Source organism: Moschus berezovskii, chromosome 16 (assembly GCF_049115385.1).
Source record: "Moschus berezovskii isolate FMDL1 chromosome 16, NW_MosBer_1.0, whole genome shotgun sequence".
NCBI lineage: Eukaryota > Metazoa > Chordata > Mammalia > Artiodactyla > Moschidae > Moschus > Moschus berezovskii.
Window position 1 is genome coordinate 67,576,016 of NC_142475.1, and position 144,179 is coordinate 67,720,194.

Consider the following 144,179-nt stretch of genomic DNA (forward strand, 5'->3'; position numbering starts at 1 on the left):
GTCTATGTCAGAAGCTTTCTCTGTCTCTTTTATACTTTAATAAAACTTTATCACACAAAAGCTCTGCATGATCAAGCCTCATCACTGGCCCCAGATTGAAATCCTCTCCTCTGGAGGCCAAGAATCCTGGCGTCTTTCACGGCTCAGCAACAACCTTTCAACTTTTTATAGTTAAGGACACAAGGCTTAGTCTTGGTAAGTTATGTGTCTGTGGCCCTTGAGTGGTCAATAGTGGAACAGGAAGTCCAGCCCTGACATCTTGAGAGTGCTTGAAAACCTCAGTTCTGCTCTCAATGAAGGCCCCTCACAGACTCTTCAGGCCCTGACTCTCTCAGCACTGACTGTCCCAAATGTGGTTCAGAATTCCCTCTGGTCAGTGGCAAAGAACGATCCCAAATAAAACTGAGGGCAGAGTGGAAGGCAGATCTGTAAGGATAATTGAATCTGGGTCTGGGGCACAGGCCGGGAGAGGCCCCTGAGGTGGATTTCACCAGACCTGCCAGCAGGGGCTTCCCATAGGTTTCTGGCTCTCACCCCAGAATCAACCCTGGATGAACTGGGGAGGTGACAAGACAATGTAGATTTCAGAAACCAAAATCAAGAGAAACACCAGAGAAATTGGAGTGATCTGTAGCTGGCAGGGAGAAAGGAAGGAGGTGAGAGGATTGACTTGAGAGTCCATCTCTTCACATGCTCTGCTCCTACACCCCACACACACATCCTCACGATAAATGCTGCATAATCCTCCTCTGGTGCCACTGTGCTTCAGGGTGGCCATGTCAATAGGTGTGTGGGTCCCACCATCCACCTTCGAGCATTTGCCCGCCATCCCCTTACTTCTACCCCCAAAGACAGAGGCATTGCTGCTAGGGAGACTTGATCCTTCCATAGCGATTTCTTCTAAGACTTTCAGCTGAAGCCCTGACTATAGGACCTGACTAGTAGAGTCAGTACTGAGGAAAGCGTAAGTGTGACCCTTTGGTGCCTGGGGCCCTCTGCTCTGGGGACACCCTCCCTTCTCCTTAAACTCATTAGGACCTCAGTCCTTCTCCGGTGCACTGTTCCAGAGTGACAGAGTAGCTGTTAACCATGGGGAATAGCTCACGTGTTCACACAGCTACACACTGAGGGTGACTGCCACATGAGAAATACAACAGACTGCATGTTATAGGTTGCAGTAAGTCCACTACATACGAACCTTCAAGTCATGAGCTTTCAATGACGTGAATGTGTGCTTACATGTCCAATCACATAAGTTAGTTCATGTGTCTGGTGTGTGCATTCTGTACAAGTGGTTGTGCTTTTGTGTACTTTACCAGAGAAAGGATGGAGAGAGACAAAAAGAAGAGGTAACTGAAGAACTGAAGAGATCCGTGGTCCTGGAAATGGAAAGGGGGTTCTATTTATTTGAGGAGGCACCATTAGTGTGAGAGATGCAGGACCCGAATGTAGAAAGCTGCATGAAGGTTGCAGCAGCTGTTCAGAATGCAACAGAGCTTCTACCTAGATATCACTGGATCATTTTTTTCAAGAGGGTAGACAGAATTGAATCCAGCAAGGAACCAGAACCTGTGCCATCAACGTCAGGCATGAGTGAAATTGCAGCTTGCCCTCTGTTGCTGACAATCCTTCACCTCTACCATCGGCCACCTCTCCCTCCTCAGGTCAGTAACACTGCTTGCCTGTTCACTAGATGCCAACCCGTCTGCCAGCTGTTGCACTGTATATGCCACTGTACTTTTCACAGTACTGTAAGATTAAAAAAATGTTTTAAAAACATTTTGTGATTTTTAATGTACTATTTTTGTGAAAAGTATTATAAACCTGGCTTCCTTGGTGGCTCAGACAGCAAAGAATCTACCTGCAATGCGGGAGACCTTGGTTCTATCCCTGGGCTGGGAAGATCTCTTGGAGGAGGAAATGGCAACCCACTCCAGTGGAGAATTCTTGCCTGGAGAATCCCCATGGACAGAGGAGGCTGGCAGGCTACAGTTCATGGGGTCACAAAGAGTTGGACACAACTGAGCAACTAAGCACATTATAAACCTGCTACAGTTACTATATAGCCAATTGTGTCAGTTGGGTACCTAGGCTTTGTTGTACTTACAAACAAGTTGAACATGCTCTCAGAATGTAACTCATTCATACATAGGGGCATTACTGTATTTGAAATAGACTTGTTGGAAAAGATAGATCAAAAATGTTTAATAGGCATAATGAATATCCTTATGGATATAGGAAAATACTATGAACAATAAGACCCAAGACAAAGGAACCACAGAAAAGAACAAAGTCAGAATAATTTATAGGAATAACTTTTATTGTTGTTCAGTTGCTAAGTCATGTCCGAATCTTTGTGACCCCATGGACTTCTGAACACCAGGCTTCCCTGTCCTTCATTGTCACCCAGAATTTGCTCAAACTCAAGTCCATTGAGTCAGTGATGCCATCCAACCACCTCATTCTCTGTTGCCCCCTTATCCTCCTGCCCTCAATCTTTCCCAGCATCAAGGTCTTTCCAAGTCGACTCTTCCTATCAGGTGACCCAAGTATTGGGGCTTAAGCTTCAGCATCAATCCTTCCAATAAATATTCAGACTTAATTTCCTTAAGGATTTACTGGTTTGATCTCCTCGCTGCCCAAGGGACTCTCACGAGTCTTCTCCAGAACAACTCAAAAGCATCGATTCTTTAACTCTCAACCTTCTTTATGGTCCAACTCTCACATCTGTGCATAACTACTGGAAAAACTATAGCTTTGACTAAAGAGACCTTTCTTGGCAAAATGATGTCTCTGCTTTAATACACTCTTTAGGTTTGTCATTGCTTTTCAATGAGCAAGCAAAAAAACAAGGAATAATATAGTAGTTGAAGTAAAGAGCACACTAGATTGAGGGAATAAAAGGATAAACACAGATGAGAGAAAAATGTGATCATTTCCTTAAATGGACATTGCAAAGTATGGGCTTTGGAGCTGGCACACACTAAGGGAGGGTAAACTGTAGAGTGCTTATTTACAAAAGAACTAATTACCACAGTATGGTTGGGGTACAAGGAAAAGAGAAGGCGCAGTTCAGGAGCTCCCCCTAAGCAGCAGCAATAGAGACTTTGCCACCTCAAGGCCCTATGCGTCTTGATGGGGAGGTCACAGAGAAGCTGCCTTGAGAGAAGGGAAGACCTGCAGCTGAGGGACACAGCAAGCCTAGGAAGCCTCACAAGGGGGGTTTTCATAGAGTAAATGCCCTGACCATTTTATTTCCTTCCTCACATCTTCAGCTAAGGCTCCCAATTAGCTGACCTCAAGTGCAGCCAGAGGAAACAAGAGCCTGTTGACACCTTCCCAGCCCACCCCACAGACAAGAAAGAGGGTATAAGAGTTCAACTGCAGGGACACCCCACCCCAAGATCAGCGGGAGGGGTGAAAGGGCCCCTGGAGAAACAACTGCCACAGATGGTCTGTGGTGTTTGGACTGACTCTTCTGCCAAAAAGCAAAAAGGAAGAAATTAAAAGGTTGAATCAATTTATTTAAAATAAAATCTTCATCAAGAGGTAGAAAGAAAGTTGGGATCATCCAGACCAAATTCTGGAAGAAAGCCTACAATCAGAATATAATCAGAATATGTGAGATCCAAAGTTGTTTTTGCTGCAGGTCAAATCTGGGCCTCAGCAAACATCTGCAACAGGAAGTCAAGGCTCTCCAGAGAACCAGCTGCATGTTTATACATCTATATCTCTATATCTATCTATATACATAGATTAGTTTTAAGGAATTGGTTCATCATAGAGACTGAAAATCCAAAATCTGCAGGATGTGCCAGCAGTCTGGAGACTCAGAAAGAACTGATACAGCAGTTCAGGTCCATATGAATCATATTTAAATGTCCTATATTTCATTATGGTTTGACATGTTGGGAGCCCTTCCTGGCCAGGGTGAAATAATAATCAACTGAGAACATACCTTTTATTTGCAAACAACCAATCCAACCAAAACAGCTAACTTTATCCAACTCTCACACTCCAAGCCAATATATCCCCTACCCTAAACCAGTGCAGAAAACTGGAGACCACCAATATAGCCTAGAGCCCACTAACTTTATTCACATTTGCCACTGCTAAGCTATTTTCCTGCCTGCCTTGCTGTTTCCATGGAAAACACAAAGGCTCTGGCCCATGCTTTCCTTTCCTCTCACCACTGCTTCTGTCTCCTGATCAGACTGGTGCTTCATCATGTGGCCCTCTGTCGGGGTAGAGGGCACCTCCTTTTGGGAAGTGTAAGTAAAGAAAGTCTTCTCTCAGTGGTAATTGGCCTCTGTGCCATCATTTGGTTTTGCTGAAACATGCCATCACCATGCTTTGGTGAAAGTCTTAACTTTTCTTTTAGGTTCGAAGGATCCATTCATAAAAGAAACCACTTGTTATATACAAGTAAACAAGTTCAATATTTAATGAAGAGTTATCTTACTTTCAATATACAAAAAGAAATAGAAACAGTAGAATAAAAGAAAAAGCAAAATTTTTTCTTTTTTTCTTTTTAAATTTTTTTCATTTTCTTTTACAGTTATAGCTACACTTAAATATTTTGACAAAATTTTTTCAAGATCACAGAACAATAATAATTTTCCTCATTCCTTATTAAAATTGCTTTGATTGCGATTTTTATGGTCCTTCCCTAACACCCAGGCAAGACAAGGACTACCTATAGTTGAGAATAGTACCTACTTAAGGAAAAATTAATTTTGATACAACTGAGTAGTTGAATTATTTTGGAAATAATCTACATAAGTAAGTGCTGAAATACATCATTTCTTCTCCGTATTCTTTTTTTAAAAAGTTTTAATACTGTAAAGCACTCATTGCTTAGACTGTGTTTTTGGTGAAAATTTGTTCTTGGTGGCAAAAACTTTATTCTAAGTATAAGGTATGGATATACATAATATGTAAACAAATATACATTATATCTGTACTATTTAATTTAATAGAGTGTTGACTAGGATTAAAAAGACTAAAAACAGCTCCTTGCTGCTGCTGCTGCATCACCTCAGTCGTGTCCGACTCTGTGTGACCCCATAGACAGAAGCCCACCAGGCTCCCCCGTCCCTGGGATTCTCCAGGCAAGAACACTGGAGTGGGTTGCCATTTCCTTCTCCAATGTGTGAAAGGGAAAAGTGAAAGTGAAGTGGCTCAGTCGTGTCCGACCCATAGCGACCCCACGGACTGCAGCCTACCAGGCTCCTCCATCCATGGGATTTTCTAGCAAGAGTACTGAAGTGGCTTGCCATTGCCTTCTCCGATATATGCATAGCGGGCCAATTAACGTGTTTGGTCTACTCTGAATAGGCCCAGCCTCTAGTGTTTACTCCTGCACGTCTAGTCATTGACAGGAAGTCCCCTACACACAAATTTTGTCAGGTTTCAAAGACATGAATATGTGCTCACATGTCCAGTCGTGTTCGTTAGAGGAGCTGGCATACACTGTCAATCACATGCATCCTCTGCAAGTGGCTGTGCTTTTGTATTCTTCATGCATAACATTGTATGGAGTACAGTTGAAAGTCGCTCAGTTGTGTCCGACTCTTTGCGACCCCGTGGACTATACAGTCCATGGAATTCTCCAGGCCAGAATACTGGAGTGAGTAGCCTTTCCCTTCTCCAGGGCATCTTCCCAACCCAGGGATTGAACCCAGGTCTCCCTCATTGCAGGCGGATTCTTTACCAGCTGAGCCACAAGGAAAGCCCAGGAATACTGCAGTGGGTAGCCTATCCCTTCTCCAGCGGATCTTCCTGACCCAAGAATCAAACCGGGGTCTCCTGCATTGATAGAGTACAGTAATAGAGTATTTATATTTTAAACCCAAGATGTCCAGAAGCAAGCATAAAAGCAGTGGTGATGTAGCAGTGACTATATTGTAAGATTAAAAACATTGTCTCTACTTCTTGTGTTTGTTTTTATGCATTATTTGTGTGAATAGTATTGCAAGACTATTGCAGTAGAGTACTACATAACTGATTGTATTTGCTTGGTACCTAAGCTAACTTTGCTGTGCTTACAAGCAAATTGGATTTATGAACATGCTTTTAGAAGGTTCTAAACTTGTCTGTATGTGGGAGACTTACTGTACCTTGAAATAACTAGGAAAGCAAGAAAGGCTCTCTCATGAAAAAGTTTTTTAAGCATTACAAATATTCATTTAATGTTCTGGTTTATAAGAAAGGAAACCAGTCTATTACATATAACATAGACAATGCAAGAGGACATATAATCCCTGGCTGCCCCATGCAGCACCATCTGGTTCAGCCACACTGGGAGGCCAGCAACAGTTCTGGTTCTGCTGGGTAAACTGTGGTCTGATCAGCAGGCTCCCCCTTCACTGAGGATGGATTTCAGGAGGAAGCATGATAGGAGGAGAACACTCCACGTGAGCTGTTTCTCGGTCCATTAGAGTGTGAGGTGAGAAAGTCTTTCAAGTCTGGAAAAAAAAGTCCCGAGAGAGTTATGAGACATGCTGTGACAGGCCTGCTTTAAGAGAATGAACTGGAAATGTCTGCACCTGCTCAAGGAAAGGCCCTTTTCTGCCTGGGCCTCCTTACTGGGCCTTGCCCTGTGGACTAGGCCACCTGGTGGGCAGCACAGAGCATGGATGGACACCAGCTGTAGAGAACTCAGCACAACTCAAGGGAGATGTGCTTCCCTTTACCTTGTGCATTCCTTTCACTGCGGCTGGAAACAGAGGGATTTGTATGTAACTTGGAGAGCTGGAAGAGAATCTGCGGCTTTTAAGGCTCACAAAGAAACAGTCCTCCAGCCCTTATCATTTGCACATGAGCTAACCAAGGTGGTGAATCAGAGTACTATACCATCATTTAACAATTGAGGCAAGTGGATCTGATTTAAAATAAAATAAAACAGCTTGCATCCATCTGTTGTCATCTGTTCCCCAGATAGTCCTAACACTATTTCTTTGGCTAGGGACCACTTATTAAAGAGGAGGAAAGCACCCTTTCCTACAGCAAAGGTGGACATTCTCACAAAGGATGTAACAACAAGGCACAGCTGCAGAGCACTGGGCCCCAGTTGGAGTGCTCACCACCCCACTGAGGCAATGTGGCTTCTCCACTGCAGGTCTCACTCTGAGCCCCAAACTCAGTAGGTCTGGCTTTTTCTGTAGCTAGGACCCCACCCCAGAGGTATTGAGTGGGAATCTCTGGGGCAGTGAGACCAGATAAGGGTGTTTGCTAAACTCCCCAGTGGTGAAGGGTTACCATGTGAAACTGACAAGCCCCACAGGTATGGCTATAGGCAGGGGTACCAGCTCCACGAAGTAGTCTCCCAAGCAAATCTGGGGCTGGATGTGGGATCGGCTGGGCAGGGAAACATACAAAGGCCCAACTTACAGGGACTTTTTCCCCAGGGCTGCTTGGCAGAGGCCAACCTGCTCTTCCGTCTGACAAACCTGCCAAGCCCTGTCCTCTAGGATTCTGCCAGAAAGTGCCTCCTGAACGTCAAACCTGTGGTCAGCTTGAACCATCAAAAGCGAATGAGTAGAGATAAAGACAAGCCACTGCAGCAGAGACCTGCCCTGCCTCTTTCTGCAGGTGACTATGGTGAGCGTGGCTAGGAGGCCACACTCAGCACGAGACTGAGCGCAGGCTCACTGCAGACCTGGGCACCGTTCCCCATATCACCCCACATTTGGAGGATCGTTCCAGGGTACTAGAACCCCACAAAACAGAGAAGCCTTGATAGGAAAAATTAAAATAAGCTTTATTCACATTTACTGTTTATTGGAACCTATAAAATCAATGGTTCTGTGGCCTATCATCATTTTTGCTGAGATAAGTCGTTCAGTCATGTTCAACTCTCTTTTTGCAAACCCATGGACTGTAGCTCACCAGACTCCTTTGTCCATGGGACTCTCCAGGCAAGAGTACTGGGGTGGGGTGCCATGCCCTCCTCCAGGGGATCTTCCCAACCCAGGGATCAAACCCACATCTCCTGCATTTCCTGCATTGGTAGGCAGGTTCTTTACCACTAGCACTACCTGGAAGCCCATCATTATTTTATTTCCTACCGAAAAGGAGACTCTGCTACCAATGATGATATACTATAGCATGGGATTTTAATTATATACTTATCAGAAGTTCTCTTTTTAGACTTACACATCACAGAGATTTTTATCATTACTTTAGTCTTAAGCATGTATGAAAAGGAAGATAGAAGTGAAATCAAATTTGTGAATGCTCAGCATGTGGCACTGTTATCACCACTAAGTGCTGATTTAAAAATAGTTTGGAGACCACCTTGGGTGAGGATAAAATCACACTTCAATATGAGGCCCAGAGCTAGCATTTCCCAAATTGTCCAGTTTACAGATAATCCTGAATGCCCTTGGAAAACCAAATGGCTTTCTCTCCTGCCATGACACCCAGAGAAGCTACCCCACTGAAATGACACCTATCATGGGGGAATGTCCCAGAGGGATTTGACAAAGGGTCTGCTCTCTCCCAGTCAGCATGCCCTCGGCTGACAGCCATCTGGGGCCAGGACCTAGGAAGGCCATCCTTCCGTCAGGTCCACAGTCTGGCTCCAGCCTGCAGACATTTGCTTGCTTGTTGTTTGGTTGGTTGTCTGCTATGCAACAGAACTGCACTTTTTAAATTGGGTTTGAAGAATGAGGTGAGGCCTGACCTGACCCCAATCTGACATTTACATGACCTGTTTCTCTCTGAAGAAGTTCTAAATTTCTTCTTCACTGTGCCATTAGTTAGACTGTAAATTTTAGAACATATTGGTTTCTGATGCTAAAAAAAATGCTTAATTCTTTGGGTTATATGTAGGAAGAATCACCCTCTCAGTAAAATGAGATCATGGGTTGATTTAAGGACTGCTAGCTCCAAGGCCGGAGAAGGCAATGTCAAGCCACTCCAGTACTCTTGCCTGGAAAATCCCATGGACGGAGCAGCCTGATAGGCTGCAGTCCATGGGGTCGCTACGAGTCAGACATGACTGAGTGACTTCACTTTCACTTTTCACTTTCACACATTGGAGAAGGAAATGGCAACCCACTCCAGTGTTCTTGCCTGGAGAATCCCAGGGACGGGGGAGCCCGGTGGGCTGCCGTCTATGGGGTCACACAGAGTTGGACACGACTGAAGTGACTTAGCAGCAGCGGCAGCTCCAAGGCTTCATTCTTCTTGATTTTTTTTTTTTTAACTCTAGCAATGCTCACCAATTAATGTGTATAGCGGGTATTTTTCACAACCTAAAAAAACACATTTTGGTAAATTTGCATATAAGTGCTAGATTATGAAGCAATTTTTTCTAACATCATTGTCCTGATGTGAATACTGTTGATGGTGACAATAATGCAGCAATATATTATTTTACATATAATATAAAACAGGTATAGGGCCTTTTCGTCTTTACAAATCTATGGGGTAAATTATTTCTGCTGTGGAGACTGAAGCACAGTTCATAAAGATGGTAAACATAACAAGTCTTTCGGGGGATTTGAACAAGTATTTTGGGCATTTCCCATGCTTTTTCTATTATGCCAAATTTCCTCTTTAAACACAAAATTAACAAATGGAAATGAAGAAAATGGTAGAATGATACTTACCTGTCTAAAACATACTGTATTTATTAACAGAATACTGTAAATAGATTGTTTTAATGTAATATAATAGTAGGCAATGGCCTTGATGGTGTTTCTTCTTTGGCACTATATTTGGAACTAAAACGTCAACAGTCATCCATTTAATATTTACTTAGAATCACTATACACAAGCATTATTTTAGGTCATGGAAGAGAAAAATTACAAAACAGCTCACATCAACAGTAAGGCTGTTTTGCATAAATTTTATTCTTCAATATCTGTGTGAAAGTTCAGGGCAGATTATCCTCATTTTACATGAGGAAACTAGAGAATAAACAGTGTTCCTCTGAAACAGAATGAAAAATATGTCCTTGAAAAGATATTATATTGGGATTAAGAAAGCCTGTTGTACGTGGACCCATAGAGTGTCAAGCAAAGAGGGCACTTGGAGATTCTCTGGCCTTTGGGTGCCTAGAGGAGCCAAAGGACCCTGATTCTGTAGCATACTTTTATCTTTTGGATTGGCTAAAAAGCGTTTGGATTTTTCCATAAGATATTATTAAAAACCGAAAGGAACTTTTTGGCCAACCCAATAGTTGTGATTCCCCTATCCATATGTGTCCTTTCACATTCGAATTATATTGGAAATACAGTTTTCCATTCTATCTTCTATATACTCTTCAAAGTCATCATAAAATTCCATTAAAGGAATTAAAACATTTACTTACCTATTATTCTGCTATTGGATTTACAATGTGGTCAAATTTTCAATATTCTAAATAATACCGTCCTAAATATTCTTCAAGAGGCCCACAGTAAACCCATTAATAAACGATCAGTTAATCTATGACAAAGGAGACAAGGTTATATAGTGGAGAAAAGACAGTCTCTTCAATGAGCAGCGCTGGGAAAATTGGACAACTAAATGTAAAAGAATGAAATTAGAAAACTGCCTAACATCATACCATACACAAAAATAAACTCAAAATGGATTAAAGACTTTTGAAGAAGAATGGATACAATAAAACTCCCAGAGGAAACATATGCAGAACTCTCTTTTACATAAATCGCAGCAGTGTTTTTTGAATTTGTCTTCTAAAGCAAAGCAAGTAAAAGCACAAATAAACAAATGGGATCCAATCAAATATAAAAACTTTTGCACAGCAAAGAAAACCATCGACAAAACAAAAAGGCAACATACTGAATGGGAGAAAAATATTTGCAAATGATATGATATATAAGGGATTAATATCCAATATATATAAACAGCTCACACGACTTAGTATTAAAAAAAAACTCACAATAAACCAGATTTAAGGAATGGACAGAAAACTGAACAGACTTTTTTCCAAAGAGTAAATGTAGATGGCCAACAGGCACATGAAAAGATGCTCAACATGGCTTATCATCAGGCGAATTGCAAATCCAAACCACAATACGATGTTATCTCTAACCTATCAGAATGGGCATCATCAAAAAGAATACAGATAACAAATGCTGTTGAGAATGTGGATAAAAGGGAACCCTTCTACACAGTTGATGGGAATGTAAATTGGTATGCTGCTGCTGCTGCTGCTAAGTCGCTTCAGTCTTGTCCGACTCTGTGCGACCCCACAGACGGCAGCCCACCAGGCTCCGCCATCCCTGGGATTCTCCAGGCAAGAACACTGGAGTGGGTTGCCATTTCTTTCTCCAATGTGTGAAAGTGAAAAGTGAAAGTGAAGTCGCTCAATCGTGTCTGACTAGTAGCGACCCCATGGACTGCAGCCTACCAGGCTCCTCTGTCCATGGGATTTTCTAGGCAAGAGTACTGGAGTGGCTTGCCATTGCCTTTGGAGTGAATAAAATATTAAATAATTTTAACTATTTCTTTTTCCGACTTTTAAGAAAACTCAAGTGTTTTGTTTTAGTATAACTGTAGGTTCACTTATCTTTTTTTTTTCTCATTGTTTGAAATGACTACTAGAGATAAGTGGAACAGTACAGAGAGCATAGAAATGGAGCTCAGTCAGTTCAGTTCAGTTGCTCAGTCCTGTCCGACTCTTTGCGACCCCATGAATCACAGCACGCCAGGCCTCCCTGTCCATCACCGGAGTTCACTCAAACTCATGTCCATTGAGTCGGTGATACCATCCAGCCATCTCATTCTCTGTCGTCCCCCTCTCCTCCTGCCCCCAATCCCTCCCAGAAATGGAGCTACGTGTGTTCAAAAATGAAAGACAAAAACAATGGCATTGTATAACCAACAAGGACCTACTGTTTAACACAAGTAACTCTGCCACTGTCAAAAACATATAGAGGTTTTTTCAAAAAACTAAAATTAGAATTACCATATGACCCAGCAATTCCACTCCTGGGTATACATAGAGAAAACCCCAAAATACTAATTCAAAAAGATACATGCACTCCAATGTTCATAGGCGCATTATTCAAAATTGTCAAAGTATGGAAGCAACCTAAGTGTCTATCAACAGATGAATAAATAAAGAAGATGTGATAAGCACATACACACGAGAGAGAATACTGCTCAGCCACAAAACAAAATTTTGCCATTTCAGCAACATAAATGGATTTGGAGGGTATTATCCTTAGTCAAATGGCAGATAGAGAAAGATAAATACTGAATGGTATAATTTATATGTGGAATCTTAAAAACACAACAAACTATTGAATAAAACAAAAAAGAAGCAGACTCACTGATACAGAAAACAAACTAGTGCTTGCCAGAAGACAGAAGAAAGAGGGAAGGGGCAATATAAACACTCAAAAAATAAAAGGACTATTATGTGAAATCATGTGTGTGAGACTTCAAAAAATTTTAAAAACACTATAGAATTTAAAGAATCTTTCATTCAATTAAAAAAAAGAGACATATTTAGGGCAAATCTACTCAGTGGCTCAGAGAAAATTCAATAAAAAAGGTAGCTTTACCAATAAGAGTCCTAATTATATCCATAATAAAATTTTAGTATAAAAAATATTACTCCAAAGGATATTTCTTTTATACTGAAAATTATAGGACAAGTCTGGAAGGAAACCTTGCCATTTGCAGCGACACTGATGGACCTTGAAGGCATTATGGGAAGCAAAATAAGGGAGACAAAAACGACAAATACCATCTGATTTCACTTTTTTGTAGAATCTAAAAATTTAAAAAGAAAGAAAAGAAACTGATGTAACGTACAAGATGGTGACTACAGTTAATAATACTGCATTGCATATTTGAAAATTACTAAGAGAGTTCAGTTCAGTTCAGTTCAGTCGCTCAGTCGTGTCCGACTCTCCGCGACCCCATGAATCACAGCACGCCAGGCCTCCCTGTCCATCACCAACTCCCGGAGTTCACTCAAACTCATGTCCTAAGGGAGTAGACTGATGCTAAAGCTGCCACCTGATGTGAAGAGCCGACTCACTGGAAAAGACCCTGATGCTGGGAAAGATTGAAGGCAGGAGGAGAAGGGGACAACAGAGGATGAGATGGTTGGATGGCATCACTGTCTCCATGGACATGAGTTTGCTCAAGCTCCAGGAGCTGGCGATGGACAGGGAAGCCTGGCATGCTGCAGTCCATGGGGTCGAAAAGAGTCAGCATGACTGAGTGACTGAACTGAACTGAACTGAACTATCTCACTTTTTTTAAAAGTGTCTGACATAGTTCAGGGATGTGCTTATGTACACTGAATGGTAGAAATTTTATTCCAATTAATATTAATTGTATATTAATTATCATTATGTCAATGTTTATACCAGTATGCTATTATATGTTGATTTACATTTTAAAATAATATAAATGTTATTATAAAATATGATAGTTTATCTCTTAAGAAAAAAAAAAAAAAGAATACCTGAAGAAGTTAACCACTCTAAGCTTCAATTTCCTCAAATATAAAAAGTATAATACTTATTTCAAAGGCTGTTAAGAATGAACTGGGATTAAGTATATAAAGTCCTTGAAATAAACTGAGAGCTAATAAAGATGCTTATCATGATGACTGTCATCCTCACAACATCATAATCATCTATCAGCACTGCTGCTATCATTATCATCGTCATCCTCAGGTCATAACCACAGTCAGCACAGCCACCACCACTGTCATCTGCCCTGATGCAGTCAATGGGTCACAGAGTGCCCCTGACAGATTACTGAGAGATGACCTCACTATTTGGTTCACTTTTGATGAGCACAAGCCACATTTTCAGAGTCACTGTCATTGTCCTTGGCAGACAGCAGTCCCAGCCTTGAATGTTTTCCAGGATGTGAACAGACATCCTAGAACCTAGCTCCTGCTTTGGTGCTTAGAACCCAAGCTGGCCTTGCTTGAAAGTGAAAGTGAAAGTTGCTCAGTCGTGTCCGACCCTTTGCAGCCCCGTGCAGCCCCGTGGACTATACAGTCCATGGAATTCTCTAGGCCAGAATATTGGAGTGGGTAGCCTTTCCCTTCTCCAGGGGAACTTTCCAACCCAGGGATCAAATCCAGGTCTCCCGCATTGCAGGCAGATTTCTTACCAGCTGCGCCAAAAGGAAAGCCCTTGCTTAGAGGACTGAAAATGATCACAGCTAGGCCTCTCCCCACGTCACTGCAAGGAGTGCCAACCACAGTGGGAAAGACTTCACCTATAGGACTACACAGGTACCGTCCGCAAGTCTGAAGCTTATGCTATCATGTGTCCTCTTTTCTCTGGGTCATTCAAAGACCAGCTACTGAATCAGTGGCACAGGCCTAGCAAATGAGTCACCAGCACCCACCCACCCCTTCCCCACAGCCCCCCCACACACTGCTGGCAGCATGCAGAGCTGGCTGAGGATGGGGAGCAGAAGTGGGGCTGAAGGACTGCACCTTCACTAAGAATATCAGGTTGCAGAGGAGGAAGGAAGGAGGAAGAGGGGTCTGAGGCTGAACACTCATTATGTGTGCTCCTCCACCAGGCACCCCACCCAGGGAACCCCACCAAGAGGGTGGTTTGAAGGGCTCCACCCCCAAGAGTGCTGCTCCTCTACAGCAATCTAACAGTGGGCAAGGGGGTGTGAAGTGGGACATTAAGCACTGTAAGGGCATTAAGCACGCCCTCACACTGTGGGATTGGCCCAGGGTCAACTATAGTGCAGGAAGGAAAAAGAGAGCAGGCCTAGGGCCTTCACATGGAGCCCACCCAGAGCTAACAAAGAGGGCTGAAGAGCTCTGCCTGCATTAACCAAGTCCCTTACTGCTATCCCAGCCAGAGCTTACTGTAAAGGGGAGAACGCCATGGAAATGCTGTGCCTGCTATACCTGTGTCTCTGGTCCCTGCCTGAGATGTTGACTCCGCAGCTGAGTATTTGTCTGTTTTCTGACCTCAGAAGATTCACATTCCTTAGTTTTACAAGTAAAACATTTGCACTGAGTTGGAAACTGCTCAGAGTCATCACAGACAAGTGTTCACCCTGCATGTTGTCCACACCCCACTGACTTTAATTTATGTGGCAGGCCTGAGCTGTGGTTACCAGGCACCTTGCTTCCTGGAACATTGCCAGGTTGGCCTTGAAGGGCAGCACCTGGCCATTCAGGCCTGCTCCTGTCCTGCTCCAGGGCGCTCTCTACATTTCACAGCTGAGAAGGTGAGTATTGGCCCAGTGTAGAGAAGTCCCTAGAGATTTAGTTTGGGTACCCTGTCAAAGCTGTGGTTTTTCCAGTAGTCATGTATGGATGTGAAAGTTGGACTATAAAGAAAGCTGAGCAATGAAGAATTGACACTTTTGAACTGTGGTGTTGCAGAAGACTCTTCAGAGTCCCTTGGACTGCAAGGAGATCAACCAGTCCATCCTAAAGGAAATCAGTCCTGAATGTTCATTGGAAGGACTGATGTTGAAGCTAAAGTTCCAATACTTTGGCCACCTGATGCGAAGAACTGACTTATTTGAAAAGACCCTGATGCTGGGAAAAGTTGAAGGCAGGAGGAAAAGGGGACAACAGAGGTTGAGATGGTTGGATGGCATCACCAACTCAATGGACATGAGTTTGAGTCAACTCCGGGAGTTGGCGATGGACAGGGAGGCCTGGCATGCTGCAGTCCATGGGATTGCAAAGAGTCGGACACGACTGAGCGGCTGAACTGAACTGACCCTGTCTGCCAGGTGCGGCTCTAATTACCAGCTTTTGTGCTTCCAAAGTTCTGCTCTCTGTAAAGAACATTTAAGGACACCTTTTGGAAACCACGTTTAAATTCCGCAAGTAGTACTATTGCCTAGAAAATTCCATGGATGGAGGAGCCTGGTAGGCTGCAGTCCGTGGGGTCGCTAAGGGTCGGACACGACTGAGCCACTTCACTTTCCACTTTCCACTTTCACACATTGGAGAAGGAAATGGCAACCCACTCCAGTGTTCTTGCCTGGAGAATCCCAGGGACGGGGGAGCCTGGTGGGCTTCCGTCTATGGGGTCACACAGAGTCGGACACGACTGAAGTGACTTAGCAGCAGCAGCAGCAGGATATGGGGAACCTAGGAATAAATTTGACTATAATGATAATACGCTATGTGATTCACCACGAATATGACTTTCCCGAGTGATGAAGCCATGCAGATCGCTCATTCCTGTGTCGTCTGGCACAGGTAGATCTCTGTGGGTCGGTACGTAGAAAGGAGCAACTGCCTGGGTGTGGGCTGTGAGCACAGGACGCGGGGCGGGTTCTTCTTACCACAGCGGCCAGGTGTCTGCAGGGGGAGGCAGTGCAGTGCCGCGAAGACGCACCTGCAGAGGTGGCAGCCGCGGAAGGTCCAGGCTCCGTGCACCAGGGCGCCGCACTTGCTGAGGAAGCCGGGCCTGGCGTTAGTGCAGGGCGCGCGCACCCCCGGCCCTCGCCGCCACGTCCCGCCGCCCCCGCCGCCCCCACCCCGGCTCCCAGTCTCCTCTCCCCGCAGGCCCCGTTGTGCCCCCAGCGCGCACCGCCCCGCGCCTACCTGCGCCTCTGGTCGTGCTCACAGTAGTGGCCGGTGAAGTGAGCCGGGCACACACAGAAGCTGCTCAGCACGCAGGTGCCGCAGTTCTTGCAGCAGCTCGGCCGCGGAGGTGCGCCTGTGGGGGCGTCGCCTGGGGTCAGCTCCGCGCGGGACCCTCTATGTCTGATCATCCCGAGACGGGCCCAGAGAGATCCCCTCCGGGAGGCAATAAAATTGGCTTCCTGCTAATAGTGTTTGCTCAGGTAAACTCTGCTTGTTAGTTTAAGGATTAAAAACAAACTACCAGGGGTGCGGGCGTGTCAGGAAGGCTCCTTAAGACATATGGGAAACCCTGCCCTCTGCAAGTAGCGTTTTCTTTCTTCCTTCCTTTTATATGTTAAAATTAGGCTGTGACTTCGCAAGACAGTGATTACAGACTGGCCTCTCCGGAGAGCGGCGAGCGAGCAGGGACCACCCACGGGTGCAAAGACAGCGAAACAGTTAAAAAAAAAAATCTACCACTGGAGCCTGAGAGACTGCGATAAGCCTAGCAAAGGTCCGCTATTATCTGGGATTGGGATAGCTCTGGACCTGCAGAAAAATAACCAGTTAAAAGCCAAAGCCACGTTTTACCAATAAAATATTAAAACTTTTTTCAGAGTAAAAGAACACCTCACTAGGAAATATTTTTTACTTTATCAGTCAGTTCAGTCGCTCGTTCGTGTCCGACTCTTTGCGACCCCATGGACTGCAGCACGCCAGGCCTCCCTGTCCATCACCAACTCCCGAAGCTTGATCAAACTCCTGTCCGTCAAGTAGGTGATGCCATCCAACCATCTCATCCTCTGTCTTTATATTTTTACTTTATAGTATAAAATATATACTTCATAGTGTCTTTATCCTTTTACTTTATAGTATATATTTAAAGATAGTAAAAATGTTGTTCATTGGGTTTCTTGTTTGATTGTTAACTTATCCTAGTTTTTCTTGTTTTTTTTTTTCCGATTCTAAACTCAGGGTTCTGGCTTCCTAGTGGTAAAGAATCTGCCTGCCAAGGAAGGAGACAAAGGAGAAAGTCTGGAAGATCCCCTCTAGGTGCACACACACACACACACAAACTCAGAGTTCACTGACCGAGATGACCTTTGTCTGCAGCATTGCCACTTAGCGCTTGGAAAGTCGACGAGGAGGGGAATGAACCCTGAGGCTTCCAGCCCTCCGTGCTGTCATTCTCCTCCCTTAAATTATTCAAGGTCCAGTTGAGTGTTTTCTGCTGGAACTTCTGAGCTTTACCACTGCTGCTTTCTTCTCTACTACTTTTATATTTCCCTGTTTGATAGCCTTAAAAATTAATTGAAAATATGAGACTGATAATGATTGACAAATATGCAATAAAAATTAAGAGAATATAAACAAAATGCTTCTTACTGTTTCCCATGGGGATGATCTGTAATATCAAACTGACCACAAACAGAAGCCTAGACTATTTAAAGAAATTTAATCAGAAATTTACATATGTATAAAATATATTGCATTCATATACAAATATATGTATAAAATATATATTTAATGTACAATAGATAATTATGCAATCATTTTGTAACTTGTAGATTTTTATTAATGTTGTCATTCCTTAGAAAGATTTCAGACCAAGCATGTACCCGTCCCTTTAAGAGAAGTAATATTAAGCATGCATTGCAATTTATTCCAGGCTCTTAAACACCCCTCTTGGCTCTAAGACTTAGATGATTTTTGTTCTTACCTAACAGATGGCTCCAGGTCATTTTCCCACTGACACGTCTGGTATAAAAAAGTCTTCTCTCATGGAGACGTTGAAGATCAATTCCACGGGACTGAGTCTGAACAGTTTTTGTATTTGAAGGTGTCTTTACTGCAGGTACTGGAAGAATTGCCTCAGGACCCAAGGTGGCTAAGTACAGAAGACACAGGTGTTTCCTTCTCTCTACCTTGGCCACTAAATAACTGTGAGAAACAGCAATGAGGTATCCTCTAGGTTCTGCTGTGCAGTTGCTTTGACAAAGGCTGTGCTGTGACGGCAGGGTCCAGCACAGAGCCTCAGGGACCGTCCCTTCACTGATGCCCTGCTAGGGCCGGGGGCGGGGCCTGTGTAGGCAGGCTGGTCCTCTTCCCTACAGTGTCTACAGTATTGATAGTAGCAGGAGGAGTCAACCCCTAATGTGAAACACTGGTGACTAGAAGGCAATAGCCTTTTCCCTTCCTGAAAAAAGAAAAGAAAAACAAAAAATTATCAATGAAACCACAACATGAACGAAAAAGTTTTCATGTGGAAATAGAGATTTTATATTGCACACTCCTTGCGCTGAGGAGATGGTGAGGGGCCCAGCTAGAGAAGAGAGCTGTTGTGTGGAGAAGAACCAGCTGGCTTGATTCCAAGCCTCGGATGCGGAGCATGAATATGAAAGAGAGACATTTCCACACCTCCTTTCTGAGGACACATCAGTGTTTTTATAAACGAGGCCTTTCCTCTGTGCCTAGCATAATGATCACTATATCATATTCATTACCCACTTAATACAAGACCCCTCGGGGAGGCACTGTTTTTACCCTCCATATTTTGCTAAAGCATCTGAGACTTTGAGTTTAAGTCCCAAACCTTTGGCACTTAGATATTTGAAAAATGTGAAATGCACAGATATTATAAGAAGGCTGCAGTGTGCTGGGTGATACAGCCCACAGTGAGGCAAGCCTTCCACTGGGTATCTGAAGACCACAGAGCACAGGGGTAAGTGCCACCTGCTAGTAGAACTGTTCACCTCACTGAGACTTGAACTCATGTGCAGAAACACAAACCCAGCCAAAACCCACAGTCTTCCAGCTGAGTTCACAGACCTGGTTTCAGAACCTAATGACACTCAGATTTTTTTCTTTTTTGAATTGGTAGATAATTGCTTTACAGAATTTTGTTGTTTTCTGTCAAACATCAACATGAATCAGCCATAGGTGGACATACGTCCCCTCCCTGGAGGTTCAAGAAGCTCATGTTCTTAATATCTCATCATAGAGAGAATTCAGTGAGAGATGAAGTGATAGGTAAGAAGCAGATTTATTTAAAAAGAAACACACACCACTGACAGAGTGTGAGCTATCTCAGAAGGAGAGAGGCTGGGTAATTTCATAGGCTAGTGAGTGGGAGGATTATGCCAACTATTTTGGGGAAGGGGTGGAGAGTTCCAGAAACTGGATCACCACCCACATTTTGATCTTTGATGGTGGGCCTTCAACTGTCATGGCATCTCTGAGTGTGTCATTTACCTTGCTGATGTGTTACACTGAGCCTATACTGAGGATCAAGGCCTAGTCCAGGTTGACTAGACTTGGACCCATTGGACTCTGTTTTATGTTGGGCCCTTATTCTTTCAAAGGTTGTGCCCAGCCCTCTCTCTCATGTTTCACTAGTGTCTGATGAGGAGCCGGCTTGAACCAAGAGGGGAGTGGTTCAGGGGCTGCTTCTGGGACTTGCTAATTTTCAGTTTTTCTAATTGCCAAAATAGGGACTGGGACCCTTGCCTCACAGTACAGAGGATGCCTTGCAACTCTGATACAAACTGTCCTATGATTTTCGTATAAAAACTATTTTCTGAAACTGATATGTATCCTCCAAAGATGAGATATTCTTTGACTCTTATTTAACATTTTAAACCTTTAAATGGGAAGTTAATTAAAGATGCTGTTAAATGAACTAGTAGAAAATTGGTGAGCTTGGCTGCCATGAGTTCTCCCAAAAGCTGGGTCCATGAGCTGCCAGGACCAGAACCCACAGATCTAAGCAGGCAAAACATACAGAGGAGGTTGTCTCATGCCTTCATGAAACATCCGTTAACGAGAGTCAAGACAAATATATTTTTAGATGTAATGGTTACTTCTTATTAATTGCATAATTTAGTTATATACAGAAGTTAGATACATAATTACATTTATGACTTTAAGTCAATAGTAACTTCTTTATGAGCAACATGGATTGAACATTAAAAACCATGGATAAGCTAAAGAATATTTATTTAAATAAGTTTTAAAACTGTTCAGTTTATAGGATGAATTGAATCTAAATCTTTCTGATAATATTAAAGTTTTGTAAGTATTTTCTAACATCTACAGTTTCTTTTATTAAATTTTGTGTTCTCAAGTATACAGAAAAGCTGAGACATTGAGTCAATAAAAGTGGGTTCAGCAGCCAACCATTGCCAATCTTTCCTCCTTGTTTTTCCTCCACATTTTTTTCCCTTGGAGTTTTTTAAGGCAGATCGCAGACATCATGGTATTTCCTATGTCAAATAAGGTTTTGAAAATGTGTGTCTTACAAATGGAAACTTTAGAGAAAGGAAGGGAAATGTCTTACCAGCAATATAGGGCTGAGGCTAGATATAGGACTAATGCCCCTCTCTGGGTGTTTGCTTAAGAGTTGAAATCAGCTTTGAGAAGGGAAAGGGCTGAAAGCTGAGGGGTGATAAAAACTCTGACACTTGCTCCCATTTACTTAAGGTCTTATAAAGACTTTTGCATTTCAGTAGGAGGAGCCCAGGTTTGCTTAGTTAATAAGGCCCTGCTGGAAAGGGTTGTCTGGAAACAGCTGGAGGCCCAGTGGTTGGCAGGCAGATCCCACCACCCCCTACCAACTCCCCTAAATTGGGGAAGGTCCACTTTCTTGTTATCAGTTGTAAACAGATGAGACTGGAGCCAGCACTCCCATCAGACTTCTGATTCCTTTTGAGCTGACATAAAGTGTGTGGGAATTGGAAAACCCTGTCTGAAGACTGGAGACCACCCCACCGCTTTGTCTTCAGTACATCAAACAATCACTGAGGAAAATGTTCTATGCCAATTAGGTGTGAAAGAATTTTTGGGAGTCACTTTCCAGAGAGTCTTTGATGTGTACTACTAGGGGTTTCCTGAAAACTCTTAAAATGTGCTTAGACCACATCTCAGGCCCCTTGCTCAGAACCCCCAGGGCATCAGGATTTTTTAAACCTGCCCAGTTCAGTTCAGTCACTCAGTCGTGTTTGACTCTTTTTGACCCCATGGACTGCAGCATGCCAGGCTTCCCTGTCCATCACCAGCTCCCGGAGCTCACTCAAACTCATGTCCATAGAGTCGGTGATGCCATCCAAACATCTCATGCTCTGTCATCCCCTTCTCCTCCTACCGTCAATCCTTCCCAGCATCAGGGTCTTTTCAAATGAGTCAGCTCTTTGCATCAGGTGGCCAAAGTATTGGAGTTTCAGCTTCAACATCAGTCCTTCCAATGAATATTCAGGACTGATTTTCTTTAGGATGGACTGGTTGGATCTCCTTGCAGTCCAAGGGACTCTCAAGAGTCTTCTCCAACACCACAGCTCAAAAGCATCAGTTCTTCAGTGCTTATCTTTCCTTATAGTCCAGCTCTCATATCCATACATGACAACTGGAAAAACCATAGCCTTGACTAGATGAACCTTTGTTTGCAAAGTAATGTTTCTGCTTTTTAATATGCTATCTAGGTTGGTCATAACTTTTCTACCAAGGAGCAAGTGTTTTTTAATTTCATGGCTGCGGTCACCATCTGCAGTGATTTTGGAGTCCAATAAAGTCTCTCACTGTTTCCATTGTTTCCCCATCTATTTGCCATGAAGTGATGGGACCTGATGCCATGCATGATCTTAGTTTTCTGAATGTTGAGTTTTAAGCCAACTGATTCACTCTCCTCTTTCACTTTCGTCAAGAGCCTCTTTTGTTCCTCTGTACTTTCTGCCATAAGGGTGGTGTCATCTGCATATCTGAGGTTATTGATATTTCTCCTGGCAATCTTGATTCCAGCTTGTGCTTCATCCAGTCCAGCATTTCTCATGATGTACTCTGCATATAAGTTAAATAAGCAGGATGATAAAATATAGCCTTGATGTATTCCTTTGCCAATTTGGAACCAGTTTGTTGTTCCATGACCAGTTCTAACTGCAGCTTATTTGCCTGCATATAGATTTCTCAGGAGGCAGGGCAGGTGGTCTGGGATTCCCATCTCTTTAAGAATTTTCCACAGTTTTTTGTGATTCACACAGTCAAAGGCTTTGGCATAGTCAATAAAGCAGAAATAGATGTTTTCCTAGAACTCTCTTGCTTTTTCGATGATCCAGCAGATGTTGGCAATTTGACCTCTGCTTCCTCTCCCTTTTCTAAATCCAGCTTGGACATCTGGAAATTCATGGTTCACGTACTGTTGAAGCCTTGCTTGGAGAATTTTGAGCATTACTTTGTAGTGTGTGAGATGAGTGCAACTGACCGGTAGTTTGAGCATTCTATGGCATTGCCTTTCTTTGGGATTGGAATGAACCTGCCCAGATGGGTCCCATTTCTTTGCATTGTTCACTGAAAAAGGCTTTCTTATCCCTCCTGTCTATACTCTGGAACTCTGCATTCAGTTTATCTTTTCCTTTCTCCTTTGCCCTTCACTTCTTTTCTCAGCTATTTGTAAGGCCTCCTCAGACAACCATTTTGCCTTCTTGAGTTTCTTTTTCTTTGGGATGGTTTTGGTCACTGCCTGCTCTACAATATTATGAACCTCGGTCCATAGTTCTTCAGGCATTCTATCAGAAATAATCCTTTAAATCTCTTTGTCACATCACAAGCTGGAATCAAGATTGACAGGAGAAATATCAACAGCGTCAGTTATGCAGGTGATACCACCCTAAAGGCAGAAATCTAGGAGAAACGAGCCTCTTGATGAAGGTGAAAGAGGAGAGTAAAAAAGCTGGCTTAAAACTCAACATTCAAAAAACGAAGATCATGGCATCCAGTGCCATCACTTCATGGCAAATACAAGGGGAAAAAATGGAAATGGTGGCAGATTTTATTTTCTTGAGTTCCAAAATTACTGCGGACTGTGACTGCAGCCACAAAATTAAAAGATGCTTGCTCCTTGGAAGAATAGCTATGACAAACCTAGACAGCATATTAAGAAGCAGAGACATCACTCCGTTGACAAAGCTATGGTTTTTCCAGCAGTCATGTGTGGATTGGAGAGCTGGACCATAAAGAAGGCTGAAGGCCAAAGAATTGATGCTTTGATACTGTGGTGCTAGTGAAGACTCTTGAGAGTCCCTTGGACAGCAAGGAGATCCAACCAGTCAATCCTAAAGGGAATCAACCTTGAATATTCATTGGAAGTACTGATGCTAAAGTCTAAGCTCCAATACTTTGGCCACCCGATGCAAAGAGCTGACACATTGGAAAATACCCTGATGCTGGGAAGATTGAGGGCAAGAGGAGAAGGGGTTGACAGAGGACAAGATGGTTGAATGGAATCACCGAACTCAAACTCCAGGAGACAGCAAAGGACAGGGAAGCCTGGCATGCTGCAGTCCATGGTGTCACAAAGAGTCAGACATGACTTAGTGGCTGAACAACAACAAGGTGGGTCCCTCCTGAAGCCAAGACTGGGACGTATCCAAGTTCTACTTGGCTGTGTGCTTCCTGGAATGGGAATGCGCCCCTACCTTTTAGCACAGTGCTTGGCGCATGGCACCACACAACCATCAATGCACTGGCACACATATCCACTTTTCAGGGAGGAAAATAAGGTTTTAAAAGCTACCATCTTGGGGATAAATGACTAACAAACAGCCATGTTTGGCCTTGAACCCAAGTTCATCTGATCTAAAATCTGTGTTTGATTCAAGTTGCTTTAGAATTATTGAGTGTTTAATGTAGGTATTGGTGACTCAGATGGTAAAGAATCTGCCTGTAATGCAGAGACCAGGATTCGATCCCTAGGTCGGGAAGATCCCCTGGATAAATGAAGGGCTTACCCACTCCAGTATTCTTGCCTGGAGATTTCCATAGACAGAGGAGCCTCTTGGGCTACAGTCCATGGGGTCGCAAAGAGTTGGACATGACTGAGCAACTCACACACACACAGGTATAATATACTCACTAGTTACATAGATTGTTTTGTTCTACGGTCATCACATCCTTAATGATATAGGAAGAGGGCAGGACACACTCTTTAGACAAATGACAGTTATTGAGGTCATGACATAAACTAGTTAGAACCAAGTAGGCCCAAGATGGGGGACGATTGACTCCCATATGACCTTGAGCCTCAGCTCATTGTGATACATCAGCTAAATGACATACTCTCACAGGCCATAAAAGTTCCAAAACCAACCATAAAAGGCCAAAAAATGGGTGGTACCCCAATTCCTGGGAATCCCTGTCTCTTCCTCAAAATAGTTGAAATAATTCTCCTGCTCTTTAGCCTATGAAATTACCCTCCCCTATAGAAACTGACAATGCCGTACCCTGCCACCTCTTGCCTTCTGAGATGGTGCACACTCTGTCTATGGAATGTGTTTCTTCTTGAATAAACCTTCTTTCACTTTACTATGGCTGGCTTGTGAATTCTTTTCTGTGCAAAGCCAAGAACTCACACTCAGTGGCTGTCCCAAGGACTTACCTGAGACATGGCACGTGACCATCTTCTTGTGCCCCACTTTCTTTCCTGCAACATTATGACACATAATTTCTCCATTTCGCAGGTGAGAAAAATGAGATTTCAAGTGTTGAGGACTTGTACAGCGCTTCAGAGCAGTGACCAGCAGTCAGAGCCAAACTACTGCTCCTGATCCTTCCTGTGTGCCCAGCTGAACTGGGCTGAGGGCTTCCATGGGACACAGCGGAGAAGAGTGGATGGAGAGACACTGCCCCCTCCTCAGTAAGGGAGGGTTTTAGAGGACAGAAAGCACAGACAGAACTGGCTACAGGAAGAGGGAAGGCCCTGACTGCTGGAGGGAAGAGGACCTCAGAGGACTGACAGCAGACACAAGGGTGGAAGGGCAGGAGGAGAGGAGAGGGTATGGGTGGAGACATTTGATGCAGGTCAGATGACAGGAACCTGGATGCTTTTCCCAGAATTCATGCATACCTAAATAGGGATTAAGAGGCAGCTAAGAGAAAAGAGTAAATTGTAAACATATATTTAACAACCAGTGTCCTTTTCCTCTGATTATGAAAAATGTAATATAGTCTGATGTTAGCCAATTTGGGAAGTACAGAAAAATACAACAGAGAAGATAAAAATCACTCATATTGTCATTGGTCAGAAATGACTATTAAGGGACTTCCCTGATGATCCAGAGATTGAGAATGCACCTTGCAGTGCAGGTGATGCAGGTTCTGTCCCTGGTCAAGAAACTAAGATCCCACAAGCCTCAGGGCAACTAGGCCTGCATGTCATAACTAAGATTTGATGTATCCAAATAAATGTATAAATGTATTTTTTTTTAAATAAGAAAGAAAATGAAATGATGATTAGGTTTTTTTCAACCAAGTCATTATCATCCTGCATATAAAAATTGAGGCAAGCAAGACAGCGTTTAAGACAGATTTTTGGAAAACATGAACTGTACACATTAGGAGAAGCAGCCTGCATAGTGTGTGTGCGGTATCTGAAGACCACTGAACACAGGAGCCCCTGCCACCTGTCAATCTGTCATATTTTTAGATTAATCCGAGGTGATTTTTATATTTTTATTTCACTGTAAATGGTAGGTTTTTGTTATTTAACTTTTTGTTGCTTGTATTCAGGAATACAGGTAAGCTTTTTTTATTAATTATTTTTTTGTTTGGAGGAAAATTGCTTTGCAGTGTTGTGTTGGCTTCTGCTGTTCAACAGTGTGAATCAGTCATAATTATCCATGTATCTCCTCCATCTGTCCCACCCCTCCAGGTCATCACAGAGAGCCAGGTCAGGCTCCCTGTGTTATAGAGCAGCTTCCCACTAGCTATCTATTTAACACACGATGGTGTATATATGTCAGTGCTACTCTCTCAATTCGTCCCATCCTCTCCTTCCCGCACTGTGTCCACAAGTCTGCTCTCTACATCTGTGTCTCCATTCCTTCCTTGCAAATAGGTTCGTTCATCAGTACCATTGTTCTAGATTCCATTTATATGCATTAATATACAATATGTGTTTTTCTGTTTCAGAGTGACTTACTTCACTCTGTGTAACAGTCTCTAGGTTCATCCACCTCACCTTAACTGACTCAAATTTGTTCCTTTTTATGGCTGAGTAAAATTCCATTGGATATACATACCATAACTTCTTTATCCATTTCTCTGTCAATGGACATCTAGTCTGCTTTCATGTCCTGTCTATTGTAAACAGTGCTGCAGTGAACACTGGGGTACATGTGTCTTTTAGAATTCTGGTTTTCTCAAGATATATGATCAGTATTGGGACTGCTAACTGTGGTAAAACATATATAAACACAAAAAGTCTTAGCTCAGGCTGCTGTAACAAAACAACAGACATGTATTTCTTACAGTTCTAGAGGTCGGGAAATCCAAGATCAAGGTGCTGACAGAACTGGTTCCTGGTGATAACTCTCCTCCTGGCTTGCACACAGCTGTCTTCCCACTGTGACCTCATGTGGCACAAGGGAGGGCAGAAAGTAAGCTCTCTGGTCTCTTCATATAAGCGGTCTAATCCCACCTTGAGGGTCCCTCCCTCAGTACACGATCTGAACCTCCCAAAGGCCCCATTTCCAAGTACCATTACATTGGGATTTACCACTACAAAGTATAAATTTAGGTGAGACCATAGAGTAATTTGAACTTCCCTGGTAGCTCAGCTGGTAAAGAATCCGCCTGCAATGCGGGACACCCTGATTTGATTCCTGAGTCAGGAAGATCCCCTGGAGAAGGGATAGGCTACCCACTCCAGTATTCTTGGGCTTCCCTGGTGGCTCAGATGGTAAAGAATCTGCCTGCAATTTGGGAGACCTGGGTTTGACTCCTGGAGGAGGGCATGGCAACCCACTCCAGTATTCTTGCCTGGAGAATCCCTATGGACAGAGAAGCCTGGCGAGCTACAGTCCATGGGGTCACAAAGAGTTGGACAAGTGACTAAGCACACACACGTAGTATAATTCAGTCCATAGAAAAATTTGCCATTTTACCATATATATTGCAATCATAATATTGTGCAGCCATCCCCCATAAGTATAAACATTTTCATTACCCCAAGAGAAATTGTACCTATGTAGCAATAAATCACCATTGCCTGCCTACCTGGCCACAGGTAACCTCTAATCTACTTTCTGTCTCTATGAACAATGCTAATTCTAGATATTTCACGTGAGTAGAATCATTCATTATTTGTCCTTATTCTTCTGGCTCATTTCACTCAGCATAATATAGTCAGATTCATCCATGCTGTAGCATGTATCGGCACTTTATTCCTTTTAATGGCTATTATTTCACTGTATACATATATGTGTATCAGTTCAGTTCAGTTCAGTCGCTCAGTCGTGTCTGACTCTTTGCGACCCCAGGCCTCCCTGTCCATCACCAACTCCCGGAGTTCACTCAGACTCACGTCCATCAAGTCAGTGATGCCATCCAGCCATCTCATTTTCTGTCGTCCCCGTCTCCTCCCACCCTCAATCCCTCCCAGCATCAGAGTCTTTTCCAGTGAGTCAACTTGTCGCATGAGGTGGCCAAATATATATATATATATATATACACATTTATACACACACACATACCACATTTTATTTATCCATTGTTCTGCGTTTTTGTTGTTGTTGTTGTTATTGTTGCTGGTTTTGGCTGCTTCCTGTGGCTTGCAGAATCTTAGTTTCCTAACCAAGAATGGAACCCAAGGCTCTGGCAGTGAAAGCACTGAGTCCTGACCACTGGACTGCCAGGGAATTTCCTATCCAGTCTTCTGTTGTTGAACACTTGGTTTGGTTCCACCTTTTGACTACTGGGAATAATTCTTTAATGAGCCCACATCTCTTATGTCTCCTGCATTGACAGGTGGGTTCTTTACCACTAGCACCACCTGGGAAGTCCACTTAACTGAACATTGGTGTAAAAGACCTGTTTGAGACCTTGTTTTTAATTTTTTTAATATATTCCTAGGAGTAGAATTGTTGAGACATAGGGTAATTCTATATTTAACTTTTTGAGGAACTGCCAAGCTATTTTCCACAGTAGCTGCACTATTTTACATACCGACCAGCAATGTTCTAATTTCTCTACATCTTTGCCAACATTTGTTATTTTCTTTTTTCTGATAATAACCATTCTAATGGATTTGAAGTGATTAATCATTATGGTTTTGATTTGCAGTTCCTTAATAGCTAGTGAAGTTGACCATCTTTTCAAGTACTTATTGGCATTTATATACATTCTTCAGGTAAATGTCTATTAAAGTTTTCCCTATTTTTAAATTTGAGTTGTTTTTCTTTTTGTTGTTGACTTACAGGAGTTCTTTCCATATTCTGGCTATAAGCCTCTTATACAAAATATGATTTGGAAATATTTTCTCCTATCTTATAGATTGTCTTTTCATTTTCTTGTTAATGTACATTGATGAACAAATGTTTTAAATTTTGAAGTCTAATTTATCTAATTTTTTTAAAAATTGTGTTGCCTTTTCTTTGGGGGTCATACTTAAAAAGCCATTGTCAAATCCAAGGCCATGAAGATTTACTATGCTTTCTTCTAAAGATTTCTAGATTTAGCTCTTAACTTTGTATATTTGAATCACTTGGTTAATATTGTATCTGGTATAAGGTAAGGGCCCAAATGTTTTTCTTTTGCATGTGGATATCCAGTTTTCTTAGGGCCATTTGTTGAAGAGACTATTCTCTTGGAATGGTTTTGGCATCCTCATTAAAAATCAATTGACCATAGATTAGAGGGTTTATTTATGGGGTTTCAATTCTTTACCACTGGTCTATCTAGTCTTAGGCCAGTACCATGTGTCTTGAACACTAGCGTAGTATTGAGATGAAATTGAAAAGTGTGAGTCTTCCAATTTTGTCCTTATTTTTTTTTAAGATTGTTTTGGCTATTTGATCCCCTTTAATATTAAAATGGGTTTTACTATGTCTGCAAGAAACACTGTTAGAATTTTGATATGAATTGCTTTGAATCTGAATATCCCTTCGGGTAATATTGTCATCTTAACGATATTTAGTCTTTCAATCCATAAACATTAATGTCTTTCCATTTATTTAAGTTTTTAAAAATTTCTTTCAGCAATGTTTTATAGTTTTCAGTAGACAAGACTTACTTTCTTGGATAAACTTACTTCTTTTTTACACGACTGTCAATGGGAAGGCTTTCTTAATTTTCTTTTCGGATCATTCATTGCTAGAGTATAGAAACAAACTAATTTTTTTATTTTTTATTTTGGAGGATAATTACTCTACAATATTGTGGTGGTTTTTGCCATACATTGACATGAATCAGCCACAGGTGTACATGTGTCCCACATCTTGAAACCCCCTCCCACCTCCCTCCCCATCCCATCCCTCTGGGTTGTCCCAGTGCACCGGCTTTAAGTGCCCCATTTCATGCATTGAACTTGGACTGGTCATCTACTTCACATATGGTAATATACATCTTTCAGCGTTATTCTCTCAAGTCATCCCACCCTCGCCTTCTCCCACAAAGTCCAAAAGTCTGTCCTTTATATCTGTGTCTCTTTTGCTGTCTCACATATGGGGGCTTTGTTACCATCTTTCTGAATTCCATATATATGTGTTAGTATACAGTATTGGTGTTTTTCTTTCTGGCTTACTTCACTCTGTATAATAGGCTCCAGTTTCATCCACCTCATTAGAACTGATTCAAATATGTTCTTTTCAATGGCTGAGTAATATTCCATTGTGTATATGTATCACAGCTTTCTTATCCATTCATCTGCTGATGGGCATCTAGGTTACTTCCATGTCCCAGCTACTATAAACAGTGCTGCGATGAACATTGGGGTACACATGTCTCTTTCAATTCTGGTTTCCTCGGTGTGTATGCCCAGCAGTGGGATTCCTGGGTCATATGGCAGTTCTATTTCCAATTTTTCAAGGAGATTCCACACTGTTCTCCATAGTGGCTGTACTAGTTTGCATACCCACCAACAGTATTAGAGGGTTCCCTTTTCTCCACACCCTCTCCAGCATTTATTTGTTTTAGACTTTTGGATAGAAGCCATTCTGATTGATGTGAGATGGTACCTCACTGTGGTTTTGATTTGCATTTCTCTGAGAATGAGTGATGTTGAGCATCTTTTCATGTGTTTGTTAGCCATCTGTACATCTTCTTTGGAGAAACATCTGTTTAGTTCTTTGGCCCAATTTTTATTGGACTGTTTATTTTTCTGGTATTGAGTTGCACGAGTTGCTTGCATATTTTTGAGATTAATTCTTTGTCAGTTGCTTCATTTGCTATTATTTTCTCCCATTCTGAAGGCTGTCTTTTCACCTTGCTTATAGTTTCCTTTGCTGTGAGGAAGCTTTTCATTGTAATTAGGTCCCATTTGTTTATTTTTGCTTTTATTTCCATTACTCTGGGAGATGGGTCATAGAGGATCTTGCTGTGATTTATGTCAGAGAGTGTTTTGTCTATGTATTCCTCTATCAGTTTTATAGTTTCTGGTCTTACATTTAGATCTTTAATCCATTTTGAGTTTATTTTTGTGTATGGTGTTCTTTTTCAGGTGGTTGACCAGTTTTCCCAACACCACTTGTTAAAGAGATTGTCTTTTCTCCATTGTGTACTCTTGCCTCCTGTGTCAAAGATAAGGTGTCCATAGGTGCGTGGATTTATCTCTGGGCTTTCTGTTTTGTTCCATTGACCTATATTTCTATCTTTGTGCCAGTACCATACTGTCTTGATGACTGTAGCTTTGTAGTATAGTCTAAGTGAGGCAGGTTGCTTCCTCTAGTCCCCTTCTTCTTTCTCAAGATTGCTTTGGCTATTTGAGGTTTTTTGTATTTCCATAAAAATTGTGAAATTATTTGTTCTAGTTCTGTGAAAAATGCCATTGGCAGCTTGATAGGGATTGCATTGAATCTGTAGATTGCATTGGGTAGTACATGCATTTTCACTGTATTGATTCTTTTGATCCATGAACATAGTATATTTCTCCATCTATTTGTGTCATCTTTGATTTCTTTCATCAGTAGAAACAAACTAATTTTTTGAGTGTTGATTTTTGTATCTTGCAACTTTGTTGAATTTATCATTTGCTATAAATGCTTTTTTGTTGTTGAATCTTTTGGGTTTTCTATGTTATAAGGTCATGCAACAAACAAAAATAGTCTTATTTCTTCCTCTTCAATTAATTTCTTTTTCTTATGAGACTGCTCTGATGAGAATTTCTAGCACTATGTTGAATAGAAGTGGTAAAAGTGGGCATCCTTGTTTTGCTCCTGATCTTAAGAGAAAATCTTTTTTCTCACCATTGGTTATGATGTTAACTGTGAGTTTTTCATGTTTAGACCTTATATATTGAGATAGTTTCTTTCTATTCCTATTTTGGTGAGTTGTGTTTGTTTGTTTTAATATGAAAGTGTGTTGAATTTTGTCGAATGCTTTTTGTGCATCAGTTGAGATGATCATGTGGTTTGTTTCCTTTCGTTCTGTTAAGAGGGCATACTACATTGATTGATCTTTTGTTCACTGGAAGGACTGATGCTAAAGCTGAAACTGCAATACTTTGGCTACCTCATGCGACGAGTTGACTCACTGGAAAAGACTCTGATGCTAGGAAAGGTTGGGGGCGGGAGGAGAAGGGGACGACAGAGAATGAGATGGCTGGATGGCATCACCGACTCTGTGGACATGAGTTTGAGTGTACTCCGGGAGTTGGTGATAGACAAGGAGGCCTGGCGTGCTGTGATTCATGGGGTCGTGGAGAGTCTGACACGACTGAGCGACTGAACTGAACTGAACACTAAAGTATCCTTTCATTATAGGAATAACTCCCATGTGGTTATGGTACACTATTCTTTTATTATATTAAACAAGATGCTAGCTGTTGAATTCAGTTTGCAAGTATTTTATTGAAGATTCTGCATTAAAATTCATAAGGGATATTGGTCTATAGTTTATCCCTTTTTTAGTGTTTTTTCTGGCCTTGTATTAGGGTAACAGTTAATCTATAGGATGAATTAAGATATATTCCTTCTCTTAAATCTTTAGGGAGAGTTTGAGAAAGATTAATGATTTCTTCTTTATCAAAGTAAATATTTTCACCTATAAATTTCCCTCTTAGTACTGTTTTTGATACATTCCGTGTTTTGGTACAGTTGTTTCTATTTTTGTCTCAAGATATTTTCAAAATTCCTTTGTGACTTCTTTCATCCATTAGTTGTTTTAAGAGTTTGTTGTTTACTTCCCACATATTTGTGAGTTTCTCAGTTTTCCCTTTATTGGTGATTTTTAGTTTCATTCCATTGTGATTGGAAAGGCAATTTGTACGATTTCAGTCTTTAAAATGCAGTAAGAATATTTGTGGACTAATGTATGGTCTACCTTGCAGAATGGCCCATGGTCACTTGAAAAAAATGTATCTTCTGCTGCTGTTGAATAGAGTGTTCTGTATATATCTTTTAGGTCTAATTAGTTAGTAGTTGTTCAAGTCTTCTATTTCTTTACTTGACATTTGCCTGGTGCTTCTATCCATTATTGAAAATAGGATATCACATTCTCCAACTATTATTGTAGAATTGTCTATTTCGCCCTTCAGTTCTGTCAATTTCACTTCATGGAACTTGTTCATATGTTTATGAATTGTACTATCTTCTTCATGAATTTTAACTTTGATCAATATATAATATCCTTCTTGTCTCTTGCACCTTTGTACTTAAAATATATATTGTCTGATAATACAGTCACTCCTGCTCTCTTTGGTTACTATCTGTGTGGAATATCTTTTTCCATCCTTTAAATTTCAACTTATTTTGTCTTTGTATCTATAGCGAGTGTTTCACAGGTAGACAATGTTTTTTAAATTTTAATAAATTCTTCCAGTATCTTCCTTTTTATATGTCATGTTAGTTTCAAGTACAATGCAAGGTGAATCATACACACACACACACATATTTTTCAGATTCCTTTCCATTATAGGATATTGCAAGATATTGAGTTTCCTGTGTTATACAGTAGGTTTTTGTTATTTATCTATTTTATATATAGTAGTGTGTGTATGTTAATGCCAAACTCTTAATTTATATCTCTCCCTCATCCCCTCTATCACCTTTGGTAACCAGAAAGTTTGCTTTCTGTCTCTATGAGCCTATTTCTGTTTTGAAAAATGTTCATTTTTATCACATTTTTTTACATGCCACATATAAGTAATATATTTGTCTTTCTCTGTCTGACCTAATATGATAATCTCTGCATCCATCCACATGGCTGCAAGTGACATTGTTTCATTCTTTTTCATAGCTAAGTAATATTCCATTGCATGTATTTACAACAATTTCTTTATCCATTCATCTATAATGAACATTTAGGTTACTTTTGTGTCTTGGCTATTGTAAATAGTGTTTCTATGAATATTAGTGTAAATATATCTTTTCAAATTGGAGTTTTCTCCAGATATGTGCCCAGAGGTGGGATTGTTGGATCATATGGTAACTCTATTTTTTTTTCCTGCTTTTTCTTAATTGAGATAGAGTTGGTTTACAATGTTGTGTTAATTACTTCTGTAAAACAAAGTGATTCACTGTAAACATTCTTCTTTTTCTATATTCTTTTCCATTATGGTCTATCATGCATGCATGCATGCTCAGTCACTCAGTGATGTCTGATTCTTTGAAACCCATGGACTGTAGACCACCAGGCTCCTCTCTCCACGGGATTTTCCTGGCAAGAATACTGGAGTGAGTTTCTATTTCTTCCTCCAGGAGATCTTCCTGATCCAGGGACTGAACCTGCATCTCCTGAGTCTCCTACATTGGCAGGTGGATTTGTTACCACTGAGCTTTTTTTTTCTTTTAAGGAACCTCCATACTGTTTTCCATAGTGGCTGCACTAACATTACCACCAACAGTGAACAAAGGTCCCTGTTTCTCCACATCCTCACCAGTATTTGCTACTTGTAGACTTTTTTCATGGTAGCCATTCTGACAAGTGTGAAGTGATTTCTCAGTATTTTGATTTGCATTTCCATGATGATTTTTGATGTTAAGCATATTTTCATGTGCCTATTAACCATCTGTATGTCTTCTTTGGGAAACCATTCAGGTCTTATGCTCATTTCTTAATTAGATTGTTTGGGTTTTTTATTTGAGTTATATGTTTATATCCATATATATAGAGAGAGACTATTAACCCCTTATCAGGCATATCATTGGCAAATATCGTCTCCTATTCTTAAATAATAAGAAATTAAGCAACTGACAAAGAATTAATCTCAAAAATATGCAAGCAACTCCTGCAGCTCAATTCCAGAAAAAGAAACTACTCAATCAAAAAATGGGCCAAAGAACTAAACAGATGTTTCTCCAAAGAGGACATACAGATGGCTAACAAAGACATGAAAAGATGCTCAACATCACTCATTATCAAAGAAATGCAAATCAAAACCACAATGAGGTACCATCTCATGTCAGTCAGAATGGCTGCTATCCAAAAGTCTACATGCAATAAATGCTGGAGAGGGTGTGGAGAAAAGGGAACCCTCTTATACTGTTGGTGGGTATGCAAACTAGTACAGCCACTATGGAGAACAGTGTGGAGACTCCTTAAAAAACTGGAAATAGAACTGCCATATGACCCAGCAATCCTACTGCTGGGCATACACACCAAGGAAACCAGAATTGAAAGAGACACGTGTACCCAAATGTTCATAGCAGCACTGTTTATAATAGCCAGGACATGGAAGCAACCTAGATGTCCATCAGTAGTCGAATGGATAAGAAAATTGTGGTACATAATACACAAGAGAATATTACTCAGCCATTAAAAAAAACATATTTGAATCAGTTCTAATGAGGTGGATGAAACTGGAGCCTATTATACAGAGTGAAATAAGCCAGAAAGAAAAACATCAATACAGTATACTAATGCATATATATATGGAATTTAGAAAGATGGTAATGATAACCCTGTATACGAGACAGCAAAAGAGACACAGATGTATAGAACAGTCTTTTGGACTCTGTTGAAGAGGGCGAGGGTGGGATGATTTGGGAGAATGTCATTGAAACATGTATATTATCATATGTGAAATGAATTGCCAGTCCAGGTTTGATGCACGAGACCGTGTGCTCGGGGCTGGTACACTGGGATGACCCAGAGGGATGCAATGGGAAGGGAGGTGGGAGGTGTGTTCAGTATGGGGAACACATGTACACCTGTGGCGGATTCATGTCAATGTATGGCAAAACCACTACAATATTGTAAAGTAATTAGCCTCAAATTAAATAAATTTATATTTTTTAAAAAATCAAATATCTTCTCCCATTCTGTATGCTGACCTTTGAGATTTTTTTTTTTTTTTCTTGAGGGTTTCCATAGTTGTGCAAAAGCTTTTCAGTTTAATTAGGTCACACTTGCTTATTTTGGCTTTTCTTTCCCTTGCCTGAGGAGATAGATCCAAAAAAGTTTACTAAGACTTATTTCAAAGGACATATGTTTTCTTTAGGAGTTACAGGGTGTCCAGTTATACAATCGGGTCTTTAATTCATTTTGAGTTTATTTGTATACATGGTGTGAGACGCTGTTCAAGTTTCTTTCTTTTACATGGAACTTTCCAGTTTTCACAGTATTTCCGAGAATTTCCCACATATTGAAGAGATTGTCTTTACTCCATTGTATATTCTTGCCTCATTTGTCATCAATTAATTGACCAAATGCACATGGGTTTATTTCTGGGCTTTCTATCCTGTTTCCTTGATCTATATTTCTGCTTTTTCTTTTTTGGGCCAGAACAATGCTGTTTTGATTTCTGGAGATGTGTAGTATAGTCCAAGTCTGGGAGACAGTTCCCTCCAACACTGTTTTTCTTTTCAGATTGCTTTGCCTATTCAAAGTCTTTGTATTTCATACAATTTTTTTTTCCTTTTAGTTCTGTGAAAAATGCCATTGGTAATTTGATAGGGATTGAATTGAATCCGCAGATTTTCTTAGGTAGTATGGTCATCTTAACATACTGTTTCTTCCAATCTAAGAACACAGAACATCTTTCCATCTGTTTGTGTTCTCTTCCATTTCTTTCATCAGTGTCTGACAGTTTTCTGAGTATAGCTCTTTTGCCTCCTTAGCTAGATTTATTCCTAGGCATTTTATTCCTTTGAGTGAGATGGTAAATGGGATTTTTTCCTTTTTTTCTGAATTTTTTTGTTAGTGTATAGAAATGCAAGAGATTTCTGTGTACTAATTTTGCATCTAGCAACTTTACCAAATTCATTGATTAGTTCTAGTAGTTTTCTGGTGGCATCTTTAGAATCTTCTGTGTATAGTACCAAGTAATCTGCAAACAGTGAAATTTTATTTCTTCTTTTCCAATTTCTATTCCTTTTCTTTCTTTTTCTACTCTTACTCCATGGCTGGGATTTCCAAACCATCCTGAATGAAAGTGGAGAGGGTCAACATCCTCTTCTAATTCCTGATCTCAGAGGAAATGTTTTCAGTTTCTCACCTTTGAGAATGAGGTTTACTGTGCATCTGTTGTATACGGCCTTTACTATGTTGAGGTGGATTCCCTCTATGCCTACTTTCTGGAGAGGTTTATTTTTTAATCATAAATTTTTGTTGAATTTTGTCAGAGGCTTTTTCTGCATCTATTGAGATGGTCATATGGTTTTTATTATTTACTTTGTTAGTATGGTGTATCACATTGATTGCTTTGCATCCCTGCTGTAACTCCCACTTGATCGTGGTGTATGATCCTTTTAACGTGCTTTTGGATTCAGTTTGCTAGTATTTTGTTGAGGCTTTTTGCATCTATGTTCATCAGTGATATTGGCTTGTTATTTTCTTTTTGTGTGTGATATCTTCATCTGGTTTTGATATCAGGGTAATAATGATGGCCTCATAGAATGAGTTTGGGAATGTTCCTTCCTCTGCAATTTTGGGGAAGAGTTTGAGAAGGGTAGGTGTTAATTCTCTAAATGTTTGACAGAATTCACCTGTGAAGCCATCTGGTCCTGGGCTTTTATTTGTTGAAAGATTTTAGATCACAGTTTCAATTTCACTACTTGTGATTGGTCTGTTCATATTTTCAACTTCTTCCTGGTTTAGTCTCAGAAGGTTGAACCTTTCTAAGAATGTGTCCTTTTCTTCTCAGTTGTCCATTTTATCGGCATATATGTGCTTGTAGGAGTCTATGATCCTTTGTATTTCCAAGGTGTCAAATGTGACTTCTCCTTTTTCGTTTCTAATTTTTTTGATTTGATTCCTCTCCCACTCTTTTTTTCTTGCTGAATCTGGCTAAAGATTTATCTTCTCAAAGAACTAGCTTTTAGCTTCACTGATCTTTGCTATTGTTTCCTTTGTCTCCATTTTATTTTCTCTGCTCTGAGCTTTAGGATTCATTTCCTTCCACTAACTTTGGATTTTGATTGTTCTTCAGTCTCTAGGCAGATTCTTTACCACTAAGCCACCAGAAGGTGAAGTGTTACAGTCCCCCATTATTACTGTATTACTGTCAGTTTCCCCTTTTAGAGCTGTTCAGCTCAGTTCAATTCAGTCGCTCAGTCGTGTCCGACTCTTTGCGACCCCATGGACTCCAGTATGCCAGGCTTCCCTGTCCATCACCAACTCCGGAGTTTACCCAAACTCGTGTCCATTAAGTCAGTGATGCCATCCAACCATCTCATCCTCTGTCGTCCCCTTCTCCTCCTGCCTTCAATCTTGCCCAGCATCCGGGTCCTTTCAAATGGGTCAGTTCTTCACATGAGCTGTTAGCATTTGCTTTATATATTGAGGGGCTCCTATTTTGGGTGCATATATATTTATAATTGGTATGTCTTGTTGGATTCATTCCTTGATGATTATGTAGTGCCTTTGAATGGTCTTTACTTTGAAGTCTGTTTTTTGTTTATTTTTTAACTTATTTTTTAATTGAAAGATAATTGCTTTACAGAATTTTGTCAGACCTCAACATGAATCAGCTATAGGTATATATATATATATATATATCCTCTCCCTTTTGAACTTCCCTCCGATCTCCCACCCCATCCCACCCCTCCTTTGTCTGATATGAGTATTGCAGTTGGTGCAATGGTGAAGAATCTGCCCACCAATGCAGGAGACACAGGAAATGTGGGTTCAGTCCCTGAGTTGGGAAGATCTCCTGGAGAAAGAAATGACAACCTACTCCAGTATTCTTGCCTGGAGAATCCCATGGACAGATGAGCCTGGCAGGCTAGAGTCCATGGGTTGCAATAAATTGGTCATGACTGAGCACGCATGCAAGCACTCCAACTTTGTTTTGATTTCCATTTCTATGGAATATCTCTCTCCATTCCCTCATTTTCAGTCTGTATATGTACCTAGATATGAAGTGGATCTCTTGTAGACAGCATATATATGGTTGCTGTTTATAGATCCATTCAGCCAGCCTACATCTTTTGGTTGGAGGATTTAATCCATTTGCATATAAGGCAGTTATCAATCAGTGTATTCCTGTTGCCATTTTGTTCATTGCTGTGGGTTTGCTTTGTAGGCCTTGTTTCTTCCCTTCCTCTTTAGTTCCCTTCTCTTGTGTTTCCCACCTGGAGAAGTTCCTTTAGCATTTGTTGCAAACCTGGCTTGGTGGTGCTGAATTCTCTCAGTTTTTGATGGTCTGAAAAACTTTTGATTTCTCTGTTGAATCTGAATGAGAGCCTTGCTGGTAGAGTATTCTTGGTTGTAGGTTTTCCCTTCATCACTTTAAATATATCCTGCAACTCACTTTTGAAGTACAGAATTTCTACTGAAAAATCAGCTGATAACCTTATGAGTCATATTCTTGAGTTGTTTTGCAGATACTAAAACCTCCATCAGATAGAAAGAGTTAGCTGTATGCTGAATACAAGCACATAGACCCCAGATGGCTTGGAATCAGAAAGCTGATTATGTTAACTCCCAAAATACCTCCTTGTTACACCACCAACCCATCAGAAGAAGTCCACAATCCACATATCCCTTGACTTCTCCCTTACCTTACCTTTAGAAACCTTTCCCTGAAAGATTTTGAGGATCTTGGGTCTTTTGTGGGTGAGCTGCCCATTCTCCTTACTTGGCCCCATTTTGGGTGCCTTGCAATAATTGCTATTCTTTCCTTTACCACAGGCCGTATTTGTAGATTAGCTTTATTATACACATGCAAGCAGACCCAAGTTTCATCTGCTAACAAGCTCAAGCCAATGATGAAGCCTCCTGTAACTGCCTGTTCCCAAGTTCCTTGTAATGAGAAATATCACGTGCCCTTACTGTTTAAGCTACTTCAAGTGGAGTGTTCTACTGTTTAGTACTTTTTCCCATTTAAATTTATCTCAGTGGGATAGACATTGAGCTAGAGTTCTTTTTCTCTGATTTGATGAAAATTAGAGAAAACTGTGTAGTTCAAACTTAGTTCTCTCGATTAGGAATAAAGGCTAATGCATCAAATGAGTACAGAAAGTAACAAGGTCCACAGTATCATATACAAAGTAAAAATAACAAAACGGTCACTACTGCTCACTTGTTGACTTACTTGTGGCATGCTTCTTTTCTGTTAAGCATTTTGTATTAATCAGAGAGTGAGTGAGAGTTAGAGACAGACATATACAAAGTGATGTGTGTGTGTGCGCATGTGTGTCTTCAGTGCTGGGCCCTGCTCTTGTGAACTATGCACCAACCAGCTCTTATCATCAACCAGCACTTTGGAAACACCCAAACCTTGGATTCCTCCCAGATTCTTCTCTTTCTTGTTACCCTCACATCCAGGCTGGTGGCGCATACTATGGAATCTACCCCCTTTTCAGTGCCTCCTCCACTGCTCCCTTGGCCAGATGGTTCACTTCAGGATATAAGAGGCATTATATTTCTCTTCAACTCAAAGCTTTCCTCTGGCTCCCAACTCTGTAGGAATAGAGGCCAAGGCCTTCAAGTGGCTTTCATGCCCACCACCATGTGCCTGGGCTTCCTCTTAGAATTCTCCTTCACCAGGCCTGTCCTTTTGCGTCCCTTAAATGCAGAGAACTTTCCCACCAGAGCTTCTGCACTTGTGTTTTCCACCTGAGACACTTCTCCCCAGATGTCTGTGGAATTGTTGCCCCAACCCTCTCGGTCTTTGCTCAAACATCACTGCAAGAGAGGCCCTCCCTGAAGAAGCTCCCCATGTGCTGCCACTGCCCAGACCATCTCACCCTGTCTCATTCACCCAGGTTTATTTCTGCCCCGAGTGCTTTCACCAGCTGAAATATATGCGTGTAGCTGTTTGTTTGCTTATGTGTCTCTCTGCTAGAAGGTACTGTACACAATGTTCTCTGTGTATCTCTGTCACATAGCACACAGCCTGTAATTAATTCATTCTAATTGGATGAAAGAGCACTATGTTCCCCAAGGTCTTTCTGACACTATCCAGAGGGAGTGGAGGGGTCACTGTGCATGCTAAATAGCTTCAGTTGTATCCGACTCTTTGCAACCCTATGGACTGTAGCATGCCAGGTGCCTCTGTCCATGGGGGTCCTCGAGGCAAGAATACTGGAGTGGGTTACCATGCCTTCCTCTAGGGGATCTTCCCCCAGGGAAGATTCTCCCTGCATTGGCAGGCAGATTCTTTTAGCACTAACACTATGTGGGAAGCCTGGAGGGGTCATTAGATCTCCCCAATTTATCTTTTACATGTTGAGTGGTCAACTTAAATTTTTCTTTGATAAAAATGGCTATCCTGCTAAAAGATTTTAAGATGTTTATTTTAGACTAAAGTGAGTGACAGTCACTCAGTCATGTCTGACTCTTTAAAACCCCCTGGACTATACAGCACACGGAATTCTCCAGGCCCGAATACTGGAGTGGGTATCCTTTCCCTTCTCCAGGGATCTTCCCAACCCAGGGATCAAACCCAGGTCTCCCGCGTTGCCAGCAGATTCTTTACCAGGTGAGCCACAGGGGAAGCCTTATTTTAGACTATTCCATGGGTAAAGGGGGGACAATGGATTGTGTGCTTGAGAAGCAAAATTTCACTACTTTACACACTTTCCTTTAGCTGGAGGATAATTGATACACAATGTTACATTGGTTTCTGCCATACAACAATGCAGATCAGTCGTGATATATATCCCCTCCCTCTCCTCTCCCATCCCACCCTCTAGGTCATCTTAGAGTCCCAGGCTGGGCTCCCCAACTTTACTCAGTTCTATTGTGTAAATGTAAGAAATGAACATATAGCATTTTAACTTAAAAATAAAAGACTTATAAATAGTGCAGTGATGTGGAGGAGTGTAATGCACTGTCTGCTACCCAGGCCTGTCTGTTACCAATGGGACCAGCATACCTCAGATCAGGCCTCATCATCTCCTCTCTCTTACTTTCTGTGAGACCTGAGCATTTCTTTACACAAACTACACACTGTGTGTGGATTTTAAATGCACAGATTATTGTATCTTTCTCATTTTAAAAATATCCATGCACCTTACAACACAGTTGGAGGAGAATAGTCAAAGGACAGATATGCCTTCCTACAAAGACTTGCACTGGTAACACTGTTAAGTACTTTTTATGTTTTGGTTTACAATGCAAGTTTTGTGTTTGTTTTATGCAGTTGGATATACTTGCATCTAGGTCCAAGTTTATGTCCTTTCACAAATTTCTACCATGTTGAAGTCCTAACTTTCATGTCTCTTGAAAGAATTAAAATTAAAATCAGTTCTTCTTTCTCTCTCCTGTTGCTTTGGAACAGGTCCTTTGCTTCAGAAAGATGACTGTGACTCATCCCAAGGCCAGTGTGCCCCGCCTGTCTACAGTGGGTCCAGTGTGGTTCCTGGCAGCACAATTAGTTCTCTGAAATTTCCACAAAGCTTGGAAAGACTTCTGATAAATCCACTGTGAAAGCCTGGAATAACTCCGGTACAACTAGCCTATTACTCTTGAAAACTGTATTATTTCCTTTGATCAATTTTCAGAAATTAAAGAAATAACGGTGAACGTGAATTTCATTTGGGTCTTGACATTGGCAGGTCAGTGGGAACACAGACTTCACACTTCCTGCCTCATCACCTGGCACTAAGGAGGTGGCACTACTGGCGTGGTGTCAGGAGGCCAATTAAAATGCAAAGATGCCAAAAGACAGTCTCAGCCTTCCCTGGTGGTCCAGTGGTTAAGAGTCGTCCTTGCTTGCAGGGGATGCTGGTTCGACCCAGGAAGATCTCACATCCTGCACAGCAACTAAGCCCAAGCACCAGAACTACTGAGCCCACACTCTAGAGCCTGAGAACTGAAACTGCTGAGCCCATGTGCTCTAGAACCTGTGTTCCACACCTAGAAAGTAACCCTGCTCACTGCAACTAGAGAAAACTTCTGAGCAGCAATGAGAACCCAGAGTAGCCAAAAATTACTAAATAAATAAAAATTCTTTAAAAGACTCAGTCTCATAACATAATACCCAGAATGTCCCGATTTCAGTTGAAAATCACTCCTCTTTCCAAAAAATGGGAAAATCTCAACCTGAATTAGAAAAGACAAACAGATGCCAACACCAAGATGACAAGGATATTCTCTGACAAGGAGATTAAAGGAGTCATCCTAAAAATATTTCAAGGACCAGTCATCAACATGATCAACATACATTTTTAAACAAAGGAAAATCTCCAGCAAAGAAATAGAAGATAAAGAAGCACTAAAGGAAAATTTTAAAAGTGAAAAATATGCAGAGTTGGATAACTGAGACGGAGACAGAATGTCTCATTTACCCACTTTGGAAAGCTGCCTCGTGCACTCAAAATGTAACCAACTCAGTTGCAACTAGACATTTGTCCCAGTGCCATGTACTGTGACATTATATTTGCTTTTATTATTGGTACATACCCATCACATTAAAAGAAAGAAGAGTGGACTTCATATTTTATTTTTAAAGCACATTAAAGTGTCAATTATTTTGTTATCCAATTAGATGGCAAAGCATTGTGTTTATTATACAACAGCAACTGGGCTAAAAAGAATCAAGTGTTGATTTTATGAGACTAAGCACTCACCACAGCATTCCCAACTTACAGGAAGACAAGTCAGAAAAAAAATAGAAATTTTAAAATGGAATAGCTCATCAGAGCACAATTTCTTCACAAAAATAAAAATGAGGCTGCAACTAAAGTAAGTCTCCAAGCGTTGGACAAACATGAAGAGTCATTTACTAACGGTGAGTTAATTAGATTGACTCACTGCAGTACCTGAAAATAAACTAGTTTAAGACTATTGGTCATATAACTATAACTTTCTTGAAGAGCTGAGGACATTGTGAGCAACATGAACAGCTAAGTAAAATAGGGCCAATGTTTTCAAGTGATATTCTTTGGCCTTTGATAAGCCTAATGGGGTTGCTTTATAGGTGTTGCTTATTTGAGAAACCAATCCTGAGTTTGAAGCACCTGAGTTACACTGTACCTAGTGTGTGTGTGGAGCAGGGACATTTTCAAAGAGGTTCAGAAAACAAATTCAGTACAATCTGAACGCAAATTGTTAAGCTGCTTTACAGTAGATGATGGTAAAAACACTTGTGGAGCAAAACAAGGCTTAGTTGGACAAATTTGCAAAACTTCTGAAAATACAAACCCTTTAATGTGAATTATTTGTCATTTTGTTATTCAACAGCAGGGACTTTGCAAAAAATATTGGAATCTATCATGTGTTATTGAACCGGTAAGTCAGCAGTGACCCTCATTTGGACTTATCCCTTATTACTTTCATGAGTTTTTGTCAGAATAAAAACTGAATATCCTAACTTTCTCAACTGCATAGCAATTCAATAGGTTAGCAATAGTAAAGTGTTAATGTTCTTTTATTATTTTTTTTAGCTCAGGGCTGAATTGAATTTTTTTCTATGATAATCACTATTATTAACCATGGGTTGAATTTGAAAATTAGTTTTGGTTACAGATTTAATAATGCTTCTTAGTGAAATCGACCTAAAACTCTAAGGAAATACAGAGCTTGTGTGTAAAATTTACACTGTAGTAAAGCAAATTAGACAACAGCTAATGTTTAAATCACAAGTAAAGAAAAGTTGCCTTATGTACCTCCTGTGCTGTCAAAAATTATGGACACAGTCGAGGTTGGGGGGGGAGAAGGAGAGGGTGAGATGTATAGAGAGACAGCAGCAGCAGCAACATAGAAACTTGCATTACCATAAGTAAAATAACAACCAATGCAAATTTGCTGTATGTCTCAGGAAACTCAAACAGGGGCTCTGTAACAACCTGGAGGGGAAGGGTGGGAAGGGGAGGGATGCAGGAGGGAGGTTCCAGAGGGAGGGGACATATATATACCTATGGCTGATTCATGCTGATGTTTAGCAGAAACCAACACAATTCTGTCAAGCAATTATCCTTCAATTAAAGATAAATAAATTTTAAAAACAAAAAAAGAAAAAGAGGTGCAAACTCTATTCCCATACAAATTTGTGTGAGTATACATTCTGAGCTGAAACTACAGTTGTAACAATATTTTTTTGGACTGCAATGAAAGTGCAAAGGAAATGTCCTTATTGCAAAATCCATTTACCTGAGAAATCGATGGGCTTCCACCTAACTTTTGATTGGAAGTGATAATCTGCATTGTAATGACATGCTCCAAAATCACTGCAGATGCTGATTGCAGCCATGAAATTAAAAGACGCTTGCTCCTTGGAAGGAAAGTTATGACCAACCTTGATAGTATATTAAAAAGCAGAGACATTACTTTGACAACCAAGGTCCGTCTAGTCAAGACTATGGTTTTTCCCGTGGTCATGTATGGATGTGAGAGGTGGACTGTGAAGAAGGCTGATCGCCGAAGAATTGATGCTTTTGAACTGTGGTGTTGGAGAAGACTCTTGAGAGTCCCTTATACTGCAAGGAGATCCAACCAGTCCATTCTAAAGGAGATCAATCCTGGATGTTCATTGGAGGGACTGATGCTAAAGCTGAAACTGCAATACTTTGGCCACCTCATGCAACGAGTTGACTCACTGGAAAAGACTCTGATGCTGGGAAGGGTTGGGGGCGGGAGGAGAAGGGGACGGCAGAGAATGAGATGGCGGGATGGCATCACCGTCTCTGTGGACATGAGTTTGAGTGTACTCCGGGAGTTGGTGATGGACAGGGAGGCCTGGCGTGCTGTGATTCATGTGGTCGTGGAGAGTCGGACACGACTGAGCGACTGAACTGAACTGAACTGAAAAGGCAGATATCAAGAGGAGAATCTAGCAGAATTCGATAAAAGTCTCCCAAGTGGTAAACACTCTCAATTAATACCACAACTTCAGGGGTCAGTATTTGTTAGTATTCACCTGCGTGACAAAAAAATTTTCAGAGGTAAAATATGTAAAATCTTATTACAGGTCGGCAGTAATAGATGAACACTTGCAATCAATTTTGATGACAGGAAATAGTAACTTTGAACCCCAACTAAGCAAATGTAATCCCCCAAATACTACCATTCTTTCCATTAGTGTTCCTGTATTGCAAAATATCATGCTTAGTTTTTGTTTATGAAATCTTATGGAAATTTGTTTCTCTCTTGTCATCTGGATATATACTTAATACATTCAATTTTGCAACTTGGCCTGTAAAACCTAAAGGAGATTTACCATCTAGCTCTTTATAAAAAGTGTTTGCAGACTCCTAGAGAGGAGATTTGGTCTGTGTCTATTTATTTATTTATTTTGAGACAGCAAGACAAACGCCCATGAAATCACAAACAAACCTAGTCTCTTCCTTTTCTTTTTCCTAAATTTAAAATATTCTTCTGAAGTACAGAAAAGCTAAGGAATCTTGACCACCCACCTTTCTGCACACACAGTCCCTTTCCAGAGGTCACCCAGGGGTCATCCTGCTTCCTCCCTTTCTCCCCTACTGTTTAGTCTCACTGGACAGCCAGAGTGATCCTGTTAACAAGCAGGGCAGTTCTGACCCGTTTGCCTTCAGCCCTGCAGCAGCTGCCCATTTGATCCCTTTTAAAGCCATGACCTCACAGTGGCACTGTCAGCTCATGTACCCACCCCATCCCCACCCACATGGAACTGGCCACACAGGCCTTGGATTTTCCTTGGCATACTCCTTTCTTAGAGCCTTTGCATGGAATATTCTCCTTGCCTGGAATCATGATGCCTGACTTAGCAAATAAAAATACAAGATGCCCAGTTAAATTTTCATTTCAGATAAACATATAATTTATTTGACTATGTCCCAAATATTGCATGGGACATACTGACATGAAAAAATTACTCTGTACTTATTTGAAACTCAACTGTGACTGGGTATCCTATATTTTGCCTGCCAGCACTTGGTGGAGAGCTCCTAACTTCTATCAAGTCTTTTCTCAGAAAAATCTCCTCAGTGAGGTCCACCCTTCAGTTCAGTTCAGTTCAGTTCAGTCGCTCAGTCATGTCCAACTCTTTGTGACCCCATGAATCACAGCACACCAGGCCTCCCTGTTCCTCACCATCTCCCGGAGTTCGTTCAAACCCATGTCCATCGAGTCAGTGATGCCATCCAGCCATCTCATTCTCTACCGTCCCCTTCTCCTCCTGCCCCCAATCTCTCCCAGCATCAGAGTCTTTTCCAGTGAGTTAACTCTTCACATGAGGTGGCCAAAGTATTGGAGTTTCAATTCTAACATCAGTCCTTCCAATGAACACCCAGGACTGATCTCCTTTAGAATGGACTGGTTGGATCTCCGTGCAGTCCAAGGGACTCTCAAGAGTCTTCTCCAGCACCACAGTTCAAAAGCATCATTTTTTGGCGATCAGCTTTCTTCACAGTCCAACTCTCACATCCATACATGACCACGGGAAAAACCATAGCCTTGACTAGACAGACCTTTGTTGACAAAGTAATGTCTCTGCTTTTTAATATGCTCTCTAGGTTGGTCATAACTTTCCTTCCAAGGAGTAAGTGTCTTTTAATTTCATGGATGCAATCACCATCCGCAGTGACTTTGGAGCCCCAAAAAATAAATTCTGACACTGATTCCACTGTTTCCCCATCTATTTCCCATGAAGTGATGGGACCAGATGCCACGATCTTCGTTTTCTGAATGTTGAGCTTCAAGCCAACCTTTTCACTCTCCTCTTTCACTTTCATCAAGAGGCTTTTGAGGTCCTCTTCACTTTCTGCCATAAGGGTGGTGTCATCTGCATATCTGAGGTTATTGATATTTCTCCCAGCAATCTTGATTCCAGCCTGTGCTTCTTCCAGCCCAGCGTTCCTCATGATGTACTCTGCATATAAGTTAAATAAGCAGGGTGACAATATACAGTCTTGACGTACTCCTTTTCCTATTTGGAACCAGTCCGTTGTTCCATGTCCAGTTCTAACTGTTGCTTCCTGACCTGCATACAGGTTTCTCAAGAGGCAGGTCAGGCGGTCTGGTATTCCCATCTCTTGAAGAATTTTCCACAGTTTGTTGTGATCCACACAGTCAAAGGCTTTGGCATAGTCAATGAAGCAGAAATAGATGTTTTTCTGGAACTCTCTTGCTTTTTCCATGATGCAGCAGATGTTGGCCATTTGATCTCTGGTTCCTCTGCCTTTTCTAAAACCAGCTTGAACATCTGGAAGTTCACGGTTCACATATTGCTGAAGCCTGGCTTGGAGGATTTTGAGCATGACTTTACTAGCGTGTGAGATGAGTGCAATTAGTACCCATTTAAAATTACCACCCAGGTCTTTCCCTACCACACCAAAATTCCTTTACCTTTCTTACTCTCTTCCTTACAACATTCGTCACCTTCTAACATGCCAGATAATTCACTGGTTGTGTTCACTGTTCATTTTTATCTCCTCTTGTTCAAGTATAAGCTTCACATGGACAGAGATCTGGGTGTTTTGCAGGAGACAAAGCACTAATCTATCCCAGTAACTAGAAGTTAACCAGGCACATGAGAGTTCTCAAGAAATGACTGTTGGAAAATGAGTGAGTGTCCTCCGAGCAGCACCTAGATGTCCACAGGCAACAATTCCACCTTGAACTTATTTATATTTTTCCAAGTTTTTTTTCCCTCCCCATCCATCGAAGCTGGCAGGCTGGTATCACTCCCAAATTATCCCTCTCTCTTATCCTGCCCTCTTCCTCTCCCCCAGATTATTTGGTTTCCACAACTTGCTACAGTTCCTCTGTATTACTCCTCACCCATCACCTGCTCACTGCTCCATGGTTCCACCTTGTCCTTTAGGTGTTGTGTGTTACTCTATAATCTCAAAGTCTCCTTGCCTCTTATCTATCCCCGTATGATCCCTTCCTCATACTTCTTGATGATCTTTTTAAAATGCAAAATAATGAGAAATGAAACAGAAAACACAATTTATAAAACCGACAGTGTGAATCTCAAAACTGATAAACTGTCTTAAACTATGACATGACATGAAAAACTACCTCAAGTTCAAATTGCCTTAACAGAAGCTATTTCAGGTCTGCATATTCCAAGATAAACCCTTAGTTCAGGGTTTCCACAAAGACTCAAGGATTCCAAAAATGAGACTGTGCCAGCAACTCCCTTGGTTTACAAATTCTGGCAGGTCCTCGCTGTCCAAACCCACCCCAGAACCATCTGAAGTCTTTCAACACCCTGCCCTCACTCTCCCTTTGAGATGTTATCAAGACTTCCTGGGGGTGATGCTCACTTTTGCTCAGAAAGTTGAATAAACTCAGCTTCATGTGATCAGTCTCTGATGGTCTTGGTAGGACCTTTGTAGCCCTCTTTCAGTTTTCTGCTTCAGTTCCTTTTATTACTCTCTATGGCCTGCAGAGAAGTCTGCTAGTCCCATCATGGTGCACAAGCTGTCCCCAAGAAGCCACCTGCCCTCTGCTCCCAACATGGTTGTAGCTTTATTCTTTCATCTTTTGCTGACTTTGCAGATGTCCCACCTACCTGTCTTTTTCTGCTCCCTAGTCCTTTCTTTCAGGTACAGTTCAAGTTCCATCTCCCAAGCTACACATCTTTCTTACCCATTCTCAGTAGCCTTTTAGACATACATTGGCCCAAGTATTGAATAGTTGGCTTACTCAGCTCGTTGGAGAGACATGATTTGCCCCATCTCAGGCTCAGCATCAGATCCAGTGCCTGGTATATGGCCATCATTTGTAAACTTTTCTCCAGCTGAGGAAAATTAAATTAAATTAAAGGTAACAGCTGAGGAAAGTGCTACTATTTTTCTTGTTCCTCTTTCTTTAAGATGTGTCTCATGGGCTTTGAAATTCTTTCATTCTGTCACTAAGGCAGGTCCAACTCTTTGTGACCCCATGGGCTGCATCATGCCAGGTTTTCCTGTCCTTCATTGTTTCCTGGAATTTGCTCAAAGTCATGTCCACTGAGTCAAAGACGCCATCAACCATCTCATCCTCTGTCACCCTCTTCTCCACCTGCCCTCAATCTTTCCCAGCATCGGGGTCTAAAAGACTCATTAAAATGAGTTGGTTCTTCACATAAGGTATTCAAAGTATTGAAGCTTCAGCAACAGTCCTTCCAATTAATATTCAGGGTAGATTTCCTGTATTATTAACCGATTTGATCTCCTTGCGTCCAAGCAACTCTCAAGAGTCTTTTCCAGCACGACAGTTTTAAAGCATCAGACTTCTTTACAGTTCAGTTCTCACATCTACACATGACTACTGGAAAAACCATAAGACCTTTGTCAGCAAAGCGATGTCTCTGCTTTTTAGTACACTGTCTAGGTTAGTCAAAGCTTTTCTTCCAAGGAGCAAGCATCTTTTAATTTCATGGCTGCAGACACTGTCCACAGGGATTTTGGAGCCCAAGAAATCACTTTTTCCACTTTTCCCCATCTATTTCCCACAAAGTGACGTCACAAGAGGCCACAATCTCGGTTTGTTGAATGTTGAATTTTGAGCCAGCTTTTTCACTCTCCTCTTTCCCCCTCATCAAGAGGCTTTTTAGTTTCTCTTTGCTTTCTGCCACTAGGGTAGTGTCATCTGTGTATCTGAGGTTGTTGATATTTCTCCTGGCAATCTTGATTTCAGCTTGTGATTCCTCCAGCCTGGCGTTTTGAGTGATGTACTCTGCAAAGAAGTTAAATAAGCAGGGTGACAAGATACAGCCTTGTCATACTCCTTTCCCAGTTTTGAACCAGTCCATTGTTCCATGTCTGGTTCTAACTGTTGCTTCTTGACCTGCATACAGGTTTCTCAGGAGGCAGGGCAGGTGATCTACTATTCCCATCTCTTGAAGAATTTTCCGCAGTTTGCGTGATCCACACAGTCGAAGGCTTTGGCGTAGTCAGTGAAGCAGAAGTAGATGTTTTTCTGGAATTCTCTTTTTTGTGATCCGACAGGTGTTGGCAATTTGATCTCTGCTTCCTCTCCCTTTTCTAAATCCATCTTGAACATCTGGAAGTTCATGGTTCATGTACTGCTGAAGCCTCGCTTGGGGAATTTTGAGCATTACTTTGCTAGTGTGTGAAATGAGTGCAGTTGTGAGGTACTTTGAACATTCTTTGGCATTGCCTTTCTTTGGGATTGGAATGAAAACTGACCTTTTCCAGGCCTATGGACTCTGCTGAGTCTTCCAAATTTGCTGGCATATTGAATGCAGCACTGTCACAGTGTCATCTTTTAGCACTTGAAATAGCTCAACTGAATTCCATCACCTCCACTAGCTTTGTTCATAATGATGCTTCCTAAGGCCCACCCAACTTTGGACTCCAGGCTGTCTGGCTCTAAGTGAGTGATCACGCCATCATGGTTATCTGGGTCATGAAGATCTTTTTTGTATAGTTCCTCTGTGTATTCTTCCCACCTGTTCTTCATATCTTCTGCTTCTGCTAGATCCATACCTTTTCTGTCCTTTATTGTGCCCCATCTCTGTGTGAAACGTTCTTACACAGGACTGGGGAAACAGAGGGCACAGACAAAACCTTGTGTGCCCCAGGACCCAGGAGAAAAGAGCAGTGACCCCACAAGAGACTGCCACAGACTTGCCTGTGCTGTGAGTGTCCAGGAGTCCCCAGCAGAGGCGTAGGTTGGCCGTGGCCTGCTGCAGGGTTGGGAGCACTTAGCATGACAGTGCGTGCACTAGACCTTTTGAAGGAGGTTGCCATTATCTTCGTTCAGTTCAGTCGCTCAGTTGTGTCCGACTCTTTGCGACCCCATGAATCACAGCACACCAGGCCTCCCTGTCCCTCACCAACTCCCGGAGTTCACTCAAACTCATGTGCATCGAGTCGGTGATACCATCCAGCCATCTCATTGTCTGCCGTCCCCTTCTCCTCCCACCCCCAATCCTTCCCAGCATCAGAGTCTTTTCCAATGGGTCAGCTCTTTGCATGAGGTGGCCAAAGTACTGGAGTTTCAGCTTTCGCATCAGTCCTTCCAATGAACACCCAGGACTGATCTCCTTTAGAATGGACTGGTTGGATCTCCTTGCAGTCCAAGGGACTCTCAAGAGTCTTCTCCAACACCACAGTTCAAAAGCATCAATTCTTTGGCGATCAGCTTTCTTCACACTCCAACTCTCACATCCTTACATGACCACTGGAATTATCTTCATTACTTCCATCCTAGTTTGTTCTCAGGGCAAACAACAGGGAGGGAACATAGATCCACCCAAAAACAGAAAATTGGATTAAAGATTTACTGAGCATGGCTCCACTCATCAGAACAAGACCCAATTTCCCCCACAGTCAGTCTCTCCTATCAGGAAACTTCCATAGACCTCTTATCTTTATCCATCAGAGGGCAGACAGAATGAAACCACAGTCACAGAAAATTAATCAAACTGATCACATGGACCACAGCCTTGTGTAACTCAATGAAACTGAGCCACGCTGTGTAGGGCCGCCCAAGACAGACGGGTCATGGTGGAGAATTCTGACAAAATGTGGTCCACTGGAGAAGGGAATGGCAGTCCACTTCAATATTCTTGCCTTGAGAACCCAATGAACAGTATGAACAGCAACAAGGGATTTTGAAGAACATTATACCTGAATTCAGAAAACACACAAGCATAAATGGAGAAGTGGCTCAGGTAAGCAGCAGTTACAGAATGTTGCCTTGGTGGTGGTGCTTTAGTCACTAAGTCGTGTCCGACTCTTGTAGCCTGCCAGCCTCCTCTGTCCATGGGATTCTCCAGGCAAGAATCCTGGATTGGGTTGCCATTTCTTTCTCCATTAACACAAGGTAAACCAGCTTTGATTAGCCAAGTTTCCATTACAATCATTTTCTTAATTGCCCATTTTGAGATTAATCATGTAGGGCCCACTTGCTACTAGTTCATCTATGGCAGAAAAGAAGTGAAAAGAGTATAGAAAAGAAACTCAGATCATGTTAGTTTTCTATTACTGTAAACAAATGACCACAAACTTAGAGACTTAAGACAACATCCACTGACTGTCTCACAGTATGTGTAGGTCAGAAGTCCAGGCCCAATGCAGATGGGATCTCTGCTGGGGTCTAACACGGATGTAACCAAGATTTTGGCCTAGGCTGTGTTCCCATCTGGGGCTCAGAGTCCTCTTCCAAGCTCATTCAAGTTGTTGGCAGAAGTTTGTCTCTTGCAGCTGTAGGACTGGGGTTCCCAGGGACTGATCTCAGATTCTAGAGACAACCCTCAGATCCTAGCCACCTTGGCCCTGTCACAATATGGCAGCTTCTTTAAAGTCAGCAGGAAAATGTACCTCCACACAGAGCAATCTAATCAAGGGAATAATAACCCTCATATTCATAGGTCTTCTCCATTCTCCAGATTGTGCAGGTCTTGTGCATTAACAGGAGGGAATTAGGGGGCCATCTCAGAATCTGCCTACCACGCGATGATCATAGGGAGATTTTTAATACAGTGTCAAAAGCAAGACCTATTGTGTATCAGAGGAATGCACAGAAGTTTCTGATCTGAAGACTAGGAATTGAGTACTTAATGAAAATAGACATGAAACAACTCAGGAATGATAAACAAAGGCATCAGGCAGTTTCAAGTAGAATTTAGCTAAAATGTAATAGGATAGATTTTCTTTTTCTTAAAATGGGAGTTAGCGTTTAAACAGTTTTATTATTTTTGAAGCAAAATTGCATTGTTATTGATTACAAATATACTGCTCAATGATACAATAAACGTCAATGTGGAATGCTTTGTGATACACCAGATGGGTGATTCAATTCAGACCATTTCCCATCTTCGGTTTCCTGTTCTCCACAAAGACCTAAAACTGGTTGAAATGACCTGAAAGACCATAGTTTTGACCTATGCTGCAAAGTGCAATGTTAACACTTAACCAGTAAGAAATCAACTCAGTAATCAGTAAATATCTTGAGTGAAACAACTCAGTGTATCCAGTTAAATAATTTTAAATGATTGTTTTATAAGTCTAATTTATTCCCTCTATCTGCATTTTTTTATTTTAAAGTGAATCGAGAGATTGGGATTGACATTTATTAATATATACTACTATATATAAAATGGGCTTTCCTGGTGGCTCAGTGGTAGAGAATTCACCTGCGAACTCAAGAGATATGGGTTTGATCCCTGAGGTTGAGAAGATGCCCTGGAGAAGGAAATAGCAACTGACTCCAATATTCTTGCTGGAAATCCCATGGACGGAGGAGCCTGGCGGGCTACAGGCCATGGGGTTACAACAGAGTCAGACATGACTTAAGGAATAAACAACAATAACAATACATAAAACAGGTAACTAATAAGAACTTGCTGTATAGCACAGGGAACTGCACTTAATGCTCTGTGGTGACCTAAATGGGAAGGAAATCTAAAAAAGAGTGGATGTATCTATAGGTATAATTGATTCACTTTGCTGTTCAGCAGAAACTAACACAACATATTAAAGCATCTATACTCCAATAAAATATCAAAGAAATCAATACCTGATTCCTATACTACCATAAAGTATTTTAGATACAATACTTTTACTTATGAAGGGTAAAGATCATTTTATCTCTTAAACAACAGCACAATCCATTTTTGAATAGCATAATCTTCTTAATAATCCAAATATTTTCTAGATAATTATTTATTTCAATATTTACAGTTTTCTAATTTCTAGATATGAGAAAGTGTATTCTAAAGCATAATTTGCTTTAGCTGTCTTTTCCCATATACTCTATTTTCTAAAATCATACAGCAAAAATAATTTAGTTTTAAAGGCTGAAAGAAATTCCCTATATATGACAGTGTAGTATCAGCATATCAAATAACTTCTACGTTTATTGAAATGAAAATTAAAACACTGAAACACAGAGTAATATAAAACTGAACATATGCAGAAAATTTCCACCAGAAAGGATATGAAACAAAATGTTAAATCTGCATGTATAATATGGTATGTTATGCTTCAGTTTCCATAGCAACTTCTTTGACAGCTGTTAACAGGGATATTGCTGTGAAATATAAAATAGCATAAAACAAAGGTAAACATAGTTTCAATCAGTGACTGGCTTACTACACACAGAAGACAGAAACTAAACCACATGATATTACTGAACTAAACAAAGATGGTAACAAGTCTGAGAGGTTTACAGTAGAGCATTAACAAACTCCATATTGGAGATACGGGCTTCTCTGGTGGCTCAGATGGTAAAGCGTCTGCCTGCAGTATGGGAGACCCAGGTTCAATTCCTGGATCAGGAAGATCCCCTGGAGAAGGAAATGGAAACCTACTGCAGTATTCTTGCCTGGAAAATCCCATGGATGGAGGAGCCTGGCAGGCTACAGTCCACGGGGTCCCCAAAAGTTGGACACTTTGCCTCATACAACCTGACTTTTTGCATCACTGTGGCCTGACACTTTGCCACACTGTGGCCTGACTCTTTGCCACAAGGGGGCCTGACTGTTTGGCTCACTGGTCTCAGACTCTGGTCCTCACTAAGGCCTGACTCTCGTACACACTAGGGCCTCACTCTGGTCCTCACTGCATGTCCTCTCCAGTACCTGACATTGTCTCTCACTGGGCCCTGACTCTTGTCCTCACTGGGCCCTGAGTCTACTCCTCACTGGGCCCAGACGCTGGTCCTCTCTATGGCATGACTCTCTCTCAACAGCCTGACTCCTCTTCTATGGCTGACTCTGGTCTTCACTATGACTTGATTCTTGTCCTAGCTACGGCCGGGCTCTGGTTCGCACAGAAGCCTCAGTCTGGAATTCCCTGTGGCTTGACTCTCTGCCTCACTCCAGACTGATTCTCTGCCTTACTTGGCCTGAATCTGCATCACATTGCTTCTCACTATGCCCCGACCCTGTTGATCACTAGGCCCCAATTCTGGCCTTCACTGGGCCCTCAGTCTGGTCCTCTTCACAGCCTGAATCTGGTCCTCTTTATGGCCCACTCTGCTCCTCGTTATGGCCTGACTTTGATCCTCACTGTGTCCTGACTCTGGTCCTCTCTACGGCCTGACTCTTTGCCTCACTGGGGCCTGACTTTGGTCATCATATGCCCTGACTGTTGTCTTCACTGGGCCCTGACTCTGGTACCACCTACAGCCTAACTCTGGTCCTACTTGTCCCTGAGTCTGGTCCTGAATGGGGCCTGAATCTGGTGCTCACTAGGCTCTGACTCCAGGCATCTCTACCGCCTGACTCTTGCTTCCCAACTGCCTGACTCTCTGCCTCACTTAGGCCTGACTCTTGTCCTCACTGGGGCCTGACTCTTGTCCTCACTAGGGCCTGAGTCCCGTGCTGTCAAGGCCTGACCCTCGTCCTCACCGTGGCCTCACTCATTGTCACTACAGCATGACTCTGGTCCTCACTGTGGCCTGACTCTGGTGCTCCCTAGGCCCTTTATCTGGCCCTCACTGGGCCTTGATGCTGGTCTCCACTACAGCCTGCCTCTGTCCTCACTAAGGCCTGACTCTCGTTTTGCAAAGGCCTGAGTTTGGACTCACTGAGCACTAAATCTGGTCCTCCCTGCAAACTGACTGTATTTGGTGAGAACCAGCCTGATTCTGGTTCTCACTAAAGCCTGACTCTCCTCCTTACCCTGCCATGACTCTCCTCCTCACCATGGCCTGACTCTCGTCCTCACTATGACCTGACTCTTTCCTCTATCCTGACTCTTTGCCTCACTGGGACCGGTTTCTTGTCCTCATTGGAGCCTCACACTGTTTCTCCTTGGGCCGTGAGTCTGGTCCTCCCTGTGGCCTGACTCTAGTTCTAAGTGTGGCATGACTCAAATCCTCACTAGGGCCTGTCTCCGGTCCTCACCGGGCCCTGATTTTGTTCTTCCCTGGGCCCTGTCACTGGTCCACTCTCCAGCCTGCCTCTTGCCCTCCCTCCTGCCTGACTCTGGTCCTCTCTATGGCCTGACTCTGCCTCACTACGGCCTGATGCTTTGTCTCACTGGGCCCGACTCTGGTCCTCATCAGGCCCTGACTCAGGTCCTCACTGGGCCCTGACTCTAGTACTTTCTACAGCCTGTTTGGTCCTCACTGCGGCCAGACTTTGGTCCTCTATGGCTTCACACTGTCCTCTAAACTGCCTGACTCTTTGTCTCACTTGAGTCTGACTTTTTGACTCACTGGGGCCTGACTCTTGTCCTCACTGGAGCCTAAGATGATTCTTCACCTGGCCCTGATTTTGGTCCTCACTATCCCTGACTCTGCCCCACTACGGCATGAATCTCATCCTCTCAAGGCACTGACCCTTATGCTGCTGCTGCTAAGTTGCTTCAGTCTTGTCTGACTCTGTGCGACCCCATAGATGGAAGCCCACCAGGTTCCCCTGTCCCTGGGATTCTCCAGGCAAGAACACTGGAGTGGGTTGCCATTTCCTGCTCCAATGCATGAAAGTGAAAAGTGAAAGTGAAGTCGCTCAGTCCTGTCCAGCTCTTAGCGACCCCATGGACTACAGCCTACCAGGCTCCTCCATCCATGGGATTTTCCAGGCAATTGTACTGGAGTGGCTTGCCATTGTCTTCTCCGACTCTTATGCTACTAGGGCCTGATTCCTGGCCTCACTAGGGCCTGACATCCTCAGAGTACATCCCAGAGTCAGCATCAGTGAAATGCTGGGCTGGATGAAACACAAGTTAGAATCAAGATTACTGGGAGAAATATCAATAACCTCAGATATGCAGATGACACCACCCTTATGGCAGAAAGTACAGAGGAACTAAAGATCCTCTTGATGAAGGTGAATGAGGAGAGTGAAAATGAAAATACTGTCTTAAACTCAAAACTCAAAAAATTAAGATCATGATGACTGGTTCCATCACTTCTTGGCAAATAGATGGGGAACAATGGAAACAGTGAAAGATTCTATTTTCTTGGGCTCCAAAATCACCTCAGATGGTGACTGCAGCCACAAAATTAAAAGATATTTGTTCCATGGAAAAAAAGCTATGGCAAACGTAGACAGCTATTGGAAAGCAAAGACATTACTCTGCCAAGAAAGCTCTGTCTACTCAAAACTATGGTTTTTCCAGTAGTCATGTATGGATGTGAGACTTGGACCAGAAAGCAGGATGACCCGCGGAAGAATTGATACTTTTGAACTGTGGTGTGTTGGAGAAGACTCTTGAGAGTCACTTGGAGGGTAAGGTGGTCAAACCAGTCAATCTTAAAGGAAATAAATCCTACATATTCATTAGAAAGACTGATGCTAAAGCTGAAGCTCCAATATTTAACCACTGATATGAAGAGACAACTCACTGGAAAAGACCCTGATGCTGGGAAAGATTCATGGCAGGAGGAGAAGGGGATGACAGAGGACAAGATGGTTGGATGGAATCTCTGATTCAAGGGACATGAGTTTGAGCAAGCTCCGGGAAATGGTGAAGGACTGTGAAGCCTGGCATGCTGCAGTCCATAGGATCGCAAAGAGTTGGACATAACTGAGTGACCGAACAACAAGTACAGAAGCAAGCCCTGAGCAGAGAAGCAACAGCATGTGGTTTCTTGTAGAGGGCAGAGTGCTGGCAGGGCAATGGCATGGCGACACGGAAGGAGGAAGGCAACGAGGCCTTTGGTACCTATTCAGAAACCACAGAGAACACCCAGAATATCATTCCTCCAGAAACACATAGGAAGTTCTGTACAAAGTCTGCCCCAGAAATATTCCAGCCAAGCCCTGAGGAGGTTGGGCTACTTACACCCAACACCCAGCACTTATTGGTTAGACCCTCCACTGCCAATTGTTTAGTCATGTCTGCCTCTATGTACCCCCATGGACTGTGGCCGGCCAGGCTATCAGAATACTGGGGTGGGTTACCATTTCCTTCTCCAGGGCATTTTCCTGAGTCAGGAATCAAACCCGGGTCTCCTGCATTGCAGGCAGATTCTTTACTCTCTGAGACACATGGGAAACCCAGACACTCCAGGACCAGATATCATATCCTGGTCAGGGGCTGCAATAGCCTAAGGACAGATTCAAATGAACAATTCTTTCAACTAATAATAGTGTTTTAATGTTACTCACATAATGCCATCTCGAGAACACAGATGCACAGAGGCACACATATACCTCTATAAAATAAATACATGTTAAGTATCCATTTTATATTGATATATTTTATAACTACATATATACTAACTTAGTATAGTATTGAACTACCTTAGTAACATATGGGTACGCATAACATATGTATATATCCATATACATATTATATCCATTTTATTGATATAAGGAAATTGAAAAGTACTGAGGGAGGATGTGAGGTACAAGAGCACAGTCTTTAGCACTAGACAGACTGAGATTTAAAACCCTATCTTGGACTGAAATTAGCAGAGTGACCCTGGAGAAGTTATTTACCCTGTCTGTACCTATAATTTGAGGATTATAATGCCCCTTTCCTCAGGTATGTAGGAAGACTAAATAAAATAATATTGTGATAATAACAGCTAAAATTTTGGGGAATCAGCATGTTAAAAAGCAGAGACATTACTTTGCCAACAAAGGTCAGTTTATTCAAGGCTATGGTTTTTCCAGTGGTCAAGTATGGATGTGATAGACTGTGAAGAAAGCTGATCGCTGAAGAATTGATGCTTTTGAACTGTGATGTTGGAGAAGACTCTTTAGAGTCCCTTGGACTGCAAGGAGATCCAACCAGTCCCTTCTAAGGGAGATCAGTCCTGGTGTTGTCTCTGATGCCATGAACTGACAAGATCAAAATTGTACAGAAGGGTTAAGACATGTAATTTGAGGTAACAGATAACAGAAGAAATGAAGGTAGAACCAAGGATTTGAAACTCTATGATTTAGGTGTTCATCTTAACTGATTTTTAATTTAGATACATTTGTTCCTAGGAGGTTAAGGTGAAGGCTGGTGGAGAAAGGACAAGGGAAAAACAAGATAAGACTTGGGCACAATAAGAGGATTTGGTTACGGGCTAGTGTTTCCAAACTGGGGCTAACCTGAAGGCATCTCAAAGTGTAATGGATATTGCTTTAAGAAATACTGTAGCCAGCAATCTGTTACTGACCATAATGGAAAAGAATAAGTGAGGCTCAGGTCTTTTCATGGGTTAAGGAGTATGTGAAGAGCTGACCCTGACCCAAGTGGATTGGCTTTGGGGAGGGGGGGCTAATTATGTCTCATTAAGAAAGGTTAAAGCTTGCTGGACCAAGTAGACACTAGAATCCTAAGGACAAAGTCCCTGACTGTGTGAGAGTTGAGGAAAGCAGCAACATCTTGAGCCAAACTGAAAGGGTCATCACAACATCCAAATTTAAAAGAAAAAGCCATTCCAATGTCCTACAAAATAGCCTATTCTGATACCTCAAAGGTAAGAGCATCTTCTTCCTTCTTTTTGACTAGCTACTGGGATGTCTTAATGGTGAGGTGAAACTTGGGAAGGGGCTAAGGCGGCCTCAAATTTTCTTTCATATTTTTATTCAGGATACCCAGAAAGGACTTTAACGTTTCTCTATGTCTACATAAATCCAAAGATTTTTTGCCACATAAGTCTGAATTTCTTATTTCCAAAGGGAAATAAGCTATGAAAATTAATACTGTTTTGCTCAAAGAGGCTGGTGGTCATTCTGTATATGAAAAATACAGACCCCACCACACTGGTAACTAATGTGACTAGATGGTTCTGGAAGTCTAGCCTGAAGAGCAACGAGAAAGGGGATCTTAAGGCATTGTGAACATGAAGGGAGGCATTAAGGATCTGTGAATATGAAGGGAAATCTTAAGGAATTGTGAGTAGGACAAAATATAAAAGAAATATGTGTACCCTTCTGGACAGAACAGAAAAAGATGTGTTGTACTGTAGACAGCCTGATATGCTTTTGACATGGAGGGCTACTGGGTTTTCCAGCCTGCCCCGCCTCTGCTGGGTTGCTATGGTTTCAGGCATTATGATTCCACAAACCCTGATGTCACACGCCAGGGTCAGAAGCAGCAGGGAAGAGCCTGGCTCCCTCAGTCTCATCCAACAGCTGACGGGGGTGGCAGCCAGCTGCACGTGCAAGAACTTGGCACTGCCCAGTTCCGTCCCAAGGGGCACATCTCCCTTCTAGGTGGCACATTTTCAGCCTAAGTCTACAATAACTTCATTAGCAAGGTAATGAGTTCATAAATTTATTTTTTACAGGTTTTTGTTTGTTTGTTTGTTTTTCTTAGGATTTAGACTTAGGTTATATCCAAATCATGAGGGACCTCTGTGCCTCCCCCTTCTTCTTGAAGGGAGAGTCCAAGATCTTAAGGGAATGAGATGGAGGGGATTAGGGAGAATGGCAAAGGGTTGAAAGGTAGTAGTATCCTGTGAAAGGCTAGCCATCAGAAGATAGTTATTAAAATGTTGAGACTGAGAGAGGCAGAGGGAAGGAGAGAGAGGGAGGGAGGGAGGATGGGAAAGGAGAAAGTAGGGAGGAGGGAGGAAGGAGAAGAGATGGAGGAAAGGAGAGACGGTGGAAGGGAGGAAGAGAAAGAGGAGGAAAGGAGGGAGACAGAAGTGTGGGAGGTGTCAAGGGGCTTGAAGGAAGTTGGCAGAGTTGATTCTCTCTTTCAACAGTAAAATTAAACTTTGTCCTGTGGGATCAGGGTCTGATCTTCCCTCAGACATTTGTCTCTTAGTTATACTTGTAGCTATTAGATTGAGTGGTCTCAATGTTCAGAAACTTGTTCCATATGTTGAAATCTTTATTCACTTTACTAGCATTGACCTTAGCCTTCTCCAGTGGCCCTGTGTGGTAAGTATTATAGCTGTTAACCTAAGACGTGCGTTAGACTGCTGCTGCTACTGCTAAGTAGCTTCAGTCGTGTCCGACTCTGTGCGACCTCATAGATGGCAGCCGACCAGGCTCCCCCATCCCTGGGATTCTCCAGGCAAGAACACTGGAGTGGGGTGCCATTTCCTTCTCCGGTGGGTTAGACTAGGTTTAGCTAAAATTCAGTTAAAGGGAATGAGGTGAACTTGACTCCCCTACAGTGTGTAGACCCCCTTTTCAATTTGTTTCCCAGGCTGTCATTTTTCCTGACTGGCATTTTCCCAGGTCAATATGATACTCCCTTGGTTTCTAATAGTTGGTGTGGGGAATCTAAATTAAAGTAGACCGTGGACTGAGCTAAAGGATAATGATCTTGATCTTCAGGTCCAAACATTTCAGAGTGTCCTTCCCCCATGGCTTACCCTATCACTTCCCAACCTAAACCTTATATGATACACAGATGGGTTTTAGAAAGCCCTCCAGGATTCTTAACCAATTCAGTTCCTTAAAATCATATATTAGACTTTCAGATTTACTTTATTTCTCTTTCCAGATGTCTGATGGTATTGACTGGTTACACAGCCCCAGGGGCATGAGCAAGGTTGCTCTTTACAGCCCAACAAGACAAGATCAGAACTGCAAAGTGGTAAGACACAAAAATGACTCCTACCAAGGAGTGGAAAGCATTGGTGCTTGGGGATAGATATTCTGGAGCCCAGGATAGGCTAATGGATAGTGACCTATCCAAGGATTCAAGCTCAGTAAGGTCTGTGGGGGATCAGTGTGGTCATGGATCACATAGTGACAATTTAAGGGTGGGGCCAGATGAGTGATGTAAAGGATCTGGGAGGGGGGCAGGCCGGGGAGGGAGGCTGAGGGGAGTGAGGGGTGGTGGTTACCTAGTTCCCAGCCTTTATTACCTCACACCTCTGAAGTCATAATGATGTCTCCTAGCTCCCAGTAAGTTGCCGCAAAGCTGGACTCCCTCAGGGGGTCAAAATACTTCACGCTATGTTTCCCAAATTAAGTGTGCTTTACATAGTACTTCATATTTTTTATCACGTTCAAGCGCCACTCATACTGTTATATAATATGTATTTCTACAATGTATTTTTAAATTTATTTTAATTGGAGGCGAATTAAATTACAATATTTAATCAGCCATGGGTATACATGTGTCCCCCATCCTGAACCCCCCTCTCACCTCCCTCCCCATTCCATCCCTCTGGGTCATCCCAGTGCAGTCACCCTGAGCACTTGTCTCATGCATCGAACCTGGACTGGCGATCTGTTTCATATATGATAATATGCATGTTTCATTGGTATTCTCTCAGATCATTCCACCCTCGCCCTCTCCCACAGAGTCCAATAGACTGTTCTATACATCAGTGTCTCTTTCACTGTACTACATATAGGGTTATCGTTACCATCTTTCTAAATCTTTTAAATATGTGTTAGTATACTGTATTGGTGTTTTTCTTTCTGGCTTACTTCACTCTGTATAATAGGCTCCAGTTTCACCCACTTCATTAGAACTGATTCAAATGTATTCTTTTTAATGGCTGAGTAATATTCCATTGTGTATATGGACCACAGCTTTCTTATCCATTCGTCTGCTGATGGACATCTAGGTTGCCTCCATGTCCTGGCTATTGTAAACAGTGCTGCGGTGAACACTGGGGTACACCTGTCTCTTTCAGTTCTGGTTTCCTCTGTGTGTATGCCCAGCAGTGGGATTACTGGGTCATATGGCAGTTCTGTTTCTAGTTTTTTGAGTAATCTCCACACCGTTCTCCATAGTGGCTGTACTCGTTTGCTTTCCCACCCTTTAACCGTGTTAAAGGGTTCCCTTTTCTCCACACTCTCTCCAGCATCTATTGTTTGTAGATCTTTGGATAGCAGCCATTCTGACTGGCATGAGATGGTACCTCATTGTGTTTTGATTTGCATTTCTCTGATAATGACTGATGTGGAGCATCTTTTCTTGTGTTTGTTAGCCATCTGTATGTCTTCCTTTGAGAAATGTCTATTTAGTTCTTTGGCCCATTTTTTGATTGGGTCATTTATTCTTCTGGAATTGAGCTGCAGGAGCTGCTTGTATATTTTTGAGATTAATTGTCAACTGCTTCGTTTGCTATTTTTTTCTCCCATTCTGAAGGCTGTCTTTCCACCTTGCTTAGAGTTTCTTTCATTGTGCAAAAGATTTTAAGTGTAATTAAGTCCCATTTGTTTATTTTTGCTTTTATTTCCATTACTCTGGGAGGTGGTTCATAGAGGATCCTGCTGTGATTTATGTCAGAGAGTGTTTTGCCTATGTTTTCCTCTATGAGTTTTCTAGTTTCTGGTCTTACATTTAGATCTTTAATCCATTTGAGTTCATTTTTGTGTATGGTGTTAGAAAGTGTTCTAGTTTCATTCTTTTTAACATTTTTTCAGTTTTATTTATTTATTTTTTACTTTACAATATTGTATTGGTTTTGCCATACATCAACATGAATCCACCATGGGTGTACATGTGTTCCCATCCTGTTGACCAGTTTTCCCAGCACCATTTGTTAAAGAGATTGTCTTTTCTCCATTGTATATTCTTGCCTCCTTTCTCAAAGATACGGTGTCCTTAGGTGTGTGGATTGATCTCTGCGCTTTCTATTTTGTTCCATTGATCTGTATTTCTGTCTTTGTGCCAGTACCATACTGTCTTGATGACTGTAGCTTTGTAGTATAGCCTGAAGTCAGGCAGGTTGATTCCTCCAGTTCCATTCTTCTTTCTCTAGACTGCTTTGGCTATTCGAGTTTTTTTTTTATTTCCATACACATTGTGAAATTATTTGTTCTAGTTCTGTGAAAAATACCGTTGGTAGCTTGATAGGGATTGCATTGAATCTATAGACTGCTTTGGAGCATATACTCATTTTCACTATATTGATTCTTCCAAACCATGAACATGGTATATTTCTCCATCTATTTCTGTCTTCTTTGATTTCTTTCATCAGTGTTTTATAGTTTTCTATATATATAGGTGTTTTGTTTCTTTAGGTAGATATATTCCTAAGTATTTTATTCTTTTCATTGCAATGGTGAATGGAATTGTTTCCTTAGTTTCTCTTTCTGTTTTCTCATTGTTAGTGTATAGGAATGCAAGGGATTTCTGTGTGTTAATTTTGTATCCTGCAACTTTACTATATTCATTGATTAGCTCTAGTAATTTTCTGGTAGAGTCTTTAGGGTTTTCTATATAGAGGATCATGTCACCTGCAAACAGTGAGAGTTTTACTTCTTTTCCAATCTGGATTCTTTTTATTTCTTTTTCTGCTCTGACTGCTATGGCCAAAACTTCCAAAACTATGTTGAATAGTAGTGATGAGAGTGGGCACCCTTGTCTTGTTCCTGACTTTAGGAGAAATGCTTTCAATTTTTCACCATTGAGGATAATGTTTGCTGTGGGTTTGTCATATATAGCTTTTATTATGTTGAGGTATGTTCCTTCTAGTCCTGCTTTTTGGAGAGATTTTATCATAAATGGATGTTGAATTTTGTCAAAGGCTTTCTCTGCATCTAATGAGACAATCATACGGTTTTTATCTTTCATTTTGTTAATGTGGTGTATTACATTGATTGATTTGTGGATATTGAAGAATCCTTGCATTCTTGGGATAAAGCTCACTTGGTCATGATGTATGATCTTTTTAATATGTTGTTGGATTCTGTTTGTTAGAATTTTGTTAAGGATTTTTGCATCTATGTTCATCAGTGATATTGGCCTGTAGTTTTCTTTTTTTGTGGCATCTTTGTCTGGTTTTGGTATTAGGGTGATGGTGGCCTTATAGAAAGAGTTTGGACGTTTACCTTCCTCTGCAATTTTCTGAAAGAGTTAGAGTAGGATAGGTGTTAGCTCTTCTCTAAATTTTTGGTAGAATTCAGCTGTGAAGCTGCCTGGTCCTGGGCTTTTGTTTGCTGGAAGATTTCTGTTTACAGTTTCAATTTCCGTGCTTGTGATGGGTCTGTTAAGATTTTCTCTTTCTTCCTTGTTCAGTTTCAGAAAGTTATACTTTTCTAAGAATTTGACCATTTCTTCCAAGTTGTCCATTTTATTGGCATACGGTTGCTGATAGTAGTCTCTTACGATCCTTTGTATTTCTATGTTGTCTGTTGTGATTTCTCCCTTTTCATTTCTAATTTTGTTGATTTGATTCTTCTCCCTTTGTTTTTTGATGAGTCTGGCTAATGGTTTGTCTATTTTATTGATCTTCTTGAAGAACCAGCTTTTAGATTTGTTGATTTTTGCTATGGTCTCCTCTGTTTCTTTTGCATTTATTTCTGCCCTAATTTTTAAGATTTCTATCCTTCTACTAACCCTAGGGTTCTTCATTTCTTCATTTTCTAGTTGCATTAGGTGTAGAGTCAGGTTGTTTATTCGACTTTTTTCTTGTTTCTTGAGGTAAGCCTGTGTCGCTATGAACCTTCCCCCTAGCACTGCTTTTACAGTGTCCCATAGGTTTGGGGTTGTTGTGTTTTCATTTTCATTCGTTTCTATGCATAGTTTGATTTTTTCTGTGATTTGTTGGTTATTCCAAAGCGTGTTCTTTAACCTCCATATGTTGGAATTTTTAATAGTTTTTCTCCTGTAATTGACATCTAATCTTACTGCATTGTGGTCAGAGAAGATGCTTGGAATGATTTCAATTCTTTTTAATTTACCAAGGCTAGATTTATGGCCCAGGATGTGATCTATCCTGGAAAAGGTTCTGTGTGCACTTGAGAAAATGGTGAAACTCATTGTTTTGGGGTGAAATGTCCTATAGATATCAGTTAGGTCTAACTGGTCCATTGTATCATTTAAAGCTTGTGTTCCTTATTAATTTTCTGTTTAGTTGATCTATCCATAGGTGTGAGTGGTGTATTAATGTCTCCCACTATTATTGTGTTGTTAATTTCCCCTTTCATACTTGTTAGCATTTGCTTTACATATTGTGGTGCTCCTATGTTGGGTGCATATATATTTATAATTGTTATAGCTTCTTCTTGGATTGATCCTTTGATTATTATGTAGTGTTCTTCTTTGTCCCTTTTCACAGCCTTTGTTTTAAAGTCTATGATATGAGTATCGCTACTCCTGCTTTTTTTTATTGTCCGTTTGCATGAAATATCTTTTTCCAGCCCTTCACTTTTAGTCTGTATGTGTCCCTTGCTTTGAGGTGCGTCTCTTGTAGACAACATATATAGGGGTCTTGTTTTTGTATCCATTCAGCCAGTATTTGTCTTTTGATTGGGGCATTCAACCCATTTACATTTAAGGTAATTATTGATAAGTATGATCCCATTGCCATTGACTTTGTTGTTTTGGGTTCAAATTTATACATCCTTTCTGTGTTTCCTGTCTAAAGAATATCCTTTAGCATTTGTTGAAGAGCTGGTTTGGTGATGCTGAATTCTCTCAGCTTTTGCTTGTCTGTAAAGCTTTTGATTTCTTCTTCATATTTGAATGAGATCCTTGCTAGGTACAGTAATCTGGGGTGTAAGTTTTTCTCTTTCATCACTTTAAGTATGTCCTGCCATTCCCTTCTGGCCTGAAGTGTTTCTATTGAAAGATCAGCTGTTATCCTTATGGGACTCCCTTTGTGTGTTATTTGTTGTTTTTCCCTTGCTGCTTTTAATATTTGTTCTTTGTGATTGATCTTTGTTAATTTGATTAATATGTGTCTTGGGGTGTTTCTCCTTGGGTTTATCCTATTTGGGACTCTCTGGGTTTCTTGGACTTGGGTGACTATTTCCTTCCCCATTTTAGGGAAGTTTTCAACTATTATCTCCTCAAGTATTTCCTCTTGGCCTTTCTTTTTGTCTTCTTCTGGGAATCCTATGATTCAAATGTTGGGGCGTTTAACGTTGTCCCAGAGGTCCCGGAGGTTGCCCTCATTTCTTTTCATTCTTTTTTCTTTTTTCCTCTCTGCTTCATTTATTTCTACCATTCTATCTTCTACCTCACTTATCCTGTCTTCTGCCTTTGTTATTCTACTGTTGGTTCCCTCCAGAATGTTTTTTATCTCATTTATTGCATTCTTCATTATTGATTGACTCTTTTTTATTTCTTCTAGGTCCTTGTTAAACCTTTCTTGCATCTTCTCCATCCTTGTCTCCAGGCTATTTATTTGTAACTCCATTTTGTTTTCAAGATTTTGGATCATTTTTAGTATCATTATTCTGCATTCTTTTTCTGTTAGACTCCATATCTTCTCCTCTTTTGTTTGGTTTGGTGGGCATTTACCATGTTCCTTTACCTGCTGAGTATTTCTCTGCCTTTTCATCTTGTTTAGATTTCTGCATTTGGGGGTGGCCTTTCTGTATCCTGGCAGTTTGTGGTTTCTCTTTATTGTTGAGGTTCCTCCCTGTGGGTGGGGTTGGACCAGTGGCTTGTCAAGGTTTCCTCGTTAGGGAAGCTTGCCTAGGTGTTCTGGTGGGTGGAGCTGGATTTCTTCTCTCTGGAGTGCAACAAGGTGTCCAGTAGTGAGTTTTGAGATGTCAATGGGTTTGGTGTGACTTTGGGCAGCCTGTATACCGAAGCTCAGGGCTACGTTCCTGCATTGCCGGAGAATTTGCGTGGCATGTCTTGCTCTGGAACTTGTTGGCTCTTGGGTGATTCTTGGTTTCAGTGTAGGTATGGAGGCTTTTGGATGATCTCTTATCCATTAATGTTCCCTGGAGTCAGGAGTTCTCTGGTGTTCTCAGGTTTTGGATTTAAGCCTCCTGCCTCTGGTTTTCAGTCTTGTTCTTACAGTAGCCTCAAGACTTCTCCATCCATACAGCACCAATGATAACACATCTAGGTTAATGGTGAAAAGATTCTCCACAGTGAGGGACACCCATAGAGGTTCACAGAGTTACGTGGAGAAGAGAAGAGGGAGGAGGCAGATAGAGGTGACCAGGAGGAGAAGAGGGAATCAAAGGGGGAGAGAGCAATCTAGCCAGTAATTAATTCCCTACGTGCTCTTCACAATCCAGAACCCTCTGAGAGGTTCATGGAGTTACACAGAGAAGAGAAGAGGGAGGAAGGAGATAGAGGTGACCAGGAGGAGAAAAGGGGGAATCAAAAGGAGAGAGACAGATCTAGGCCGTAATCAGTGCCCTAAGTGTTCTCCACAGCCTGGAACACCCACAGAGAGTCACAGGTTTGGGTAGAGAAGAGGAGGAGAGAGCAGATAGAAGTGACCTGGGGGAGAAAAAGAAGAGTCAAAAGGGGGAGAGGGCAATCAAGTCAGTAATCACACTCCTAAGTAAAACTGGATACTCAAGATTGGATTCTTAAGGGTTCAAATTTGATAACAAATACCACAAAGCAAAGATTAAAAATCTAAAGTAGAGGTTACACTCTCAAAAATACAATATTAAAAAAAAAAGAGAATATCACAAAAATTATAAAGAATATATATGAAGTTTGCCTTAAAAATAGGGTCTTTTTTTCCTTTGGCAAGGTAATAGTAGGTTATAAAAATGAAAATTAAAGGAGTAATAGAGGACTCCTAAATTGTTTTTAATTACAAAAATGATAATAGTAAAAATATATCTAGAAATTTCTCTGGAGCTGTTGTGGGCAGTGTGGGGTCAGTTCAGTTTCAGATAGTTCCTTTTTCCAGCTTAAACTTCTCAAGATCTGTAGGCCCCTTCCAATGTAGTCGGTGTTAACTACAGGGTTTTAGTCGGTTGCACCTTCCAAGGCGATTCCCTCTGTTTATTTTGGCTTCTTCTGTTTGTAGGTCTCTTCAGTGTCTAATTTCCGCCCTGACACAAGGGGGCGAAGGTGGTCACTTATTTAGTCTCACTTGTTCAGTTGTGCTGTGGGGAGGGAGGAACACTGCAAACAAATCTCACTGGCATGTGTGGGGAGTGCTCACAGTGTCTCGGTCACACTGGGCTTGCGCCCGCTCACAGCGTGTGTGCTTTTCCAGTCTACACTGCTCAGGCTTCAGGTTGCTCTGCTGTGAACTGTCTGAGGCAGGCCCTGGGTTGCATGCACTTCCCAGGTCTAAGTCGCTCAGGTTCAGGTTCTCGGGTCCTCCGCAAAGGCACAGTCTTGGTTGGGCCTGCGTTTTGTTCCCTTCCCAAGTCCGAGTAGCTCAGGTGACTAGGTGCTTGGCGAGCACACTCTCCCCAGGTGCGGTGTGTCTTATCGCCTCCCTGGTCCCAGCCACTGGATTTCCTGGGTGGCAGCTGGTGCACCCTCTCAGGTGTGCTGTTGTCTCTTCTGGGGAGCTGATCTATGGCTGCAACACTCCCAGCAGATGGTAACTGTCCAGAATCCCAGGAAGTCTTGGGTGGCTGTTGGAAGCCTGCTTGCAGTTTGGTAGAGGATGCCTCGGCCCCTTTCCGGCTCTGGCTGCAGCCCACCTGTCTCCCTGCCTCTGGTGGGGGATGGGCCGGTTCACAGCCCTCCTCTGGTATTCACTCAGTCCTTTGTTCTCTTTTCCAAGACAATGGGCTGCCTTTCTGGGTGCCTGTTTTCTGGAATTTGCTCAGCGTTCAAATGGTCTTTCGATGAATCTGTTGGGGAGAAAGTGGTCTCCCCGTCCTACTCCTCCACCATCTTAGGACCAACTCCTCTACAATGTTTTAAAAATTGACTTACATTTAAAACTTACCTTCACTCTAAACACTGTTTTCCAGAATATGATAGATTTGATATTCTAATATGTATTTTCCTAATGAATAGCAATTAAAAAGTACCTATTAAACACAAAAATGTTTATCCATGGGCCACCTAAAATCTATGTTATCAATAGTAAAAACACCACATTTTGGCAACAGTAGAAAGTGCTCCGAACTGGGAGCCAGTTATAATACAAGTTCTACCTTTGAGTTTATGTCAGTTGGGCAAATCATCTCTCTTTTTGGTTTTCTCAGTCAATGTGGGTACTGTATTTTGAACTCTCTCTCTTTCACAAGTAAGTATTCTCACTTAGGAAATGTAGTAACATTAAGATTCTGTCTGCCTAATAAAAATCAATTGTCTGTTGTTTATTGCATATCTTACTATATCCAGGCACTCTCCTAAAAGCTTTCCACACACTATCTCAATCAATTCTCACAAGAACTGATAAGGGAGGTGCTGCTATCATCTTCCAGGGAAATTAAGGCCTTTTCTCTGGAACTTTTCTAAATTAACCCTCCTAATTTGATGCAGATATGCTTTGTCGATGTGTCTACCCTGAGCATGGAAGATAAAGATTCTGAGGTGGGTACCCTCTGCTCCCCTCAGAGTTGGAATGGGCAGGAAGCTGCCGAGAAGGGTTATCAGTGACAGCATGAGAAAGGGAAAGGTTGTGGCAGAGGGTGGAAAGGTGGGGGTGACTGAGGTGGGAAGCCATCATTCTTGCTTTGAAGTAGCAGCCTAGGGGGCAGATTGAAAAAAATCTCAAAAAAGCAACTTTTCACAAGAATCTTATCTCAATTCCATAGGATGCTGCTGGCTCTAGTTCCCAATGTGACTTAAACCTGGAGAATCTAGAAGAAAAAGCAATTACTGTGATCAAGGATACTGAGAAGCAAGACCAGTCTAAGGTATAGACAGCCTCTGAGTGTAGCCTTTCTCATTCCCAGAGCTCAGTGCTGAATCTGAGGGCTCTGGTTCAGAGATAGTAAGAGAACTATTGTCAAATAGCCCCAAAATTTTAATACTATGGCATTCTAGAGGACACATGCCTAAGTTCAGAGTCACGGTAAGTTCATGCCCACAGTAAGTTCACAGTATCTCACAATGACACTAATCACAGAGGCTCAGAATGCCCTTTCTTGATTTCAAGTAGCTCCTGCAAACAGAATCTTGCTGTGCTTTTCTTAACAAAGATACAGGCTCATAAGCAAGATCATTTGCAATGTTCTTTACTGGTCTGTAATGGACTTGTGTGTCCCACATTGCCCAGTGTCCAAAACAATAGAGAAGATAGGGAAAAGAGAGAACCCACAACAATCGAACACTGTGGTTGCCTGGTCTCCACCCTGTTGTCTGAGAGATTCCCTAGGCTAGTGGGTACCATAAAAGTTTGAATCAATTACATCTGCACACCACTATCACATGTGGAATTCTTTTGTTTTTGTATAAATATTCCAAATTATACCTGGTAGCTGGTTTGGGGTAGGCATTAGCGCACATGATAATTCTCACAATCCTAGAAGCCTGGAGTAGCTGATAATTGGAGCAAGATATTTGGTTTCAGTACAAAAGAGTTGTATATTCCTTGTTCTGTGTTCCTAGGCTCTTATTATGATCAGAAACATCATTTCTGACCCCAGATGCCTTTGAAGCATTTTTTTTTTTTACATGTATTATGATGAAAGGGGACTCTAAGGAAGGGAAAACCAGTTATAAAATATCCTCCAAAGGGTTTTGGGTTCAGTTAGGGGTGGCCAACTTCACTTTGGGGTCTTCATAGAAGGATCCACCTGGTGTTTGTTTTTAAAAGAGGAGCCCATATTTACAAAACACAATGTAGGTCTCCTTGATTGTAACTTAAGCTACATGTGGCAGTGACAAGCATATTAAGAGACACACTGATATACACGCATATTTTTACATTCACATATATGTACTGAATATTCATACCACCATGCCCATGCTAGCCTATACAGATGACATAATACAAGGGGTATGATGTCAGCACATTATGACACATGCTTACACACAGTGACATCACACATGTGTACTGACACACATATGCACACACATACACACAGGCACATTTTCACACACAATATCGACTGACACATTCACACTCATGACTTGATATATTAATGCGCATACACACATACAACAGAGACACTGACACATTTTTGACATATATTGTGATGAGTTCACATACGCAAATGAAATTGACAAATATAGTGATAACACTTATATGTAGTTAAATGTACAAATGTATATACCCTAAGCTTTTGTCACTGCCACTTGTGCTTGAATGTGTACTAATGGATATAATTGTGTGTTATGTGTCCATGAAAATTTAAAGGCCAAATCCTTAATCTGTGCAACTTCAGAGATATATTTTCTAAATAGGGGAAAGAAGTACCTATCCAAACTCTTATGGATGGGTGTCGTTCTTTTTTTAGACGAAGGGGTCAGTGTGCCTTTTCAAACAAGCTCCTACTGATCCTTTAAGTGGAGTCAACAGTCTTCTTAATGAGCTTCAAAAGTACGCCCTGGGTTTCCAACACGCACTGAGCCCCTCAGCCTCCAGTTGTGAACATAAATTACGAGAGACAGAGGGAAGCTGTCAAAAATTGCCTTCTGGGAACTACTACAGCGTCTATGTCGATCACCTGAACATGGATTATGTGAACAACGAACCTCAGAGACGACATCTGGTAACGACAGCAGCCACAAACACCACCAATAACCAGAATCGTCCTTCTCCTCCAGGCAAATCTGCTAGTAATCAGAGGGCAGTTATCTCCCCTGATGGAGAATGTTCTATGGATGATCTCTCCTTCTATGTCAATCAATTATCTTCTCTGGTAATCCAGATGGCCTGTAAGAAAATCAAGGATAAATCAGAAGGTGGGAGCAAATGTCTTCATCATTTGATCTATCCACCCAATGGGGACAAAGGGAAAAACAGCCCTCACAATGCTGTGAGCAAGATTGCCTCTGAAATGGCCCATGATGCTGTAGAAGTGACCTCTGCAGAAATGCGGGGCACTGGGGAGGAGTGTAGGGATGGTGGTCGAAAAACCTTTCTGTATAATGAATTATCAAACAAGAACAAAGGTGGAGACAAACAGATGTGCCAAAAAGACAGCAATGAATTTGTGGATTCCATCAGCAAAAGACTCGTGGTTTATGCCAATCAAATGGCATCTGATATGATGGTTTCTGTTATTAGGAAAACCTTGAAAGTTCATAGCTCTGGGAAACCAATTCCAGCTTGTGTGGTCCTGAAGAGGGTGCTACTGAATCATACTAAAGAAATTGTGTCAGATTTGATCGACTCCTGTATGAAGAACCTACATAACATCACTGGGGTCCTGATGACCGACTCAGACTTTGTCTCAGCTGTCAAGAGGAATCTGTTCCAACATGGGAAACAAAACGCTGCTGATATCATGCAGGCTATGCTGAAACATTTGGTCAGTGCTCTTCGTGGTGAGAAAAAGGAAACTAAGTCTGAGTACTTGTTATTTATATCCTTGAAAGCCAGGTCCCATGATGCCAAATGCAAGAACCAAAGTCTTGAATTTTCAGCTATGAAGGCTGAGGTGAAGCGAAAGGACAAGTGTAAGGGCAAACAAGAGGAATGCGAGTCTTTGACCAGTGCTGATAAAGTCAGTGAACATATCCTCAAGGAGAGCCTGATTACGTGGACCCAAAACCAGTGTGATCAAGGCAAGATGCCTAGCAAAACCTGTCCCCATAAGGAGGAAAAGAGAGAGATCAGCCCTTCCACAGATTCACTGGCAAAGGACTTGATTGTCTCTGCCCTTATGCTGATCCAGTACCATCTGACCCAGCAGGCCAAGGGCAAAGAGCAATGTGAAGATGACTGTCCACCTGGTACCATGAGCTATATGACCCAGAGTGCCCAATATGAAAAGTGCGGAGGTAGCCAAAGTGCCAAGGCGCTTTCAACAAAACATCCTGAAACTCGTGGAGCACCTGGACCGCCCGCCTCTCGGAAGGACAATCAACATCTGGATTCCCAGAAGCTGGATATATCACACATGGTTTTATCATTTATTCAAAAACTGCTTAATGAGAGCTCCTTCAGGTGTGAAGATCTATGTGAAGGTGAGAACAAACATTCCGAGATCAGGACAAACAAATCAACCTCCGTGTTCAAGAAGATGGACAGAGAGGAAGAACAAGGCCAGGACAATCGAGAAGTTGACTTTATCAGTGGAATGAAGCAAGTGAGCCAACAAATTACAAATAAAATTTTAGAATCTGTGATGAAGCTGTGCCTTCTCATGGCGAAGCATGGCAACAACGAGGCAGCCCTCACTGATTTGGAAGAGCAAGCATCCTCATCCAACAACTCTAATTTTTCCCAGGCCATTGGCCCCAGATATAGTCACGAAGCTGGGATGTGTCAGAGCTGCCAAGACTGTCACAGATATAAAGTCTTAGTGAATAATCTGTGCTCAACAAGCAGCTTTCAAAAGCAGCTCCAGGCTGTCCTGCAGTGGATTGTAGCCTCACAACTTAACCTACCCATGCTCTCCTTCATGGGAGACAACGATGGACAACTGGAGAAGGTAAGCGATAGCGACAGAACAAGGAACAAGAAGAAAGGGGGCTGGAATGGGTAGGGACAGGGAGGTAGTATTGTACTCAGAGCAGTCCATTCTCTCTTCAGTCTCTCTTTTCAGCCTTTAATCCAAGAATCATAGGCAGAAAGGTAGGTGGGGTGTAGGTGACCTTCTCCCTCTGGGTCCTGGCTCTGAAAACATCACATGATTCAAGCTATCTCTGCTCTCTCGCAGCTTCCTGAAGTTTCAGCTAAGGCAGCAGAGAAGGGGTACAGTGTAGGAGATCTTCTTCAAGAGGTCATGAAGTTTGCCAAGGAACGGCAACTGGATGAAGCCATGGGAAACATGGCAAGAAACCAACTTCTAGACTGGCTGCTCGCTAACCTGTGAGCCAACAGCTCCTTTGCCTCCTCTCCCTCTCCGTTTACTCCCTGTCCCTAGCAGCATTCCATCCCAGCTGAAACACCCCCTACCATCAAGCCAGTGAACTACACTCTACTTGATTGTCTTTCCCAGCAGTTGGACTGCGCAAATGTAGGGTGTCCCAACAAGCTGGGCAAGAAAGTGAATAAAAAAAAAAAAAAAAGTAAGTGGTGCCAGTGTTTTCTTGGTCAGATATATCTAAGGCTATTAAGTCCAGTTTCAAGGAATGGTGATACAGTGTTGGACTTGTGTCCATATCTCACCCTGGTTTATTTTCTAAGCAACCAAGACACAGGGGTATAACCCATGTCCAAGTTCCTAAGTCATTTGGCTTATCCAAATCTCAGTCCACAAGTTATTTAGAGGTTTGCCACCGTGGCCTCCCTGTTTTTCCAGAATTATGCACATAACTTGATAATCCCCCTTATAATCCCAAGAATGCAGATTTCTTGGTCACTTTTAAGAGTTTGAAGATGGGAACCTAGATGAAAAACAAACTTCAGAAAGTATATTACTCATGCACACACATACACTCCCAGGGTCCACTACACATGGCTAAACACCACCCAGAACTACATCAGGATCCAATCCTTCCCCACACACAAAGCTTCCTTATAAGTCATTTCCTTCAACGGATGAGATTTCCCAGCAGTTTGAGAAAAATTTGCAGAGAACAAAGCTATAGAATGATAAATTCTTCACAACCACCCTATGTGAATCCCAATATCTCCTTTGAGACTAGCACTAAATTCCTAGATTTCTTATATATTTCTCAGAAGTCCATCACAATGCTATGCCGCTGCTGCTGCTGCTAAGTCGCTTCAGTCGTGTCCAACTCTGTGCCACCCCATAGACGGCCTCCTACCGGGCTCCCCATCCCTGGGATTCTCCAGGCAAGAACACTGGAGTGGGTTGCCGTTTCCTTCTCCAATGCATGAAAGTGAAAAGTGAAAGTAAAGTCGCTCAGTCATGTCCAACTCTTAGCGACCTCATGGACTGCAGTCCCGTCCATGGGATTTTCCAGGCAAGAGTCGCAACGCTGTAATTCATTACAAATCAGATCAAGACAGTGTTTCCAGCCCTGTGGTCCTCTGTTGGATAGTTTGCATCATTCTGGACTCAAAAGTTAAAGCTTTGGACTCTTACTAGTTTCATGGCTTTAATCATCTAGGTAGACTCTGAGCCTTTTTATTTACCTGTGAAATGTAGACAGGGCTTCCCAGATGGCTCAGACAGTAAAGAATCTGCCTGCAGTGCAGAAGACTGGGGTTCAATCCCTGGGCCGGGAAGATCCCATGGAGAAGGAAATGGAAACCCACTCCAGTATTCTTGCCTGGAGAATCCCATGGACAGAGAAGCCTGGCAGGCTAGTCCATAGGGTTGCAAAGAGTTGGACACGACTGAGAGACTAACACACACATGCACACACACACACAAAACGTAGACAAAGTTACCTTCCCTGTTTAGAGATTAAACTAGAGGAATAGATGTGATGATGCTCTGTAAGAATCTTTTTTTTTTTTTTCTGACGAAGCAAGAGACTATGGAGAAGGGGTGCCTGGGCAGAGAGCAGGAGGGTAAGGGAACCTAGGAAAACCGCTCTGCCACATGGCTCACAGGCTCCAGTTTTACAGTGATGGGATTAGTTTCTGGGTTGTCTCTGACACATCATTCTGACTCAGGGTCTTTCCTGATAGCACATGCATTGCTCAGCCAAGATGGATGCCAGCAAGAATTCTGGGAGGTCAGTAGGACATGTGGCATCTCCTTTTGACCTTTCCCAAATTCTTCCAGTTGATGGTGGCTGCTTAGTTCAGTGTTCCTTACCAAGACTTCCTGTTGAAAATAACTCATGCAAATGGTTACTATGGTACCTGGCCAGGGCAGATGATTTGAGTCAGTTTCCCCTCACAGTCCCCCTGAGAGACTTTATACTCAAGATAAGTGAAAGTCACTCAGTCATGTCCAACTCTTTGTGACCCCATGGATTATACAGTCCATGGAATTCTCCAGACCAGAATACTGGAGTTGTTGTAGGAAGGGGGACCCCTCCCAAGGCCTGAAACTGGGCTCTTGTCTAACACTCGGAAATGAATTGTCTGAGGAGACACATATGCTGACAAAGCAAGAGATTTTATTGGGAAAGGGTGCCTGGGTGGAGAGCAGTAGGGTAAGGGAACCCAGGAGAACTGCTCTGCCACATGGCTCACAGTCTCAAGTTTTATGGCGATAGAATTAGTTTCTGGGTTGTCTTTAACCAATCATTCTGACTCAGAGTCCTTCCTGGTGATGCAGGACTTGCTCAGCCAAGATGGATGCCAGCGAGAAGGCCGGGAGGTGGTCAGACATGTGGTACCTCCTTTTGAACTTTCCAGAACTCTTCCGGTTGATGGTGGCTTATTTCCCTGTTCCTTACCAGGACCTCCTGTCATGTAAAACAACTCATGCAAATGGTTCCTCTGGTGTCTGGCCAGGGTGGACGGTTTGAGTCAGTGTGCTTCTCCTAACAGAGTGGGTAGCCTTTCCCTTCTCCAGGGAATCTTCCCAGCCCAGGGATCAAATCCAGGTCTCCCACATTGTGGGCGATTCTTTACCAGCTGAGCCATAAGGGAAGCCCTATCTATACTCAGGATACTTCTTTGGAACTGGGGCAGAGGACTGGTTCTCCTGTAATTACATTCAGCTGCTAGTGGGCATCCGTAGTCCTGCCTAGTAGAGCAGAAGTCTCTCTCCACCTGACTTAAACAGAGGAAATGGTAACCCACTCCAGTACTCTTGCCTGGAGAATCCCATGGACGGAGGAGCCTGGTAGGCTACAGTCCACGGGGTCGCAAAGAGTCGGACACGACTGAGCGACTTCACTTCACTTATGTGCCTGAAACCAACATTCACCTCATAGTAAGAACAATTTAGCCTGAAACTGTTGGACCCTGTCAGAGATGAAACAGATAGGGGCTAAACAGGAGGCCTAACAGAATGGTCATCACCGGGCCCCAGAAAAGGAAGGCAAAATTTGGCATGAGGGCTGCAGGGTGTGACTTTCTTCTGAATGGTTGGTGGTGAAGTAATAGGGGGGTGGTGGTTTAGTCGCTAAGTTGTGTCTGACTCTTGCCATCCCATGGACTATAGCCCACCAGGCTCCTCTATCCATGGGATTTTCCAGGAACGAATACTGGAGTGGTTTGCCATTTCCTTCTCCAGTGGATCTTATAGTGTGTTCCGGGAATCTAGCATTCAGCTTGAAGTTTCCATCCTCCACCTGGGAAGGGTCCCAGTTCATAACTCAAAGATATTGTTATGCATATTCCTTGATTAAGAACTAGGATCCTGCCCCAAGGCTGTAACGCCACCGCTTGACTGTTCCTCCCCTGTTTCTGTATCCCCTCCCTTCTCTGATTAGCAACTGTTTGAATCTGCCCTTTGGAACTCAGGGAAGGTCAAGAGGGTGAATGAAGCCTATATCCTACAAAAAAAAAAAAAAAAAAACTGGGGACACAGAAAGTATTTGTAGTCCAGAGCCCCAGAGTCTTGCTCAGTTTTAATTCAGGGAACTGGGCAGCTATGGCTCTGGCAACTTCCTGTCAAGATGGAGCATAGTGCTGGCTCAATTTGGAGAACAGACATTGAATTGAAAGTATTTCTGATTTCCAAGTGCTGGATCTGAGTCTTGTATGATTAAAATCTCAATCCCATGACTGCGATTGTGGTGGAACAGACCAAATTACAAATAGTTGGAAGAATGACAAGTGGAATTTTAATAGACAAATTTCATTTTGTTTCAGGAGAATAAGCCTGAAACCCAGTCTGGACCTGGCGCTTTGGGGAGACTTGTAGCCAGGTAGCCAGTTTTCTAGTCTTATGAGTAGGTTTTAACTTTTAGTGGAGTATTAACATATAGACTATAGGTGCTATGGGGTCACAAAGAGTCAGACAAGGCTTAGGATGAAACCACCACCAAAAACAGGGTCTATTGGTCATCATACACCTCTCTTCCCTCTGTTAATATATGATCTAAGGCAATTTCCTTGTCTAGAAATGTAATAGTTAGAAGAGGAAGCCTTTAAAAAGTAAGGTTGCAATGACTAGCTTCCAGCAGACATTGTTTTGAGAATGTTGGTGGCATCCAGTGGCATTCAAATAGAACACAGCTCAGAAAATTCAAGTTGTTAGCAATACAAGGACTTGCCTGAAATTACTCGCATAGTGTTACCTCGTTATTTCCTTGGATGTCTGAACCATAACTACACAATTTTGACTTTTAGTTGTGATATTCTCAATAGCCAAAGCAGATGTCACTGTTAACCGTGTGAGTATTTCTCTAGGTATGAGAAGTTGTAAGAATCGGGACTCATGAAATCTTCTCCTGAAAATGTCTAACTCTCCGAAGAGTGCCTCATTCTTGATCTCCACCCTGCACTCTTTTCAGGGGGTCCTGAAGATCAGCAGCTACAGTGGCCAGGATTTAATCTTTGCAGAGGCAGATGGCGAGGGCCTCTTCATGGCAATACATTTGACCATGGTTTGTGGGGAGATGGGAGGGGGCACATTTCATGGCCATTTCATCCCACAGTGCTGGGAATGTTCTTTCCCAGGTGTAGCAAGGGTAACTTAATGTACTATTAGTGGACTAGGCCATAAAACAACATCCAAAATTCTCTGGACCACCTGCCCATATAAGCCTCCTCTGGCCTAGGAGAATATTTCCTCTTATTGTTCCCAAATCTAGAGTTACACTGTTAAAATCACTGATCTCCTATGGAACTATATATTATTGTATCAGAGGCTCAGTAACCCATTTGGTAATGTAGGAAAGATCAATTTTATAAAACAGGTGAAATATAAATAATATAGCTAGCAGTATTAGTAAAATTATAAGCAATAATTAAGTCAAGAGCTTCCATTAGGTCCATCCCAGTAATATCCCACATCATCTGACTTGGTCTATTCTGTTCCAATCTTGATCTTCCAGAGAAATTATATATTGGCATTGTTCACAATGCACATAGCCCAGTTTCTTAGTGTTACTAGACTGATTGGGCTTCTCTGGTGGCTCAGATGGTAAAGAATCTGCCTGCAATGTGGGAGACCTGGGTTCGATCCCTGGGTTGGGAAGATGCCCTGGAGAAGGGCATGGCAACACATTCCAATATTCTTGGCTGTAGAATCCCCATGGACAGAGGGTCCTGGCAGGCTACAGTCCATGGGGTCGCAAAGAGTTGGACATGACTGAAACTAAGCACCAGACTGGTTACGCTCAGTATTATTTAGTTGCTCCAAATACAGAGATTTTAAACTTAAATTACCATGGCTTGGTGTTATCTACATAAATCCATCCCGTAATTGTGGGAGATTTTATTCCTTGGCTGAAACTTTGCTTGTTGCTTTGATTGAGTCAGAGCAGGCATTAATTGGCCAGGTGAGGGAATTCCATCTGGTGATATTGGAAGCAACAGTTAGAACTGGACATGGAACAATGGACTGGTTCCAAATAGGAAAAGGAGTACGTCAAGGTTGTATATTGTCACCCTGCTTATTTAACTTCTATGCAGAGTACATCATAAGGAACGCTGGGCTGTAAGAGGCACAAGCTGGAATCAAGATTGCCGGGAGAAATATCAATAACCTCAGATATGCAGATGACACCACCCTTATGGCAGAAAGTGAAAAGGAACTCAAAACCCTCTTGATGAAAGTGAAAGAGGAGAGTGAAAAAGTTGGCTTGAAGTTCAACATTCAGAAAACAAAGATCATGGCATCTGGTCCCATCACTTCATGGGAAATAGATGGGGAAACAGTGGAAACAGTGTCAGACTTTATTTTGGGGGGCTCCAAAATCACTGTGGATGCTGATTGCAGCCATGAAATTAAAAGACGCTTACTCCTTGGAAGGAACGTTATGACCAACCTAGACAGCATATTAAAAAGCAGAGACATTACTTTGCCAACCAAGGTCCCTCTAGTCAAGGCTATGGTTTTTCCAGTGGTCATGTATGGATGCGAGAGTTGGACTGTGAAGAAAGCTGATCGCCGAAGAATTGATGTTTTTGAACTGTGGTGTTGGAGAAGACACTTGAGAGTCCCTTGGACTGCAAGGAGATCCAACCAGTCCATCCTACTGAGATCAATCCTGGATGTTCATTGGAAGGAGTGATGCTAAAGCTGAAAGTCCAATATTTTGGCCACCTCATGCGAAGAGTTGACTCACTGGAAAAGACTCTGATGCTGGGAGGGATTGGGGGCAGGAGGAGAAGGGGACGACAGAGAATGAGGTGGCTGGATGGCATCAGCGACTCGATGGACGTGAGTTTGAGTGAACTCTGGGAGTTGGTGATGGACAGGGAGGCCTGGCGTGCTGTGATTCATGGAGTTGCAAAGAGTCGGACACGACTGAGCGCCTGAACTGAACTGACTGAACTGAATATCAACAGTGATCTGAACATAACTATAGTTTTCTTTTAAGATAAATTTTCTCAGGGCCAACCAATTAGAGCCTTGGAGTACAGGAATTAACCAAGATAACCCAGAAGGACTAGACACAGGTTAATTGGCCACAAACCCAACAGTTGGATTGATTTCTAAACATTGTTTAGGATCACGCCTATGATAGAAAACCATTTGATTCATAGGCAAATGTCCAAGAAGTCAAGTAAACATAAATGATCATACAAGTCACAAGTTGAGGATCTTGGGCAAGCTGTCTATTTCTGATATTGTCTTCTTCTTTTCCTGGTGTGAGGATAGTTTCTCCTTTGTTTGAGAGTCATTTCCTCTCCATAGTTTCAGTCCAGTGCGGGGGCCCTTTGGCGATCAGCTTTCTTCACAGTCCAACTCTCACATCCATACATGACCACAGGAAAAACCATAGCCTTGGTTTGCTATTTTAACATTGTGTTGCAAACATTTCTTGACGGTTTCGTGGTCTTCATGACTATTTTCCTTAAACTATATAGTCTACTACAATTTGTAAGCTACTTAGAACCTTCAGTTTGTGGTATTGTATATAATGCTACAACAGACTACTTAATATTCTTTTTGTTTCTTGCTGTAGTATAATGAATCAATTGGGATACAATAGTTGGTTCATTACTTTAATGTATCTTTTAAACTCATATCACTTACTGTTCTTGACTTTAATACACAGATATTAAAATAAAGATGCCCAGGAGAAGGAAATGGCAACCCACCCCAGTATTCTGATAGCCTGGCCGGCTACAGTCCATGCGGGCACATAGAGGCAGACATGACTAAACAATTGACAGTGGAGGGTCTAACCAATAAGTACTGGGTGTTGGGTGTAAGTAGCCCAACCTCCTCAGGGCTTGGCTGGAATATTTCTGGGGCAGACTTTGTACAGAACTTCCTATGTGTTTCTGGAGGAATGATATTCTGGTTGTTCTCTGTGGTTTCTGAATATGTACCAAAGGCCTCGTTGCCTTCCTCCTCCCGTGTCGCCATGCCATTGCCCTGCCAGCACTCTGCCCTCTACAAGAAACCACATGCTGTTGCTTCTCTGCTCAGGGCTTGCTTCTGTACTTGTTGTTCAGTCACTCAGTCATGTCCAACTCTTTGCGATCCTATGGACTGCAGCATGCCAGGCTTCACAGTCCTTCACCATTTCCCGGAGCTTGCTCAAACTCATGTCCCTTGAATCAGAGATTCCATCCAACCATCTTGTCCTCTGTCATCCCCTTCTCCTCCTGCCATGAATCTTTCCCAGCATCAGGGTCTTTTCCAGTGAGTTGTCTCTTCATATCAGTGGTTAAATATTGGAGCTTCAGCTTTAGCATCAGTCTTTCTAATGAATATGTAGGATTTATTTCCTTTAGGATTGACTGGTTTGACCACCTTACCCTCCAAGTGACTCTCAAGAGTCTTCTCCAACACACCACAGTTCAAAAGTATCAATTCTTCCGCGGGCCATCCTTCTTTATGGTCCAAGTCTCACATCCATACATGACTATGGAAAAACCATAGTTTTGAGTAGACAGAGCTTTCTTGGCAGAGTAATGTCTTTGCTTTCCAATAGCTGTCTACGTTTGCCATAGCTTTTTTTCCATGGAACAAATATCTTTTAATTTTGTGGCTGCAGTCACCATCTGAGGTGATTTTGGAGCCCAAGAAAATAGAATCTTTCACTGTTTCCATTGTTCCCCATCTATTTGCCAAGAAGTGATGGAACCAGTCATCATGATCTTAATTTTTTGAGTTTTGAGTTTAAGACAGTATTTTCATTTTCACTCTCCTCATTCACCTTCATCAAGAGGATCTTTAGTTCCTCTGTACTTTCTGCCATAAGGGTGGTGTCATCTGCATATCTGAGGTTATTGATATTTCTCCCAGTAATCTTGATTCTAACTTGTGTTTCATCCAGCCCAGCATTTCACTGATGCTGACTCTGGGATGTACTCTGAGGATGTCAGGCCCTAGTGAGGCCAGGAATCAGGCCCTAGTAGCATAAGAGTCGGAGAAGACAATGGCAAGCCACTCCAGTACAATTGCCTGGAAAATCCCATGGATGGAGGAGCCTGGTAGGCTGTAGTCCATGGGGTCGCTAAGAGCTGGACAGGACTGAGCGACTTCACTTTCACTTTTCACTTTCATGCATTGGAGCAGGAAATGGCAACCCACTCCAGTGTTCTTGCCTGGAGAATCCCAGGGACAGGGGAACCTGGTGGGCTTCCATCTATGGGGTCGCACAGAGTCAGACAAGACTGAAGCAACTTAGCAGCAGCAGCATAAGGGTCAGTGCCTTGAGAGGATGAGATTCATGCCGTAGTGGGGCAGAGTCAGGGATAGTGAGGACCAAAATCAGGGCCAGGTGAAGAATCATCTTAGGCTCCAGTGAGGACAAGAGTCAGGCCCCAGTGAGTCAAAAAGTCAGACTCAAGTGAGACAAAGAGTCAGGCAGTTTAGAGGACAGTGTGAAGCCATAGAGGACCAAAGTCTGGCCGCAGTGAGGACCAAACAGGCTGTAGAAAGTACTAGAGTCAGGGCCCAGTGAGGACCTGAGTCAGGGCCTGATGAGGACCAGAGTCGGGCCCAGTGAGACAAAGCATCAGGCCGTAGTGAGGCAGAGTCAGGCCATAGAGAGGACCAGAGTCAGGCAGGAGGGAGGGCAAGAGGCAGGCTGGAGAGTGGACCAGTGACAGGGCCCAGGGAAGAACAAAATCAGGGCCCGGTGAGGACCGGAGACAGGCCCTAGTGAGGATTTGAGTCATGCCACACTTAGAACTAGAGTCAGGCCACAGGGAGGACCAGACTCACGGCCCAAGGAGAAACAGTGTGAGGCTCCAATGAGGACAAGAAACCGGTCCCAGTGAGGCAAAGAGTCAGGATAGAGGAAAGAGTCAGGTCATAGTGAGGACGAGAGTCAGGCCATGGTGAGGAGGAGAGTCATGGCAGGGTAAGGAGGAGAGTCAGGCTTTAGTGAGAACCAGAATCAGGCTGGTTCTCACCAAATACAGTCAGTTTGCAGGGAGGACCAGATTTAGTGCTCAGTGAGTCCAAACTCAGGCCTTTGCAAAACGAGAGTCAGGCCTTAGTGAGGACAGAGGCAGGCTGTAGTGGAGACCAGCATCAAGGCCCAGTGAGGGCCAGATAAAGGGCCTAGGGAGCACCAGAGTCAGGCCACAGTGAGGACCAGAGTCATGCTGTAGTGACAATGAGTGAGGCCACGGTGAGGACGAGGGTCAGGCCTTGACAGCACGGGACTCAGGCCCTAGTGAGGACAAGAGTCAGGCCTAAGTGAGGCAGAGAGTCAGGCAGTTGGGAAGCAAGAGTCAGGCGGTAGAGATGCCTGGAGTCAGAGCCTAGTGAGCACCAGATTCAGGCCCCATTCAGGACCAGACTCAGGGACAAGTAGGACCAGAGTTAGGCTGTAGGTGGTACCAGAGTCAGGGCCCAGTGAAGACAACAGTCAGGGCATATGATGACCAAAGTCAGGCCCCAGTGAGGCAAAGAGTCAGGCCGTAGAGAGGACCAGAGTCAGGACACAGTGAGGATCAAAGTCAGGCCATAACGAGGAGCAGAGTGGGCCATAAAGAGGACCAGATTCAGGCTGTGAAGAGGACCAGACTGAGGGCCCAGTGAAGGCCAGAATTGGGGCCTAGTGATCAACAGGGTCGGGGCATAGTGAGAAGCAATGTGATGCAGATTCAGGCCAAGTAAGGCAGAGAATCAGTCTGGAGTGAGGCAGAGAGTCAAGCCACAGGGAATTCCAGACTGAGGCTTCTGTGCGAACCAGAGCCCGGCCGTAGCTAGGACAAGAATCAAGTCATAGTGAAGACCAGAGTCAGCCATAGAAGAGGAGTCAGGCTGTTGAGAGAGAGTCATGCCATAGAGAGGACCAGCGTCTGGGCCCAGTGAGGAGTAGACTCAGGGCCCAGTGAGGACAAGAGTCAGGGCCCAGTGAGAGACAGTGTCAGGTACTGGAGAGGACATGCAGTGAGGACCAGAGTGAGGCCCTAGTGTGTACGAGAGTCAGGCCTTAGTGAGGACCAGAGTCTGAGACCAGTGAGCCAAACAGTCAGGCCCCCTTGTGGCAAAGAGTCAGGCCACAGTGTGGCAAAGTGTCAGGCCACAGTGATGCAAAAAGTCAGGTTGTATGAGGCAAAGTGTCCAACTTTTGGGGACCCCGTGGACTGTAGCCTGCCAGGCTCCTCCATCCATGGGATTTTCCAGGCAAGAATACTGCAGTAGGTTTCCATTTCCTTCTCCAGGGGATCTTCCTGATCCAGGAATTGAACCTGGGTCTCCCATACTGCAGGCAGACGCTTTACCATCTGAGCCACCAGAGAAGCCCGTATCTCCAATATGGAGTTTGTTAATGCTCTACTGTAAACCTCTCAGACTTGTTACCATCTTTGTTTAGTTCAGTAATATCATGTGGTTTAGTTTCTGTCTTCTGTGTGTAGTAAGCCAGTCACTGATTGAAACTATGTTTACCTTTGTTTTATGCTATTTTATATTTCACAGCAATATCCCTGTTAACAGCTGTCAAAGAAGTTGCTATGGAAACTGAAGCATAACATACCATATTATACATGCAGATTTAACATTTTGTTTCATATCCTTTCTGGTGGAAATTTTCTGCATATGTTCAGTTTTATATTACTCTGTGTTTCAGTGTTTTAATTTTCATTTCAATAAACGTAGAAGTTATTTGATATGCTGATACTACACTGTCATACATAGGGAATTTCTTTCAGCCTTTAAAACTAAATTATTTTTGCTGTATGATTTTAGAAAATAGAGTATATGGGAAAAGACAGCTAAAGCAAATTATGCTTTAGAATACACTTTCTCATATCTAGAAATTAGAAAACTGTAAATATTGAAATAAATAATTATCTAGAAAATATTTGGATTATTAAGAAGATTATGCTATTCAAAAATGGATTGTGCTGTTGTTTAAGAGATAAAATGATCTTTACCCTTCATAAGTAAAAGTATTGTATCTAAAATACTTTATGGTAGTATAGGAATCAGGTATTGATTTCTTTGATATTTTATTGGAGTATAGATGCTTTAATATGTTGTGTTAGTTTCTGCTGAACAGCAAAGTGAATCAATTATACCTATAGATACATCCACTCTTTTTTAGATTTCCTTCCCATTTAGGTCACCACAGAGCATTAAGTGCAGTTCCCTGTGCTATACAGCAAGTTCTTATTAGTTACCTGTTTTATGTATTGTTATTGTTGTTTATTCCTTAAGTCATGTCTGACTCTGTTGTAACCCCATGGCCTGTAGCCCGCCAGGCTCCTCCGTCCATGGGATTTCCAGCAAGAATATTGGAGTCAGTTGCTATTTCCTTCTCCAGGGCATCTTCTCAACCTCAGGGATCAAACCCATATCTCTTGAGTTCGCAGGTGAATTCTCTACCACTGAGCCACCAGGAAAGCCCATTTTATATATAGTAGTATATATTAATAAATGTCAATCCCAATCTCTCGATTCACTTTAAAATAAAAAAATGCAGATAGAGGGAATAAATTAGACTTATAAAACAATCATTTAAAATTATTTAACTGGATACACTGAGTTGTTTCACTCAAGATATTTACTGATTACTGAGTTGATTTCTTACTGGTTAAGTGTTAACATTGCACTTTGCAGCATAGGTCAAAACTATGGTCTTTCAGGTCATTTCAACCAGTTTTAGGTCTTTGTGGAGAACAGGAAACCGAAGATGGGAAATGGTCTGAATTGAATCACCCATCTGGTGTATCACAAAGCATTCCACATTGACGTTTATTGTATCATTGAGCAGTATATTTGTAATCAATAACAATGCAATTTTGCTTCAAAAATAATAAAACTGTTTAAACGCTAACTCCCATTTTAAGAAAAAGAAAATCTATCCTATTACATTTTAGCTAAATTCTACTTGAAACTGCCTGATGCCTTTGTTTATCATTCCTGAGTTGTTTCATGTCTATTTTCATTAAGTACTCAATTCCTAGTCTTCAGATCAGAAACTTCTGTGCATTCCTCTGATACACAATAGGTCTTGCTTTTGACACTGTATTAAAAATCTCCCTATGATCATCGCGTGGTAGGCAGATTCTGAGATGGCCCCCTAATTCCCTCCTGTTAATGCACAAGACCTGCACAATCTGGAGAATGGAGAAGACCTATGAATATGAGGGTTATTATTCCCTTGATTAGATTGCTCTGTGTGGAGGTACATTTTCCTGCTGACTTTAAAGAAGCTGCCATATTGTGACAGGGCCAAGGTGGCTAGGATCTGAGGGTTGTCTCTAGAATCTGAGATCAGTCCCTGGGAACCCCAGTCCTACAGCTGCAAGAGACAAACTTCTGCCAACAACTTGAATGAGCTTGGAAGAGGACTCTGAGCCCCAGATGGGAACACAGCCTAGGCCAAAATCTTGGTTACATCCGTGTTAGACCCCAGCAGAGATCCCATCTGCATTGGGCCTGGACTTCTGACCTACACATACTGTGAGACAGTCAGTGGATGTTGTCTTAAGTCTCTAAGTTTGTGGTCATTTGTTTACAGTAATAGAAAACTAACATGATCTGAGTTTCTTTTCTATACTCTTTTCACTTCTTTTCTGCCATAGATGAACTAGTAGCAAGTGGGCCCTACATGATTAATCTCAAAATGGGCAATTAAGAAAATGATTGTAATGGAAACTTGGCTAATCAAAGCTGGTTTACCTTGTGTTAATGGAGAAAGAAATGGCAACCCAATCCAGGATTCTTGCCTGGAGAATCCCATGGACAGAGGAGGCTGGCAGGCTACAAGAGTCGGACACGACTTAGTGACTAAAGCACCACCACCAAGGCAACATTCTGTAACTGCTGCTTACCTGAGCCACTTCTCCATTTATGCTTGTGTGTTTTCTGAATTCAGGTATAATGTTCTTCAAAATCCCTTGTTGCTGTTCATGCTGTTCATTGGGTTCTCAAGGCAAGAATATTGAAGTTGATTGCCATTCCCTTCTCCAGTGGACCACATTTTGTCAGAATTCTCCACCATGACCCGTCTGTCTTGGGCGGCCCTACACAGCGTGGCTCAGTTTCATTGAGTTACACAAGGCTGTGGTCCATGTGATCAGTTTGATTAATTTTCTGTGACTGTGGTTTCATTCTGTCTGCCCTCTGATGGATAAAGATAAGAGGTCTATGGAAGTTTCCTGATAGGAGAGACTGACTGTGGGGGAAATTGGGTCTTGTTCTGATGAGTGGAGCCATGCTCAGTAAATCTTTAATCCAATTTTCTGTTTTTGGATGGATCTATGTTCCCTCCCTGTTGTTTGCCCTGAGAACAAAGTAGGATGGAATTAATGAAGATAATTCCAGTGGTCATGTAAGGATGTGAGAGTTGGAGTGTGAAGAAAGCTGATCGCCAAAGAATTGATGCTTTTGAACTGTGGTGTTGGAGAAGACTCTTGAGAGTCCCTTGGACTGCAAGGAGATCCAACCAGTCCATTCTAAAGGAGATCAGTCCTGGGTGTTCATTGGAAGGACTGATGCGAAAGCTGAAACTCCAGTACTTTGGCCACCTCATGCAAAGAGCTGACTCATTGGAAAAGACTCCGATGCTGGGAAGGATTGGGGGTGGGAGGAGAAGGGGACGGCAGACAATGAGATGGCTGGATGGTATCACCGACTCGATGCACATGAGTTTGAGTGAACTCCGGGAGTTGGTGAGGGACAGGGAGGCCTGGTGTGCTGTGATTCATGGGGTCGCAAAGAGTCGGACACGACTGAGCGACTGAACTGAACGAAGATAATGGCAACCTCCTTCAAAAGGTCTAGTGCACGCACTGTCATGCTAAGTGCTCCCAACCCTGCAGCAGGCCACGGCCAACCTACGCCTCTGCTGGGGACTCCTGGACACTCACAGCACAGGCAAGTCTGTGGCAGTCTCTTGTGGGGTCACTGCTCTTTTCTCCTGGGTCCTGGGGCACACAAGGTTTTGTCTGTGCCCTCTGTTTCCCCAGTCCTGTGTAAGAACGTTTCACACAGAGATGGGGCACAATAAAGGACAGAAAAGGTATGGATCTAGCAGAAGCAGAAGATATGAAGAACAGGTGGGAAGAATACACAGAGGAACTATACAAAAAAGATCTTCATGACCCAGATAACCATGATGGCGTGATCACTCACTTAGAGCCAGACAGCCTGGAGTCCAAAGTTGGGTGGGCCTTAGGAAGCATCATTATGAACAAAGCTAGTGGAGGTGATGGAATTCAGTTGAGCTATTTCAAGTGCTAAAAGATGACACTGTGACAGTGCTGCATTCAATATGCCAGCAAATTTAGAAGACTCAGCAGAGTCCATAGGCCTGGAAAAGGTCAGTTTTCATTCCAATCCCAAAGAAAGGCAATGCCAAAGAATGTTCAAAGTACCTCACAACTGCACTCATTTCACACACTAGCAAAGTAATGCTCAAAATTCCCCAAGCGAGGCTTCAGCAGTACATGAACCATGAACTTCCAGATGTTCAAGATGGATTTAGAAAAGGGAGAGGAAGCAGAGATCAAATTGCCAACACCTGTCGGATCACAAAAAAGAGAATTCCAGAAAAACATCTACTTCTGCTTCACTGACTACGCCAAAGCCTTCGACTGTGTGGATCACGCAAACTGCGGAAAATTCTTCAAGAGATGGGAATAGTAGATCACCTGCCCTGCCTCCTGAGAAACCTGTATGCAGGTCAAGAAGCAACAGTTAGAACCAGACATGGAACAATGGACTGGTTCAAAACTGGGAAAGGAGTATGACAAGGCTGTATCTTGTCACCCTGCTTATTTAACTTCTTTGCAGAGTACATCACTCAAAACGCCAGGCTGGAGGAATCACAAGCTGAAATCAAGATTGCCAGGAGAAATATCAACAACCTCAGATACACAGATGACACTACCCTAGTGGCAGAAAGCAAAGAGAAACTAAAAAGCCTCTTGATGAGGGGGAAAGAGGAGAGTGAAAAAGCTGGCTCAAAATTCAACATTCAACAAACCGAGATTGTGGCCTCTTGTGACGTCACTTTGTGGGAAATAGATGGGGAAAAGTGGAAAAAGTGATTTCTTGGGCTCCAAAATCCCTGTGGACAGTGTCTGCAGCCATGAAATTAAAAGATGCTTGCTCCTTGGAAGAAAAGCTTTGACTAACCTAGACAGTGTACTAAAAAGCAGAGACATCGCTTTGCTGACAAAGGTCTTATGGTTTTTCCAGTAGTCATGTGTAGATGTGAGAACTGAACTGTAAAGAAGTCTGATGCTTTAAAACTGTCGTGCTGGAAAAGACTCTTGAGAGTTGCTTGGACGCAAGGAGATCAAATCGGTTAATAATACAGGAAATCTACCCTGAATATTAATTGGAAGGACTGTTGCTGAAGCTTCAATACTTTGAATACCTTATGTGAAGAACCAACTCATTTTAATGAGTCTTTTAGACCCCGATGCTGGGAAAGATTGAGGGCAGGTGGAGAAGAGGGTGACAGAGGATGAGATGGTTGATGGCGTCTTTGACTCAGTGGACATGACTTTGAGCAAATTCCAGGAAACAATGAAGGACAGGAAAACCTGGCATGATGCAGCCCATGGGGTCACAAAGAGTTGGACCTGCCTTAGTGACAGAATGAAAGAATTTCAAAGCCCATGAGACACATCTTAAAGAAAGAGGAACAAGAAAAATAGTAGCACTTTCCTCAGCTGTTATCTTTAATTTAATTTAATTTTCCTCAGCTGGAGAAAAGTTTACAAATGATGGCCATATACCAGGCACTGGATCTGATGCTGAGCCTGAGATGGGGCAAATCATGTCTCTCCAACGAGCTGAGTAAGCCAACTATTCAATACTTGGGCCAATGTATGTCTAAAAGGCTACTGAGAATGGGTAAGAAAGATGTGTAGCTTGGGAGATGGAACTTGAACTGTACCTGAAAGAAAGGACTAGGGAGCAGAAAAAGACAGGTAGGTGGGACATCTGCAAAGTCAGCAAAAGATGAAAGAATAAAGCTACAACCATGTTGGGAGCAGAGGGCAGGTGGCTTCTTGGGGACAGCTTGTGCACCATGATGGGACTAGCAGACTTCTCTGCAGGCCATAGAGAGTAATAAAAGGAACTGAAGCAGAAAACTGAAAGAGGGCTACAAAGGTCCTACCAAGACCATCAGAGACTGATCACATGAAGCTGAGTTTATTCAACTTTCTGAGCAAAAGTGAGCATCACCCCCAGGAAGTCTTGATAACATCTCAAAGGGAGAGTGAGGGCAGGGTGTTGAAAGACTTCAGATGGTTCTGGGGTGGGTTTGGACAGCGAGGACCTGCCAGAATTTGTAAACCAAGGGAGTTGCTGGCACAGTCTCATTTTTGGAATCCTTGAGTCTTTGTGGAAACCCTGAACTAAGGGTTTATCTTGGAATATGCAGACCTGAAATAGCTTCTGTTAAGGCAATTTGAACTTGAGGTAGTTTTTCATGTCATGTCATAGTTTAAGACAGTTTATCAGTTTTGAGATTCACACTGTCGGTTTTATAAATTGTGTTTTCTGTTTCATTTCTCATTATTTTGCATTTTAAAAAGATCATCAAGAAGTATGAGGAAGGGATCATACGGGGATAGATAAGAGGCAAGGAGACTTTGAGATTATAGAGTAACACACAACACCTAAAGGACAAGGTGGAACCATGGAGCAGTGAGCAGGTGATGGGTGAGGAGTAATACAGAGGAACTGTAGCAAGTTGTGGAAACCAAATAATCTGGGGGAGAGGAAGAGGGCAGGATAAGAGAGAGGGATAATTTGGGAGTGATACCAGCCTGCCAGCTTCGATGGATGGGGAGGGAAAAAAAACTTGGAAAAATATAAATAAGTTCAAGGTGGAATTGTTGCCTGTGGACATCTAGGTGCTGCTCGGAGGACACTCACTCATTTTCCAACAGTCATTTCTTGAGAACTCTCATGTGCCTGGTTAACTTCTAGTTACTGGGATAGATTAGTGCTTTGTCTGCTGCAAAACACCCAGATCTCTGTCCATGTGTAGCTTATACTTGAACAAGAGGAGATAAAAATGAACAGTGAACACAACCAGTGAATTATCTGGCATGTTAGAAGGTGACGAATGTTGTAAGGAAGAGAGTAAGAAAGGTAAAGGAATTTTGGTGTGGTAGGGAAAGACCTGGGTGGTAATTTTAAATGGGTACTAATTGCACTCATCTCACACGCTAGTAAAGTCATGCTCAAAATCCTCCAAGCCAGGCTTCAGCAATATGTGAACCGTGAACTTCCAGATGTTCAAGCTGGTTTTAGAAAAGGCAGAGGAACCAGAGATCAAATGGCCAACATCTGCTGCATCATGGAAAAAGCAAGAGAGTTCCAGAAAAACATCTATTTCTGCTTCATTGACTATGCCAAAGCCTTTGACTGTGTGGATCACAACAAACTGTGGAAAATTCTTCAAGAGATGGGAATACCAGACCGCCTGACCTGCCTCTTGAGAAACCTGTATGCAGGTCAGGAAGCAACAGTTAGAACTGGACATGGAACAACGGACTGGTTCCAAATAGGAAAAGGAGTACGTCAAGACTGTATATTGTCACCCTGCTTATTTAACTTATATGCAGAGTACATCATGAGGAACGCTGGGCTGGAAGAAGCACAGGCTGGAATCAAGATTGCTGGGAGAAATATCAATAACCTCAGATATGCAGATGACACCACCCTTATGGCAGAAAGTGAAGAGGACCTCAAAAGCCTCTTGATGAAAGTGAAAGAGGAGAGTGAAAAGGTTGGCTTGAAGCTCAACATTCAGAAAACGAAGATCGTGGCATCTGGTCCCATCACTTCATGGGAAATAGATGGGGAAACAGTGGAATCAGTGTCAGACTTTATTTTTTGGGGCTCCAAAGTCACTGCGGATGGTGATTGCATCCATGAAATTAAAAGACACTTACTCCTTGGAAGGAAAGTTATGACCAACCTAGAGAGCATATTAAAAAGCAGAGACATTACTTTGTCAACAAAGGTCTGTCTAGTCAAGGCTATGGTTTTTCCCGTGGTCATGTATGGATGTGAGAGTTGGACTGTGAAGAAAGCTGATCGCCAAAAAATGATGCTTTTGAACTGTGGTGCTGGAGAAGACTCTTGAGAGTCCCTTGGACTGCACGGAGATCCAACCAGTCCATTCTAAAGGAGATCAGTCCTGGGTGTTCATTGGAAGGACTGATGTTAGAATTGAAACTCCAATACTTTGGCCACCTCATGTGAAGAGTTAACTCACTGGAAAAGACTCTGATGCTGGGAGAGATTGGGGGCAGGAGGAGAAGGGGACGGTAGAGAATGAGATGGCTGGATGGCATCACTGACTCGATGGACATGGGTTTGAACGAACTCCGGGAGATGGTGAGGAACAGGGAGGCCTGGTGTGCTGTGATTCATGGGGTCACAAAGAGTTGGACATGACTGAGCGACTGAACTGAACTGAACTGAACTGAAGGGTGGACCTCACTGAGGAGATTTTTCTGAGAAAAGACTTGATAGAAGTTAGGAGCTCTCCACCAAGTGCTGGCAGGCAAAATATAGGATACCCAGTCACAGTTGAGTTTCAAATAAGTACAGAGTAATTTTTTCATGTCAGTATGTCCCATGCAATATTTGGGACATAGTCAAATAAATTATATGTTTATCTGAAATGAAAATTTAACTGGGCATCTTGTATTTTTATTTGCTAAGTCAGGCATCATGATTCCAGGCAAGGAGAATATTCCATGCAAAGGCTCTAAGAAAGGAGTATGCCAAGGAAAATCCAAGGCCTGTGTGGCCAGTTCCATGTGGGTGGGGATGGGGTGGGTACATGAGCTGACAGTGCCACTGTGAGGTCATGGCTTTAAAAGGGATCAAATGGGCAGCTGCTGCAGGGCTGAAGGCAAACGGGTCAGAACTGCCCTGCTTGTTAACAGGATCACTCTGGCTGTCCAGTGAGACTAAACAGTAGGGGAGAAAGGGAGGAAGCAGGATGACCCCTGGGTGACCTCTGGAAAGGGACTGTGTGTGCAGAAAGGTGGGTGGTCAAGATTCCTTAGCTTTTCTGTACTTCAGAAGAATATTTTAAATTTAGGAAAAAGAAAAGGAAGAGACTAGGTTTGTTTGTGATTTCATGGGAGTTTGTCTTGCTGTCTCAAAATAAATAAATAAATAGACACAGACCAAATCTCCTCTCTAGGAGTCTGCAAACACTTTTTATAAAGAGCTAGATGGTAAATCTCCTTTAGGTTTTACAGGCCAAGTTGCAAAATTGAATGTATTAAGTATATATCCAGATGACAAGAGAGAAACAAATTTCCATAAGATTTCATAAACAAAAACTAAGCATGATATTTTGCAATACAGGAACACTAATGGAAAGAATGGTAGTATTTGGGGGATTACATTTGCTTAGTTGGGGTTCAAAGTTACTATTTCCTGTCATCAAAATTGATTGCAAGTGTTCATCTATTACTGCCGACCTGTAATAAGATTTTACATATTTTACCTCTGAAAATTTTTTTGTCACGCAGGTGAATACTAGCAAATACTGACCCCTGAAGTTGTGGTATTAATTGAGAGTGTTTACCACTTGGGAGACTTTTATCGAATTCTGCTAGATTCTCCTCTTGATATCTGCCTTTTCAGTTCAGTTCAGTCGCTCAGTCGTGTCCGACTCTCCACGACCACATGAATCACAGCACGCCAGGCCTCCCTGTCCATCACCAACTCCCGGAGTACACTCAAACTCATGTCCACAGAGACGGTGATGCCATCCAGCCATCTCATTCTCTGCCGTCCCCTTCTCCTCCCGCCCCCAACCCTTCCCAGCATCAGAGTCTTTTCCAGTGAGTCAACTCGTCGCATGAGGTGGCCAAAGTATTGCAGTTTCAGCTTTAGCATCAGTCCCTCCAATGAACATCCAGGATTGATCTCCTTTAGAATGGACTGGTTGGATCTCCTTGCAGTATAAGGGACTCTCAAGAGTCTTCTCCAACACCACAGTTCAAAAGCATCAATTCTTCGGCGATCAGCCTTCTTCACAGTCCACCTCTCACATCCATACATGACCACGGGAAAAACCATAGTCTTGACTAGACGGACCTTGGTTGTCAAAGTAATGTCTCTGCTTTTTAATATACTATCAAGGTTGGTCATAACTTTCCTTCCAAGGAGCAAGCGTCTTTTAATTTCATGGCTGCAATCAGCATCTGCAGTGATTTTGGAGCATGTCATTACAATGCAGATTATCACTTCCAATCAAAAGTTAGGTGGAAGCCCATCGATTTCTCAGGTAAATGGATTTTGCAATAAGGACATTTCCTTTGCACTTTCATTGCAGTCCAAAAAAATATTGTTACAACTGTAGTTTCAGCTCAGAATGTATACTCACACAAATTTGTCTGGGAATAGAGTTTGCACCTCTTTTTCTTTTTTTGTTTTTAAAATTTATTTATCTTTAATTGAAGGATAATTGCTTGACAGAATTGTGTTGGTTTCTGCTAAACATCAGCATGAATCAGCCATAGGTATATATATGTCCCCTCCCTCTGGAACCTCCCTCCTGCATCCCTCCCCTTCCCACCCTTCCCCTCCAGGTTGTTACAGAGCCCCTGTTTGAGTTTCCTGAGACATACAGCAAATTTGCATTGGTTGTTATTTTACTTATGGTAATGCAAGTTTCTATGTTGCTGCTGCTGCTGTCTCTCTATACATCTCACCCTCTCCTTCTCCCCCCCCAACCTCGACTGTGTCCATAATTTTTGACAGCACAGGAGGTACATAAGGCAACTTTTCTTTACTTGTGATTTAAACATTAGCTGTTGTCTAATTTGCTTTACTACAGTGTAAATTTTACACACAAGCTCTGTATTTCCTTAGAGTTTTAGGTCGATTTCACTAAGAAGCATTATTAAATCTGTAACCAAAACTAATTTTCAAATTCAACCCATGGTTAATAATAGTGATTATCATAGAAAAAAATTCAATTCAGCCCTGAGCTAAAAAAAATAATAAAAGAACATTAACACTTTACTATTGCTAACCTATTGAATTGCTATGCAGTTGAGAAAGTTAGGATATTCAGTTTTTATTCTGACAAAAACTCATGAAAGTAATAAGGGATAAGTCCAAATGAGGGTCACTGCTGACTTACCGGTTCAATAACACATGATAGATTCCAATATTTTTTGCAAAGTCCCTGCTGTTGAATAACAAAATGACAAATAATTCACATTAAAGGGTTTGTATTTTCAGAAGTTTTGCAAATTTGTCCAACTAAGCCTTGTTTTGCTCCACAAGTGTTTTTACCATCATCTACTGTAAAGCAGCTTAACAATTTGCGTTCAGATTGTACTGAATTTGTTTTCTGAACCTCTTTGAAAATGTCCCTGCTCCACACACACACTAGGTACAGTGTAACTCAGGTGCTTCAAACTCAGGATTGGTTTCTCAAATAAGCAACACCTATAAAGCAACCCCATTAGGCTTATCAAAGGCCAAAGAATATCACTTGAAAACATTGGCCCTATTTTACTTAGCTGTTCATGTTGCTCACAATGTCCTCAGCTCTTCAAGAAAGTTATAGTTATATGACCAATAGTCTTAAACTAGTTTATTTTCAGGTAGTGCAGTGAGTCAATCTAATTAACTCACTGTTAGTAAATGACTCTTCATGTTTGTCCAACGCTTGGAGACTTACTTTAGTTGCAGCCTCATTTTTATTTTTGTGAAGAAATTGTGCTCTGATGAGCTATTCCATTTTAAAATTTCTATTTTTTTTCTGACTTGTCTTCCTGTAAGTTGGGAATGCTGTGGTGAGTGCTTAGTCTCATAAAATCAACACTTGATTCTTTTTAGCCCAGTTGCTGTTGTATAATAAACACAATGCTTTGCCATCTAATTGGATAACAAAATAATTGACACTTTAATGTGCTTTAAAAATAAAATATGAAGTCCACTCTTCTTTCTTTTAATGTGATGGGTATGTACCAATAATAAAAGCAAATATAATGTCACAGTACATGGCACTGGGACAAATGTCTAGTTGCAACTGAGTTGGTTACATTTTGAGTGCACGAGGCAGCTTTCCAAAGTGGGTAAATGAGACATTCTGTCTCCATCTCAGTTATCCAACTCTGCATATTTTTCACTTTTAAAATTTTCCTTTAGTGCTTCTTTATCTTCTATTTCTTTGCTGGAGATTTTCCTTTTTTTAAAAATGTATGTTGATCATGTTGATGACTGGTCCTTGAAATATTTTTAGGATGACTCCTTTAATCTCCTTGTCAGAGAATATCCTTGTCATCTTGGTGTTGGCATCTGTTTGTCTTTTCTAATTCAGGTTGAGATTTTCCCATTTTTTGGAAAGAGGAGTGATTTTCAACTGAAATCGGGACATTCTGGGTATTATGTTATGAGACTGAGTCTTTTAAAGAATTTTTATTTATTTAGTAATTTTTGGCTACTCTGGGTTCTCATTGCTGCTCAGAAGTTTTCTCTAGTTGCAGTGAGCAGGGTTACTTTCTAGGTGTGGAACACAGGTTCTAGAGCACATGGGCTCAGCAGTTTCAGTTCTCAGGCTCTAGAGTGTGGGCTCAGTAGTTCTGGTGCTTGGGCTTAGTTGCTGTGCAGGATGTGAGATCTTCCTGGGTCGAACCAGCATCCCCTGCAAGCAAGGACGACTCTTAACCAGTGGACCACCAGGGAAGGCTGAGACTGTCTTTTGGCATCTTTGCATTTTAATTGGCCTCCTGACACCACGCCAGTAGTGCCACCTCCTTAGTGCCAGGTGATGAGGCAGGATGTGTGAAGTCTGTGTTCCCACTGACCTGCCAATGTCAAGACCCAAATGAAATTCACGTTCACCGTTATTTCTTTAATTTCTGAAAATTGATCAAAGGAAATAATACAGTTTTCAAGAGTAATAGGCTAGTTGTACCGGAGTTATTCCAGGCTTTCACAGTGGATTTATCAGAAGTCTTTCCAAGCTTTGTGGAAATTTCAGAGAACTAATTGTGCTGCCAGGAACCACACTGGACCCACTGTAGACAGGCGGGGCACACTGGCCTTGGGATGAGTCACAGTCATCTTTCTGAAGCAAAGGACCTGTTCCAAAGCAACAGGAGAGAGAAAGAAGAACTGATTTTAATTTTAATTCTTTCAAGAGACATGAAAGTTAGGACTTCAACATGGTAGAAATTTGTGAAAGGACATAAACTTGGACCTAGATGCAAGTATATCCAACTGCATAAAACAAACACAAAACTTGCATTGTAAACCAAAACATAAAAAGTACTTAACAGTGTTACCAGTGCAAGTCTTTGTAGGAAGGCATATCTGTCCTTTGACTATTCTCCTCCAACTGTGTTGTAAGGTGCATGGATATTTTTAAAATGAGAAAGATACAATAATCTGTGCATTTAAAATCCACACACAGTGTGTAGTTTGTGTAAAGAAATGCTCAGGTCTCACAGAAAGTAAGAGAGAGGAGATGATGAGGCCTGATCTGAGGTATGCTGGTCCCATTGGTAACAGACAGGCCTGGGTAGCAGACAGTGCATTACACTCCTCCACATCACTGCACTATTTATAAGTCTTTTATTTTTAAGTTAAAATGCTATATGTTCATTTCTTACATTTACACAATAGAACTGAGTAAAGTTGGGGAGCCCAGCCTGGGACTCTAAGATGACCTAGAGGGTGGGATGGGAGAGGAGAGGGAGGGGATATATATCACGACTGATCTGCATTGTTGTATGGCAGAAACCAATGTAACATTGTGTATCAATTATCCTCCAGCTAAAGGAAAGTGTGTAAAGTAGTGAAATTTTGCTTCTCAAGCACACAATCCATTGTCCCCCCTTTACCCATGGAATAGTCTAAAATAAGGCTTCCCCTGTGGCTCACCTGGTAAAGAATCTGCTGGCAACGCGGGAGACCTGGGTTTGATCCCTGGGTTGGGAAGATCCCTGGAGAAGGGAAAGGATACCCACTCCAGTATTCGGGCCTGGAGAATTCCGTGTGCTGTATAGTCCAGGGGGTTTTAAAGAGTCAGACATGACTGAGTGACTGTCACTCACTTTAGTCTAAAATAAACATCTTAAAATCTTTTAGCAGGATAGCCATTTTTATCAAAGAAAAATTTAAGTTGACCACTCAACATGTAAAAGATAAATTGGGGAGATCTAATGACCCCTCCAGGCTTCCCACATAGTGTTAGTGCTAAAAGAATCTGCCTGCCAATGCAGGGAGAATCTTCCCTGGGGGAAGATCCCCTAGAGGAAGGCATGGTAACCCACTCCAGTATTCTTGCCTCGAGGACCCCCATGGACAGAGGCACCTGGCATGCTACAGTCCATAGGGTTGCAAAGAGTCGGATACAACTGAAGCTATTTAGCATGCACAGTGACCCCTCCACTCCCTCTGGATAGTGTCAGAAAGACCTTGGGGAACATAGTGCTCTTTCATCCAATTAGAATGAATTAATTACAGGCTGTGTGCTATGTGACAGAGATACACAGAGAACATTGTGTACAGTACCTTCTAGCAGAGAGACACATAAGCAAACAAACAGCTACACGCATATATTTCAGCTGGTGAAAGCACTCGGGGCAGAAATAAACCTGGGTGAATGAGACAGGGTGAGATGGTCTGGGCAGTGGCAGCACATGGGGAGCTTCTTCAGGGAGGGCCTCTCTTGCAGTGATGTTTGAGCAAAGACCGAGAGGGTTGGGGCAACAATTCCACAGACATCTGGGGAGAAGTGTCTCAGGTGGAAAACACAAGTGCAGAAGCTCTGGTGGGAAAGTTCTCTGCATTTAAGGGACGCAAAAGGACAGGCCTGGTGAAGGAGAATTCTAAGAGGAAGCCCAGGCACATGGTGGTGGGCATGAAAGCCACTTGAAGGCCTTGGCCTCTATTCCTACAGAGTTGGGAGCCAGAGGAAAGCTTTGAGTTGAAGAGAAATATAATGCCTCTTATATCCTGAAGTGAACCATCTGGCCAAGGGAGCAGTGGAGGAGGCACTGAAAAGGGGGTAGATTCCATAGTATGCGCCACCAGCCTGGATGTGAGGGTAACAAGAAAGAGAAGAATCTGGGAGGAATCCAAGGTTTGGGTGTTTCCAAAGTGCTGGTTGATGATAAGAGCTGGTTGGTGCATAGTTCACAAGAGCAGGGCCCAGCACTGAAGACACACATGCGCACACACACACATCACTTTGTATATGTCTGTCTCTAACTCTCACTCACTCTCTGATTAATACAAAATGCTTAACAGAAAAGAAGCATGCCACAAGTAAGTCAACAAGTGAGCAGTAGTGACCGTTTTGTTATTTTTACTTTGTATATGATACTGTGGACCTTGTTACTTTCTGTACTCATTTGATGCATTAGCCTTTATTCCTAATCGAGAGAACTAAGTTTGAACTACACAGTTTTCTCTAATTTTCATCAAATCAGAGAAAAAGAACTCTAGCTCAATGTCTATCCCACTGAGATAAATTTAAATGGGAAAAAGTACTAAACAGTAGAACACTCCACTTGAAGTAGCTTAAACAGTAAGGGCACGTGATATTTCTCATTACAAGGAACTTGGGAACAGGCAGTTACAGGAGGCTTCATCATTGGCTTGAGCTTGTTAGCAGATGAAACTTGGGTCTGCTTGCATGTGTATAATAAAGCTAATCTACAAATACGGCCTGTGGTAAAGGAAAGAATAGCAATTATTGCAAGGCACCCAAAATGGGGCCAAGTAAGGAGAATGGGCAGCTCACCCACAAAAGACCCAAGATCCTCAAAATCTTTCAGGGAAAGGTTTCTAAAGGTAAGGTAAGGGAGAAGTCAAGGGATATGTGGATTGTGGACTTCTTCTGATGGGTTGGTGGTGTAACAAGGAGGTATTTTGGGAGTTAACATAATCAGCTTTCTGATTCCAAGCCATCTGGGGTCTATGTGCTTGTATTCAGCATACAGCTAACTCTTTCTATCTGATGGAGGTTTTAGTATCTGCAAAACAACTCAAGAATATGACTCATAAGGTTATCAGCTGATTTTTCAGTAGAAATTCTGTACTTCAAAAGTGAGTTGCAGGATATATTTAAAGTGATGAAGGGAAAACCTACAACCAAGAATACTCTACCAGCAAGGCTCTCATTCAGATTCAACAGAGAAATCAAAAGTTTTTCAGACCATCAAAAACTGAGAGAATTCAGCACCACCAAGCCAGGTTTGCAACAAATGCTAAAGGAACTTCTCCAGGTGGGAAACACAAGAGAAGGGAACTAAAGAGGAAGGGAAGAAACAAGGCCTACAAAGCAAACCCACAGCAATGAACAAAATGGCAACAGGAATACACTGATTGATAACTGCCTTATATGCAAATGGATTAAATCCTCCAACCAAAAGATGTAGGCTGGCTGAATGGATCTATAAACAGCAACCATATATATGCTGTCTACAAGAGATCCACTTCATATCTAGGTACATATACAGACTGAAAATGAGGGAATGGAGAGAGATATTCCATAGAAATGGAAATCAAAACAAAGTTGGAGTGCTTGCATGCGTGCTCAGTCATGACCAATTTATTGCAACCCATGGACTCTAGCCTGCCAGGCTCATCTGTCCATGGGATTCTCCAGGCAAGAATACTGGAGTAGGTTGTCATTTCTTTCTCCAGGAGATCTTCCCAACTCAGGGACTGAACCCACATTTCCTGTGTCTCCTGCATTGGTGGGCAGATTCTTCACCATTGCACCAACTGCAATACTCATATCAGACAAAGGAGGGGTGGGATGGGGTGGGAGATCGGAGGGAAGTTCAAAAGGGAGAGGATATATATATATATATATATACCTATAGCTGATTCATGTTGAGGTCTGACAAAATTCTGTAAAGCAATTATCTTTCAATTAAAAAATAAGTTAAAAAATAAACAAAAAACAGACTTCAAAGTAAAGACCATTCAAAGGCACTACATAATCATCAAGGAATGAATCCAACAAGACATACCAATTATAAATATATATGCACCCAAAATAGGAGCCCCTCAATATATAAAGCAAATGCTAACAGCTCATGTGAAGAACTGACCCATTTGAAAGGACCCGGATGCTGGGCAAGATTGAAGGCAGGAGGAGAAGGGGACGACAGAGGATGAGATGGTTGGATGGCATCACTGACTTAATGGACACGAGTTTGGGTAAACTCCGGAGTTGGTGATGGACAGGGAAGCCTGGCATACTGGAGTCCATGGGGTCGCAAAGAGTCGGACACGACTGAGCGACTGAATTGAACTGAGCTGAACAGCTCTAAAAGGGGAAACTGACAGTAATACAGTAATAATGGGGGACTGTAACACTTCACCTTCTGGTGGCTTAGTGGTAAAGAATCTGCCTAGAGACTGAAGAACAATCAAAATCCAAAGTTAGTGGAAGGAAATGAATCCTAAAGCTCAGAGCAGAGAAAATAAAATGGAGACAAAGGAAACAATAGCAAAGATCAGTGAAGCTAAAAGCTAGTTCTTTGAGAAGATAAATCTTTAGCCAGATTCAGCAAGAAAAAAAGAGTGGGAGAGGAATCAAATCAAAAAAATTAGAAACGAAAAAGGAGAAGTCACATTTGACACCTTGGAAATACAAAGGATCATAGACTCCTACAAGCACATATATGCCGATAAAATGGACAACTGAGAAGAAAAGGACACATTCTTAGAAAGGTTCAACCTTCTGAGACTAAACCAGGAAGAAGTTGAAAATATGAACAGACCAATCACAAGTAGTGAAATTGAAACTGTGATCTAAAATCTTTCAACAAATAAAAGCCCAGGACCAGATGGCTTCACAGGTGAATTCTGTCAAACATTTAGAGAATTAACACCTACCCTTCTCAAACTCTTCCCCAAAATTGCAGAGGAAGGAACATTCCCAAACTCATTCTATGAGGCCATCATTATTACCCTGATATCAAAACCAGATGAAGATATCACACACAAAAAGAAAATAACAAGCCAATATCACTGATGAACATAGATGCAAAAAGCCTCAACAAAATACTAGCAAACTGAATCCAAAAGCACGTTAAAAGGATCATACACCACGATCAAGTGGGAGTTACAGCAGGGATGCAAAGCAATCAATGTGATACACCATACTAACAAAGTAAATAATAAAAACCATATGACCATCTCAATAGATGCAGAAAAAGCCTCTGACAAAATTCAACAAAAATTTATGATTAAAAAATAAACCTCTCCAGAAAGTAGGCATAGAGGGAATCCACCTCAACATAGTAAAGGCCGTATACAACAGATGCACAGTAAACCTCATTCTCAAAGGTGAGAAACTGAAAACATTTCCTCTGAGATCAGGAATTAGAAGAGGATGTTGACCCTCTCCACTTTCATTCAGGATGGTTTGGAAATCCCAGCCATGGAGTAAGAGTAGAAAAAGAAAGAAAAGGAATAGAAATTGGAAAAGAAGAAATAAAATTTCACTGTTTGCAGATTACTTGGTACTATACACAGAAGATTCTAAAGATGCCACCAGAAAACTACTAGAACTAATCAATGAATTTGGTAAAGTTGCTAGATGCAAAATTAGTACACAGAAATCTCTTGCATTTCTATACACTAACAAAAAAATTCAGAAAAAAAGGAAAAAATCCCATTTACCATCTCACTCAAAGGAATAAAATGCCTAGGAATAAATCTAGCTAAGGAGGCAAAAGAGCTATACTCAGAAAACTGTCAGACACTGATGAAAGAAATGGAAGAGAACACAAACAGATGGAAAGATGTTCTGTGTTCTTAGATTGGAAGAAACAGTATGTTAAGATGACCATACTACCTAAGAAAATCTGCGGATTCAATTCAATCCCTATCAAATTACCAATGGCATTTTTCACAGAACTAAAAGGAAAAAAAAATTGTATGAAATACAAAGACTTTGAATAGGCAAAGCAATCTGAAAAGAAAAACAGTGTTGGAGGGAACTGTCTCCCAGACTTGGACTATACTACACATCTCCAGAAATCAAAACAGCATTGTTCTGGCCCAAAAAAGAAAAAGCAGAAATATAGATCAAGGAAACAGGATAGAAAGCCCAGAAATAAACCCATGTGCATTTGGTCAATTAATTGATGACAAATGAGGCAAGAATATACAATGGAGTAAAGACAATCTCTTCAATATGTGGGAAATTCTCGGAAATACTGTGAAAACTGGAAAGTTCCATGTAAAAGAAAGAAACTTGAACAGCGTCTCACACCATGTATACAAATAAACTCAAAATGAATTAAAGACCCGATTGTATAACTGGACACCCTGTAACTCCTAAAGAAAACATATGTCCTTTGAAATAAGTCTTAGTAAACTTTTTTGGATCTATCTCCTCAGGCAAGGGAAAGAAAAGCCAAAATAAGCAAGTGTGACCTAATTAAACTGAAAAGCTTTTGCACAACTATGGAAACCCTCAAGAAAAAAAAAAAAAAATCTCAAAGGTCAGCATACAGAATGGGAGAAGATATTTGATTTTTTAAAAAATATAAATTTATTTAATTTGAGGCTAATTACTTTACAATATTGTAGTGGTTTTGCCATACATTGACATGAATCCGCCACAGGTGTACATGTGTTCCCCATACTGAACACACCTCCCACCTCCCTTCCCATTGCATCCCTCTGGGTCATCCCAGTGTACCAGCCCCGAGCACACGGTCTCGTGCATCAAACCTGGACTGGCAATTCATTTCACATATGATAATATACATGTTTCAATGACATTCTCCCAAATCATCCCACCCTCGCCCTCTTCAACAGAGTCCAAAAGACTGTTCTATACATCTGTGTCTCTTTTGCTGTCTCGTATACAGGGTTATCATTACCATCTTTCTAAATTCCATATATATATGCATTAGTATACTGTATTGATGTTTTTCTTTCTGGCTTATTTCACTCTGTATAATAGGCTCCAGTTTCATCCACCTCATTAGAACTGATTCAAATATGTTTTTTTTAATGGCTGAGTAATATTCTCTTGTGTATTATGTACCACAATTTTCTTATCCATTCGACTACTGATGGACATCTAGGTTGCTTCCATGTCCTGGCTATTATAAACAGTGCTGCTATGAACATTTGGGTACACGTGTCTCTTTCAATTCTGGTTTCCTTGGTGTGTATGCCCAGCAGTAGGATTGCTGGGTCATATGGCAGTTCTATTTCCAGTTTTTTAAGGAGTCTCCACACTGTTCTCCATAGTGGCTGTACTAGTTTGCATACCCACCAACAGTATAAGAGGGTTCCCTTTTCTCCACACCCTCTCCAGCATTTATTGCATGTAGACTTTTGGATAGCAGCCATTCTGACTGACATGAGATGGTACCTCATTGTGGTTTTGATTTGCATTTCTTTGATAATGAGTGATGTTGAGCATCTTTTCATGTCTTTGTTAGCCATCTGTATGTCCTCTTTGGAGAAACATCTGTTTAGTTCTTTGGCCCATTTTTTGATTGAGTAGTTTCTTTTTCTGGAATTGAGCTGCAGGAGTTGCTTGCATATTTTTGAGATTAATTCTTTGTCAGTTGCTTAATTTCTTATTATTTAAGAATAGGAGACGATATTTGCCAATGATATGCCTGATAAGGGGTTAATAGTCTCTCTCTATATATATGGATATAAACATATAACTCAAATAAAAAACCCAAACAATCTAATTAAGAAATGAGCATAAGACCTGAATGGTTTCCCAAAGAAGACATACAGATGGTTAATAGGCACATGAAAATATGCTTAACATCAAAAATCATCATGGAAATGCAAATCAAAATACTGAGAAATCACTTCACACTTGTCAGAATGGCTACCATGAAAAAAGTCTACAAGTAGCAAATACTGGTGAGGATGTGGAGAAACAGGGACCTTTGTTCACTGTTGGTGGTAATGTTAGTGCAGCCACTATGGAAAACAGTATGGAGGTTCCTTAAAAGAAAAAAAAAGCTCAGTGGTAACAAATCCACCTGCCAATGTAGGAGACTCAGGAGATGCAGGTTCAGTCCCTGGATCAGGAAGATCTCCTGGAGGAAGAAATAGAAACTCACTCCAGTATTCTTGCCAGGAAAATCCCGTGGAGAGAGGAGCCTGGTGGTCTACAGTCCATGGGTTTCAAAGAATCAGACATCACTGAGTGACTGAGCATGCATGCATGCATGATAGACCATAATGGAAAAGAATATAGAAAAAGAAGAATGTTTACAGTGAATCACTTTGTTTTACAGAAGTAATTAACACAACATTGTAAACCAACTCTATCTCAATTAAGAAAAAGCAGGAAAAAAAAATAGAGTTACCATATGATCCAACAATCCCACCTCTGGGCACATATCTGGAGAAAACTCCAATTTGAAAAGATATATTTACACTAATATTCATAGAAACACTATTTACAATAGCCAAGACACAAAAGTAACCTAAATGTTCATTATAGATGAATGGATAAAGAAATTGTTGTAAATACATGCAATGGAATATTACTTAGCTATGAAAAAGAATGAAACAATGTCACTTGCAGCCATGTGGATGGATGCAGAGATTATCATATTAGGTCAGACAGAGAAAGACAAATATATTACTTATATGTGGCATGTAAAAAAATGTGATAAAAATGAACATTTTTCAAAACAGAAATAGGCTCATAGAGACAGAAAGCAAACTTTCTGGTTACCAAAGGTGATAGAGGGGATGAGGGAGAGATATAAATTAAGAGTTTGGCATTAACATACACACACTACTATATATAAAATAGATAAATAACAAAAACCTACTGTATAACACAGGAAACTCAATATCTTGCAATATCCTATAATGGAAAGGAATCTGAAAAATATGTGTGTGTGTGTGTATGATTCACCTTGCATTGTACTTGAAACTAACATGACATATAAAAAGGAAGATACTGGAAGAATTTATTAAAATTTAAAAAACATTGTCTACCTGTGAAACACTCGCTATAGATACAAAGACAAAATAAGTTGAAATTTAAAGGATGGAAAAAGATATTCCACACAGATAGTAACCAAAGAGAGCAGGAGTGACTGTATTATCAGACAATATATATTTTAAGTACAAAGGTGCAAGAGACAAGAAGGATATTATATATTGATCAAAGTTAAAATTCATGAAGAAGATAGTACAATTCATAAACATATGAACAAGTTCCATGAAGTGAAATTGACAGAACTGAAGGGCGAAATAGACAATTCTACAATAATAGTTGGAGAATGTGATATCCTATTTTCAATAATGGATAGAAGCACCAGGCAAATGTCAAGTAAAGAAATAGAAGACTTGAACAACTACTAACTAATTAGACCTAAAAGATATATACAGAACACTCTATTCAACAGCAGCAGAAGATACATTTTTTTCAAGTGACCATGGGCCATTCTGCAAGGTAGACCATACATTAGTCCACAAATATTCTTACTGCATTTTAAAGACTGAAATCGTACAAATTGCCTTTCCAATCACAATGGAATGAAACTAAAAATCACCAATAAAGGGAAAACTGAGAAACTCACAAATATGTGGGAAGTAAACAACAAACTCTTAAAACAACTAATGGATGAAAGAAGTCACAAAGGAATTTTGAAAATATCTTGAGACAAAAATAGAAACAACTGTACCAAAACACGGAATGTATCAAAAACAGTACTAAGAGGGAAATTTATAGGTGAAAATATTTACTTTGATAAAGAAGAAATCATTAATCTTTCTCAAACTCTCCCTAAAGATTTAAGAGAAGGAATATATCTTAATTCATCCTATAGATTAACTGTTACCCTAATACAAGGCCAGAAAAAACACTAAAAAAGGGATAAACTATAGACCAATATCCCTTATGAATTTTAATGCAGAATCTTCAATAAAATACTTGCAAACTGAATTCAACAGCTAGCATCTTGTTTAATATAATAAAAGAATAGTGTACCATAACCACATGGGAGTTATTCCTATAATGAAAGGATACTTTAGTGTTCAGTTCAGTTCAGTCGCTCAGTCGTGTCAGACTCTCCACGACCCCATGAATCACAGCACGCCAGGCCTCCTTGTCTATCACCAACTCCCGGAGTACACTCAAACTCATGTCCACAGAGTCGGTGATGCCATCCAGCCATCTCATTCTCTGTCGTCCCCTTCTCCTCCCGCCCCCAACCTTTCCTAGCATCAGAGTCTTTTCCAGTGAGTCAACTCGTCGCATGAGGTAGCCAAAGTATTGCAGTTTCAGCTTTAGCATCAGTCCTTCCAGTGAACAAAAGATCAATCAATGTAGTATGCCCTCTTAACAGAACGAAAGGAAACAAACCACATGATCATCTCAACTGATGCACAAAAAGCATTCGACAAAATTCAACACACTTTCATATTAAAACAAACAAACACAACTCACCAAAATAGGAATAGAAAGAAACTATCTCAATATATAAGGTCTAAACATGAAAAACTCACAGTTAACATCATAACCAATGGTGAGAAAAAAGATTTTCTCTTAAGATCAGGAGCAAAACAAGGATGCCCACTTTTACCACTTCTATTCAACATAGTGCTAGAAATTCTCATCAGAGCAGTCTCATAAGAAAAAGAAATTAATTGAAGAGGAAGAAATAAGACTATTTTTGTTTGTTGCATGACCTTATAACATAGAAAACCCAAAAGATTCAACAACAAAAAAGCATTTATAGCAAATGATAAATTCAACAAAGTTGCAAGATACAAAAATCAACACTCAAAAAATTAGTTTGTTTCTACTGATGAAAGAAATCAAAGATGACACAAATAGATGGAGAAATATACTATGTTCATGGATCAAAAGAATCAATACAGTGAAAATGCATGTACTACCCAATGCAATCTACAGATTCAATGCAATCCCTATCAAGCTGCCAATGGCATTTTTCACAGAACTAGAACAAATAATTTCACAATTTTTATGGAAATACAAAAAACCTCAAATAGCCAAAGCAATCTTGAGAAAGAAGAAGGGGACTAGAGGAAGCAACCTGCCTCACTTAGACTATACTACAAAGCTACAGTCATCAAGACAGTATGGTACTGGCACAAAGATAGAAATATAGGTCAATGGAACAAAACAGAAAGCCCAGAGATAAATCCACGCACCTATGGACACCTTATCTTTGACACAGGAGGCAAGAGTATACAATGGAGAAAAGACAATCTCTTTAACAAGTGGTGTTGGGAAAACTGGTCAACCACCTGAAAAAGAACACCATACACAAAAATAAACTCAAAATGGATTAAAGATCTAAATGTAAGACCAGAAACTATAAAACTGATAGAGGAATACATAGACAAAACACTCTCTGACATAAATCACAGCAAGATCCTCTATGACCCATCTCCCAGAGTAATGGAAATAAAAGCAAAAATAAACAAATGGGACCTAATTACAATGAAAAGCTTCCTCACAGCAAAGGAAACTATAAGCAAGGTGAAAAGACAGCCTTCAGAATGGGAGAAAATAATAGCAAATGAAGCAACTGACAAAGAATTAATCTCAAAAATATGCAAGCAACTCGTGCAACTCAATACCAGAAAAATAAACAGTCCAATAAAAATTGGGCCAAAGAACTAAACAGATGTTTCTCCAAAGAAGATGTACAGATGGCTAACAAACACATGAAAAGATGCTCAACATCACTCATTCTCAGAGAAATGCAAATCAAAACCACAGTGAGGTACCATCTCACATCAATCAGAATGGCTTCTATCCAAAAGTCTAAAACAAATAAATGCTGGAGAGGGTGTGGAGAAAAGGGAACCCTCTAATACTGTTGGTGGGTATGCAAACTAGTACAGCCACTATGGAGAACAGTGTGGAATCTCCTTGAAAAATTGGAAATAGAACTGCCATATGACCCAGGAATCCCACTGCTGGGCATACACACCGAGGAAACCAGAATTGAAAGAGACATGTGTACCCCAATGTTCATCGCAGCACTGTTTATAATAGCTGGGACATGGAAGTAACCTAGATGCCCATCAGCAGATGAATGGATAAGAAAGCTGTGATACATATACACAATGGAATATTACTCAGCCATTGAAAAGAACATATTTGAATCAGTTCTAATGAGGTGGATGAAACTGGAGCCTATTATACAGAGTGAAGTAAGCCAGAAAGAAAAACACCAATACTGTATACTAACACATATATATGGAATTCAGAAAGATGGTAACAAAGCCCCCATATGTGAGACAGCAAAAGAGACACAGATATAAAGGACAGACTTTTGGACTTTGTGGGAGAAGGCGAGGGTGGGATGACTTGAGAGAATAACGCTGAAAGATGTATATTACCATATGTGAAGTAGATGACCAGTCCAAGTTCAATGCATGAAATGGGGCACTTAAAGCCGGTGCACTGGGACAACCCAGAGGGATGGGATGGGGAGGGAGGTGGGAGGGGGTTTCAAGATGTGGGACACATGTACACCTGTGGCTGATTCATGTCAATGTATGGCAAAAACCACCACAATATTGTAGAGTAATTATCCTCCAAAATAAAAAATAAAAAAATTAGTTTGTTTCTATACTCTAGCAATGAATGATCCGAAAAGAAAATTAAGAAAGCCTTCCCATTGACAGTCGTGTAAAAAAGAAGTAAGTTTATCCAAGAAAGTAAGTCTTGTCTACTGAAAACTATAAAACATTGCTGAAAGAAATTTTTAAAAACTTAAATAAATGGAAAGACATTAATGTTTATGGATTGAAAGACTAAATATCGTTAAGATGACAATATTACCCGAAGGGATATTCAGATTCAAAGCAATTCATATCAAAATTCTAACAGTGTTTCTTGCAGACATAGTAAAACCCATTTTAATATTAAAGGGGATCAAATAGCCAAAACAATCTTAAAAAAAAATAAGGACAAAATTGGAAGACTCACACTTTTCAATTTCATCTCAATACTACGCTAGTGTTCAAGACACATGGTACTGGCCTAAGACTAGATAGACCAGTGGTAAAGAATTGAAACCCCATAAATAAACCCTCTAATCTATGGTCAATTGATTTTTAATGAGGATGCCAAAACCATTCCAAGAGAATAGTCTCTTCAACAAATGGCCCTAAGAAAACTGGATATCCACATGCAAAAGAAAAACATTTGGGCCCTTACCTTATACCAGATACAATATTAACCAAGTGATTCAAATATACAAAGTTAAGAGCTAAATCTAGAAATCTTTAGAAGAAAGCATAGTAAATCTTCATGGCCTTGGATTTGACAATGGCTTTTTAAGTATGACCCCCAAAGAAAAGGCAACACAATTTTTAAAAAAATTAGATAAATTAGACTTCAAAATTTAAAACATTTGTTCATCAATGTACATTAACAAGAAAATGAAAAGACAATCTATAAGATAGGAGAAAATATTCCCAAATCATATTTTGTATAAGAGGCTTATAGCCAGAATATGGAAAGAACTCCTGTAAGTCAACAACAAAAAGAAAAACAACTCAAATTTAAAAATAGGGAAAACTTTAATAGACATTTACCTGAAGAATGTATATAAATGCCAATAAGTACTTGAAAAGATGGTCAACTTCACTAGCTATTAAGGAACTGCAAATCAAAACCATAATGATTAATCACTTCAAATCCATTAGAATGGTTATTATCAGAAAAAAGAAAATAACAAATGTTGGCAAAGATGTAGAGAAATTAGAACATTGCTGGTCGGTATGTAAAATAGTGCAGCTACTGTGGAAAATAGCTTGGCAGTTCCTCAAAAAGTTAAATATAGAATTACCCTATGTCTCAACAATTCTACTCCTAGGAATATATTAAAAAAATTAAAAACAAGGTCTCAAACAGGTCTTTTACACCAATGTTCAGTTAAGTGGACTTCCCAGGTGGTGCTAGTGGTAAAGAACCCACCTGTCAATGCAGGAGACATAAGAGATGTGGGCTCATTAAAGAATTATTCCCAGTAGTCAAAAGGTGGAACCAAACCAAGTGTTCAACAACAGAAGACTGGATAGGAAATTCCCTGGCAGTCCAGTGGTCAGGACTCAGTGCTTTCACTGCCAGAGCCTTGGGTTCCATTCTTGGTTAGGAAACTAAGATTCTGCAAGCCACAGGAAGCAGCCAAAACCAGCAACAATAACAACAACAACAACAAAAATGCAGAACAATGGATAAATAAAATGTGGTATGTGTGTGTGTATAAATGTGTATATATATATATATATATATATATTTGGCCACCTCATGCGACAAGTTGACTCACTGGAAAAGACTCTGATGCTGGGAGGGATTGAGGGTGGGAGGAGACGGGGACGACAGAAAATGAGATGGCTGGATGGCATCACTGACTTGATGGACGTGAGTCTGAGTGAACTCCGGGAGTTGGTGATGGCCAGGGAGGCCTGGGGTCGCAAAGAGTCAGACACGACTGAGCGACTGAACTGAACTGAACTGATACACATATATGTATACAGTGAAATAATAGCCATTAAAAGGAATAAAGTGCCGATACATGCTACAGCATGGATGAATCTGACTATATTATGCTGAGTGAAATGAGCCAGAAGAATAAGGACAAATAATGAATGATTCTACTCACGTGAAATATCTAGAATTAGCATTGTTCATAGAGACAGAAAGTAGATTAGAGGTTACCTGTGGCCAGGTAGGCAGGCAATGGTGATTTATTGCTACATAGGTACAATTTCTCTTGGGGTAATGAAAATGTTTATACTTATGGGGGATGGCTGCACAATATTATGATTGCAATATATATGGTAAAATGGCAAATTTTTCTATGGACTGAATTATACTACGTGTGTGTGCTTAGTCACTTGTCCAACTCTTTGTGACCCCATGGACTGTAGCTCGCCAGGCTTCTCTGTCCATAGGGATTCTCCAGGCAAGAATACTGGAGTGGGTTGCCATGCCCTCCTCCAGGAGTCAAACCCAGGTCTCCCAAATTGCAGGCAGATTCTTTACCATCTGAGCCACCAGGGAAGCCCAAGAATACTGGAGTGGGTAGCCTATCCCTTCTCCAGGGGATCTTCCTGACTCAGGAATCAAATCAGGGTGTCCCGCATTGCAGGCGGATTCTTTACCAGCTGAGCTACCAGGGAAGTTCAAATTACTCTATGGTCTCACCTAAATTTATACTTTGTAGTGGTAAATCCCAATGTAATGGTACTTGGAAATGGGGCCTTTGGGAGGTTCAGATCGTGTACTGAGGGAGGGACCCTCAAGGTGGGATTAGACCGCTTATATGAAGAGACCAGAGAGCTTACTTTCTGCCCTCCCTTGTGCCACATGAGGTCACAGTGGGAAGACAGCTGTGTGCAAGCCAGGAGGAGAGTTATCACCAGGAACCAGTTCTGTCAGCACCTTGATCTTGGATTTCCCGACCTCTAGAACTGTAAGAAATACATGTCTGTTGTTTTGTTACAGCAGCCTGAGCTAAGACTTTTTGTGTTTATATATGTTTTACCACAGTTAGCAGTCCCAATACTGATCATATATCTTGAGAAAACCAGAATTCTAAAAGACACATGTACCCCAGTGTTCACTGCAGCACTGTTTACAATAGACAGGACATGAAAGCAGACTAGATGTCCATTGACAGAGAAATGGATAAAGAAGTTATGGTATGTATATCCAATGGAATTTTACTCAGCCATAAAAAGGAACAAATTTGAGTCAGTTAAGGTGAGGTGGATGAACCTAGAGACTGTTACACAGAGTGAAGTAAGTCACTCTGAAACAGAAAAACACATATTGTATATTAATGCATATAAATGGAATCTAGAACAATGGTACTGATGAACGAACCTATTTGCAAGGAAGGAATGGAGACACAGATGTAGAGAGCAGACTTGTGGACACAGTGCGGGAAGGAGAGGATGGGACGAATTGAGAGAGTAGCACTGACATATATACACCATCGTGTGTTAAATAGATAGCTAGTGGGAAGCTGCTCTATAACACAGGGAGCCTGACCTGGCTCTCTGTGATGACCTGGAGGGGTGGGACAGATGGAGGAGATACATGGATAATTATGACTGATTCACACTGTTGAACAGCAGAAGCCAACACAACACTGCAAAGCAATTTTCCTCCAAACAAAAAAATAATTAATAAAAAAAGCTTACCTGTATTCCTGAATACAAGCAACAAAAAGTTAAATAACAAAAACCTACCATTTACAGTGAAATAAAAATATAAAAATCACCTCGGATTAATCTAAAAATATGACAGATTGACAGGTGGCAGGGGCTCCTGTGTTCAGTGGTCTTCAGATACCGCACACACACTATGCAGGCTGCTTCTCCTAATGTGTACAGTTCATGTTTTCCAAAAATCTGTCTTAAACGCTGTCTTGCTTGCCTCAATTTTTATATGCAGGATGATAATGACTTGGTTGAAAAAAACCTAATCATCATTTCATTTTCTTTCTTATTTAAAAAAAAATACATTTATACATTTATTTGGATACATCAAATCTTAGTTATGACATGCAGGCCTAGTTGCCCTGAGGCTTGTGGGATCTTAGTTTCTTGACCAGGGACAGAACCTGCATCACCTGCACTGCAAGGTGCATTCTCAATCTCTGGATCATCAGGGAAGTCCCTTAATAGTCATTTCTGACCAATGACAATATGAGTGATTTTTATCTTCTCTGTTGTATTTTTCTGTACTTCCCAAATTGGCTAACATCAGACTATATTACATTTTTCATAATCAGAGGAAAAGGACACTGGTTGTTAAATATATGTTTACACTTTACTCTTTTCTCTTAGCTGCCTCTTAATCCCTATTTAGGTATGCAGTAATTCTGGGAAAAGCATCCAGGCTCCTGTCATCTGACCTGCATCAAATGTCTCCACCCATACCCTCTCCTCTCCTCCTGCCCTTCCACCCTTGTGTCTGCTGTCAGTCCTCTGAGGTCCTCTTCCCTCCAGCAGTCAGGGCCTTCCCTCTTCCTGTAGCCAGTTCTGTCTGTGCTTTCTGTCCTCTAAAACCCTCCCTTACTGAGGAGGGGGCAGTGTCTCTCCATCCACTCTTCTCCGCTGTGTCCCATGGAAGCCCTCAGCCCAGTTCAGCTGGGCACACAGGAAGGATCAGGAGCAGTAGTTTGGCTCTGACTGCTGGTCACTGCTCTGAAGCGCTGTACAAGTCCTCAACACTTGAAATCTCATTTTTCTCACCTGCGAAATGGAGAAATTATGTGTCATAATGTTGCAGGAAAGAAAGTGGGGCACAAGAAGATGGTCACGTGCCATGTCTCAGGTAAGTCCTTGGGACAGCCACTGAGTGTGAGTTCTTGGCTTTGCACAGAAAAGAATTCACAAGCCAGCCATAGTAAAGTGAAAGAAGGTTTATTCAAGAAGAAACACATTCCATAGACAGAGTGTGCACCATCTCAGAAGGCAAGAGGTGGCAGGGTACGGCATTGTCAGTTTCTATAGGGGAGGGTAATTTCATAGGCTAAAGAGCAGGAGAATTATTTCAACTATTTTGAGGAAGAGACAGGGATTCCCAGGAATTGGGGTACCACCCATTTTTTGGCCTTTTATGGTTGGTTTTGGAACTTTTATGGCCTGTGAGAGTATGTCATTTAGCTGATGTATCACAATGAGCTGAGGCTCAAGGTCATATGGGAGTCAATCGTCCCCCATCTTGGGCCTACTTGGTTCTAACTAGTTTATGTCATGACCTCAATAACTGTCATTTGTCTAAAGAGTGTGTCCTGCCCTCTTCCTATATCATTAAGGATGTGATGACCGTAGAACAAAACAATCTATGTAACTAGTGAGTATATTATACCTGTGTGTGTGTGAGTTGCTCAGTCATGTCCAACTCTTTGCGACCCCATGGACTGTAGCCCAAGAGGCTCCTCTGTCTATGGAAATCTCCAGGCAAGAATACTGGAGTGGGTAAGCCCTTCATTTATCCAGGGGATCTTCCCGACCTAGGGATCGAATCCTGGTCTCTGCATTACAGGCAGATTCTTTACCATCTGAGTCACCAATACCTACATTAAACACTCAATAATTCTAAAGCAACTTGAATCAAACACAGATTTTAGATCAGATGAACTTGGGTTCAAGGCCAAACATGGCTGTTTGTTAGTCATTTATCCCCAAGATGGTAGCTTTTAAAACCTTATTTTCCTCCCTGAAAAGTGGATATGTGTGCCAGTGCATTGATGGTTGTGTGGTGCCATGCGCCAAGCACTGTGCTAAAAGGTAGGGGCGCATTCCCATTCCAGGAAGCACACAGCCAAGTAGAACTTGGATACGTCCCAGTCTTGGCTTCAGGAGGGACCCACCTTGTTGTTGTTCAGCCACTAAGTCATGTCTGACTCTTTGTGACACCATGGACTGCAGCATGCCAGGCTTCCCTGTCCTTTGCTGTCTCCTGGAGTTTGAGTTCGGTGATTCCATTCAACCATCTTGTCCTCTGTCAACCCCTTCTCCTCTTGCCCTCAATCTTCCCAGCATCAGGGTATTTTCCAATGTGTCAGCTCTTTGCATCGGGTGGCCAAAGTATTGGAGCTTAGACTTTAGCATCAGTACTTCCAATGAATATTCAAGGTTGATTCCCTTTAGGATTGACTGGTTGGATCTCCTTGCTGTCCAAGGGACTCTCAAGAGTCTTCACTAGCACCACAGTATCAAAGCATCAATTCTTTGGCCTTCAGCCTTCTTTATGGTCCAGCTCTCCAATCCACACATGACTGCTGGAAAAACCATAGCTTTGTCAACGGAGTGATGTCTCTGCTTCTTAATATGCTGTCTAGGTTTGTCATAGCTATTCTTCCAAGGAGCAAGCATCTTTTAATTTTGTGGCTGCAGTCACAGTCCGCAGTAATTTTGGAACTCAAGAAAATAAAATCTGCCACCATTTCCATTTTTTCCCCTTGTATTTGCCATGAAGTGATGGCACTGGATGCCATGATCTTCGTTTTTTGAATGTTGAGTTTTAAGCCAGCTTTTTTACTCTCCTCTTTCACCTTCATCAAGAGGCTCGTTTCTCCTAGATTTCTGCCTTTAGGGTGGTATCACCTGCATAACTGACGCTGTTGATATTTCTCCTGTCAATCTTGATTCCAGCTTGTGATGTGACAAAGAGATTTAAAGGATTATTTCTGATAGAATGCCTGAAGAACTATGGACCGAGGTTCATAATATTGTAGAGCAGGCAGTGACCAAAACCATCCCAAAGAAAAAGAAACTCAAGAAGGCAAAATGGTTGTCTGAGGAGGCCTTACAAATAGCTGAGAAAAGAAGTGAAGGGCAAAGGAGAAAGGAAAAGATAAACTGAATGCAGAGTTCCAGAGTATAGACAGGAGGGATAAGAAAGCCTTTTTCAGTGAACAATGCAAAGAAATGGGACCCATCTGGGCAGGTTCATTCCAATCCCAAAGAAAGGCAATGCCATAGAATGCTCAAACTACCGGTCAGTTGCACTCATCTCACACACTACAAAGTAATGCTCAAAATTCTCCAAGCAAGGCTTCAACAGTACGTGAACCATGAATTTCCAGATGTCCAAGCTGGATTTAGAAAAGGGAGAGGAAGCAGAGGTCAAATTGCCAACATCTGCTGGATCATCGAAAAAGCAAGAGAGTTCTAGGAAAACATCTATTTCTGCTTTATTGACTATGCCAAAGCCTTTGACTGTGTGAATCACAAAAAACTGTGGAAAATTCTTAAAGAGATGGGAATCCCAGACCACCTGCCCTGCCTCCTGAGAAATCTATATGCAGGCAAATAAGCTGCAGTTAGAACTGGTCATGGAACAACAAACTGGTTCCAAATTGGCAAAGGAATACATCAAGGCTATATTTTATCATCCTGCTTATTTAACTTATATGCAGAGTACATCATGAGAAATGCTGGACTGGATGAAGCACAAGCTGGAATCAAGATTGCCAGGAGAAATATCAATAACCTCAGATATGCAGATGACACCACCCTTATGGCAGAAAGTACAGAGGAACAAAAGAGGCTCTTGACGAAAGTGAAAGAGGAGAGTGAATCAGTTGGCTTAAAACTCAACATTCAGAAAACTAAGATCATGCATGGCATCAGGTCCCATCACTTCATGGCAAATAGATGGGGAAACAATGGAAACAGTGAGAGACTTTATTGGACTCCAAAATCACTGCAGATGGTGACCGCAGCCATGAAATTAAAAAACACTTGCTCCTTGGTAGAAAAGTTATGACCAACCTAGATAGCATATTAAAAAGCAGAAACATTACTTTGCAAACAAAGGTTCATCTAGTCAAGGCTATGGTTTTTCCAGTTGTCATGTATGGATATGAGAGCTGGACTATAAGGAAAGATAAGCACTGAAGAACTGATGCTTTTGAGCTGTGGTGTTGGAGAAGACTCTTGAGAGTCCCTTGGACTGCAAGGAGATCCAACCAGTCCATCCTAAAGAAAATCAGTCCTGAATATTCATTGGAAGGACTGATGTTGAAGCTGAAACTCCAATACTTTGGCCACCTGATGCAAAGAGCTGACTCATTTGAAAAGACCCTGATGCTGGGAAGGATTGACGGTAGGAGGAGAAGGGGATGACAGAGCATGAGATGTTTGGATGGCATCACCGACTCTATGGACATGAGTTTGAGTGAGCTCCGGGAGCTGGTGATGGACAGGGAAGCCTGGCATGCTGCAGTCCATGGGGTCAAAAAGAGTCAAACACGACTGAGTGACTGAACTGAACTGGGCAGGTTTAAAAAATCCTGATGCCCTGGGGGTTCTGAGCAAGGGGCCTGAGATGTGGTCTAAGCACATTTTAAGAGTTTTCAGGAAACCCCTAGTAGTACACATCAAAGACTCTCTGGAAAGTGACTCCCAAAAATTCTTTCACACCTAATTGGCATAGAACATTTTCCTCAGTGATTGTTTGATGTACTGAAGACAAAGCGGTGGGGTGGTCTCCAGTCTTCAGACAGGGTTTTCCAATTCCCACACACTTTATGTCAGCTCAAAAGGAATCAGAAGTCTGATGGGAGTGCTGGCTCCAGTCTCATCTGTTTACAACTGATAACAAGAAAGTGGACCTTCCCCAATTTAGGGGAGTTGGTAGGGGGTGGTGGGATCTGCCTGCCAACCACTGGGCCTCCAGCTGTTTCCAGACAACCCTTTCCAGCAGGGCCTTATTAACTAAGCAAACCTGGGCTCCTCCTACTGAAATGCAAAAGTCTTTATAAGACCTTAAGTAAATGGGAGCAAGTGTCAGAGTTTTTATCACCCCTCAGCTTTCAGCCCTTTCCCTTCTCAAAGCTGATTTCAACTCTTAAGCAAACACCCAGAGAGGGGCATTAGTCCTATATCTAGCCTCAGCCCTATATTGCTGGTAAGACATTTCCCTTCCTTTCTCTAAAGTTTCCATTTGTAAGACACACATTTTCAAAACCTTATTTGACATAGGAAATACCATGATGTCTGCGATCTGCCTTAAAAAACTCCAAGGGAAAAAAATGTGGAGGAAAAACAAGGAGGAAAGATTGGCAATGGTTGGCTGCTGAACCCACTTTTATTGACTCAATGTCTCAGCTTTTCTGTATACTTGAGAACACAAAATTTAATAAAAGAAACTGTAGATGTTAGAAAATACTTACAAAACTTTAATATTATCAGAAAGATTTAGATTCAATTCATCCTATAAACTGAACAGTTTTAAAACTTATTTAAATAAATATTCTTTAGCTTATCCATGGTTTTTAATGTTCAATCCATGTTGCTCATAAAGAAGTTACTATTGACTTAAAGTCATAAATGTAATTATGTATCTAACTTCTGTATATAACTAAATTATGCAATTAATAAGAAGTAACCATTACATCTAAAAATATATTTGTCTTGACTCTCGTTAACGGATGTTTCATGAAGGCATGAGACAACCTCCTCTGTATGTTTTGCCTGCTTAGATCTGTGGGTTCTGGTCCTGGCAGCTCATGGACCCAGCTTTTGGGAGAACTCATGGCAGCCAAGCTCACCAATTTTCTACTAGTTCATTTAACAGCATCTTTAATTAACTTCCCATTTAAAGGTTTAAAATGTTAAATAAGAGTCAAAGAATATCTCATCTTTGGAGGATACATATCAGTTTCAGAAAATAGTTTTTATACGAAAATCATAGGACAGTTTGTATCAGAGTTGCAAGGCATCCTCTGTACTGTGAGGCAAGGGTCCCAGTCCCTATTTTGGCAATTAGAAAAACTGAAAATTAGCAAGTCCCAGAAGCAGCCCCTGAACCACTCCCCTCTTGGTTCAAGCCGGCTCCTCATCAGACACTAGTGAAACATGAGAGAGAGGGCTGGGCACAACCTTTGAAAGAATAAGGGCCCAACATAAAACAGAGTCCAATGGGTCCAAGTCTAGTCAACCTGGACTAGGCCTTGATCCTCAGTATAGGCTCAGTGTAACACATCAGCAAGGTAAATGACACACTCAGAGATGCCATGACAGTTGAAGGCCCACCATCAAAGATCAAAATGTGGGTGGTGATCCAGTTTCTGGAACTCTCCACCCCTTCCCCAAAATAGTTGGCATAATCCTCCCACTCACTAGCCTATGAAATTACCCAGCCTCTCTCCTTCTGAGATAGCTCACACTCTGTCAGTGGTGTGTGTTTCTTTTTAAATAAATCTGCTTCTTACCTATCACTTCATCTCTCACTGAATTCTCTCTATGATGAGATATTAAGAACATGAGCTTCTTGAACCTCCAGGGAGGGGACGTATGTCCACCTATGGCTGATTCATGTTGATGTTTGACAGAAAACAACAAAATTCTGTAAAGCAATTATCTACCAATTCAAAAAAGAAAAAAATCTGAGTGTCATTAGGTTCTGAAACCAGGTCTGTGAACTCAGCTGGAAGACTGTGGGTTTTGGCTGGGTTTGTGTTTCTGCACATGAGTTCAAGTCTCAGTGAGGTGAACAGTTCTACTAGCAGGTGGCACTTACCCCTGTGCTCTGTGGTCTTCAGATACCCAGTGGAAGGCTTGCCTCACTGTGGGCTGTATCACCCAGCACACTGCAGCCTTCTTATAATATCTGTGCATTTCACATTTTTCAAATATCTAAGTGCCAAAGGTTTGGGACTTAAACTCAAAGTCTCAGATGCTTTAGCAAAATATGGAGGGTAAAAACAGTGCCTCCCCGAGGGGTCTTGTATTAAGTGGGTAATGAATATGATATAGTGATCATTATGCTAGGCACAGAGGAAAGGCCTCGTTTATAAAAACACTGATGTGTCCTCAGAAAGGAGGTGTGGAAATGTCTCTCTTTCATATTCATGCTCCGCATCCGAGGCTTGGAATCAAGCCAGCTGGTTCTTCTCCACACAACAGCTCTCTTCTCTAGCTGGGCCCCTCACCATCTCCTCAGCGCAAGGAGTGTGCAATATAAAATCTCTATTTCCACATGAAAACTTTTTCGTTCATGTTGTGGTTTCATTGATAATTTTTTGTTTTTCTTTTCTTTTTTCAGGAAGGGAAAAGGCTATTGCCTTCTAGTCACCAGTGTTTCACATTAGGGGTTGACTCCTCCTGCTACTATCAATACTGTAGACACTGTAGGGAAGAGGACCAGCCTGCCTACACAGGCCCCGCCCCCGGCCCTAGCAGGGCATCAGTGAAGGGACGGTCCCTGAGGCTCTGTGCTGGACCCTGCCGTCACAGCACAGCCTTTGTCAAAGCAACTGCACAGCAGAACCTAGAGGATACCTCATTGCTGTTTCTCACAGTTATTTAGTGGCCAAGGTAGAGAGAAGGAAACACCTGTGTCTTCTGTACTTAGCCACCTTGGGTCCTGAGGCAATTCTTCCAGTACCTGCAGTAAAGACACCTTCAAATACAAAAACTGTTCAGACTCAGTCCCGTGGAATTGATCTTCAACGTCTCCATGAGAGAAGACTTTTTTATACCAGACGTGTCAGTGGGAAAATGACCTGGAGCCATCTGTTAGGTAAGAACAAAAATCATCTAAGTCTTAGAGCCAAGAGGGGTGTTTAAGAGCCTGGAATAAATTGCAATGCATGCTTAATATTACTTCTCTTAAAGGGACGGGTACATGCTTGGTCTGAAATCTTTCTAAGGAATGACAACATTAATAAAAATCTACAAGTTACAAAATGATTGCATAATTATCTATTGTACATTAAATATATATTTTATACATATATTTGTATATGAATGCAATATATTTTATACATATGTAAATTTCTGATTAAATTTCTTTAAATAGTCTAGGCTTCTGTTTGTGGTCAGTTTGATATTACAGATCATCCCCATGGGAAACAGTAAGAAGCATTTTGTTTATATTCTCTTAATTTTTATTGCATATTTGTCAATCATTATCAGTCTCATATTTTCAATTAATTTTTAAGGCTATCAAACAGGGAAATATAAAAGTAGTAGAGAAGAAAGCAGCAGTGGTAAAGCTCAGAAGTTCCAGCAGAAAACACTCAACTGGACCTTGAATAATTTAAGGGAGGAGAATGACAGCACGGAGGGCTGGAAGCCTCAGGGTTCATTCCCCTCCTCGTCGACTTTCCAAGCGCTAAGTGGCAATGCTGCAGACAAAGGTCATCTCGGTCAGTGAACTCTGAGTTTGTGTGTGTGTGTGTGTGTGCGCCTAGAGGGGATCTTCCAGACTTTCTCCTTTGTCTCCTTCCTTGGCAGGCAGATTCTTTACCACTAGGAAGCCAGAACCCTGAGTTTAGAATAGGAAAAAAAAAAACAAGAAAAACTAGGATAAGTTAACAATCAAACAAGAAACCCAATGAACAACATTTTTACTATCTTTAAATATATACTATAAAGTAAAAGGATAAAGACACTATGAAGTATATATTTTATACTATAAAGTAAAAATATAAAGACAGAGGATGAGATGGTTGGATGGCATCACCTACTTGACGGACAGGAGTTTGATCAAGCTTCGGGAGTTGGTGATGGACAGGGAGGCCTGGCGTGCTGCAGTCCATGGGGTCGCAAAGAGTCGGACACGAACGAGCGACTGAACTGACTGATAAAGTAAAAAATATTTCCTAGTGAGGTGTTCTTTTACTCTGAAAAAAGTTTTAATATTTTATTGGTAAAACGTGGCTTTGGCTTTTAACTGGTTATTTTTCTGCAGGTCCAGAGCTATCCCAATCCCAGATAATAGCGGACCTTTGCTAGGCTTATCGCAGTCTCTCAGGCTCCAGTGGTAGATTTTTTTTTTTAACTGTTTCGCTGTCTTTGCACCCGTGGGTGGTCCCTGCTCGCTCGCCGCTCTCCGGAGAGGCCAGTCTGTAATCACTGTCTTGCGAAGTCACAGCCTAATTTTAACATATAAAAGGAAGGAAGAAAGAAAACGCTACTTGCAGAGGGCAGGGTTTCCCATATGTCTTAAGGAGCCTTCCTGACACGCCCGCACCCCTGGTAGTTTGTTTTTAATCCTTAAACTAACAAGCAGGGTTTACCTGAGCAAACACTATTAGCAGGAAGCCAATTTTATTGCCTCCCGGAGGGGATCTCTCTGGGCCCGTCTCGGGATGATCAGACATAGAGGGTCCCGCGCGGAGCTGACCCCAGGCGACGCCCCCACAGGCGCACCTCCGCGGCCCAGCTGCTGCAAGAACGGCGGCACCTGCGTGCTGAGCAGCTTCTGCGTGTGCCCGGCTCACTTCACCGGCCGCTACTGTGAGCACGACCAGAGGCGCAGGTAGGCGCGGGGCGGTGCGCGCTGGGGGCACAACGGGGCCTGCGGGGAGAGGAGACTGGGAGCCGGGCGGGGGCGGCGGGGGCGGCGGGACGTGGCGGCGCGGGCCGGGGGTGCGCGCGCGCCCTGCACTAACGCCAGGCCTGGCTTCCTCAGCAAGTGCGCCCTGGTGCACGGAGCCTGGACCTTCCGCGGCTGCCACCTCTGCAGGTGCGTCTTCGCTGCACTGCACTGCCTCCCCCTGCAGACACCTGGCCGCTGTGGTAAGAAGAACCCGCCCCGCGTCCTGTGCTCACAGCCCACACTCAGGCAGTTGCTCCTTTCTACCTACCGACCCACAGAGATCTACCTGTGCCAGACGACACAGGAATGAGCGATCTGCATGGCTTCATCACTCGGGAAAGTCATATTCGTGGTGAATCACATAGCGTATTATCATTATAGTCAAATTTATTCCTAGGTTCCCCATATCCTGCTGCTGCTGCTGCTGCTGCTAAGTCACTTCAGTCGTGTCCGACTCTGTGTGACCCCATAGACGGAAGCCCACCAGGCTCCCCCGTCCCTGGGATTCTCCAGGCAAGAACACTGGAGTGGGTTGCCATTTCCTTCTCCAATGTGTGAAAGTGGAAAGTGAAGTGGCTCAGTCGTGTCCGACCCTTAGCGACCCCACGGACTGCAGCCTACCAGGCTCCTCCATCCATGGAATTTTCTAGGCAATAGTACTACTTGTGGAATTTAAACGTGGTTTCCAAAAGGTGTCCTTAAATGTTCTTTACAGAGAGCAGAACTTTGGAAGCACAAAAGCTGGTAATTAGAGCCACACCTGGCAGACAGGGTCAGTTCAGTTCAGCCGCTCAGTCGTGTCCGACTCTTTGCAATCCCATGGACTGCAGCATGCCAGGCCTCCCTGTCCATCGCCAATTGACTCAAACTCATGTCCATTGAGTTGGTGATGCCATCCAACCATCTCAACCTCTGTTGTCCCCTTTTCCTCCTGCCTTCAACTTTTCCCAGCATCAGGGTCTTTTCAAATAAGTCAGTTCTTCGCATCAGGTGGCCAAAGTATTGGAACTTCAGCTTCAACATCAGTCCTTCCAATGAACATTCAGGACTGATTTCCTTTAGGATGGACTGGTTGATCTCCTTGCAGTCCAAGGGACTCTGAAGAGTCTTCTGCAACACCACAGTTCAAAAGTGTCAATTCTTCATTGCTCAGCTTTCTTTATAGTCCAACTTTCACATCCATACATGACTACTGGAAAAACCACAGCTTTGACAGGGTACCCAAACTAAATCTCTAGGGACTTCTCTACACTGGGCCAATACTCACCTTCTCAGCTGTGAAATGTAGAGAGCGCCCTGGAGCAGGACAGGAGCAGGCCTGAATGGCCAGGTGCTGCCCTTCAAGGCCAACCTGGCAATGTTCCAGGAAGCAAGGTGCCTGGTAACCACAGCTCAGGCCTGCCACATAAATAAAAGTCAGTGGGGTGTGGACAACACGCAGGGTGAACACTTGTCTGTGATGACTCTGAGCAGTTTCCAACTCAGTGCAAATGTTTTACTTGTAAAACTAAGGAATGTGAATCTTCTGAGGTCAGAAAACAGACAAATACTCAGCTGCGGAGTCAACATCTCAGGCAGGGACCAGAGACACAGGTATAGCAGGCACAGCATTTCCATGGCGTTCTCCCCTTTACAGTAAGCTCTGGCTGGGATAGCAGTAAGGGACTTGGTTAATGCAGGCAGAGCTCTTCAGTCCTCTTTGTTAGCTCTGGGTGGGCTCCACGTGAAGGCCCTAGGCCTGCTCTCTTTTTCCTTCCTGCACTATAGTTGACCCTGGGCCAATCCCACAGTGTGAGGGCGTGCTTAATGCCCTTACAGTGCTTAATGTCCCACTTCACACCCCCTTGCCCACTGTTAGATTGCTGTAGAGGAGCAGCACTCTTGGGGGTGGAGCCCTTCAAACCACCCTCTTGGTGGGGTTCCCTGGGTGGGGTGCCTGGTGGAGGAGCACACATAATGAGTGTTCAGCCTCAGACCCCTCTTCCTCCTTCCTTCCTCCTCTGCAACCTGATATTCTTAGTGAAGGTGCAGTCCTTCAGCCCCACTTCTGCTCCCCATCCTCAGCCAGCTCTGCATGCTGCCAGCAGTGTGTGGGGGGTCTGTGGGGAAGGGGTGGGTGGGTGCTGGTGACTCATTTGCTAGGCCTGTGCCACTGATTCAGTAGCTGGTCTTTGAATGACCCAGAGAAAAGAGGACACATGATAGCATAAGCTTCAGACTTGCGGACGGTACCTGTGTAGTCCTATAGGTGAAGTCTTTCCCACTGTGGTTGGCACTCCTTGCAGTGACGTGGGGAGAGGCCTAGCTGTGATCATTTTCAGTCCTCTAAGCAAGGGCTTTCCTTTTGGCGCAGCTGGTAAGAAATCTGCCTGCAATGCGGGAGACCTGGATTTGATCCCTGGGTTGGAAAGTTCCCCTGGAGAAGGGAAAGGCTACCCACTCCAATATTCTGGCCTAGAGAATTCCATGGACTGTATAGTCCACGGGGCTGCACGGGGCTGCAAAGGGTCGGACACGACTGAGCAACTTTCACTTTCACTTTCAAGCAAGGCCAGCTTGGGTTCTAAGCACCAAAGCAGGAGCTAGATTCTAGGATGTCTGTTCACATCCTGGAAAACATTCAAGGCTGGGACTGCTGTCTGCCAAGGACAATGACAGTGACTCTGAAAATGTGGCTTGTGCTCATCAAAAGTGAACCAAATAGTGAGGTCATCTCTCAGTAATCTGTCAGGGGCACTCTGTGACCCATTGACTGCATCAGGGCAGATGACAGTGGTGGTGGCTGTGCTGACTGTGGTTATGACCTGAGGATGACGATGATAATGATAGCAGCAGTGCTGATAGATGATTATGATGTTGTGAGGATGACAGTCATCATGATAAGCATCTTTATTAGCTCTCAGTTTATTTCAAGGACTTTATATACTTAATCCCAGTTCATTCTTAACAGCCTTTGAAATAAGTATTATACTTTTTATATTTGAGGAAATTGAAGCTTAGAGTGGTTAACTTCTTCAGGTGTTCTTTTTTTTTTTTCTTAAGAGATAAACTATCATATTTTATAATAACATTTATATTATTTTAAAATGTAAATCAACATATAATAGCATACTGGTATAAACATTGACATAATGATAATTAATATACAATTAATATTAATTGGAATAAAATTTCTACCATTCAGTGTACATAAGCACATCCCTGAACTATGTGAGACACTTTTATTTTATTTTATTTTTTTCAGACACTTTTAAAAAAAGTGAGATAGTTCAGTTCAGTTCAGTTCAGTCACTCAGTCATGCTGACTCTTTTCGACCCCATGGACTGCAGCATGCCAGGCTTCCCTGTCCATCGCCAGCTCCTGGAGCTTGAGCAAACTCATGTCCATGGAGACAGTGATGCCATCCAACCATCTCATCCTCTGTTGTCCCCTTCTCCTCCTGCCTTCAATCTTTCCCAGCATCAGGGTCTTTTCCAGTGAGTCGGCTCTTCACATCAGGTGGCAGCTTTAGCATCAGTCTACTCCCTTAGGACATGAGTTTGAGTGAACTCCGGGAGTTGGTGATGGACAGGGAGGCCTGGCGTGCTGTGATTCATGGGGTCGCGGAGAGTCGGACACGACTGAGCGACTGAACTGAACTGAACTGAACTCTCTTAGTAATTTTCAAATATGCAATGCAGTATTATTAACTGTAGTCACCATCTTGTACGTTACATCAGTTTCTTTTCTTTCTTTTTAAATTTTTAGATTCTACAAAAAAGTGAAATCAGATGGTATTTGTCATTTTTGTCTCCCTTATTTTGCTTCCCATAATGCCTTCAAGGTCCATCAGTGTTGCTGCAAATGGCAAGGTTTCCTTCCAGACTTGTCCTATAATTTTCAGTATAAAAGAAATATTCTTTGGAGTAATATTTTTTATACTAAAATTTTATTATGGATATAATTAGGACTCTTATTGGTAAAGCTACCTTTTTTATTGAATTTTCTCTGAGCCACTGAGTAGATTTGCCCTAAATATGTCTCTTTTTTTTTTAATTGAATGAAAGATTCTTTAAATTCTATAGTGTTTTTTAAATTTTTTGAAGTCTCACACACATGATTTCACATAATAGTCCTTTTATTTTTTGAATGTTTATATTGCCCCTTCCCTCTTTCTTCTGTCTTCTGGCAAGCACTAGTTTGTTTTCTGTATCAGTGAGTCTACTTCTTTTTTGTTTTATTCAATAGTTTGTTGTGTTTTTAAGATTCCACATATAAATTATACCATTCAGTATTTATCTTTCTCTATCTGCCATTTGACTAAGGATAATACCCTCCAAATCCATTTATGTTGCTGAAATGGCAAAATTTTGTTTTGTGGCTGAGCAGTATTCTCTCTCGTGTGTATGTGCTTATCACATCTTCTTTATTTATTCATCTGTTGATAGACACTTAGGTTGCTTCCATACTTTGACAATTTTGAATAATGCGCCTATGAACATTGGAGTGCATGTATCTTTTTGAATTAGTATTTTGGGGTTTTCTCTATGTATACCCAGGAGTGGAATTGCTGGGTCATATGGTAATTCTAATTTTAGTTTTTTTAAAAAACCTCTATATGTTTTTGACAGTGGCAGAGTTACTTGTGTTAAACAGTAGGTCCTTGTTGGTTATACAATGCCATTGTTTTTGTCTTTCATTTTTGAACACACGTAGCTCCATTTCTGGGAGGGATTGGGGGCAGGAGGAGAGGGGGACGACAGAGAATGAGATGGCTGGATGGTATCACCGACTCGATGGACATGAGTTTGAGTGAACTCCGGGAGTTGGTGATGGACAGGGAGGCCTGGCGTGCTGTGATTCATGGGGTCGCAAAGAGTCGGACAGGACTGAGCGACTGAACTGAACTGACTGAGCTCCATTTCTAGGCTCTCTGTACTGTTCCACTTATCTCTAGTAGTCATTTCAAACAATGAGAAAAAAAAAAAGATAAGTGAACCTACAGTTATACTAAAACAAAACACTTGAGTTTTCTTAAAAGTCGGAAAAAGAAATAGTTAGAATTATTTAATATTTTATTCACTCCAAAGGCAATGGCAAGCCACTCCAGTACTCTTGCCTGGAAAATCCCATGGACAGAGGAGCCTGGTAGGCTGCAGTCCATGGGGTCGCTACTAGTCAGACATGATTGAGCGACTTCACTTTCACTTTTCACTTTCACACACTGGAGAAAGAAATGGCAACCCACTCCAGTGTTCTTGCCTGGAGAATCCCAGGGATGGCGGAGCCTGGTGGGCTGCCGTCTGTGGGGTCGCACAGAGTCGGACAAGACTGAAGCGACTTAGCAGCAGCAGCAGCAGCAGCATACCAATTTACATTCCCATCAACTGTGTAGAAGGGTTCCCTTTTATCCACATTCTCAACAGCATTTGTTATCTGTATTCTTTGTGATGATGCCCATTCTGATAGGTAAGAGATAACATCGTATTGTGGTTTGGATTTGCAATTTGCCTGATGATAAGCCATGTTGAACATCTTTTCATGTGCCTGTTGGCCATCTACATTTACTCTTTGGAAAAAAGTCTGTTCAGTTTTCTGTCCATTCCTTAAATCTGGTTTATTGTGAGTTTTTTTTTAATACTAAGTCATGTGAGCTGTTTATATATATTGGATATTAATCCCTTATATGTCATATCATTTGCAAATATTTTTCTCCCATTCAGTATGTTGCCTTTTTGTTTTGTCGATGGTTTTCTTTGCTGTGCAAAAGCTTTTATATTTGATTGGATCCCATTTGTTTATTTGTGCTTTTACTTGCTTTGCTTTAGAAGACAAATTCAAAAAACACTGCTGCGATTTATGTAAAAGAGAGTTCTGCATATGTTTCCTCTGGGAGTTTTACTGTATCCATTCTTCTTCAAAAGTCTTTAATCCATTTTGAGTTTATTTTTGTGTATTAGGTATGATGTTAGGGAGTTTTCTAATTTCATTCTTTTACATTTAGTTGTCCAATTTTCCCAGCACTGCTCATTGAAGAGACTGTCTTTTCTCCACTATATAACCTTGTCTCCTTTGTCATAGATTAACTGATCGTTTATTAATGGGTTTACTGTGGGCCTCTTGAAGAATATTTAGGATGGTATTATTTAGAATATTGAAAATTTGACCACATTGTAAATCCAATAGCAGAATAATAGGTAAGTAAATGTTTTAATTCCTTTAATGGAATTTTATGATGACTTTGAAGAGTATATAGAAGATAGAATGGAAAACTGTATTTCCAATATAATTCGAATGTGAAAGGACACATATGGATAGGGGAATCACAACTATTGGGTTGGCCAAAAAGTTCCTTTCGGTTTTTAATAATATCTTATGGAAAAATCCAAACGCTTTTTAGCCAATCCGAAAGATAAAAGTATGCTACAGAATCAGGGTCCTTTGGCTCCTCTAGGCACCCAAAGGCCAGAGAATCTCCAAGTGCCCTCTTTGCTTGACACTCTATGGGTCCATGTACAACAGGCTTTCTTAATCCCAATATAATATCTTTTCAAGGACATATTTTTCATTCTGTTTCAGAGGAACACTGTTTATTCTCTAGTTTCCTCATGTAAAATGAGGATAATCTGCCCTGAACTTTCACACAGATATTGAAGAATAAAATTTATGCAAAACAGCCTTACTGTTGATGTGAGCTGTTTTGTAATTTTTCTCTTCCATGACCTAAAATAATGCTTGTGTATAGTGATTCTAAATAAATATTAAATGGATGACTGTTGACGTTTTAGTTCCAAATATAGTGCCAAAGAAGAAACACCATGAAGGCCATTGCCTACTATTATATTACATTAAAACAATCTATTTACAGTATTCTGTTAATAAATACAGTATGTTTTAGACAGGTAAGTATCATTCTACCATTTTCTTCATTTCCATTTGTTAATTTTGTGTTTAAAGAGGAAATTTGGCATAATAGAAAAAGCATGGGAAATGCCCAAAATACTTGTTCAAATCCCCCGAAAGACTTGTTATGTTTACCATCTTTATGAACTGTGCTTCAGTCTCCACAGCAGAAATAATTTACCCCATAGATTTGTAAAGACGAAAAGGCCCTATACCTGTTTTATATTATATGTAAAATAATATATTGCTGCATTATTGTCACCATCAACAGTATTCACATCAGGACAATGATGTTAGAAAAAATTGCTTCATAATCTAGCACTTATATGCAAATTTACCAAAATGTGTTTTTTTAGGTTGTGAAAAATACCCGCTATACACATTAATTGGTGAGCATTGCTAGAGTTAAAAAAAAAAAAATCAAGAAGAATGAAGCCTTGGAGCTGCTGCTGCTGCTAAGTCACTTCAGTCGTGTCCGACTCTGTGTGACCCCATAGACGGCAGCCCACCAGGCTCCCCCGTCCCTGGGATTCTCCAGGCAAGAACACTGGAGTGGGTTGCCATTTCCTTCTCCAATGTGTGAAAGTGAAAAGTGAAAGTGAAGTCACTCAGTCATGTCTGATTCGTAGCGACCCCATGGACTGCAGCCTATCAGGCTGCTCCGTCCATGGGATTTTCCAGGCAAGAGTACTGGAGTGGCTTGACATTGCCTTCTCCGGCCTTGGAGCTAGCAGTCCTTAAATCAACCCATGATCTCATTTTACTGAGAGGGTGATTCTTCCTACATATAACCCAAAGAATTAAGCATTTTTTTTAGCATCAGAAACCAATATGTTCTAAAATTTGCAGTCTAAGTAATGGCACAGTGAAGAAGAAATTTAGAACTTCTTCAGAGAGAAACAGGTCATGTAAATGTCAGATTGGGGTCAGGTCAGGCCTCACCTCATTCTTCAAACCCAATTTAAAAAGTGCAGTTCTGTTGCATAGCAGACAACCAACCAAACAACAAGCAAGCAAATGTCTGCAGGCTGGAGCCAGACTGTGGACCTGTCGGAAGGATGGCCTTCCTAGGTCCTGGCCCCAGATGGCTGTCAGCCGAGGGCGTGCTGACTGGGAGAGAGCAGACCCTTTGTCAAATCCCTCTGGGACATTCCCCCATGATAGGTGTCATTTCAGTGGGGTAGCTTCTCTGGGTGTCTTGGCAGGAGAGAAAGCCATTTGGTTTTCCAAGGGCATTCAGGATTATCTGTAAACTGGACAATTTGGGAAATGCTAGCTCTGGGCCTCATATTGAAGTGTGATTTTATCCTCACCCAAGGTGGTCTCCAAACTATTTTTAAATCAGCACTTAGTGGTGATAACAGTGCCACATGCTGAGCATTCACAAATTTGATTTCACTTCTATCTTCCTTTTCATACATGCTTAAGACTAAAGTAATGATAAAAATCTCTGTGATGTGTAAGTCTAAAAAGAGAACTTCTGATAAGTATATAATTAAAATCCCGTGCTATAGTATATCATCATTGGTAGCAGAGTCTCCTTTTCGGTAGGAAATAAAATAATGATGGGCTTCCAGGTCGTGCTAGTGGTAAAGAACCTGCCTACCAATGCAGGAAATGCAGGAGATGTGGGTTTGATCCCTGGGTTGGGAAGATCCCCTGGAGGAGGGCATGGCACCCCACCCGAGTACTCTTGCCTGGAGAGTCCCATGGACAAAGGAGTCTGGTGAGCTACAGTCCATGGGTTTGCAAAAAGAGAGTTGAACATGACTGAGCGACTTATCTCAGCAAAAATGATGATAGGCCACAGAACCATTGATTTTATAGGTTCCAATAAACAGTAAATGTGAATAAAGCTTATTTTAATTTTTCCTATCAAGGCTTCTCTGTTTTGTGGGGTTCTAGTACCCTGGAACGACCCTCCAAATGTGGGGTGATATGGGGAACGGTGCCCAGGTCTGCAGTGAGCCTGCGCTCAGTCTTGTGCTGAGTGTGGCCTCCTAGCCACGCTCACCATAGTCACCTGCAGAAAGAGGCAGGGCAGGTCTCTGCTGCAGTGGCTTGTCTTTATCTCTACTCATTCGCTTTTGATGGTTCAAGCTGACCACAGGTTTTGACGTTCAGGAGGCACTTTCTGGCAGAATCCTAGAGGACAGGGTTTGGCAGGTTTGTCAGAGGGAAGAGCAGGTTGGCCTCTGCCAAGCAGCCCTGGGGAAAAAGTCCCTGTAAGTTGGGCCTTTGTATGTTTCCCTGCCCAGCCGATCCCACATCCAACCCCAGATTTGCTTGGGAGACTACTTCGTGGAGCTGGTACCCCTGCCTATAGCCATACCTGTGGGGCTTGTCAGTTTCACATGGTAACCCTTCACCACTGGGGAGTTTAGCAAACACCCTTATCTGGTCTCACTGCCCCAGAGATTCCCACTCAATACCTCTGGGGTGGGGTCCTAGCTACAGAGAAAGCCAGACCTACTGAGTTTGGGGCTCAGAGTGAGACCTGCAGTGGAGAAGCCACATTGCCTCAGTGGGGTGGTGAGCACTCCAACTGGGGCCCAGTGCTCTGCAGCTGTGCCTTGTTGTTACATCCTTTGTGAGAATGTCCACCTTTGCTGTAGGAAAGGGTGCTTTCCTCCTCTTTAATAAGTGGTCCCTAGCCAAAGAAATAGTGTTAGGACTATCTGGGGAACAGATGACAACAGATGGATGCAAGCTGTTTTATTTTATTTTAAATCAGATCCACTTGCCTGAATTCTTAAATGATGGTATAGTACTCTGATTCACCACCTTGGTTAGCTCATGTGCAAATGATAAGGGCTGGAGGACTGTTTCTTTGTGAGCCTTAAAAGCCGCAGATTCTCTTCCAGCTCTCCAAGTTACATACAAATCCCTCTGTTTCCAGCTGCAGTGAAAGGAATGCACAAGCTAAAGGGAAGCACATCTCCCTTGAGTTGTGCTGAGTTCTCTACAGCTGGTGTCCATCCATGCTCTGTGCTGCCCACCAGGTGGCCTAGTCCACAGGGCAAGGCCCAGTAAGGAGGCCCAGGCAGAAAAGGGCCTTTCCTTGAGCAGGTGCAGACATTTCCAGTTCATTCTCTTAAAGCAGGCTTGTCACAGCATGTCTCATAACTCTCTCGGGACTTTTTTTTCCAGACTTGAAAGACTTTCTCACCTCACACTCTAATGGACCGAGAACCCAGCTCACGTGGAGTGTTCTCCTCCTCCTATCATGCTTCCTCCTGAAATCCATCCTCAGTGAAGGGGGAGCCTGCTGATCAGACCACAGTTTACCCAGCAGAACCAGAACTGTTGCTGGCCTCCCAGTGTGGCTGAACCAGATGGTGCTGCATGGGGCAGCCAGGGATTATATGTCCTCTTGCATTGTCTATGTTATATGTAATAGCCTAGTTTCCTTTCTTATAAACCAGAACATTAAATGAATATTTGTAATGCTTAAAAAACTTTTTCATGAGAGAGCCTTTCTTCCTTTCCTAGTTATTTCAAGGTACAGTAAGTCTCCCACATACAGACGAGTTTGGGAGAAGGGGACGACAGAGAATGAGATGGCTGGATGGCATCACCAACTCTGTGGACATGAGTTTGAGTGTACTCCGGGAGTTGGTGATGGACAGGGAGGCCTGGCGTGCTGTGATTCATGGGGTCGCGGAGAGTCGGACACGACTGAGCGACTGAACTGAACTGAACTGAAAAGCATGTTCATAAATCCAATTTGCTTGTAAGCACAGCAAAGTTAGCTTAGGTACCAAGCAAATACAATCAGTTATGTAGTACTCTACTGCAATAGTCTTGCAATACTATTCACACAAATAATGCATAAAAACAAACACAAGAAGTAGAGACAATGTTTTTAATCTTACAATATAGTCACTGCTACATCACCACTGCTTTTATGCTTGCTTCTGGACATCTTGGGTTTAAAATATAAATACTCTATTACTGTACTCTATCAATGCAGGAGACCCCGGTTTGATTCTTGGGTCAGGAAGATCCGCTGGAGAAGGGATAGGCTACCCACTGCAGTATTCCTGGGCTTTCCTTGTGGCTCAGCTGGTAAAGAATCCGCCTGCAATGAGGGAGACCTGGGTTCAATCCCTGGGTTGGGAAGATGCCCTGGAGAAGGGAAAGGCTACTCACTCCAGTATTCTGGCCTGGAGAATTCCATGGACTGTATAGTCCACGGGGTCGCAAAGAGTCGGACACAACTGAGCGACTTTCAACTGTACTCCATACAATGTTATGCATGAAGAATACGAAAGCACAGCCACTTGCAGAGGATGCATGTGATTGACAGTGTATGCCAGCTCCTCTAACTAACACGACTGGACATGTGAGCACATATTCATGTCTTTGAAACCTGACAAAAGTTTGTGTGTAGGGGACTTCCTGTCAATGACTAGACGTGCAGGAGTAAACACTAGAGGCTGGGCCTATTCAGAGTAGACCAAACACGTTAATTGGCCTGCTATGCATATATCGGAGAAGGCAATGGCAAGCCACTTCAGTACTCTTGCTAGAAAATCCCATGGATGGAGGAACCTGGTAGGCTGCAGTCCGTGGGGTCGCTATGGGTCGGACACGACTGAGCCACTTCACTTTCACTTTTCACTTTCACACATTGGAGAAGGAAATGGCAACCCACTCCAGTGTTCTTGCCTGGAGAATCCCAGGGACGGGGGAGCCTGGTGGGCTTCTGTCTATGGGGTCACACAGAGTCGGACACGACTGAAGTGATGCAGCAGCAGCAGCAAGGAGCTGTTTTTAGTCTTTTTAATCCTAGTCAACACTCTATTAAATTAAATAGTACAGATATAATGTATATTTGTTTACATATTATGTATATCCATACCTTATACTTAGAAAGAATAAGGTTTTTGCCACCAAGAACAAATTTTCACCAAAAACACAGTCTAAGCAATGAGTGGTTTACAGTATTAAAACTTTTTAAAAAAAGAATATGGAGAAGAAATGATGTATTTCAGCACTTACTTATGTAGATTATTTCCAAAATAATTCATCTACTCAGTTGTATCAAAATTAATTTTTCCTTAAGTAGGTACTATTCTCAACTATTGGTAGTCCTTGTCTTGCCTGGGTGTTAGGGAAGGACCATAAAAATCGCAATCAAAGCAATTTTAATAAGGAATGAGGAAAATTATTATTGTTCTGTGATCTTGAAAAAATTTTGTCAAAATATTTAAGTGTAGCTATAAATGTAAAAGAAAATGAAAAAATTTAAAAAGAAAAAAAGAAAAAATTTTTGCTTTTTCTTTTATTCTACTGTTTCTATTTCTTTTTGTATATTGAAAGTAAGATAATTCTTCATTAAATATTGAACTTGTTTACTTGTATATAACAAGTGGTTTCTTTTATGAATGGATCCTTCGAACCTAAAACAAAAGTTAAGACTTTCACCAAAGCATGGTGATGGCATGTTTCAGCAAAACCAAATGATGGCACAGAGGCCAATTACCACTGAGAGAAGACTTTCTTTACTTACACTTCCCAAAAGGAGGTGCCCTCTACCCCGACAGAGGGCCACATGAGGAAGCGCCAGTCTGATCAGGAGACAGAAGCAGTGGTGAGAGGAAAGGAAAGCATGGGCCAGAGCCTTTGTGTTTTCCATGGAAAAAGCAAGGCAGGCAGGAAAATAGCTTAGCAGTGGCAAATGTGAATAAAGTTAGTGGGCTCTAGGCTATATTGGTGGTCTCCAGTTTTCTGCACTGGTTTAGGGTAGGGGATATATTGGCTTGGAGTGTGAGAGTTGGATAAAGTTAGCTGTTTTGGGTATGGACTTGGGATTGGTTGTTTGCAAATAAAAGGTATGTTCTCAGTTGATATTATTTCACCCTGGCCAGGAAGGGCTCCCAACATGTCAAACCATAATGAAATATAGGACATTTAAATATGATTCATATGGACCTGAGCTGCTCTATCAGTTCTTTCTGAGTCTCCAGACTGCTGGCACATCCTGCAGATTTTGGATTTTCAGTCTCTGTGATGAACCAATTCCTTAAAACTAATCTCTCTATGTATATAGATAGATATAGAGATATAGATGTATAAACATGCAGCTGGTTCTCTGGAGAGCCTTGACTTCCTGTTGCAGATGTTTGCTGAGGCCCAGATTTGACCTGCAGCAAAAACAACTTTGGATCTCACATATTCTGATTATATTCTGATTGTAGGCTTTCTTCCAGAATTTGGTCTGGAAGATCCCAACTTTCTTTCTACCTCTTGATGAAGATTTTATTTTAAATAAATTGATTCAACCTTTTAATTTCTTCCTTTTTGCTTTTTGGCAGAAGAGTCAGTCCAAACACCACAGACCATCTGTGGCAGTTGTTTCTCCAGGGGCCCTTTCACCCCTCCCGCTGATCTTGGGGTGGGGTGTCCCTGCAGTTGAACTCTTATACCCTCTTTCTTGTCTGTGGGGTGGGCTGGGAAGGTGTCAACAGGCTCTTGTTTCCTCTGGCTGCACTTGGGGTCAGCTAATTGGGAGCCTTAGCTGAAGATGTGAGGAAGGAAACAAAATGGTCAGGGCATTTACTCTACGAAAACCCCCCTTGTGAGGCTTCCTAGGCTTGCTGTGTCCCTCAGCTGCAGGTCTTCCCTTCTCTCAAGGCAGCTCCTCTGTGACCTCCCCATCAAAACCCATAGGGCCTTGAGGTGGCAAAGTCTCTATTGCTGCGGCTTAGGGAGGGCTCCTGAACTGCGCCTTCTCTTTTCCTTGTACCCCAACCATACTATGATAATTAGTTCTTTTGTAAATAAGCACTCTACAGTTTACCCTCCCTTAGTGTGTGCCAGCTCCAAAGCCCATACTTTGCAATGTCCATTTAAGGAAATGATCACATTTTTCTCTCATCTGTGTTTATCCTTTTATTCCCTCAATCTAGTGTGCTCTTTACTTCAACTACTATATTATTCCTTGTTTTTTTGCTTGCTCATTGAAAAGCAATGACAAACCTAAAGAGTGTATTAAAGCAGAGACATCATTTTGCCAAGAAAGGTCTCTTTAGTCAAAGCTATGGTTTTTCCAGTAGTTATGCACAGATGTAAGAGTTGGACCATAAAGAAGGTTGAGAGTTAAAGAATCGATGCTTTTGAGTTGTTCTGGAGAAGACTCGTGAGAGTCCCTTGGGCAGCCAGGAGATCAAACCAGTAAATCCTTAAGGAAATTAAGTCTGAATATTTATTGGAAGGATTGATGCTGAAGCTTAAGCTCCAATACTTGGGTCACCTGATAGGAAGAGTCGACTTACTTGGAAAGACCTTGATGCTGGGAAAGATTGAGGGCAGGAGGATAAGGGGGCAACAGAGAATGAGGTGGTTGGATGGCATCACTGACTCAATGGACTTGAGTTTGAGCAAATTCTGGGTGACAATGAAGGACAGGGAAGCCTGGTGTTCAGAAGTCCATGGGGTCACAAAGATTCGGACATGACTTAGCAACTGAACAACAAGAAAAGTTATTCCTATAAATTATTCTGACTTTGTTCTTTTCTGTGGTTCCTTTGTCTTGGGTCTTATTGTTCATAGTATTTTCCTATATCCATAAGGATATTCATTATGCCTATTAAACATTTTTGATCTATCTTTTCCAACAAGTCTATTTCAAATACAGTAATGCCCCTATGTATGAATGAGTTACATTCTGAGAGCATGTTCAATTTGTTTGTAAGTACAACAAAGCCTAGGTACCCAACTGACACAATCGGCTATATAGTAACTGTAGCAGGTTTATAATGTGCTTAGTTGCTCAGTTGTGTCCAACTCTTTGTGACCCCATGAACTGTAGCCTGCCAGCCTCCTCTGTCCATGGGGATTCTCCAGGCAAGAATTCTCCACTGGAGTGGGTTGCCATTTCCTCCTCCAAGAGATCTTCCCAGCCCGGGGATAGAACCAAGGTCTCCCGCATTGCAAGTAGATTCTTTGCTGTCTGAGCCACCAAGGAAGCCAGGTTTATAATACTTTTCACAAAAATAGTACATTAAAAATCACAAAATGTTTTTAAAACATTTTTTTAATCTTACAGTACTGTGAAAAGTACAGTGGCATATACAGTGCAACAGCTGGCAGACGGGTTGGCATCTAGTGAACAGGCAAGCAGTGTTACTGACTTGAGGAGGGAGAGGTGGCCGATGGTAGAGGTGAAGGATTGTCAGCAACAGAGGGCAAGCTGCAATTTCACTCATGCCTGACGTTGATGGCACAGGTTCTGGTTCCTTGCTGGATTCAATTCTGTCTACCCTCCTGAAAAAACTGATCCAGTGATATCTAGGTAGAAGCTCGGTTGCATTCTGAACAGCTGCTGCAACCTTCATGCAGCATTCTACATTCGGGTCCTGCATCTCTCACACTAATGGTGCCTCCTCAAATAAATAGAACCCCCTTTCCATTTCCAGGACCACGGATCTCTTCAGTTCTTCAGTTACCTCTTCTTTTTGTCTCTCTCCATCCTTTCTCTGGTAAAGTACACAAAAGCACAACCACTTGTACAGAATGCACACACCAGACACATGAACTAACTTACGTGATTGGAAACGTAAGCACACATTCACGTCATTGAAAGCTCATGACTTGAAGGTTCGTATGTAGTGGACTTACTGCAACCTATAACATGCAGTCTGTTGTATTTCTCGTGTGGCAGTCGCCCTCAGTGTGTAGCTGTGTGAACACGTGAGCTATTCCCCATGGTTAACAGCTACTCTGTCACTCTGGAACAGTGCACCGGAGAAGGACTGAGGTCCTAATGAGTTTAAGGAGAAGGGAGGGTGTCCCCAGAGCAGAGGGCCCCAGGCACCAAAGGGTCACACTTACGCTTTCCTCAGTACTGACTCTACTAGTCAGGTCCTATAGTCAGGGCTTCAACTGAAAGTCTTAGAAGAAATCGCTATGGAAGGATCAAGTCTCCCTAGCAGCAATGCCTCTGTCTTTGGGGGTAGAAGTAAGGGGATGGCGGGCAAATGCTCGAAGGTGGATGGTGGGACCCACACACCTATTGACATGGCCACCCTGAAGCACAGTGGCACCAGAGGAGGATTATGCAGCATTTATCATGAGGATGTGTGTGTGGGGTGTAGGAGCAGAGCATGTGAAGAGATGGACTCTCAAGTCAATCCTCTCACCTCCTTCCTTTCTCCCCGCCAGCTACAGGTCACTCCAATTTCTCTGGTGTTTCTCTTGATTTTGGTTTCTGAAATCTACATTGTCTTGTCACCTCCCCAGTTCATCCAGGGTTGATTCTGGGGTGAGAGCCAGAAGCCTATGGGAAGCTTCTGCTGGCAGGTCTGATGAAATCCACCTCAGGGGCCTCTCCCGGCCTGTGCCCCAGACCCAGATTCAATTATCCTTACAGATCTGCCTTCCACTCTGCCCTCAGTTTTATTTGGGATCGTTCTTTGCCACTGACCAGAGGGAATTCTGAACCACATTTGGGACAGTCAGTGCTGAGAGAGTCAGGGCCTGAAGAGTCTGTGAGGGGCCTTCATTGAGAGCAGAACTGGGGTTTCCAAGCACTCTCAAGATGTCGGGGCTGGACTTCCTGTTCCACTATTGACCACTCAAGGGCCACAGACACATCACTTACCAAGACTAAGCCTTGTGTCCTTAACTATAAAAAGTTGAAAGGTTGTTGCTGAGCCGTGAAAGACGCCAGGATTCTTGGCCTCCAGAGGAGAGGATTTCAATCCGGGGCCAGTGATGAGGCTTGATCATGCAGAGCTTTTGTGTGATAAAGTTTTATTAAAGTATAAAAGAGACAGAGAAAGCTTCTGACATAGACATCAGAAGGGGGCAGAAAGAGTGCCCCCCTGCTAGTCTTTAGTAGGAAGTTATGTACCTACCAGTGGGCTGCTAATTAGAGAAAGGAAATGTCTCAAAACTCAGAGAGACCAGGCCCCTCACCCACAACATGCATTCGGAGATAACATTGGCATAAGGTGAGTCATCCCGGGCCATAAAATGATTGACATGAATGTTGACGAAGAAAGGCAGGTTTCTAAGCAAATACATAGTCTCATTAACATAGCTTAAGAGAATGTTTGCATGAGTAAAACATACTGGTTTGTCAAGGCAGTTCTGAGTCTTAGGCAGAACCAACTTGAAGAAAGACAGAGTCTAAGGTAAATACATAGTTCATTAACATAGCTTAAGAAAAACATTTCCATAAGAAAAATGCATTGGTTAGCTCAAGGTTTGAGAAAAGTTAAGTTTAAGTGGAACCAGGTGTCCTCATGGCAACAAAGAATTTTAAAAGAAACCTCCTTTTAATTTTGTATAGAGAAGGGAAAAAGTCTGACTTGTAGTTTGTTTCCTCTTGGTGCTTAAGAGAGAGAGAGAGAGAAAAAAAAAATCTGATACTTGCAGCCTATTTCCTCCATTTGGAGACCCCTAGCCTTCCTGCCTGTTACCCTCTCAAAGTGACCAAACCTAGATAAATAATACTGTTGACTAAAAAGATGCACAATATGAGAGGTGCAAGTTAAATGAGGACTGCAGCCTGGGAGACAGTACCTCAGACAGCTCTGAGAGACTACTCCAAAGAGGCAATGGACAAAGGTAAATATATAAGGTTTTGGTGAAGGGGGCATTCAGTGCAATCAAGCACTTATTTTGCAAAAGGTTTTCTGCTAGTCAAGAGGAGATGATGTCACCATGAAGGGATTTAGTGCTCTTCTAGATGTGAAGAGATGCAAGGAGTAAGGATCATGAAATCAGTTCCTGAAAATATCCGACTATCTGAAGACCTGTTCCACTAGTTTCCCTGGAGCACAGAGTGCCTCACTCTCCATCCTGAATTCCCCTCAGCAGGTGTTCAGCAGCAGCAGCAGCACAGGTTTCAATCTCCTCAGAGGCAGATGGCAAATGCTGTTGTTGTTGTTGTTCAGTTGTTGACAAAGGCTCTTGGCAAGTGCCCACTTGTAGTTGACAATACTGAGCATTGAACCTGATTCCAGGTAATAGGGAGGTGGGCTGGGATTGGAGCTGTGACTTTTCAGGTCTCCAGAGTGTCCAGATAATGTTTTTGTATCCCCTGAATTGGGGACCCAGGGAGCTTCATAGAGAAGCAGGCACATCTCTCCATGCTCCAAACAGAAACATGCTGTTGGACAGAACAGAAGTGTCCATGTTTGAGAAATCCAGCACAGCCAGCATGAGGCCTCTGTGCATTGAAAGAAAGGGACATTTCCCAGGACCGTGGGTGGGACTGTGAGTAATTGAGACGGCAGATCTCACCTGACCAAGTCCTCACTTGCGTCTCAGGCCCAGCAGCCCTGCTCTGCTATCTACAACTGAGCCCACTGTCAGGGAGGTCTTTCTCACTTCCAGACACTTCTGAAGTGGGAACAAAATCTCTGTGTGAGTGGAAGCAAGATTCTGGTGGCCACCTGTGTGTGACTTCACCTGCTGTCACATGCTGGCAAGAGGGCAGGGCTATTTGGGTGACAACAGGTTTGAAAAGAATTTTCACAAACCACCTGATAGCACTTTGGACACAGTGGACTTGCAATGAATAGGGTTCTTCCTTGATCAACGAGGGTCCAGGCCGGGGGCTGTGGTTGTTCCTCTGAGAGCTCTGTTAACTGATTAAAATCCTGTGACCCAGATGTGCTTACCAGGCACAGCTCAGGACATGGCTTATGGGCTTGGAGCTGGGCCAGTAAGTCCTGGGTCAGCCCAACCTTAACCACTGTAGGGAACTGCAAGTCCACAGCGGGGTTGGAGGTTGGGCCTCTGGAGACCATCAGAGGACAGGGCTGTGGGTACAGGGAGAACAGGCTGGAGCTGAGCCATGGAAGAGAGCTCTGACTGCTGACATGAGCCTGGTGGCCAAGGTCTCTTGCTCCTTACTTCACATCAAGCCTTTCAAACATATCCTCAGTGGCCTATCAGCTCAGGGAAGATCTTAAACCTTTAGAGTGACTGCTCTGCTGGCTCAGTGCCCTGCAGGCCCTGGGGCGTGACGCTTTGTCCCTGAGCCCTGCCAGCTCTTTTGGTAGACTCCCCAAGGAGTCTTCAGCTCCAGATGGCCTGCCAGTCATTCAGTGTCCCTGTCTTTTCCCATCTCTGCCCAAGGAGGAGCTCAAAACACATTTGGGGTGGGGGTATGAGGTGGTCCTGATGACTCAGAAACAAGAGCAGAGACTTCTTCCATTATTTTTATTTTATCAGGCTTAGAGCAGAGTCAGATTTAGGGAGGACTCAGAGTTGAACACATTTAAGTACAGCCAGTTGGCAAAAATGCAGATGGGCTTCTGAGAAGAGAGCCAGGGGGCCGCATGTGTCTGTCAGAGCCCCATTGTCCAGAGGAAAATCAGCAACAGGAGGAGGGTTTGTGACGCCACAAGGACTAGGAAGTTCCTGGGCTTGTGGACATTGCCCAGAGAGTTAAAGTTGATCAGAGCAGGAGGTTTCTCCTCAGCAGGAGCAGTTGAAGGGTGAGGATTGGGCGAGCTTTTCTGCTTCTCAGTGATCCACTGGTTGTAGTAGGAGACTTTGGTATAAATGCTGGGGCCTATGGGCTTCTCACAGGGCGTGCTAAAGCTGGACAGCCCCATCAGATACCAGGTGTCATTTAATTTGCAGACGAGGGGTCCCCCAGAATCGCCCTGAGGAAAGAGAGGGCATGAGTCATGTGGACCAACATGGAGATGGACAAGCATTGTTCAGAAAGTGTGAGGAGAGCACAGTGGAGTTGAGAAG

The 144,179-nt window shown here is 42.1% G+C and overlaps 2 protein-coding genes, 1 long non-coding RNA gene and 1 pseudogene across 18 annotated transcripts; 2 read left to right on the plus strand and 2 right to left on the minus strand.

The window, feature by feature from the left end:
* Positions 1–4,501: 4,501 nt before the first annotated feature.
* On the minus strand, positions 4,502–16,918 carry LOC148775270 (cryptic protein-like; annotated as a pseudogene). Its single transcript, XR_016039380.1, has 3 exons — positions 16,530–16,918; positions 16,268–16,377; positions 4,502–6,467 (listed from the first exon to the last, which is right to left on the minus strand). The product of XR_016039380.1 is annotated as a cryptic protein-like (transcript).
* LOC129536247 (uncharacterized) lies at positions 14,743–44,721 on the plus strand. 15 transcript variants are annotated; one of them, XR_016039401.1, is made up of 6 exons: positions 14,743–15,706; positions 16,916–17,323; positions 17,526–26,971; positions 28,656–28,722; positions 41,275–41,391; positions 42,193–44,721. It is a non-coding gene; the product is annotated as an uncharacterized LOC129536247 (long non-coding RNA). The 15 variants fall into 15 exon arrangements; XR_016039405.1 differs by having other exon boundaries at positions 17,526–26,030; positions 41,213–41,391; positions 42,193–44,720; XR_016039404.1 differs by having other exon boundaries at positions 17,526–26,030; positions 42,193–44,720.
* A 15,128-nt stretch (positions 44,722–59,849) lies between these two features.
* Positions 59,850–75,410, plus strand: LOC148775271 (A-kinase anchor protein 4-like). Its single transcript, XM_088844908.1, has 6 exons — positions 59,850–60,161; positions 62,144–62,236; positions 70,763–70,813; positions 71,038–71,139; positions 72,685–74,826; positions 75,055–75,410. Exons 1-6 carry the CDS (start codon positions 60,126–60,128, stop codon positions 75,208–75,210), a joined length of 2,580 nt encoding a protein of 859 aa, XP_088701034.1. The 5' UTR covers positions 59,850–60,125; the 3' UTR covers positions 75,211–75,410.
* Positions 75,411–123,114: 47,704 nt separating this feature from the next.
* Positions 123,115–124,902, minus strand: LOC148775272 (uncharacterized). The gene is made up of 4 exons (XM_088844584.1): positions 124,860–124,902; positions 124,272–124,801; positions 123,720–124,127; positions 123,115–123,517 (listed from the first exon to the last, which is right to left on the minus strand). Exons 1-3 carry the CDS (start codon positions 124,900–124,902, stop codon positions 123,990–123,992), a joined length of 711 nt encoding a protein of 236 aa, XP_088700710.1. The 3' UTR covers positions 123,115–123,517; positions 123,720–123,989.
* Between the last annotated feature and the right edge of the window lie 19,277 nt (positions 124,903–144,179).

Coding starts and splice junctions, on each gene's coding strand:
- LOC148775272 (XM_088844584.1), bottom strand. CDS start 124,902: ATGAAGCCATGCAGATCGCTCATTCCTGTGTCGTCTGGCACAG. Junction 124,802..124,859: donor TCCTGTGTCGTCTGGCACAG/GTAGATCTCTGT, acceptor GTGGGCTGTGAG/CACAGGACGCGGGGCGGGTT. Junction 124,128..124,271: donor TGCTAATAGTGTTTGCTCAG/GTAAACCCTGCT, acceptor TGTTAAAATTAG/GCTGTGACTTCGCAAGACAG.
- LOC148775271 (XM_088844908.1), top strand. CDS start 60,126: ATGTCCTACAAAATAGCCTATTCTGATACCTCAAAG. Junction 60,162..62,143: donor CCTATTCTGATACCTCAAAG/GTAAGAGCATCT, acceptor TTCTCTTTCCAG/ATGTCTGATGGTATTGACTG. Junction 71,140..72,684: donor AGAAGCAAGACCAGTCTAAG/GTATAGACAGCC, acceptor TTCTTTTTTTAG/ACGAAGGGGTCAGTGTGCCT.